The sequence below is a fragment of the Scleropages formosus genome, chromosome 4 (genome assembly GCF_900964775.1).
Source record: "Scleropages formosus chromosome 4, fSclFor1.1, whole genome shotgun sequence".
NCBI classification, from domain to species: domain Eukaryota; kingdom Metazoa; phylum Chordata; class Actinopteri; order Osteoglossiformes; family Osteoglossidae; genus Scleropages; species Scleropages formosus.
Window position 1 is genome coordinate 23,464,672 of NC_041809.1, and position 119,107 is coordinate 23,583,778.

Consider the following 119,107-nt stretch of genomic DNA (forward strand, 5'->3'; position numbering starts at 1 on the left):
TATATCAAACTTCAGAGGTCCTTAACTTAGGGCAATTCGGCGCTGTGCAGTTTGAGTTTTCTGAAGCCAGATTGAAAGGGTTCGAGAAAGGTTTGTTGCAATTAAGCGATCGTTCCGAGGTTTTCACAAGGAAAGCCAAGTTAAATGCATTTCTCATAACAGTCAGCACCCAAGTACAAAAATACAGCACATCCATGGATTTTTCTTACTTTTCAACGTGTGCGTTTGGGTGACGGTCAGACCGCTTGTTCTCTGGCGCCATCTGCTGGGAAGCGCCCGAAAAACAAACAAGAGTCGTCGCCAGTGTGCAGCGCCATCTAGTGTTTGCGCTGATGACGTTACTAAACTCTTCGACAGCGCTTGTCAGGTCAGGTCACACTAACTGGCTTCCCAGAATCTCATTTCTTAAGACAGTGAAATAAAGACAGAGTTCAACATAAATTAAGTAACAAATTTATTTAGTAGAATATTAATGCACAGTCCTTTGTACATAGCTTTAAAATACAGTTACGGTAGGGCAGAAGGTAATCCTCAAAACTATCTGATGTCTCCACACCATCCTCTTTGATAGACACTGTTCTCATTGGAAAGGTGCAATTGCATCTCATACACCAAAATGAGATTTTTACATAATTTACGTATGGTCTGATATGCCTATTTCTTTTACAATCCATCCCTCATCATCATCATCATCATCATCGGCATCAGTCTAGAAAGACCATGGAATTGCGCGTATTGTTTTATCCTTGTCATTGAAGGCATCAGTGTGTCTTCCCTTTTGTAGCCAGTGCTTAACGTTGCATTTGTTACAATTGTGTTCTGAAGCCAGTGCAAGGATTTTATGACCAGTGACCTGAAACAAACTGACAAAGTGTGTTAATGTGCCTTTACAGGGGCAAAACCCTAAGGAAGCTAAAGTATACCACAGCCCAGTAGTCGTTTGTTTTTGTCGCTCATTTTTATTTTTTTTTTAACAAAATAAACATTCAAGTAAAACAGGATTGGTTATAATTAATGAAATATGCCTTCACTTCTGTGAAGAGAGTAGGCCTATGCTAACACTGGACAGTTGGGAGTTATGTAAACAGAACCTTTTTTTTCTTTGGAGAAGAGTTCTCTCTTCTCTCACCTCCTTAACATGGCAAATATACACACCAGGTGACCCGTGTCTGAAGGGAATGTAAAATAAAACAAGCATTTGTGCTATAATAAGTTGTCTATACACAGCTTTAGGAATAGGTATGATCACAGTAAACAATGGGGTTTGGGGACTTGTAGGGTTTGATTGTTACCACAGCCATTACGAAAGCCCCTGAAGGACAATAAATAACACACAGCCCTTGAGTATAACGCAACTTCTCTATGTTCTAAAGGAAAAAGCAAAAAAAATCACCCACATTCCAAAGTTTAAAAATAGAGATTTGGCAACAAACAGCAGTCAGACAAGTGTAGCTGCCCCAGTTCATGTGCAAATCATGCCCGACTCAACACTTGAACAGATATCATGATTGTCCAGAGAGCGTCTCTCTCCAACGCAAAGCTTCACTGTGATGCCAGATGGGTCCAGTAGGTCCAAGTTTGTATTACTCCAGTTCTGAGCATTTCAACTACAAAGCTTTGTGGTGCCCATCTGTGCTCAGAGTCTGTAGTTAAAAGTTATAGGTTTTAAACTGGGAATTGATTCTTCCACCGAACATCAGAAGATGTCCGTGTTTGCGCCACCTGCATCGTTCCTACGGACCCAGATGACCTCTTGGCTGCCTGTCCCCTCCACTGCAGACTGCTTCCGCAGGTGGGTTAGCTTATGGGACCGGCAGCTCCCAGGGGGTATCTGGGTGTCCTTATCCTCCCGTACCCTGTTGATACCCTGTCTGCTGTTTAGTTCCCCCCCGAGGGACAGGGCCCCCAGAAGGTTTTCGGGGCCTGGCTCTGCCGATAGTCCAGAGGTCTTCACAGATGAGCAATACTCATCATCATCGCTTAGGATGTCTGTCTCCTTGACATCCTCCTCCCGGTCGACGTACCCCTGCAGGTCAAACTGTTCCTCCACCCAGCGGTCTGTGTCACCAGCAGAGACGGCAACAGCTTGTGGCCGGGTCAGCTGGCATGGTGACCTGGCTCGTTGAGTTCGTAAAGGCAGGTCCCCGATTGGGTTGCTGTCGAACACTATGTCCGTGTCTATGGTTATGCATTTGTGCACCAGCTTGCGCCGGCCCAGGGTGCGAGGGGGTGCAGAAACTGTACAAATAAGAGGGAGACAAGACCTAGCTCTAAGGAGCTTATCAACAAAATGCCTACTTCTACTGATTTGGCAGGGTGCTCTGGCCCGCAGAAAACTGCATGACTTATCAGCCTACAGATGTACACAGTATGAAGGCTGTATCACAGGTGCATGAGGAGGGAGAAATGGCATAGTGACATTCCTTGTGCTACTAAATCAGACATATAAAGCAATGAACTCCTACACCGGTGTAGATATGTGGTGTGCTGCTACAAGGGTGTGTCTACCTGCTCTGTTCATGGAAGGCCGTGCCCCCTTAAGCGCACATAGCCGCTTGCCTCCAAAGGGGACATACTGCTTGTTTGGGGGCAAGCTCTCCGTCTTGAGAAGCTGCCTGCGCTGTTTGTCCCTCAGGATGGAGTGCACCACCTTCAGGAAGTCCTTCTTATTCTCTGGGGAACTGTTGGGGTGAAAAATGCAGAGAAAACCAAACACATTGTGACAGTGTTTTAACAAATGTGATTACTAAAACATTTTACATGATCATTAACGTCTAATAAAATTTCATAAACATGCTGATGCTTAGGGGTTGGGAAATGCTTACCTGCAGCACAGGTGGAATGTTCTCTCCGGCCGACCCTCTGACTCTGACCTCACGTGCACAATCTCAATGACAGCTGAGCTCTCGGAATCTGGGCAAGGGAGAGGCATCTGATTCGGCGTATGACACATTTTATTTCAGTGGCAGTGCACCGATGCGCTGGACAGTCCTTATGCTGAACCATAGCAACAGCACCTATGGCCAACAGTAACCTGGGGGTTCATTTAAATCTTCCACTTCCTCTTATGTGTTCTTCTGCAGACCCAAAAAGTAAAGGCGATGTATTTTTAAGGCCAAAAGGAAGTTGCATTTGCCTTTGGCTGCGAAAGTGGTGACACATGAGGTCAGGAAAGAGGGTGACTAAGCGGATAACACACTCTAACTGCCTCCCACAACCTGCTTAGTGCTGAGCGGCTGCAAGTATAACAGCTCGCTAGTTCCAGCCCAGTGGCACTCAGGCCGAGGGAACATTCGGTCTCAGTGATACTCGTGAAAGGTTATGAATGGGAGGGAGGGACTCATTCGGGACTCACGGAGGCTTGGATGAGCTACATCCCTGAGGTTACCAACTCCCGGGGGAAACAGTACTCTTTATATCCCTGCAGTCCCACTCCTCCTCCCTAAGCTTCACTAAATTGAGATGCAGCACCTACACTTTGGCTCACTCCTGAGTGTTCCATTTACATAACCAAGAGTGGCGACTCTTACTTTCTTGAGGGAAGAGCCCAAAAGAGGGCTAGACTGTAAAATGAGGAGAGCAACGGAGACTGTGTGAACAGAAGAACATGCAGTGAAAGGCACTGTGAGATAAGACATGGAAGTGGTAAGGACAACAGTAAGAAAAGAAGAAGTACAATAAACAGTACCTGCAGTTGTCAGGGCGCGAACCTGGAGAGCATCAGTGGAGATCATGTGCCGGAAGCGGAAGGGATCCTTCTCATCAAAGACTGAAGTGCGATGCGATGCACCCTGGGAAACAAAGAACCCAGACACAAATTTCAGTAAGCTTGCAATTTATGATCATGAGATCAAACTTTTGAAGTGAAAAGCTGTTGTAGCCAAAGTGTTTTTAAACAAAATGTATTGATTCACTTACTATTTTCCTCTTTTGCTTGGAGCAGTCTTTATATACAAACACAACCGCAGTTTTGAAGACTGAAATGGAGGAAAAATTATGTTCAGAGGACAAAAAGCAGCTTGAGGCTTGATAGCCCCCTACTTTCAATGACAGTGTTGACAAAACTTATCTTGACAAAAAAAGATTAACAAGTGAAGTGGAACACTAAGTGTCCAAGTGAAGTACAAATTTTGATTAACCCATATCACATCTGTGCAAGTGCCACCAGAGTAAGCAATCCTATATGTACAAGTCTTTGTTAATTCCATTGTCTACAAAAAGCCTTTGCAAGTTCTCCAGTGAAAAAAATGTATGCTTGAAAAACCCATTGTACAAAGTGGCTGCCAAAGCTGAAAGACTCAGAAAGATCAATCTATCCCTGAGGCTGCAGTAAGATTACAGAACTGCTCTTGGGTTGCAGGTGCCTCTAGGGGAACACACCAAATGCAATGAGCTCTGGGTCTTTCTTCAACTTCCCCAGGGAGGAGGGGGGGTTCATCCAGGCCACGGAAGTATGGAGCAGGAGGTCTCCCATTGAGAGGTCCACAACCTGGCAGGCACGGGAAGCATGATTCAAGGACATACGTATAATCATACTAGGGTACACGCATATAAACACATACTTGGGTGTGCATACACACAGACCTCATTGACAGACTGAGACAAGTACTAACAACAAATAGCTTCACTGAAGCCCCAAAGGATCACATTACATTCCATTACTTTAGCTGACTGATGCAAGTATGGCAACTTTTAAGTACCATGAAATTAACTAAGACTGTAAGCTGTGAAAATATAGTTCTGCAAGCGAAAACACAACTCTTCCCACATCTCCATTTCTGGAAACAGAAAAAAACAACAAGAAGAAAAGGATGACTGGTGTTGGGACACAGGCACTCCGTACAAACCATGGACAAGCTCACCTCTTTCTTGTCTCCAGTCTGCTCTGCGATTAGTTGGTCAAACACAGCACCATACTCCTCGTGAATTTTCTGCATTTCGTTGATGTGGCTAGCTACCTTGTTCATGGCTTTCATGGCCACTGGAAGATCAGAAGGAGAGGGAAAACACAAGAAGCATACTACTTAGCTCCAAGTGAACAAAGCCATGAAACTCATTTTGAAAGGCCAGCTCCATGGACAACAGACATTAGTAGGCATTTCAAGTATGCAAGAATCATTACATTCACATTACATTTATTCATTTAGTAGATGCTTTTCACCAAAGCGATGTACATCAGGTAGAAAATACAATTTGTGCATTGCATTAGGAGAAAGAGACACTTAAATGCAGATGGGTGATTCTTAACTGCAGTCAGTTTGTTTCTTTCCACCATATGCACCAATGTTCATCACATGAGTAGCTGTATAAAACTCCAAATATCGACGATTCCTGATCACCTTGATCATCGATCATAATGTACATAAAGCAAAATGCCGATGTGCAGGCGCACACAGTGTAAACTTTATGGAATTCCTCACCATCCAGGTGGTAATGTTCCTCACTGTCGGGGTCAGTGAGGGAGTGGAGCTCCCTGAGAAGCAGAGGGTACTTGAGGACCCGCTGAATGGGCTTGATAAGGTACGACTCCAAGGTGGAGGAGTGCTGCTGCTTGGGATTTCGTGCATCCAGGAAGGCTTTGAATTCAGGGTCTGTCTTTGCTGTGAAGCACACAAACATATCCGAAAAAATGGACAATAGCATTATTAATGACAGAGTGAAACTTTGATAATGCCAGCACATTCAGTGACAAATTCCGTGGGATGTGTTCTAGCGTGTCGAAAAAAAATCCCGTGGGTGGCACCTGGCCCTCCAGCTGTAACAGTACCATTTTCCTTAATTCTGAGATGACATTGAAAATAAAACCGTGATTCTCTGAAAGCATTCAAATATTTCTTTGTCTGCTGACAAAATCCTGCCTTTAACCCCCTCCGCATGCAGATCTAGCACCACACTCTCGGTGTTGTCCGGTACCATTAGGCCAGCTCAGACTCTATGAAATTAACACCAAGAACCTTGGGCTGAATTCCTGTGCTGCAACAACTACACCTGGGCCCATTTGGCTTCTGGTAGCTTGTGTGGCTAACTGCAGGACCCCAGGAAGAAACAGCAAGTACAGAGTATTACAAGTGCATAGGGTACCTTTCACGAGCACCTTGGGAACCTTGGTGTGGCTGGCACAAAATGCGCTGTAGATCTTGAAGCGATCAGCATAGTATAGGAAGGAGCCACCCAGGGAGAAGAGCACTTTCTGTCAAGGACATAAAGAACAGCAGTTGGCTGCCAACAGAATCCTTCCAGGGGGGCTTAATATCCATAGCCTCTAGTTATTATGATAGACTAGAATAATTAACAAATAATACAGGAAGTTTTTAAAAGCTGCATGTCTGAAAGTGTTTACACAGCATTACATCTGATTCTACCTTAAACTGAACCACTGTCTCAAGTGTCTCTAGATCAGGAACCAGTCTGGTTCCATCTTCCAGGGTCTTCAGAAACTCCAGCTGGAATTCAACCATCTCAGGCAGATTCCCAAATAGTACATCCAGCTGCAATGGCACCAAAAAACAGCTTGATCACAAGGTTCAAAAAATATGAAAATAACAGCTTGATTTTCAGTGGAAAGTGAGTTTGGTATTTAGTTTTACAATAAGCATCACTCTTGTGGCCAGAGATTACCACTCGACAAAGAAAGGACGGCTAAGAAGAGTATTTCAGGTATGAAAGGGGAAAGCTACAGAGTCGCCCCCGGAGAAGCAGCTCAAAGTTACAGCCACTGACGTACTTCATCCTGGGTAAGGAAGCTTTCCTTCTGCAGAGGCGTGAGGTACCGCTCCATAAGGCAATTCAGATCCTGAAAGACAAGCAGGATGCGATTAGCTGGGGCACAGTGAGAAGGAACAACATATCACCACTGCACACCATATGCCCACACAGCACACAGATCATCCCTCCCTGGAGGAACAAGGGCTCCGGCAGTTCCAGAAGCGCCGTGAACTCATACAAACAGATACAAATTAATTACATGGATTTTAGAAAATGAAAATGACAGTAAGGACAAATGCTAAACTAGACCTCCGAAGGTTCATCATGAGATGCAGGCAGAAGAGAACTCAGCATAAAAGGTTCCAGTGGATTATGTTATGTGGGGGGAAACACTGTCATCACAACTCTGTACTCTCTGCTCAGCAAACGTGTACATATGGCAATCCACGGGGTACACAGCACAAGCAACACTTCATGATACAACACGCAGCAAGAGCCACAGCGGTCACAGTACTGACTTTGACATAGGTCCTCTCAGTCTCCACCAGCTCGCCGATGACCTTGCGGAGCTTGTCAGCATCAGAGAGCTGGCGTGGTGTGGCGGTTGGTGGGAGGGGCGGAGCCACATCCAGGCTCGGAGAGGACGAGGACTCCAAGGAGCTCATGTCATGAAGGCTGCGGCAGAAGGCAGCAGCCTGCTCTGTGCTCTGGAAGAGAAACAGGTAGAGGGGAGTGAGGAGAAGAACAAGGTTTCTTGCTGATGCCCACCGGCAAGGTGAAGATGTCTGAACACAGACATGAAGATTAATGAGGAAAAAAAGTTATATGTCAACCGCTTTCATATGTATGCAAATTGCTCTCCTGCTTTACCTAAAAACACAACTTACAAGGCATTGTCTCTTTCTCCTCCCGCTTAATTAGGATGCATGAACCACGCCTGACAACAACGTAAGGATACAAAACAGGCGGAGAGGGGAAAAATTCATTTGCACTCTTTTGATCTATTTTAAGTTTCTGTCATAACCATCTTTGAACTGCCTCCACACTTTCTTGAGCTTCCGGAGTTCGTTTTAGTAGCAAGTGAGGAGTGTTTTGCGTACTGATGAGACATCTTAGCATTGCTGTCCTTATCTATGAAAAAAGTAACAATTACCCAACCGCAGGGTAAAGTCTCTAGATCTGGGAAACTGGACCTAGACCATTCAGCTCAGTAAGGAGCAGCAGAAAAAAACAGTCCAAACTATCACACCATCTGCTGCTTATCAGTAGAAATTCTGACATGACATAGTAGGCTAAATGCAATACCACTGTATTTTCTCCAAACTGAAAAGGTACCTTTGGTGATCATGTTTATCAGCTGCTTATTTAATCTGACATCTTCTATTTAGAAGGATGGGTACAAAGGCTGCGTGTTGCACTTAACTGAAGTGGGAACACACCGTGTTCCTGCAAACATCATACAGAGCATTACAATAAAAAGAATCAGCTGTGATGTAATTCCAGTCACCCACCCACTCCATGAAGAGTTATTTTCCACGCTCCACACGAGACAAATGGCCATTCCTACAGTTCCTCTCTCCTCCCCTACCCCCACCCAGCATCCTCTTCCTGGTTGGTATCAAGAACAGGGAACAGATTCCTGTGTAGAACATGAACCCCATTATGGTGATTGCTCATCTTACCCCTTGACCCCCTGAACTCCCCAGTGGTGAGGAAGCTGACACAACACCTGCAGCCCAACATCTCCGGCCAGATCCCTGAGGGAGGTCAGAGTCAAGATTTTCCAACAAGCTGCTGGAACAATCATACAGAAAAATATGTGGATTGATGCTGCTTGGTGCACTGTGATATAAATAGACTGCGGCAAAAGTTGAAATGCCGGTTTTCCTTTTCTTTTACTCTTCCCTCTTCGTGCCTCTGTGCTCAGAGGTCTCCGCTGGATCAAACGGTCAGTTTGCTGTGGAGGAATAACTCAACGTAAAGAAGCCCAGCGGCACCATTCAAAACCACCATGCGATCAATGCAGCTCAGTGAGTCGAAATCAATGCAACCCAGAGAGCCCCAGAGGAGTACAATGGCTACAGAGGGAGATGGGCTACAACCCCTCCCCTATGGTTTGCGTTCAAACCCATCCAAATTTATTGAGATATCACTGCTATGGAAGGCTAAGGGAACACACTCTGGGCTTTCAGTGCTAGGTGTTAACTAACCCTCCTGTGTGATAACACTGCTGTTTGAAGTATCATCCATCTCTTCATGTTTTTCATTTCATGGTCACAGTAATGTTTGCAAGTCCAGTCAGCCAGTATTTCAGAGTAGTGTGTGCAAGTGTGCATTAAAAGTAACCATGGAGTAATTTAGCAATTTCCACCATTCTCCAGGGGTAAACTGATTAAAGGGGAGGTTTAGGAGGTTTTTTTACAGCACACTTTCCAAAATACATGTCGCAGCTGAAATGAGAAGATAAGGGTACGATGGCAGCCTCAGCCATGAGCTAAAGAACTTTTAGGAAATTGGCATCCAGTTTAGGGAAGTTCCAGGACATCTGGACATGGACTGGCCGAACAGATAGAAAATGACAGCTGGAAATTAGCGCCTACTAATTCATCACACAAGTTGAATTTAGTTTCCCATAGTTGCCCGAATCAAATTTAAGACCCTGGTTATGGCCTACAAATGCATCAATGGAACTGCTCCCAGCTACCTACAGGACTTTATCATTTGCTACATGCCAGCCAGGCTGCTACGCTCTTCCACATTTGCCCGCTTGGTGGTCCGACTCATGAAAGGTAAAGCACGGAGGTTCTTGGTTCTGGCTCGTATGTGGTGGAACAACCTCACCCTCTCACTCAGAACTGCTGAATCCATGCTCACATTTAAAAAGGGCCTTAAAACTCATCTCTTCTGAACTCACTTCACCCATGATTTCTTAAGATTATTTAAGGTATAAATCCTCATGCCTGTAAGGTATACAGTACATGTTCATATCATGCTCGGATTAGTCCTTTACAGAGCCAATCCTGCAACGTATCATAAATGTTTATATGTATCTAAAAAAAAAAACTAAAAAAAAAAACTACTAGGAAGGTGATTAGGAATCAGCAATATTTTGGTAAAATTTCATGCAGCTACTTGTGTGATGAACGCTGGTGCATATGGGGAAGGAAACAAACTGTATTTAAGAATCACACATCTGCAGCTATGTCTCTTTCTCCTAATGTAATGCACAAATTGTATTTTCTATGAGATGTACGTCGCTTTGGAGAAAAGCGTTTGCTAAATGAATAAATGTAACTTTAATGTACTCTGGCTTTTTTCACAATGTTCAAATACTACAAGAAGTAACTTTTAAGAAATATCTGAAATAATTCTTGAGTTTGTTTGTTTTACTTTATTGTTTAACATAGAAGTAACAAATTGAGTGCATACCTTCAGTTGTTGAGGACATTGCATTCCAAACAACTTGTTCACCAGGTTTTGCTTCCTCCTTTAAAATTTATAGACTCACAGATACTAACAAATTTCATTTAAATACTAATAATTTTTAGCTGTATTATTTATCAAGCCAATATACCATTTTTTTTGTCCTACTGTATCTGAATTGTGCAAAGCAGTTGAAAACACTAACAACATTTTTACCTGGAGAGAATGCCACGGTCTAGTGCAAGAAAGAGTGAGGGAAAGCCGAGTTGTGACTACCCCAATGGTGCCAGAAAACAAGGCAGGTCAATATATAAGTACGAGACAATAATTTAAACCTGGATTGGCTATATGAAAAAGATATCAAAAGACCTCACTATTTCACCTTGACATATATCAATCTACCTGCGGAACCTCTCTGTCCCACCTTGCACTGAAAAAAACTTGAAATCTGACAAGAACCTTAAGAAACACGTCTAGCGGAGAGGAATGCGCAAGAGCCGAACGTGCTGCACACACACACTCAGCCTGTCACTAAGTACCTGTCTGGACCCATTGAAGATGCACATGAAGAAAAGCTAAATGCGCAGCGACAGAGCGAGTCAGGGTACAGCTGGCGCACCATGAGGTCAGGCCAGGCTCAGGCGGCAGAGGGGGGGCACCGCTCCTTGGGGTGGGGCGCAACGTGGCCTCGCCTAACAAGTCCCGACAGCCAGCCCAAGGCGTGAAAATGGATCTCAGCCAGGAGGTGGTGGGGGAAGGAATGTTACTGAGAAATGACCAAAAACGCAGCTGTTGAAGACAGCAAAAAAAAACTGGCAAAATAGCCTAAAAAAGCCTTTACTAGAAACACACCACCAGCAATGTCCTTCAAACCCCCCTTATCCAAAGGCCAGCACTAAGAAGAGCTCACCAGGTGCAGCATCTGGTAGAGGGAGTCCGATGCCCTCTTGCTGTGCCGGCTCCTCCTCAGCACAGACATGGCAAGGTGCTCTCGGGTGTCGCAGAGGTCAAAGGGTTACGGCTGCAAGCACCTGCACAGGGTGCCTGTTCAGCGACTTGAGCGGCCGGGTCTCTCGGAGCGAGTTTAGCACCCAGTGACAAAGACAAATTGTTCTGTTTCCTCTTGCAGGTCGCATTAAAATAACTAAAAATAAGTGTTTAAAAAAGTGATATAGCCAAAAAAGGAAAGTACAGAAGCCACCAAGGGGCACCGGGTCTCAGCGCCATCTCGCCAGTCTGCATTTGCTCACTGGATGTTCTTCCTCTTTCACTCTGATGCTTTGCTGGGGAAACGCGCAGCCGCTCACAGGTTTCTGCAAAGTCCTGCAGCAGCAGCAACGGAGGTGGTGGCGGCAGCAGCACGGCAAACAAGGAGTACCAACAACAATGCTGTAAAGGAGGGAGGGCGCAGGCGAGGGAGAGGGGTGGTGGGGGCGGCAGCCGAAGCTATCCGTGTCGTGTCACTGGCCGCCTCTGTGCGATGCTGCCAAAGGAGGGGAGCTTGAGTGAGGTCTGGGAGGGAGGTGAACATGGAGAAAATGGGTGGGGAGGAGGAAGAAGCTCAAGGCTCACTCCGGTATATATTAAGAAGATTAACAAGAAACATGTAGTCACTGCAGATGCTGTGCAAATGTCCCTAGTCTAGATACACTTGGATCCAGACTGTTTGTCATGAAGCAGCTAGTCTTGCGTCTTGTTCGCCATTTCAATTTGAAAAAAGACAACCACTCACATAGAAAACTGTATTTAAAATCATTAGTTGTAGGGTATTTTTTTCCCCACTTAAGTACATAATGTAAAAACTTAACTTTTTTTGGCACTCCTTTCGATTTGCATGCTCATTAGTGAGGCTATGTGCAAGCATCGGTCACGTATGAAAACTAACATTGGGCTGTATCTCATAACCACACAAGAACCTTCCAGGACAACGTTAAAGAGTACAGCTTCAGTGACCGCTGGCAATGGTTTTAAAGCCAACCATAAGAGCACCGTTGCTTCCTGGGCACCGCTGTCCACCACTCTGGTGTATGAAATTTATGTTGTTGGTGGCCAAGTTCCCGAAAGGTTGCATTCCAGCATGACAGGCATTCAGCAGGCTTCCCATTTTGTCCTGCGGAAGCTTGTGATCATTCCACATCGCCTTCCTACCCTGCAGGCCCTGAACACATTTCATGCCAGTTTTTGGTGCTGGACTCAAAAAAATGAGTAGGGATCTCAACACAGCTATGTAACCACGCTGGAGAGACAAACAGCCCGGTGTAGAGCAAGAGAAAACTCATCCAAAGTACTTGACCTGCACGGAAAAAAATATCAAAACCTGGAGTACGTTACCCAAAAGGAACATCGGAAGCAGAAAGTGGAAATCTGGAAACGAGAGGCTGAGGGTGATATCCGTAAAGAAGCACTGGCAATTTACAGAAGCGAAGGAGAAATCACCACAGAAGCGTACCATCTTCTAGACTCCTCACACAGCGACTCCTGTTCACCACATGCTCACTCAGGGTGGAGAAAGCAAGTTAAAGCCTGTTCTCCAACCCCTATAGCAGGGATGGAATTTCTCTCTGGCATATACAGACATGTATGCTCATACGCACATAGACTTGCATGCGCCCATACTCACACATCCAGACAGACACACAAACTGACCCACGAGCTTAGCATGTGTATCTGTGGGTTTAAAACAACATAACACCCTAGTTTTATCAGGGCCTTGTTCCCTTTCTATCTCCGGGGAGACAGGAAAGGGAAAGCTTGCTTTGTTGGGGAAGAGAGCTTGTCTCTCTTATCTGCGCTTTCAGAAAGGAACTGGGCACTGCCACACAGCCGGCCACTTCCGCTGGGACAGGAGACTGGAAGTGAAGAAGAGGACCCTCCCCCCCAGTGACAGCACATCACAGAGTGACATGGCTCTTTTCTAGGAAAACGGCACCCCTTTTTGTACGGCTCGGCCTCCCTTTCAGATAGCAGAACAATGGAGCAGACAGACTGGGAATCATATCTGCAAGGTGTCAGCTTGACAGCTTGAAAATGTCACAAGTATTTAGACTTCCATCATTACAATGGCGATCCATCACCATAAGTGATGGGGAAAAGCATGGAAATCTGTTGATGCGTTCTCTACCGCTGGATAAGAGACTATATTTGCACTTCATCTAACTTTGGGAAATGCAACGAAATGAAAACAGTAAAGTGTACTTCATGCATCTTTATTAAGAATTCTGAAGAGCTTTAGAATTCAGATATTGTGTTCTGGATTTTTTCGTACATTTTTCTATCATGTCGAGAACTGATGTGTATGCCAAGGAATTTTATTATTGCTCTAATGAATACGCAAATGCACTGCTAAATGAGTGTGTGTGAGGAGCCAAACTGGCTCTGATTATTCATTCATTACTACAGAAGGGCTGTAGAAACCCCTGAGAATTTCAGTTCCGGAGGTAATGAATATTCATCAGCCCATCATGGCCACATTGTACAGTGCCCCCCCCCCCCCCCAAGAGGGAGGACTGAGAGGCAGCAAGAGCAAGTGGAGGCCAAGAGATGGAAAGTTGCAGGTCCCCCAATTACTTCTGGAGTGCCTGTTCTTCTTCAGCAGGACCCATTTAAGAGGTACACAGACATTTAAAACTGTTACTTTGCTCATGAGCTCCTCAACTTTTTTTGGAAGCTTCTCAATTTTCATTAGCTCTGAGGTTCACCCTCAATCTGAGACATGCCAGAAGTTTAAGATCTTCTGGTTTAATCCTCTGGTGTTTCTGGCAATTTGTTAGTGCAAAGTAAAGCAAATCAATGCACATAATCAAGCAATTAGAATGCCAGGGTAATTAAAAGGCACATCCATCTTCCTTCCATCCCCTTCACAATGAGATAATTATAGAGCTCCCCTTGGCAAAGGCCTGCCTCACAGATGTACTGGATGGTAGCCCTGAGGAGGCGCTGGGAAGGACAGGAGTGCAGCTGAAGCCTCTCCAGTTTGCCTCTTCGTCTGGCTGCTCCACTGAGTCGGGTCACAGAGTGGGAGTCCAAAAGCCGCAGAGCTGCCTGGAGTGGAGCTATTGATAAAACGGAGCCAAGTGTGCTTTCGAACACGACAAAACAAGCAAACATGGAAAATGAAGAGTTAAGGAAGGTCATCCTCTGCAGTTACGGTAGCATAAAACGTGGCGCTGAGCTTTACAGGATTTGCGTCCTAATCAAGAATCACGTGAAATATTCTTGCAGAGAAGGGTGTCACTGCCCCCACGTCTCGCCACTCAGCAACGAAAAACTACTGCGAATAAGTGCCGACTCCATGGCAGATGGCATGTTCAAGAGACAACCAGAGAAGTGGGCTAATTACTCAGATCGCCAACCCAGCTCTCTGTCCTTGTCTCTCATCTCTACCTCCAGCCTGCTTTGACAAGAAGTCAACTTCACCAATGCAAGGAACCATGCCACACCAGCCCCCCTGAGAGGCAGAGACACAGAAGCTTGCCAGGGAAACAAAATTCCACACTTTATAGATTTGTTGATCAGCCAGATGTAGGAGGGTGGGGTTCTTCGCCCACCCGTTCTCCAGTGTCAGCCTGGGTGGCAGGAATGGAACTGACAAACGCTAAGGAGCCGCCACATCGAGCGCGTCTGCTACATTTCAGCAGAGGAAACATGGACCACATTAATCAATCTTAGCAGTAATGGTGAAATCAATCCCTCTCAGAAAGAGCAGTACTCCAGATATAAAAGGCAAGAGAATCCAGCAAAGATGCTTTCTTTTTTTCTGGAACATTCCTGTATTAGAAATAACCTTTTGAAAAAGATGAAAATCACCTTGTTCAGTTGCCCCTAATGCTGTTGCTCACACAGTCGCTGCCTTCATTCGTTCATCTGCCTGTTGGTGGCACAGTGACCGCCAGGGGGCACTCCTGTCTCATCAGCCACCCACTTTGTGATCTCATGACCCCCAACCCCCCCACCCACCCAGTAACCATTGTGGATGACCTTCGCGGCCCGCACAGCTCTAATGAATGCATTCCCTGGCTGCCCACGTTAGCCACCCAGAACCAGCAGTCACAGACTGTCAGTCTCGGGTCTGCACGCCTGCCCCCCTCCTGCGGTCAGTGCGGCAGGGAGTGGGGTCGTCTGACATCCAGACTGATCCCACATCTGCTCCTGAATCTCCTGCAGCTCATCAAATGGCCTTAATGAAAGGTCAGAGCTATCGCATGGAGGAACGTCTGCTTTCTAATAGGTATCGCTTTCCCATCTTGACAATTTACAGTGAGACACGCCCACAGATCCAGTGAGGTTGCGCTTTCAGACCAATGCTGGTGACCCAGAACTTCTACAGGCATCAGATTTGGAACCATACTTCATTAACTACAGGTCAACAGTAGTGGAAAGTTTTGCTTAGGACTAAACAAAGAATTGGGTGTCACAAAATCAAGAAAAAAACAATAGAACAAAAAAAATCAAGTAACAATCTGTATTAAAAGTCTATTGCATTACAGATAGATTTTATTTTTTCTACTCAAGTTTTACACACCCCATCCCTTCAAGGAACTAAACCACACAGCACACTACTAAGTACTGCTAAGGTGCTGGAGATATGGACAGCTGCAATTTGAGACCCCCATCCAGTTTTTCAGGCTCCCTTGTGACTCCAGGCATCTCCCCTTACCTTGAGTTCCTCTTCTGCATCACCGGAGAACTCGGATTCACCATCAAGGCTGTCCCCGGAGCTCCCGAAGCCCAGTGCCGCTCTGTCATCCAAAATGTCCTCTGGAGATACAAGATACTAAATCTCTAAAATGCAAAAATCTATAAACACTATAAATAATATAAGTACACCCAGCTGACATTGAGATGATACACCAATCTGGGTGCCAGAACTCTTCCTAAAGTGTAAATACCAGTCCTCACTCTAATTGTGACTATTCAACATATTTAATACTGTTATTATTAATATTGAGAAGAACAATGACAAGTCCCTTGGACTATTCTGTATGATGACCGATGTCCCAGTATCCTCTGCATAACTTGTTCAGTGTTCCTTATATTCCTTGCAACTGACACAGGAACTGTGTACAATGCTTGTGTAGTTTGTCATGACCGTGGCTAGGACACAGGGAGAACGAGTGGATCCAAGAGCAGAATTAAGGACAGGTCTACGTACCCTGGCTCTGGGAGAAAATGTCAGTGAGGAGCTCCTCCCCATCAGAACGCCGCGGTGGCTGGTGGCACAGTTGCTGGCGTTCCACAGCAGGCAGCGTGCTGACGGTCAGGGAGAGCGAAGACTGACCGAACGCTGTTCGCATGTCCGACACACCCAGGCTACTGGCATCCTTGCTGTTTAGCTGCAGGATCTCATCGCCAGCCCTCAGACCTGCAGGAGGGGGACAGAAGAGGCGTGTGTGAAAAAAATAGTCCTCCTTAAAATGTGTCTTTATATGCACTGCTTTCTAGAAAAGAATCATACATACAGAGACATGCAAGTTGGTACGGGGGTTCAGACCTGTGAAAGTCTGGGTTCTCTTTTGCCAGTAGTTTTAGCTCGTAAGTCAAACTGCATTAAAGGCCTAAATGTAAGTCACTAAGGCTTTGAATAATGGGTAAGCCATGCATGCTGCTTGGAATAAAAGTGAGAGCTAAGCAAACAAAACAAAATATGACAAAACCATAACAAAAACAATGTTGTACTATCAGGAATTCACACCCCCACGGTTTCCTTCCAGGTGGCCACCAGCACACCTGAATTTCCTGTCCAGTTTCATCGCAAATTAGCACCTTTTCAGCAAGGCAAGTAGTCAGCAATAGCCTCATTAACACCTGGTAAATTCTGTAGCAAAGGCATGATTAATAACATTATCTGCTCCATCCAGTGGTCTAATTTGGCAAAGCGCTTAAAGCATTGTACTTTTACACCCAAATTGTGCTTCTCTCTGCCTGTCTTTATCTAGGGGAACAACAGCTATAGAAATGAGCCTCAAGCAGGTCTTTCTATTTCAGTCTAGACTGCAAAAATAGCAGAATGAGCAAGAAAGCAGTAGCAGAAAATACTGGAGTGAACAAATTTACAAAAATAGATGGGAACAGGAACAAAAGACAATAAAACTGAAAGTTGTTTTGAAAAGCTTTAAAAACCTAAGGTACTCTTGAGAAAAACACTTCACCCAAGTAGCTGTCTTAAATATGTGGCTAATTGAGTAATCGTTAAAAACAAAAGGCTACAGACCCTGGAAAAGAGCATCGGCAAGTCAATTAATTAATGTAAATGAAGAACTGAGCATCTGTGTGTCTCTTCAGCCCCTCCCCAAAGCGGCGCTCCACTGCTTCTGCTCAATCCGGAATGCAGACGGTACAGTACTCAAGCCTCCAGCTGCTGCGTGCTGGGAGCTACTCGAAGCATGATGGAGGAAACAGATTGGTGTTCGGAGGTGGGAGATTCATGTACATTTATGCCTTTAGCAAATACCTTTCTCTAAGATTACTTACAACGTTGGCTTATACCCCCAGCGATTATTTACCCATTTAAACAGCACAATAATTCTCACTGTATTAATTCAAGGTAAGTACCTCACGCTAGTGTATTACAGCAGGAACAGGGATTCCAACTGAGGGCTTTGCAGTTCCAAGGAACCGGTCTACACATTACACTACCTTACACTTCTGCCTCCTGTGGCCTGCTCAAGTAGTACCGGTGTATCATTCAGAAGGGTTACTGTCAGCTTGTGAACCCCGGGCAGCAGGTGGCATAGTGATTAGCGCTTCTGCCTTAGAATCTGAAGCTTCTCACGTTTGAATCACACCTACAGCTGTTGTGCACTTAACCCTGCATCACACCTGTTTAAAAAATTACCCAGTTTTATAAATACATAAATCATGATAAGCAGCTTAATGCTGTAAGTCAATTTGGAGAAAAGCATCAGCTAAATGAGTAAATGTCAACATAAGCTACATAAATATGGAAGTAAACACATCAGTAAGCTATGTATGCTTAAACTGCTAAAGCCCTAAGCTACATAGTCTCTGGATAGCTGCTTTTGCTAAGAAAATAAATAGCACAACCAGTTAAGAACAATATGCCTGCAGAAAGGAAGGGTTTCATTCATCTTTAGCACAAGGGGCATGTGCACTCAGATGCTACCAGACATACTGGGGACAAATAAACTATGCAAATAAGGAACAGTTATCTGTCTGTTTTACTTCAGCCCTTAGCTACAAGCCTTTTGGATGTCACGGTTAGAGCATGTGGCCTCAGGTAACAGGCATTCAGCATTTAATGAGTTAGTCACAACGGATTTGCACATCGGTTCCCATTAAAATCTCTTATTACTTTGGATTATGCATTCATTCCAGTTTACTAAAATGCCCTAAGACAAATAATAAGGTAAGGGGGGTGGGGAGCTCATGAGCTGTCATCCAGCCAGTCATGTCGGTATGCCCCATGACCAAACTGTTTGTCCTTCTTGGCCCGTGACACCAGCATGAACTGAGAAACATGCTGGAAGTAAAAGTCTATCTCTGACAGGCAAACCTCCATTCACCTCGGGCAAAAGCCAGGCCCCCAGCCTTGACATCGGTGACATGGAGTTGCTGAACACCATCCTCCTCCAGCACAGAGATGGAGAAACCTGCAGGTGCAGTGAAGAAGATACACTTGGTTGTATGCACAACGGAGGGGAAACGGTATCATTGGTAGAACGTTAGATTGAACATCAGAAATGAATACTGACTTAGGGAGAGCTTGTCAGCACTGTAGACACAGAAGGCTGGACAGAGTATTGTTCCATATGTTTTGTGAGAAAACTCCCAGGCAGAGCTTACCATAGCCAATAGTGCACGTCTCATCCCGGTCAAACTGAATGACCTTTGTCGTTCTTGAGCAAATTTCAATCTCCTGGAAGAGCTGCAGTGAGACGAAATTCTGGTTAACTTTTTGAGCTTTTCAGTCTATCTTCACTTGGACTTATGCTGCTCCAGGAAAGAATTTCAGACAGTACCCTTTTTAACAAGGGATGAAACCACTAAATTGCAGGAGAGAAAAGCTAAGACTGTGACTTAATGTGAGCACTGGATGCAATAAAGCTGGTAATAAGAACCACAGAGAAAGAAGAACTCTTCTGAGTAAACACAAAAAAATACTGTCACATTTATCCTTTACAGTGCTTTTGGTCCTAAGGAGAGTTCACAGTAATTTTAATCTTTGCTACCATTGTCCCATGTTTGCCTGAGTGCTGCAGATCAATGTAAGCCACAGATGGACACATACAGGATTATAGCCAGAAACCCCCAAATTGGTTTGAATCTCTTACACTTTGGCAAAGAAAGAACTCACCAGGTCAGAGACGTCTTCATCAGGCTTAGGAATGTAGAAGAGCTCTTGTTTGTCGATGAAAAACTTCAAGCGTAGATAGTGCTTTGCAGGATCCAGCTGGTGACCCTGCAGAATGAGAACAGAAAGAAAACAGCTTTCATTGGCTCATGGTCCCTCTCTGAACCTTTTCCAAGAATCCAGGCCCACCTTCGAAATTTTAAAATGTCTATTCTCTTATTTAGATTTTTAAGACAGCAATAACAAGTGTGAAGTAAAAACTACCAATTAGCATGGTATATGGCCTATTCTGATAACCTGCTCAAACACTTTCCTTGCCAAATTATCCTAGCATAAAAACTGCTGATTTCAAACTTCAGCCAAAGAAGAGATTAGAAACAACAACAACAAATAGACAATAAGAAAACAAGTAACAAATAAAAGAGCAGAAATAAACTTCAACTCCATAAAGCTTAATAAAACATAGTGTACTGAATTACAGAAGTGATTGTATAGAACATTCTTTTGCTGTTTATTCTTTGAGGAATTTTAGCATTTAGCTTCAGGAAAAATCATATTGTTTCAAAATCAAATTAGCTAGATGTGCTTATTTAACGACCAATACATTTAAATTTAACACCAATTTTTACATTTCACTATGCAAAAGCACAATTCAGCCATCCCAGCTGACAAGCATTATGGAATAAACGAATAAGTTTGTCACTGTTTTTATATACAGTGCAATGAAAGTATTGACAGTTTATTTTAAAAAAGCTGAAAACTACATGTGTGTGTGGCACGTGCACCTTTCAGATAATCCAGTTTCATCTATACACCTGCACCATGCGGCGCTTTGAAAAATAAAGAAATTTCCATGGAACTGCTACCTGATCTCTCAACATGGACTGCAGTTGGCAGTTTCACAGGAGCTAATGTGAAGATTCTCCAGATCTGAGATGACTCTCACCTTGCAGACGTTCTCCAGCGTATCAAGAGCGGTCTCTCCGGGGTGGACGACCGCCAGCACTGGCTTGTCGTTGGGCAGGCATACCCAGGAAGGCGTGAGATATTCCGGAACCCAGATGTCGCTGTCTGCATTGTTCTGAGGGATGCTTTTCATGGAGCCTTCCTTATCCTTCTGTGAAGGTACAAACAGTCTAATGATGGACATGATCACTGGAAATCTGTACTATTTGGCCTTTGTAAAAACAGAAACAGAGTTCTGCTTCTCAGCTGAAATAAAAATCATGGACAATTTTGTCTCGGTTTCATCAGCTTGCATGGATTTGAAATCTACATCTCTTATAAAACAGAACAAATCAAATAACTAAATGTAATCAAATTCTGATTACATCTTGCAAATTTAAATTCTTTTGCTAAAGCAATTGCTAACGTCAAACAACCTTCAATACAATGTGCCTCTTGGCATCTTTCCCTGGTTTAAAATATTGCAGTTTGATTGGGTGGCCAAGATCACAGGACTCCAACAATTAGCTCCATGCCCTTGCATTGTAAGCAGTATGGCCATGGCCATATCGTAGGTGACATCAAGCTCACACTCTTAGTATTGGCAGACAGCTGCTGTGATCCTGGGATATCATCTTGCCTTTTGACAATATTTCTCATTATATCCTGCGGGTAAGTTAGATGGTACTATCAAATGACAGTGACGACGGACTAAACGACTTGCTACAGCCTAGGAGGGCCTCCTCATCTCTAAGCTCCCAGTGTATCTTACAGAGGGCCCACACATAGAGTGGCATTAGCCCACAACATGCCACGCCCCTTCACCATCTGTCTCAAACCCATAGCAGGCATGCTCAAGGCCAAAAGGTTGAAGGCAGCGAAACACTTCGTTCACCCAGCTTGCGGCCCTCTATCTTGAAAGCACCAGCTGGCAAAGGGGCATTGCAACCAGGACTCATGGTGGTGTATTGATTCAAGAAAAAGCTTGATATTGAAAAAATTCAAGACCAAATTTCAGCACAGGGAACTGCTTTTGCACCCTGGAGGACAATACAGCTGCAAATACAACGCAGAACAAATGCTTGTATCTGCTCCAAGGAGTGACCAAGTGTGAAGCAGCAATAGCTGCACTCATGGTATTTATTATTTTTAAGTCCCATTATATAAAAAGGTCAACTCTCAGTAAGAAAAAGACAAAATGTGCTGATGGTTAAAAACAAAAGAAAAGGTCTTATCAGCAGAAAAAAATCCAGAAATAACTCCAAAAGAACAACCTGAAAATCTTCCCTTCATATTCATTTCTATCTTACTTGTAGTTCCTTTTCAATACAAAATGACAAATATTAATTGGTGCTCGTTTCATTTCAACTAGTTTTCCCCAGGTGCATCCATAAGTCCAGGTGACTGATGTAGTTTAAGTTACTACCTACCAGAGTGAGCCAAATAATAATAGTAATAATAATAATGACAATAATAGATATAAAAGAGAGAAGGGCGACTTTCTCAGTGATTTTTCCATCCTCACAGAAGTGCGCTATGTTTATCAAAGCCGAGTGCCTCTTACCGCGCTATCGCTGGGTGAGTCCGACACACAGTCCACATTCTTCTTTGTTGGTTCCTCACCATCTACAAACACCTGGGGGAAACAGAAACAGGCAGTGTAATGTCTGTCAATACAGAGCTATGGCCCCCAGGGGGCACCACTCCAGTATTAGTAATAATTGTCCATGTTGAGTTTGCAGACTCTCGAAAGGTTCCTTCATATCTGCATCTATTCTTTACAAATTGAAGAAACTCTGATAATTATGTAATGTATATCTTTATGTATATATGTTTCATGTACATAAATCATAATCTTTTTATTAAATACAAATTAAAATAAAAATATCTGCAAAATAATAAATGCTGTAAGAAGAATTATTAGGCACTACACACAAACAATAAAGGTTAAGTATCATGGGACAATAATGGGCAATGAAACAATGAGTCATTGTGAGAACCTTGGCAGAAGCAGACCTGATTGATGCTGGGTCGTCCTTTTGTCTTCTTCTTTGATACGGTGTCCAGCCCCCAGAGAGAGGAGAACCTGCTCTTTCGCTTGCTGGATGAGCGGGACAAGGCCTGCGTCCTCCGCCGCACACCGCTCTCTGTGCGGGCCGCCACCTTTGGGGACAGCCATTAATCAAAAAATTCAAAATTATAAATGAGCTCTAAATGCAAAAGGGTTCACAGGGTCTTGTACTACGGTGAAATCACTACACCACCCACTAATCTGAATAACAAAACATAAGTTCAAGTCTGTATTAGTCTGAAAGGAAAAATCATTTATAACCAATAATGGCATGGGCATCAGTAATGAGGCATTTAATGGCTGTTTGGTGGATCAATTCTCTCTCCCTTCTATTGAACAGCCTTCCTGATTTGAGTGGATTTGAAAGGACTTTCCTACTGGTCATATAGGGATATGAATGGACAAATATATTAATCTGAGTCACTGCTACTCTCCCACTGCATATGTGTGAAGACAGTTATGAACAGTGGCATTTCCGGGTTACACCATGGAGGACAAATCTTACTCGTAATAGTGTTATATCATTCCAGGAATGCCTTCCAGTGTTCCTCGGAAAATATACTACCTTAATACACACTTGATTTAGGTGAGAGGAAGGGTAACTTGTGCTGAATTGTCATGTAGTATAACCTTTTTTGAGACTGCCTGGAAGGTGAAGAGAGGAGGGTGGGAAGAGAGCTGTGCAGAAGAAAGTGCAACGTAGATGGGAAATTGCCCTGAGGACAGCCAGCAAACAAGACGTACATACTTCCTACTCCACATAACCACCCCCTGGAACCACCCCCACCCATCGCATCCCACTTTTGAATCCTTCACTACATGACAGGTACAATCGATCAGCTCACTGCTGTGGAACGAGAGGTGTTGACAGACGGGTCCCCCCATTATTTCCTCTTTCACATTAATTCCTGACAGATGACAAGTGACAGGTAAAAAGTGCCCAAGGTGTAATTCCACACTGTACTTCCTGTGTGAGGACAACCAACATGAAAATGCAAGGAAATAAAAACAACAGCAATGTTTGCCATGGGAAAGAACTATTATGTAACCCAGCTCTGGGATTGTTTTACCCTTTATAAGACAATTGCATTCTTTCTGCTGTTACTCTTCATTGTATCAGGGTTTTCAGTGAAGTAATTTGTATAGTGCATGTATATTTATGACATAATTCAATTTCATGTTCATTAGTTCTGTGTTACTATAAGTAATGTAATAATAAGTAAGGTAATTTCCTCCTGGAGCAAACTTGTAATAAACCTCTGAAATATTCAAATTTATTTTTGATCACGGTAAACATGTCTAGGAGCTGCAAAGGTTGGCCACGTACCAGTGCATGGAAGGATGAGACAGAGAAGATGCCCAGGCGGCCCATGACCACCTTGGTGGGACGTGAAGCAAAGGCCAGTAGGCGTTTGGGATTGGGGAGCTCGCCACCCTGCAGGCTGGCTAGGTAACAGCGGAACCGGAAGAGGTCCATATGGAATTGCTCCAGGTTCTGCTCCCAAAGGAAGATCTGGATCAGAGCGCAAGAGCACAGAGAAACAGTGTAATGGTTTGACAAGGATACGGACTTGATGGTGTTGTCAACTGGCTTACGACTGTCTTTAAGACCCATCAAAGCATGTCAAAATAAAGGAGAGCATGCCAGAAACAGTGTTGTGTGTTTCTATAAGAATAGCTTGCAGCCCCGTCTTATTTCTCCAGGCACCCTGTATATGGAAGTTTGACTGCTCCTCGTTTACATATTCGGCACCAGGTCATTCCGCCTTGGTTCCTTCACCACTTTGCCCTTTGAGTCCAGCAGCAGTCTCAGAAAAAGGTGGTTATTTTGCAGAGGCTCACCTTTCAAGCACACACAGATCTACAAACAAAAGAGATGTGCTGCAGCCAAGGGCTGTCAGAGAAACTGGGCATTCTGAAGGCTGCAAAAGCTGGGAGAGTCCCTTCTCTCTGAGGACACTTCAGACACGGCTACATGAGAGCCTGCAAAGAGTTTTAAACATAAACACCAAGGCGGCCCCAACTCACCAACTACAACCTGAGCTTTGAGAGTGATTATGAGAACAAAAACAACAATTAAAAGTTCTCCAGTTACAGCATGAATAGGAAAAGCAATAACTGACAGCTCTATTGTGATTTTATAAGCATGTTATAAAAATCTACTTTATAATCTGTGGGAAGCGTCTCGCACGAAATCACTCCCTTATCATCAGTCTTCCGGTACAGCACTGCTCTTTGTGTATGTGTGTTCTGTGAAGTCTAAAGATGTTATTCTCTCATTTCACATGCACCTAATGCCTCATGAACCTGAAAAAAGCTATTCATTGCGCAGAATGTGTTCACATTTTGAGATTTTCAAACACCTAAACAAAGAGGGAGACCTTGGACCCCTGGAATGGTGGAGCACTCCACCTCCATACCTGCTCCAGGATGGTCTTCCTCTTCTTGGCATCAGTGACAGTGGATAGTTGCATGTCACCCATCTTCTTCATCTTTTCGTCCATGTCGATCTTTTGTTCCAGCTTCTTGATTTCGGAGCGCAGTAGGCGTACGGTGTCTTCGCGGTGGTGCTGGCGGGCAAGCGCTGCAGCGCAGGCTGAGTGGATGGCCGTAATCCAGTTATCAAGCTCTGTTTGGCTAGAAGTCTGGGGGGGCGGGGTGATGGCAAGAGAGAGAGTAGAGGAATGGGTTGGGAAAACAGCAGACCCAAGAAGTGTGTAGGAAAATACCTTCTTTGTTAATTCTCGTCTTGTGAGATTGCATACACTGATGTCTGGAAAGGCATTTCATGTAGTTGCTATCAATCGTGCTACATATAATGTTGCTTTTAGATGATCAACCTGGTCAGTAATTCGTTACAATGTAAGCACAATGATAAATTTAATAAAGAAAATCACACACAACACCTACAACCGCTTCTCCCAAGCAGGGTCATGGCAAACTGGAGCCTAACTCGGCAGCATGGGGCACAGGGGACACAACCAGGACAGGACATTAGTCTGCCACATGGCACCCCAAGCAGGACTTGAACCCCAGACCCACCACAGAGCAGGCCATGACCAAACCCGTTGCACCACCACACCCCCCTTAACGAACAAAATTTACAATAAAACTTGGAAAGTGTTGTCTTATCCAGCAAAGCTAATGATGTTGCTAATGATCTTAGCAGGAGAGCTAATGATATCGTTCCAGTGGCCCACTGTCTAGAACTATTCCTTTACTGAATAAAAAACATGTATTGAGTGTAAGTTACTGAAAGAGAGGTGAAAATATGTATTCACAGCAAATTTCTAATACACAGGCTGCTTGTTTATATGCTGTTGCATATTATGCCTGATATGATGTGACATGCACAGCAGGAACAAGGTCTGCATTGCAAGCAAAACAGCTATGCGGACAGCACCGCTGATTCTGGAGTTCGGTGCGCACGGGTCGAGGTTCAGCCACCTGAAAAAGAAAGGCATCCCCCAGAGAGTTGCTCAAGCAGAACACAAAGTCTTTTTTGGGATGCTCAGGCACCGCCTGGACGATGCTGTTCTCAGCCCATACGGCATGCTTGGGGACACTGTTGTGGTCAATCCCGGAACGCCCATCCGTCTCGTAGAAAAACAAGGTGCAGCCTGAGGAAACAAGGAAGACAAACAAGCACGGAATGTAACCTGTCCCACAGCAGCCCTGGAACTGCAGCTTGTCAGCATGGACCCAGGAGAGCAGACAGACAGAGAGAAGGACCGAGTTCGGGAACATACACCGATTTCATTCTGCACTCCAGTGGCGGTGACTAAGAAGTGCAGTTCTCAGTTCTCCAGGAAATTTGTCAATGAAATACTGATTTGATTTCCACCCAGGTTAAAGTGAATCAACAATAACAGGCATCACATGGTCTTGAGACGTTCTTGAACAAATTAGATTAAATTAGACAGACTGGAGAAAGGAGTTATGGGTCTCATTGTTCGCCCATTGTAGTAGCATGGCAAATGCAATTATGGTCTCCCCTCCCCGTTAAAAGGAATGAATGCAAAACGAAAGTGAATTAATGGCTCACCTTTCAAGGAGACCCAATAGCGCTTCCACTTGCGCCGTGTGGCCGGCTCCACCTTCTTGTTCTTCTTGTGCACCAGGAAGTTCTTGACGGCAAGCGCGCCGGCCTTACGCACGGTGCCCTGGGCGGTGCTAAGCAGGGCATCTGACTGGTAGGCGGAGCTCAGGGTACCACTGCTCTGCTCATCACTGGCGGCTGAACCTGCCTCCTCGGTGCACTCTAAAGCACGACACGTGCTCATCTCCAGCTCCTGCCGGAAGTTCTCGTACACGCCCCCTGTCCCCGCTCCACCTCCGCTGCTGCTGCCACTGTCACTCCCTGCGAACATACTGCTGCCGGCAGCCGAGTAAACCGAGAAGGAGGCAGACATGGCCTTGCAGCGCCGCTGCTGGGGCTCCACCTCTGCTTCCACCACCACACCATCTATGCCACTGTCACCGTACTCGCTGCCTTCCCCTGTCGTCACATCCTGCCGGTGAAAACACATAAAGGTGGGTTACTGTCCACCACTCTTCAAAGTGCTTCCTCCACTTTGGGCTGTCCCTAAGAGTGCTAACCATATCACTGCAACAGTTTCCATAGGAATGGCTAACCTCTGGATGAGAATGCTGTGGACTTGCTCTCGTTCACTGGGCCGGAACAGCCCTCTTGTTGTATGGGTCAACTTTTTAATTCCCTAATGCAAGGAGTGATGGGAGATCAGGGGCACCCATGTGAAGTGAAGCAACCCTCTGACAGGGAGCTCCTGAGAGATGGGGCCTCAGAGGTTGCTTACTTGTCACTGTCAAAACCAGCATGTACTGAGTTCTCAACTTGTGTGTTATCTTATTATCATTACAAAGGAATGAGCATTTCAAAGCAACAGTGATTACAAAAAAAAAGAGAATTTCTAAAAACAGCAGAAGATTCACAAGGGAACATGTGAGAGAATACATCTTTCATATTATTTGGAAGCAGACGATTGCGTTGATCTGCCACTGGCTGCTGGAAAGAGCAGCGGGGTGGAAAGTTACGGGACCACAGTCGAGGCAATATTAAATTGAAATGAGGAAAACTTTTCTGGTAAACAGAAATATGTAATATTTGCACATATATTAACAACAACCTGCATGAACGACCTGCAGTAATTTTGAATTCAGACACAGAGATGTTCAGCTAAGATAAAGGAGGAGAGGGTTGTTTGCAATGCTTGCTCCTCGTACGGCTCTGTGCGATGCGCCAGTGTTGAAGCACCCTTTATACCACATTACAGTGCTCATGCATACAGAATGGTGGAAAGCTTTTGCCAGAACTCAACCAGGTCAAAAATAACAGTGAAACAAAACAAAGCCCCAAATAATTTATGAGCTCCTCAGTTTTCAGTGTATGAATCACAGAGTCATATGACTGTGATTTCGGAGGTCTTCGGAAAACCATGAAATCACCAAGGGGCACAGCAAAGCAGAGAGGGACTTACATTTGTGGTTTGTGCTCGGCGCACCTGCATGCCAACGCACAGCGCCACCTGCTGACTGGGTAGACCCTCGGACAGGCAGTGTGATCGGCGGCAGGGCAGGGTATAAGCCCCATATGCATTTCCATCATCAGCAGGTATCAGCATCGTCCCATTGCTATCTTCACCCGCGTCCTGGCTGTGCTTGGTAAGGCGGTGGCGTGGTGGTCGCAGGGTGGGACTTCTCTGGCTGCACAGCCGGTCTAGGGAGCTGGCACGGTCACCTGGGGATGGTTGCTCCTCACCTGACGGAGGACTGGATGGCTGCTGCCCATCCCCATCGGTCAAGTCTTTTTCGTCGGCAGTGTCAATGATCTCCTCTGTGCTGGTAAGGTGCTCTTGGCTGAGGTCGGACAGGGAGAACTCCAGGCTGTCCTCGCGCCACATGTCAGCAGACTTGGACCGCTTCTTCTTGAAACTGCTGCCACCACCCCCCTCCCGTGGCCCGTCGATTACCCTCTGCAGGTAGGAGGCTTCATCAGGCAGCTGGGCATCTGGGTTCGAAGTTGGAATCAGAGCCTCGGTGGTGCTTGCGATGGAGTCGGTTGGCTGTTGGTGGTGGAAAGACATGGGCCTCAAGTTCATGACCACACGGTCCACCCAGATGGGGCTGCCAAAGCCACCCAAGACGTCCGTCTCGTTAAACGGTTCCAGCCCGTTGTCAGCCAAGGATTGGGGGATGCTGGGCGTGCTGCTGGAGCGTGTGCTAGTCTCAGAGTTGCGGTGCTCTGCCTTGCCCGTGGAGGCGTGCCGCAGCCGACGTGACTGCTTACTGGAGATGCGCAGGGACCGGGACATGTGCTTGCGGGACAGGTGCCCGAGCTCGTCCCCAAAGAAGACGTGGTCCCCATTCTGACTCTCTACGTTACCCATGGCTCAGTGTCTTCTGAAAGAGAGAGACACCTTGTTGAGCAATGTTCCGAGAGAAGTCCCAACCAAAGTGTCACCAGCGTTATCCCCCTCTCAAGGATCTATTCTGCTCAGAGAATATCAAGCGAATACGTGATCCGCTCCTAAAGCTTTCAAAGCTCACTGTACCACAAGAAAGCTATCTTAAAACCTCTTGTAGTTAGGCACTCCCTCTCTCTCCTTCTCCCACACTCGCATTATCGGCAGTTCAGCCTAGAACCTGTGGTGCACACAGCAAGTACATTTCAGGCACACTGGACCATGTGACTGGCATGCGAATGCTGGAAATAACTCTGACGTAGACGAGGAGAGCGGAGTGTGAAGTCACGACAGAGCACCTCGGAACTGTCTCCCCCTCACGTCCCACGCGTCCGAGCCTTTGCTCGCTCCGCAGACGCCTTCGTTTTCATGCACTCGATGGAGAACACAGCTTAACACCTCCTCCATTAGCGGCAAAGGAAAATTACTGAAGCAATTCATGGTAAAAGCGCTTTCCCCGGAGCAGAACCTAGAACCTTCAGACCATCCTGGCAGCTTTTTTTACCATGAAACCACCTGCTGATTTCTATCATCCATTTATATCCTATGATTGCCTGGTGGGCTGTCTGGTCTTACCTGTGACAGGTTAATGGGTTCACTGACATCTCCACAATATTGGTGTGTCCCCTCAAAGGCAGCATGAAAGAACTGGGTGCTTCACCAAGCTCTAAGAGAAGATGAGAGAAAGAGAAAGTCTAATTTGAACCACCCACATGCAACAACAAGTCTGAGAGCGGCAGAAAAACACACAGAAGCCTTTGCGAGAGATAGGGGGTATTAAGCCATAATGTACACATGGCTCATTAAAACATTAAGCTAGTATGGCAGGAGAAAAGTAAACCACAGCCCAGTAGGATTCCACAAAACAGCATGCTGGGAAAAGAATGGAGAGCCTCTCTAACTTGCACGCTGATAGTAGGGTGGTCATGCAGGACCAGATGCACACACGCTTATACCCACACACACACAAACACACACACATGCACACACCGCAGAGATGCCAGAATTGAATATGAAGGAGAGCTGAAAATACATTAAAACAGATTCCGATAGCGTCACAGACGCTCGGATACACTAACACACACAGGGTCTGTTACCGTGGGGAATTCACACTAACCTTCGCTTCAAGGAATTAAAAGATCTTAATTGCGGCTCAGCGGAACAAAAAAAAAACACTGGTAACGAAATTATTTAACAAGGTCTACTCACTTCTTCAAAAATGGATTTTACCTCTGGGGAATATGCCCACAAGATCTATTTTCAGGTTTACCATCCTTGGTAACATCTCCCCCAAGAATGGCCACATAAGGTTAGGATGCAGTGTACACATGCCCACACACGAACACACTAAAGAAGCACCCACGATGCAGATAGACATTTACGCACACATCCACTCATTGACATTCAAAATGCGCAGCACAGCATGCACGTGATCGCAATGTGCCAGCGCGTATCAGAACTCCCGCGGAAACATCGTCGTCTGATTAGACAAACGTCCTTGAATACCAAAGGCTACAGACCGGACGTGTGAAGGGTTCAAAGCAGTTCAACTTAAACTACAATAATGCCTATAGCAATTAAACAAAATCCTACTTGAGAGTAGTTGGACAGTGTAATTTTAAAATGAAAAGCTCAATTATAACTGGCTTGCCGCCAGCATGACCTAATCGGCTGTAATCTGGGTCCTGCAGCTACAGGCCAGGGAGATTTCAGAGGAGCAGTGGGGAGCGATGGAGGAGCACAGTTTCCGTAGCACAGACAGCGTGTGCCTGGAAAGAAAAGGACACCGCTGGGAGATGGCTCATTAAAACACCTGTGACAGCGACGTGCAGAGAGGCCATGAATGGGTGAGTCAGCGAAGGACGGAATGAGGTAATGGTGGGTGAATAAGAAAGTGTGAGAAAGTAGACATAATTCACACTTATAATTACAAATAGAGACAAGGTAACAATGCAATACAGACATGGTAACAAATACAAATGAGAAAAGTAAATACCAGCCACTGACGCCTAAGGCAGTGGTTATCAAAAAATTTTACATGCTGTTGGTCATAATATTTAGTGTGACGTCCTTAGAATAAGGTCCAGATATGCAGATACAGTGGTTAATAGATACGGAGCATAAATAAGTTTCAATGTAACGAGACAAAGTCATACTGTTTACGAAAAAACAAGAACGGTGCCTATAAATTGTACAGCGATCATTTGTTGTTCAATATTCTGACCAGGTTGACACAAAGTCCAAATACCAGGATAACATCACAGTGCACTTAAACATAAAAGGTAAGAATGCAGTCAAGTGGATCGCTGCCTGCACTGACGGACATGACAGACAGTCCCGAACAGCACAGACACACACACACACCTTCACACTCTCCCTTTTGCCTTTGTCCATAGATCCTCTGTGGACTGTAAAGCCGACAGGCCACACCGTACCTGGGACAGGACCAGGAACTGAGACAAAAGTTTCACAAGAATGGCGAGACTAATCAACTGTTTCAGCTATTTTTGTGAGAATAACTAAAATACACACAAACATTGTCTGAAAGCGCTTGTCCCGAGTGGGGTTGCGGCAAGCCGGAGCCTAACCCGGCAATGCAGGGCGTAAGACCGGAGGGGGAGGGGACACACCCAGGACGGGACGCCAGTCCATCGCAAGGCACCTCAAGCGGGACTCGAACCCCAGACCCACCAGAGAGCAGGCCCTGACCAAACCTGCTGCACCACCGCGCCCCCTTAACTAAAATACGGAAATGACAAAATAAATTAAACTAGACCTGTTCAAATCTCTGAGTATGATGTGTTTCTTATTAACATTACTGAGCTGCTAAGCAGAGACCACGGTCTCCAGTGTGTTTACATTACGTTTACATTACTTCCTTCAGCAGACACTTTTCTCCAAAGAAACTTCCAATGAACACTATGTAGTGTTATCAACCCACACCTTATTCACCTAAGGTGACTTACACTGCTATATGCACTACTTACAATGAGTTAATGGGTTAAATAACTGCCGAGAAGGGGCTGTCCTGTGTGGCCGCAGTTTTATTTTTAAAGCTTTAATGAGAGACACTTTACCCATGCATGGTGGAATGGCCACTGTGGCACCGACAGTCCATGAGAAATAATTATGGGTCCGCGTGAAGATACCACAGCACACCTCAGAAGGACCAACCGGGCTTAAACACCATTCCTCAGGGTCCTGCAGAAGCTGTTGTGTCAATGAGCCCGTTAATCTGCTTGTACTGTTTATTTGATTTTCTGCATGGAGAACAAGTGCCGAATGTAATACTGACACATCTAAATATGCAAAAACGTGGCAAGATTCCAACTCTGTGAGAGAAAAGGGAACAGCTTCTTCCCTTCACTGCTTCACCCAATCCCGTGTTCCTGCACCCCCAGACCCAAGCTTTGTTCGCTGCCCCGGTCCCCAGGGTTTTGTTCCCGTGCAATATCTGAGTGTGAGGGGGGGGTCACTGTCACAGTAGGATATGGAAACAAATGACTGCAGTGTGTCTAAGGCACTTATTCAACCCCAACCCCCGCAGCTCCCTGCTTTGGAATAAGAAATCCCTTTAAGAGAGGGACAAAACAATGACACTGTCACACCCGCCTGGGATGGGGGTTCGAGGGACACAGTCGCCCAAACATCCCCTTGCGGCAGGTTCACTTTCATCTCAGTGTGGGGCAAATCTCCCTGACTCAGCAACACTCACACAACAAGAGGCAGCTATAGAATGGGACACATGTACCCTGCACCCGTGGTAAAAACAGAAATATAAAGAAAACGGTCATCCTGGGGGGTGGGGGTAGTGTAGCGAATAAAGAGGCTGCCTTACACTGGACAGAGGTTCAAATCCCACCTCCTGTTATTGTAGCCTTGAGCACAGTATTTACCCTGACTTGATACACTAAAAGTTGCCCCAGCTGTGTAAATGGCTTGATCATTCTCAGTAACATGACATTGTAAAGTCTCTTTGGAGAAGCGTCAGCCAAATAAATGAATTTAAATGTAAATGCTGTGCTGTAACTGATGAGAAGCTGCACTGTAATCCTACTAGCAGAGGGTAAGCAGACACAAGATGTGTTAAAGAGATGGACCAGGTAGTCGCATTGCCTGCACTTCCCATCTAGTGTGACAAATGGTCCAATCTTAGGAGGAGACAACCTGAATAAAGTTCCCATAGATCAGTCCTTCCCAAACCCATGCTTTGCTATTTTCAGCTCTGAGCTGAATTACTTGTGCAATCAACCCTCGTGAGTTAAGACAGTCCATTATGTCACTTCTTGATACATAAAATAAATGTTTATTCAGAGAGACTCTCTGAGAAAAGCATGCTGTTTTAAATTCCAAATCATTCAGTGACCAGAGTTCCTCAAAAGGATTGTGTATGACTGAATAATTGCTTCTGTGCAGAGGAGCGGTCTGGTTTTATTTTAACCACAAATTCATGAAAAACAGCATGTCTGTAAAATGATCCCTTGTTATTTTGCCTCCTCTCTTTTCTACTTAACACAACATGAATGATACACAAAATGTCAGGCTTACTGTTAACAATTACAACATGTTTTCTTTTATTCTATAACAGCAATATTTTTAAAAGGAGGTATGAAAAAATGTTTTCAACTGTTAGGGTTCTGAATTTAAACGCTAATTTCATTTTTTCCTGTTTTACTAAAACTGAACTTACTGCTTGCTTAAGAAAGAGACACAAAGCGATACCTTTGAGGACGATCAAGGTCCAAACACGCCCTGCGGCAGTTACACAGAGCGCCGGTACCGTGCTGTAACCTGAGCCAGCTGGCCATGGTCAGGGGCCATGCCCCCAAGCAGAGATATCCAATAACCTTGTCTCCCCACCCTCTAGCCATCCTCCATTGTTTGAGCGACAGCTCGATTTCGCGCCCTTTGTCAGGAAAGACCCCGTGGGGGGGGCGCTCCTTCCAGAAACACCCGGGCCTGCTGGGACAGAAGAAGGGGCAAACAGGTTTTGGGCTTCTGCACCTGCCTCCGCCTCCCAGCCCCCCGTGCCGCGTCTCCTTCCCTCTTCCCTTTAAGCGCCGCTGGCTGATGGAATGTCAGTTAAAGCAAGAAGCAGTTAGTAGTTGCCCTACAGCCAGAAACTGACTCATGGGCTTTCATTTGAAATGGGAGGGAGAGGCAATTAGCAACTGGAAATGAATTTCAGAAGAGAATGACAATTAAGCACAGAAGGCTCTCAAACAGAAAAATACAATGAATGTAGGAAAATATTATGACAAGTATTCGTTATGCTAAATCAGCATGCCATGGTCTTTAAAAAGACTTGCATGTTTTTGTGGACGCTTCCAGAAAAGGATGACAAAGGTAGGTGGTGGGAGTACAGCTCTTGGGTTTTATGATCTTATGTAAGAGCAGCCCAACAGAGATCCTTCAAAAAGTTATCTTTATTTCTGGAATACCTCAGGAGGGTTCCTGCCGTTTGCATTTGTGTGGTTTTGAGAATGTGGACAGAAGAAAGGCTAAACATACCGGCCTGATGGCCTCGTACCCCAAGACCTGCTTGAGTAGCACTCAAGACTAAGCAGAGCTCTTCCAGTTCCGTACAGAAAAGCACACCAAGTGTCTTTTCAAGAGAATCTCCCTGTTGTTGCCACTGTTCAGCTGCCTCAGGCTTGTGCATGGGACAAACCAAGTAAAAAGCAACAACAGTGTATGTTATTTCTTCAGTTTTAGAAACGAAAATAGGGCACACATGTGTCTGGCACAACTGCTGATCATCACAAAAAATTCTCAGGTCACACATCAGTTGGTTGCATGTGACAATAGGCCACGGAGGCAGATAAGGAATAAGAAGCATAGCTTAGGTGCCCACATGCCAAGAGCAATTTCAAAGTGGAATCCAAAGATCTTCTGACATTCACTAAAGATAAGCTTCATGAGAGTAGCTACACACAGAGTCTAGTAGAGGAACAGCAGAGGCTTGTACCAACGGCATGGCTGTACCCTCCCGTGAGGAATCTTCGTACAAACACAGACCCTTCATCCTTACGATCAGATCATGGGGTTGACATTAAATTGCCCACATTCAAAGCAATCGGGGACCATTTAGGGCACATGGCTGTTGTCCCTAGCGTCTTTATCCAGTACACCAGCGACAGCCAGCTCCAACCCAACCGGTTAGGAGTCTTGCTCCATGCTACTCTCGTCTTCTTGTCAGAAACGTTGGACATTATAAAAAAAATGCTGTTTCTCAGGCTTCATCTCAGGCCCCAGCCTCTCTGACGCTAAGCCTCCCCAGCTGCTGAATGGGCTGAATTTCCCCAGCACGAGTGAATACACGGAGGCTTTTAACATCTTCTTTCAAAGCCTCTTTTCCTATCTCCCCCTTGCTACCTTTCTGGCCTGATATCCTCAAGGCTTCTTTTCCCTCACTTCCATATTTAGTGTGGTCTCATCTGAACCCAAAATTCAGTGTCTTCATTCATTGCTCCCACAGTTGCCACATTTATGAATTTTTAATCAAGGGGTACTTCCTCTTTTTTTGTGCCTTTTTTTTCCAAAGGCTTATTTTAGGATTTTTCCACAGGATTTTAACCGTAACCCTAGAAACGCAGGGCAAGATACAGCCAAGGGCTTTTAAGCAGAGACCAGCGCTACTGGCTGACTCAAGGATTAGCACATAGCGGATCCTCGAGTCCCCCCCCACCCCATGCCTGCCAGCAGTGTGGGGTGAGCACGCGATCAGCCTCCCTGGTAAACGAAATGATCTGGTGCAACCTGTATGGTTCAGGCTCTGCAGCTTGTTGTGTCTAAACTGACGAAAATACAAAAAATTAATCTACATGTCATAAAATGTAAAATCTGTATATGTTGCACAGAGCTACCATTGATTTAGGTTTCTTATTTTGTCAGCTTCAATTCAAAAAACGAGTCACGATTTTATAGCCGCCAGTGCCAGTGAAAGCTTAACAGTTCGAGTTGAAGACATGATCAGACCAATTAAAAATCAAGCCAAAATTCTCCCCTGGGGAACAGGTGGCAAGGTGGATAAGGAACTACACCAGATAAGTTGACAACTAAATGTTCAAATCCCCGTAGCAAAATCCAACAGGGTACTTGACATAAATTTCTCCAAAAATCCACCTGGACAAAACAGGCAAACGTACAAAATTGTGTGCTGTGTAAATGGATTAGGATAATAGTGTCTCCAAAGGAAATAAACAGTAGGCAATGCTACCTGTGGCTGGAGGTGTTTTGTTGGGCTGTATTTCGAGTCCTCAGGTGGATTCTGGTACATGTTAGAGTGGACCACTGTTCAAGAAAGTTATTATTTTTGCCCCTGATGACAGTGGAACAAAGGCTTCTGAGCAAGTGGAGGCCAGCAGACCTGTTAACTATTGGACAAAGACTCATCTGGAGAGGAAGGGCCAGGGGGTCTTGTTTGATGAGGTGTGGAGTTACCCTACAGTGCAAGACAGGGGACACACAACAGGAAGTCAGCCACTCCCCACCACCCTGTGAACCCCATGGCTGACCTCAATCACTCCACCCCCTACAAGCTCTTCATGTTGGCAAATGGAGCATACGTGTATAACCAACTGTCAAGTAGGGCGGCACATACTTTAGCACCAGTCAAACTCTCACTTGTCATCAATACACGGGCTTCAAAAACCATCAGGTTATATTATATTTAAATCTATTTATTTAGATAACGGTTTTCTTCAAAGCAATTTACAATGTTAAACTAAAAACGATGATTTACCCATTTATATAGCTGGGGACTTTTTACAAGAGCAATTCAGGTTAAGTACCTTTCTTACGGGTACTAGAGCTGGAGGTGGGGTTTGAACCTGTGTCCTTGTAGACTAAGGCAGCAGCCTTAATCACTACACTACCTTGCTGCCCATTGCATTACATTATATTGCCTTAAATAACATTCTAATCATAGGGGGCGTGGTGGCGCGGCGGTGCGGCAGGCTTGGCTGGCTCCTGCTCTCCGGCGGTCTGGGGTTCGAGTCCTGCTTGGGATGCCTTACAATGGACTGGCGTCCCATCCTGGGTGTTTCCCTTCCTCGCTCCAGCCCTGCGCCCTGTGTTGCCGGGTTAGACTCCAGTTCACCACGACCCTGCTTGGGACAACTGGTTTCAAACAGTGTGCGTGTATGTGTGATAACATTCATAGCTCAGGGGAAAGTTTTCATAGGAACTACACCAGACTTTTTACTAAAAAACGCATGTAGTTTGTACTACCCAGAAGTACAGCAGAAGGCCTCATACTGAGAAAGAGACAAAAGGACAAGTTGCAGCACCTCCAGGAAGCAGAGATTAAGTGCTTGGATAGATGGGATGCATGGAGTGGGGGAGGGGTCATCGTAGACCAAGACACCTGGGTCAACAAACAGAACCATGAAAACAGTGTTCTTCTGACAGAACAAAGAGGGAGTGAAGTGAAGGGGGTGAGGAAGAGGCTTGTGCTTTTATTTGGTCAGGAAGGTGAACGGGCAGTAAAGTCACTTCGAACTTCTCAGCAGGGTAGGGGAGGAAGGTCTGCATCCACTAGGGTCTGGGCAAGCTGAACTACCGGGACAGTAGTTTAAGACAAACAGCATGGCGAGCAGCTGGTAATGCCTCACAGTGCCTGGGCTGTGGTTTTTGATCTGGGATTCAATCTGCAATCATTCTGTGTGGAGTCTGCCTGTTTCTGCTGTGCTTGCATGGGTTTACTCCCAAAACCAAGTGTGAAAGAAGACAGCAGTAAACCACTTCCACACCCTCCCTTACCATGTGAGCGTTTGCCATGAGTTGACTTCGATTTATCCGCACTTACCCTTACTTTACCTTAGCTTACAACAAGTTCCTACTCACTTCATAAGTTTTCACAGGGTATGTTCTGTACTCACCCCTAGTCAAAGCCCAACCCCCCTTCATAAACTTTACCCCAGCGCCACCTCACGTGCCGAGCAGAATCCCGTTAAAACACCTTTTTAGCAAAACAGCCGTTGTGTGCGAAAAATGTTAGCGAGAAAGTGTCACAACCCTGCCTTTCCGTACAACTTGTAAGACCCGTTTCCAGTGACTTCAAGGAGTAACACCCAACGCTGATGACAGTGTGGGACAAACAGCTCATTCTTACTTTAGCTTCTTCCTCTGCACGCAAAGGTGACAGTCATTTGCGTGTCTAAAGTATTAAGGAAGACAAAACTGTTAACGTCATTACAGTATGATAATACAGGTACCAAGGAAATAGGAGCGTGTCAGTATAACTGCTCAACTGTTACGGAAATATTTAGATGTCAGTGCAGTGTAATTATACAGCCACTAAACAACTACTGAGAAAATCTATGAAGGTCAACATTCTGCCATGACTTAACATCTTCTTCTGCTTCCTCTGGGAAGGCTCAGGTTTCCAACAGCCAAGAATCAGGGCCCGGCCCACTCACTTTTCACCTCTGACCTCCGCAAAGACACGCACCTTTAACAGAGACCACTGTTGTCCACCTCAATGCACCTTTCAGGCAGCGCAGTGACATTTCCCTCTACACAGCATCATCTTACATGCGCATGCACATATGTGCAGACTACCATGCACTCATCACCGTGTCGCTGCGGAAGATGATCCACAGCAGGTGTCCGAGAGGAAAAAAAACAAGTGACAGTTTGTTTCTGCTGGAGTCCTTCTGTGGGGCTAGATGCAATCGATGAGTATGACACCTGCACCACTTGTTTTGGGGAAACGGTTTGGCGATTTTGGACTTAGGGCAGACAGCTGAATGCATCCAGCAAAGGAAGCGAATATGTACAAGGACCAGGACCTGCACATGCATGCCCAGCCTTAAACTAGATCCTCTTTCTTTGGCATCAGAATTGCACGGCACCCTGCATCAATTAACTAACTTGGATCTCATATGAGGCACACGGGCAGATGGGAATACCCCTTCCACATAAGGAGGTGAGTCTGTCACGCAAAGCCTCAGCTGCAGTACAGGCGCAATGCTCTTGTGATGCTTTCTGACGTAGCACATTCCGCCACATCTGCTGCATAGATGCGTCTCCTTCGCTGGCCACGGGGGGAAACAGGCAGGACAAACGCAGGACACATCGCAGACACAACGCAGACAGAGATTTTGCTCCCAGGGTGGTATGCAGGAACAATGCACTTTTTTAAAGAAGAGAGACGTAACAATAATGACAGTAAACCAGCATGCTGCAAGTCTCCCTCTGCAGAAAACATCACATTTCTTCCAGGTCAGCAAGCAGGGACCCTGAGTCGGCTCATTACCAACTGCAGCACTTGAGCGTCTCTTTGCAAGGCCAAAAAATCAGCTGCATTATAGAGACTAGCACAATTTTTTTCCCTGGACTGTTTCTCAAGATCAAGGCTGGATCACTGGCACAGCTGGAAAACACTTGTTTGGCAGTTACAGGTATTTTAGCTAATTTCAAGTCTTACTCAGATGACATCACTTGAAGGGAACCCACAGAACTCCAGCTGTTGTACCAACTGGGCCGGTCGTACACACCTAAAAGAGGAAATGTCAGCGACAACAACACCTGTTGACTGTAAGGGGGAGTGTCACGTTCCTTAGGGTAGATGAAACGATCACTTCGCTGCCCAAAAGCCAACTGCTTCCGGACAGCTCTCCTTCTGCCCCAGGTAGCTCTGATCAGTTTTAAAACACATCAAGTGACACATGAAGACAAAAAAACATTTAAAAAAAATACTTCTCTCTGCCTCATTGACACTGAAGGGTTAGAAAAACAATCCTTCCCTGCCACCTCCCACAAACTTGAATCACAGAACAGATGCTCTCTCTCCAAGTTTCACTCCACACCCCTCCCCCCAGCTCCTCGAGCCATTACCTCCCGCACGGTGGGGCAGGATAGGCTGAAAGTCACATAGCTGGCTTCGGCTCCCAGGGAGGGGTAGAACAAAATCTTCAACCGAAAGGTGACAAAGCCTTCTGGGCCTTCACTGTGGTAACCCTGAGCTCACCACAGTAGTATGTTTATATGTTTCCTACTCAGGTGTGCTGAAACCTACTTCCGTTCATCTTCAAACCTGGCCTGATAGAAAGACTTTGTACAGCTCCCTGTGGCACAGTGAGTGGGGCTATTAGACCTCAGACAATATTATATTTTTCCTCCACATGAAGCAATTTCACAGGGGAAGTCGAGAGCTGATCCACTTTGTTTCTTGGACTTACAGCCTACACGAACAGCGGACTACAGCATGGTCACACAACCCAGCCGAACCAGCTCAATGGTATTTCTGAAGAGAGGACTGCGTCAGAACACACCCTCTGTGTGCGTACACACAGTGACACGCTATCAAATACAGTGGGAAAAATGCCAGGAAAAGACAATCTCTCTGAGACACACACACACACACACACACACACACACACACACACATACACGTACAAGTGCATTCCAAGAATCATATGACACTTCAGTGCTCTACAGAGGTGAGTAGTCACAAAGACACACGGGTAAAAAAAATGCAGCTGGAAGAAGACAGTCTTGCACAGCTTAATTTGTGAGGAGGGTAGCAAACAACCCATCACACCATGTATGAGGTGCATCAAAAGCATGAAAACCCAACACCCATCAATAATGAATCAAAGAAGGGAGAGGAACAAGAAGCAAAACTATGCTCTAGCTTGAGCCATGCTGGAGTATCCCACAATCCTCCTGATGCACCCAATTTCTCCCAGGCTTATACTTAAACAAATTCTCATGAACAAACATTTAAATACTCTGAAGGGGCCCTGTTCTGCATTCATGTTTTTTTGGCACCGTCATTAACTGTGCGATCGTGGAAGCCGGGGAACCAGACACAGGCACTGGCGGTGGAATGATGACAACACAGAAACCCGAGAGCACCATCACAGCACACTTCTAGAACAACACGCCACACAGGATGAAGAAACCCCCATGATAGACTGTGTTTATATTATTCCCTTGGTGGTCCAGAAGGGGATGGAACTATGGTGTCTAAGTGAGAAGTTACGAGTGTGTGTGCAAAGGGTACAGTAGGGTGTGTGTGTATGCGTGGAGGGAAGCGTTATGGCGAAGCTGAGATGTGCGTGCATGCTGAGCATGTACATACATGAGCGTGTGGAAGCGATGGAACACAGTGCATTGTGTGGGGGGGGGGGGTGACGTGGCGTTAGAGACACACAGAAGTGGGTCAGCCTTCTCTCTCCCCGGGCTCTGACTTACTATCGGCCTCCAACGCACCCACTCCTCGCTGTGACCCATTTACACAGCGTTAAACACGCACCCCCTGCCCTATTCCTGCCCTCCAGTCAAGGGTGTGCGGCAGGGTAAGAAACAGATCTTCCAGACCCCCCGACTGAAGTGCTCACTAACATACTCATTCATTAGGCTCCTCGAAAGAAGCCAACAGAAGGGAGCACAAACCATTCATAAGACTGTGTTTGAGTCTCCTGCAAAACCTTATATCAGGGCACAAAAAGCCCACATGAACCACAAAATGCAGGAAATCATCACAAGGGAAGGGTCTCCAGGACCATAATGAAAATTTGTCTCTTTAACATACATCTTGGGACAAATGTATCTCTTCTTGATACTGCAGAAAGAGGCTCACCTTCGACAGCTGCGCCGTCTTCCAGGCTTCCTCGTAACTCTGAGGGAACCGGTGCCAACGCTTATCTGCTATGTTTCTCCTTTCCTGAGAAAACGAGATGTGCAAAGCGAAGGGAGACCAGGTAGAGCGAGATGTGGTGAAGTGCTGGCACACCTTACTACCCTCACCGCAGGGAAAGAGGAAAGCCAGAATTGTTTTCCCTCCACTTTTGCAGTCCTGTTAACATGCTGCTCACGTACAGGCGCACACAGAAGCGTGCAGATGTTTACAGAAGAGCGAGAGCTGACGCAGCAGCCTCGGCAATCACCAGCAGGATGTACGGCAGGGTAAGAATGACAGTGCAACACCTGCAAATCAGACAAAGCAAACACATTACCACCGGATGTAGGTAGGGTGGGGATGGGGCTTGGGGGGGGGGTCCTCTCGGTTCTCTGGTCCTAGGTCATGTCCGCATTCCTTATTCGGTCAGCACAGTTGACAACCCCAAGCCCCAAACCCCCCAGCACAGGAAGTGTAAAGCATTTCTCACACCGTTGAAGGCTGCACATACACTCCTCACACTCCACGTCACCCCCACCCCCAGCTAACCACCACACGCATCCTCTCCTCTTGTTCGTCTTCCCCATTTCCAGTTCCTTTCCCCTGTCCCTCTCATGCTCACAATGCCTCCACTTCGTCTGCATTGTCATTACAATGATGTGCACACGTACACAGGCAGCCTACTATTGTTGGCCACACAGAAGACTCCCACAGTGGCTTACCACACACACACACACACACACAGACACACACACACGCGAGCACGCGCACTCACATACACACACACTGAGGGAAATGAAAGAGGGCAGTAAAAACGCAAAAACACTGGGTGCATCATTTTAGACTTCCAACCACAGTGTGGTGAAGGATCACCACTACAAAGTTGATGCACGCTGGCGATAGTACTACAGTACGCAGTGGCTGTCAAACAGTTCCCCAGAAGCCTTCAGAAGAGACTTGGAGAAATTAAGAAACAGGAAATATTTAATTGGATGTAATTGGATATCTAAGCAGATGCAAGGAATCCTATCTTTCTCATCATGCCCCAATACTTTCTCAGCAGTGAGGAACTTCTAAGCTAGTGTGCTGTATGTCAGAGAGTGCCGATCCCCGTAATCAAGCACACGCACAACATGCATTGGCCAAACATGAGCTAAAATAGAGCAGAGCACTCAAACACACACATAATGCCTCACCTCCCCGGCAGGTAGCTCCGCGCTGCTCCGTTCTGCTAAGGCGCCCTGCAGAAATCCCAGCCTTCGCAGTCCATTCAGGCTATTTCCAGCACTCCACTGTATTCCAGCGCAGACTGGCTCCTGTGTGCAAGGATGAGTCGACCAACCGAGAGCGAAGACGAGATGTGTGGGCTTGTGCCTCCCCCTCTCGCTTGCTCGCCCATCCGCCTTCCCGCTCCCTCTCTCTCTTGCTTGAATGCTCCAACTTTACCCTCCCTCTCCAGTTCCTCCTTCTTCTGACTGACAATTGACTGTCGGTGAGTGTGGAGTCCTTTTGTTATTTCTTTTAAGCCCCAGGAACTCCTCCTGTCTCCTTTTTAATTGTCTGCACTACCCAGCGTAAAGCATTACACACACACACACACACAGAGGCAGATTTATACGTATACCCATCCTCTGCTCACCACGTTCCGGAGGAGTCAACCGAGGTCTCTCACCTTGGCACAACAGCGGAAACAAACAAACAAACAAACAAAAATACCACAGTCATCCCCTGGCTTTCTTTCCATTCGTGAAGAAACCATGAGAAATCTGAGCAATCATCTTGATGACTAAGCATGGGGCTTAACAAGAACAAGCACCTTGGAAAGGAAAAAAAAAAAACAGCAGTGCTGCCCCAGTGTGGGGGGACAAGGGGACAGGGGATGCCATTGAGGCATCGGGACCCCACATGGCCCAGAACACCAGCGTACTCCACTTTGCCCCCACGTCGCTCAGAAACAGAACCAGGAAGAGGCCGGGCGGCGTTGTCATGGCACCACTGAGGTAGCAAGCGTGCCAGCAAACGTCATCAGTGGCAGCCTGCCTTTGCTGTGCTTTCAGACTCACATAAACTGCTGAGAGAGGGGAGAGAGTCTGGAGGGAGGGATTAGGGAGCAAAGAAAGGAGAGATTGCTCGAAGAACACACAAGAGTTCAGGAAACACTGTCATGATGCATGGAGCACACTTTCGTCCTCAAAGTTTGGCGGAACAGAGCTGGCTGTCAGCAGCTCTTCCTCGACACCTCCTTCATTCTCCTTAGCCTAAAAATCAAGACCTTTGACATTTACAGGGCATCTTTATCTAAACATGGAGCCACATCTTATCACCAAGGAATGTGGGCTAACACTAAGAGCAACAACAAAAAATCAATGCGTGATTAAAAGAAACATTTACACGGAAGAAAAAATGTTTGCGCTACTGCACAAACACCAAATGATGACATGCAAATGAACAGCTGAGTGGTTCCCAAACTGGGATCATAACAAACAGATTGCAGGATCAAAACACGGTCAGGCATTTGAGTTGAATTATTCTATAAAATATGGGTAAAGAATAAAACTGCAAACCGTGAGTGAAATTACAAGCTGTGAAACTGCATAAAAGGAGACAGCTACAGAGGAGAGCTGTGAGAAAGCACTTTCAGGGATGATCCTTGCAAATGGCAGAAGTCAAAAAAGGCTTGAAAGGTCTGCAGTGACCCGAATGGTTGAGCAGGGCCTCACCAGCAGGAAGGAGGTCCACAGGACCAGGCCTTGTAAAGCAAACAAAGGAGCAGGAACACACCTTTGCCCCCCAGGCACCTAGTGGCATTCCACTGGAACAGCCACCACCTACGAACCTTTGCATGCCCCACCCCCGAGCTGCCTGGAATTTCATTTGACTTTGAAAAGTTTGGATCCACTCCAGTCGCTGCTGTACAACATCCTGTGGATGATAGGTGCACGCATGGGGCACCCATGTCCTGCTCCCAAACACCAATCAGGACAAAACTACAGTCCAGCATCATCAGTTAGCAGGTATGCTTCAGAATACACCCACACCAAAACTGCTTGTCCCAAACAGGAATCCAACTCAGCAACATAGGTCGTAAGGCTGGAGAGGGAGGGGACACACCCAGGATGGGACACCAGTCTGCCACACCAATCTGGCACAAGGCACCCCAAGTGGGACTCGAACCCCAGACCCACCAGAGACCAGGCACAGGCCAAATCCACTGTGCCACTGCACCCTGACACCCAAAAACCTCGCCACAATCAACAATGAAAGACATGGTGTGCGGTGACAGGGATTAATGCATGTTTATTGACTTCCTGCTCCAACATTTTAATCCCAAAGAGAAGAAAACCAAACAAAAAACTACAGTGTAACTGTAACCACTTGTTTTGGCTCACAGATGAATGGTGCTTGTCTCGGTGGACCATCTGCAACTAGTAGCATTAAAGGTATGTATTTACACAAACTGCCAGCCACACAAACATACAATTAGTAATTTGTACATGAAAAAGACATTTCACTGTGTCCATAACCAGTTTCAGTGGTGCCTGCTTAAAATGAGTCTTCTCCAAAGATACACGCTGTGCTTAGCTAACTCACTCACATGTGGTTGTTCCCTTCACTGCAAAATTCACTGCTGTTGATGACACATACAGGCTGACGTGTCAATCACGTCACCACCTGTGACCACAGATCGAAGAAGAGGCAAAGGTGGGGACACCACCTGTCCCCAGCACATCATGTACTAAGAGAGCCCCTTGTTTCCCTCTACATCTCCTTCCCTGGTTACATACCCTGGCTCCTTGCCAGGGCAGAGTGTGACGGAAGGTGACACTTTGGTCCAGGATCAGTTGATGGCAGACTTTTATTTACAATCGCCTGGAACTACTTTCCCCATAACGGCACTTGTCCCAGATCAGTCAAAGATGAGGACTAGCGCAGTGTCTCAGACCAAACTCAAACTCTCATCATCCTGTTTGGGATGATAACAGCTTTCTATTTCCCCATTCACGCTGCATTTGCATTTATTCATCAGCAACTAATAACATTAAGGTACTTACAATTATTTACCCAGCTGGACAATTTTACTGGACCAAGTCAGGGCATGTACCTTGCTCAAGAGTACTATAGCAGAAGGTGGGATATGAACTTCAGTGCTTGGGTACTTGAGTGCTCCATAGAACTAATCAGTACGCTACCTGCAGCCTCTAAAATTTGTGTGCTGGATCATAGTCAATCCTCCCAACACTCTGAATATGTGTCCAAGTGAGGAGCGGACACACGGAGATCCACAAGAAAGGTATCACCTCATTCCATCCACAAGGAGCCAAGGTACAGTGATGAGCATCCCTTAAGCAATCGTCATTTCGGTGCCAAGTAAAAATTATACCCAAAGATAATGCAAATGCCTCATCTGTGCAGATGTGACAGAATTATTTTTTCAAGCACAAGGTACATGAATAACATATATCATAAACAAAAAACACACTTTATGAAATACATTAGAACACTTCTTGTCCCTGGGTATGACATTACCCATTAGAATCTGAATGACCCTCTCCCATGTACACAGGCAGGTGTTATAGCTGCAGCATTAAACCATCCTTGTTTTTTGGTGGGAATGTGTTGGCCAAACCCGCCAAGGTCACTCCCCAATTTGCTCTCAGCCATTTAGAACTCTCTGAGCAAATTATAAATATGCACACTTGAGAGGCAATTCACTGCATTGCCTTTTTGAGAAGGGATAAACAAAAGCACAGGAAAACAAGCAGGCCACAGGGACGGGGGATTAGACTACGCTTGTAGACCAAAACATGCTCTCCTGTTTTATCTGCTCAAAAAGGTGGCACAAATTCTTCCAGACAAGGTGGCTTCCTTATGTACCAGCAGAGAGATACAACACAATCCTCCATGGAGGAAAAGGTAAAATTAAATGTTCTTCTTTCCTCATAGAATAAAACTGGTGGGGGGTGGGGGTTGCATGATGTGTGGAAAATATTTGTTTGTATGTTTCTCTTGCTCATTAATCCTGTTTAATTTCTCCATCAAACCATGCTGTGAGTCTATTCAGCTAAATGCAATTAACAATCAGTGATGTTCAATTACAGCTCCCTCAAAGAGAGAAACCTGCAATGGGGGTGGGGGTGACAGCTGTCCACATTAGTCAACCTTCTCCTTTGTATCATCACCACTGGACAGAGTGTTGGGAAAGCCAGCCAAGGTAAAATCCCACCTCAACCAGTTAGTACCTTAATGCACAACTTAGCAATGAGAAACAGTGCAAATACATCCATGAATCCTTTACGGATAATGGACCAAATTAGTGAATATTCCTCAAATACCATAAAAGGCTGCAAAAAAAGATGTGTAGACTGAACTATCACTATGACAATGTACAGCTTATGTAAAAATTCTGGAGCAGAATCCAGTGTGCTTTGGAATGCATTTTTTACAGGCTTTGAATTTATTTTTAAAATGTGGAAATTCAAGAGGCTTTACGGCGCCAGGCAAAATCTCTGATTTGTCCAAGCCTGTGGGAATGAAATGGATAACACAGCCTATGTTCTTACTCCAGTAAATCTGATGGACAGGACCTATCCAACCACAACCATATTAATGAAGGGTATTATCACATTAGAGGAGACAGTCAGACGAATTGTGGCACGTGGAGATCGAGCGTAATCAACCTGTGAAAATCTCTTCATAAATCAGACACGCAGACCCGCGCCCAGGGAAATGGCGCAATCCGTAGTAACCCAAGTGCGGATGATGTATTTGGCTATTCGAGACATCTTTTTGAGTAGGGGAGCACGGGCCGGAATCCCGTCTCCCTTGAAGGCGGGCGAATTCCAGCGGAGATTACAGAGCGTGCAGGTTTAAAGATGGCGAGCACGCAGAAGCCCTGGACAGGGTCGAGTTAATTAGCGGAGAGCCGCGGCAGTCCATTGTAGGGTGGGTCCTCGCTCCAATTTACATCAAAGCCCTGGTGCAGTGACCAAATTATAGCAGAAAACACTCAGTCTGTTGGCAGAAGGGGCCACCAAAGACAATCCCTGTAAAAACAGGGTCTTCAAGCTTTATACTGAATTGGGCAGACATCACGGTGGTGGATAATTACAATGCAAATATATGCAAAGACGCACATGCAAATGTTCATACGCTGCTGGGAAGTTATTACCTTCCTTATGTAACATTTCGCTCATACCTTCCCTGCATGCCAAGGGGCACCACTATGCAACGCTTACCGCCACAGGGAACTGGGTCAATTTCATGCAAAGATGCATGTAGTATAAATGGTAACAGGTCAAAATAGTGCTTACAATGTTATCAGATGAAACTCTGAAGGATCAAGAGAGAAAAAATCTTTTAGAAACGCGTGTAGAAAAGTAAAGGTTGAAAACTTTGCATGCACGGAAAACAAAAACCCCACCGAGTCTTTTTGTCGCTCTGGACACAGTACAAGGCTCTAAGCTGTTCCAGTATGGGGGTGATTTGCGCATTTTGCAGGTTCTCTGTGTTTTTTGTGGGCTTGCGTTTGGGACGTGTTCAGGCATTTCGGCAAACCAGTCCACCAAACAAGTGAGCGCTGTACAACTGGCCGTGGTGGACACCCTCCTACAGACCAGGCCTCCTATGAGTCACATTCCGTTTGTCACTTCTTATAAGCCTCCAATTTGCCACCTTCGGAAAACCTCCTGCGTCATTGTGTTAAGCTCTTTAATAGAGCAGCTTTTTTAAAAATGCCTGGATCTCAGAAACATACATTCAAAAAAAAAAAAACACAAGAGCACAGGATATGTAAACTTTCTACAAAAAAGTATACAATGTCTCAATTTAATGTTAATTTAGTCCGTATCATGTGATTTCTCTGGCCTGCATCAGTCCTCCACATAAGTACTAATTATTTGCTGAAGGAACATCAAACATCTGAAAGGAAGACTGATGTGCACCTGTGAAAGAGGTGGGGAAAACCTAGGCGTGCTCACCTATAATTATCAGGGTTTTTAACTATCATGTAATGTGCTGAAATACAATCCCCAAAAGAGGCATAATTCTGGGCCTATTTCCAGCAAAACAGGGACAAAATTAAGCACCGCAGCTCCCAGGAAAGGAGGGAATGTACAAAACAGAGTAATGCTTATTTAGTTTTTATAAAGGCAGCCCAGGCAGAGAAGATGCATTAACAACAGGTTTGTCTAGAAGAGATGTCAATCAACAGTGCAAAATTAAATTGTTAAGCTGATCAGGAATAGCTGTTTGGAATGTCTTATGCTAGTGGAATGTGTTCTTATTTAATCAAACCACGCAAAAAAGTATCCTCGGTTGATTCCATTCTCGTTCTTCTGTTTCTGCATATCTCGGACCTGCATCCCGTGCGTATGCGAGAAAAGCCCTCATCGTTCATAATGTTGACCGGAAAGGAAAAATCGGCAGATACGTTCAAGAAAATGCAGTTGTACGACGACAACCTGATTATACCATGTCTATTTAGAAACCATCAAAACATGTGAAATAAAAAGATCCTCTGTGTGGATTTTATTTTTAAAAAATCTGTACAGACAGAGCCTGTCTTTGCACGTCTGGCCACTCTGAGACAAAACAGGCCTCCTTGTTCTCGGCATGCGGGGAGTCCCAGTCCTCTTAGAAGGCAGCCCTGGCGACCTGCCCATGGGAGGCAGGCCGCGGAGCAGGGATAACCAGACGTCGCGCAATCTGGGCTTGACTTCTCGCTGGTCCACTTCACAGGATGCCTAACTGGACTGGAGCCCAAAGCAACCCAGAAGAGTCCTCAACCCAGGGGACCCATCACTTTGGAGCAGGAGTACTGATCGGAGGCAAGACAGCACAATACACAGTTTGATAAAGCTTTACAGTTCAAGACAGCCAGTCATCTAGCTGATGCGTTTTTCCAAAACAACTTCCAATTACTTGTCTACTTATACAGCTGGGAAGCTCTTATTATATCAGTTCAAGGTAGGTTAAGGGCGCTACAGCAGTAGGTGAGTCCAGAAGCTGGGTCCTTCCTTCAAATGCAAGGCAGCAGCTCTGATCACTATGCTACCTGCTGTTCCTCAAACAAAAAGGCAGGACCACACAGTACAGCTGAACACTTAACGATGGCACAACTGCTGTAACCCTATCTGCAGACGGGGCCAGGGAACTAAACATATAATATGGGAGCAGCTGAATAAAGACTGTTTTACGACCCACATAACTGCCAGATTTCCTCTTACTCTGTTTAAAAGAACAGAGTAACATGAGTCAAGGTGTCACTGACAAGCATTGACAGGTTACAGCTGCCATTGCAGTTCTCGGACTCACTTCAGGTTTAAAAAATTGTGATGCGAAACTGTATTTGTTAGGATGTTGTCTGGATATTTTTGTAGGGTCCAGATAATTAATTGCTGAAGCTGAATTTAGTCTGTGTTACCCTAAAGATTCCCAAAGGGTTGTAGGGTTGAAACTGCTCCTGCCTTAAATGAAAGGCCCTGAACTGCAAGATAGCTGTGTGTGTGTGTGTGTGTGTGTAGCGAAAAGTAAAGCTAATCAACCTTCGTTTCCACAAAGCAAACCAGCAGTGTCGTGTGTAATACAATTACAAGGAACTGGCGCAATGCCTTTGTCCCCTGCACTGGAATCTAATTCCCAGCGATCTGTGTCATCGACGGTCACTGCACTGAGCACAATCAATGTCAGCCAGTGCTGTGGGAAATGAGGCGATGCAACATCACATAAGACAAAGCTATATCATTGTTAGAACGCTTCTTATGTGTTAAAAATCAAAATGAAATTGTGAACACACCCATTAACCACAGCATGTATTATAAGACATTTTCATATGTGCTATTATCACTTGCTTATATTTTCAATATACCATTTTAGACAAATGAATCAGGTTACTATTATTATTATTATTATTATTATTATTATTATTATTATTATTATTATTATTTGGCCTTAAGGCACAGATGGAAAAGAAATTCTGAATATCTAAATGTGTTAATAACTTTATTACATGTAGAGAAAGTGATCGTACCATGTAAATTAATGCTGAACACGCAATTCAAAGCATCCAGTGCTCCAGCCAGCAAGATTTTTAATAGAATCAAGTCCTTTACATGGCACAGAAAGTCCTACACAACCAGACAGGGCATCATTTAGGAAACATGTATTCCAGTATAAGGGGGTGCGGTGGCGCAGTGGGTTGGACCGCAGTCCTACTCTCCGGTGGGTCTGGGGTTCGAGTCCTGCTTGGGGTGCCTTGAGACGGACTGGCGTCCCGTCCTGGGTGTGTCCCCTCCCCTTCCGGCCTTGCGCCCTGTGTTGCCGGGTAGGCTCCGGTTCCCTGTGACCCCGTAAGGGACGAGCGGTTCTGAAGATGTGTGTGTGTGTGTGTGTGTGTGTGTATTCCAGTATGCAAACTCTTAACCACATTTCATTGTTCTTTGTGAAACATTGTGCAGTAACCCCTTTGCCTGCTTCTATGTGCTGTACATTGTAAAAGAGAAATGCATGCAGCATCTGCAATCGACACAGCACGTAAATGGATACAGACATGGCAAAACAAGAAAGTCTCCCTTTGGCAATTTTCTCCTTCCTCAACATCCCTGCTCCCCCCTTAGCCCTAATTTCCAGGTCAACTGATGACAACACACTCAGAAGACTGCTCCAGCTGTGAATTTACTTGTTCTCCCCATTATCTTATCACCCCTCTACTCTTGCAATGCGAATGGCACCAGCTAAAATATTCCACTGGGTTAAAAAAGCTCTTAACCATTACATGAAAAAGGAGATTTATGGATAGGAATATGACAGGGGTGGAGGGAGCTGGTAAAGAGTTCAGGAGCTTACTGATTACAGCTTAGTACAGGTAGAGTAGTAGTTAAAGCTGCCACCTCTAGATTTGAAGGTCCCAGGTTTAAATCCCACCTCTGGCTCCAATACCCTTGAGCGAGGTACTTACCTGCTTTGAAGAAGTGTCAGCTAGGTTAATAAATGTAATGTAAATGAGCTTAATATTTCCAGGAATAGTGGCCCAGAGATATTAAAACTGCTTACACCCACCGGGTGGTGTGGCCGCTGCAGCAGCATGCTGTGATTCCCCCACCTTGGGTAATATCCCCTCACCATAGCACTGGCAAAACCCTGATCCAGCCACTCAAGGAGGCCTCCCTGGCATCATTCCTGGCTGTCAGCACTACTTGAAATGTGACACACAGCACAAACCTTTATTCGACAGCTGTCACCCCCCTCATTCCCACCTCCACCATTGCTTTCTCTACTATTCTTGCGGTCAGCAAAAAAAGGCACAATATCACTTTGACAAACCATTACTGTTTTACTGTGGTGTAAGTTCTTCTTACGTGTGCAGAAGATTATCGAAACGTTGGCGTTTAGAATTAAATTGTGAGGATCGCAACTCCCCTCGCCAATCCCGCCCCCATGACACTTCATACAGAGAAAATCCTTCACCAGTGATACCTTTTGCTGTGTGGGCACAGCCGTTATAGTGTCTGTATCAGAACTTTGTTCATTTACCGCATCGTTTCAGTCAGCAAAAGTTTTGCTTCAAAGGAAAGGGCTTCCTAAAAACAACGCTGTACATTTTCTCCCTTAAAACACAGAAAGTGCCTAGGAGGAGCGCAACAATTAAAAAAGTAATCTGAATGCAGGAGATGCAGATGGGCTGTAAAGTGGGACACGTGTCGCTGAGAGGAAACAGCCCAATACGCCAGCACTACCTGCTCTGCTGCACTGGCTCCTCTCTCTGTCCTTGAATTATTCAAAATAACCTGATCTGCAAAACCTGTGCGGTAAAAGCATGGCCTGACTGGCTTTTCCAGGGTCTAGACACATCGCCTGTTTTAGCTCCGGGGACGGGAGCTCCTGTGCTGTGGCTGCTGAGGTTAAATTCCACCGGGATTAGGAGTCAGCGTGATCTGAAGTGGCAGCATCTCCCTGCCCAAAAGAGGTTAATTTGTGCCATAAAGGCTGAAGAGACACATTAGGGCAATTAAAGCAGGAATGTGTGCGCATCTCTTATCCTTCATTTTATCTAAAACCCAACAACCCTGTAGCACAAAGCTAATAGAGGGGTCCTGCAGTCATGTCGGATTTGAGCAGACTGGTCATGAGAATGGAAGATCAATCGGTCTGCCGGGGAATAATGGGGCCAAACTTTCCTGAAACTGAGCATAACTAAATCGTTCACCAGCACTGCCGTAATCATCACACGCATACACGCGCGCGCGCACAATCACATGAAAACACACATGCAGGCTCACGCTGTGAGAACAGAAAGAAGGACTTCAAATAAAAGGGGGGGAAGGGGATAATAGTGAGGGCTGTCAGGACCCTTTAAACATTCCTATTAGATCAGAGAGGAGCACTGTGCAGCGGCGGACATGAGCCTGTGCTCGAACACTTCAGTCGGATGCCGTGGGAATACTGAGCAGGCTCCCGCAGAGAAGAGCTTCCTCCTCCTCCTTTCACAAAACAAAATCTAAACACCATCACCATATTTGTGAGGTGCTCAGTGTATCTGAGGTTTAATTAGGGAAAAAAAGGATAAAATACCAGTGAGCTCTAGACATGGGGCAACAGAGATAGAGGTAGGACAGAAGCCTTAATGTAATCATCTGCACGTTATTTCACAGTTCACTGGGATAGATTGTTCCACACGGAGCTGGTAACCTGCCTAGGATGCGCCTGGCTCATAGATAATGCAATAGGACGCCTGACTGAGCACAGCACATCGCTCTTTTTGAGCTGAGCATCCATATATCCATCCAATTTCAATAACCACTTGCTCGAAGCAGGGTCACGGGGTTCCAGAGTCTATCCTGTAGCATTGGACATAAGGCTGAAGGGGATGCACCCTGGACAGTTAGACAGTCATCAGGTGGTCTTTGTCTCACAGCCCTAAATACTAATTAAGTAATTAACTAATTAATCAACCATTTGATCAAATAATTAATTAAATGCTTTAAACAGCTCATATTGAATTTCTGAGAAGTTACAATAATTAGAAAATTAAGAGAACTAAAGAATAGTTTCTTGACTCTACTGCTTATTTAATGAAAACCCTTCTGGACATTAAATGTGCAGCATTGAAAGAGTGTTATTACTCACATAAGCTTATTTGACTTTGCTTAGAAGAAAAAATGTAAAAAGAAATGCAAACTTTTAGAAGAACACTAAACCATTTACTTAGTACTCTTTTGCAACTGAATGAGTGATTAATGCAAACGTGGGGAGAAAATGAATAATTCAAGGTGGGAAGTTTTTAAAAAATGTGAAATATGCACATTTTAAGCAATCATCTGTACAGCACCACACAAACAGTGTTTTTTAACCAAGAGCAAGTACAACTATGACATACAGAGCAAAGTTTTCAGATTATCATAAGAACAAGAACAGCATTCTTTTACGTGCGGGTGTGAACATTCTAGAATTTCGTCCATTTGAGAACTGAAGAAGGAAAAAAACAAACAATAAAAGATTGGAGGTGGGACAGTTTGGGTTCTCCACGGCATTGCCACTTGAAAGAAGCTCCACATGTCCCGGCTTGTTTGGAAGCTCACCAGAATCCTCACACCTGCACTGAGGAATGTGCACACACGTGAGACCACCTTAGTTAGAAGGATGTCAGGGATCACGTCCACAAACTCTAAGGCCCCTTCTCCCACTCTAGAGCTGCAGAACCTTTGCTGTCTTGCAAACAGATTTCATCTACTCCCTGCTGATCCTGTGGTTTTGGAAGCCAGCAGAACCTCTGTGCCCTGCCAGGTTCAGTGAGCTTTACTTCTAGACGAACAGTAGCACCCTACCCATGGCACATGTGTTTGTATTTTTGCGTTCTCGTCCAGTTACTAGCGTACAGAGTCCCTGAGCTTCTGTGAGGGAACAAGACACTTCCAAGACAACAGTCCCTCCAAGCGTTTTGCCAATCTATTTGCATTGATGTGCGCATTTGAATTCAGTGATTTAAATAGCTCCCATTCAAATAACTGACTCACTGTTTTTTTTTAAAAGACTTCTTTGTTCATCTTATTCTCCTAGCCCTTGGGCTATTAAAATCTGAGGGATACTTTTGACCAGTTCAAAGAGGACCTTTGCGCTCCAACACCACATGCAAATTACATCCTTTTTCCTCTTAGGAAACGCATGTGAAACTTCCTTTTAAATGTGCCAACTGATAGCACCATGGGAGGAATGTCCCACAAAGTCACAGCCCTTCTGTATACAGCAGGTGGACACAGAACCGCAGTCAAAGTGACAGCAGTGCACTTTGTAGGCGCTCTTTACATTTACATTTATTCACTTAGCAGACTCTTTTCTTCAAAGTGGCTTCCAATGAACTCTATGTAGTGTTCATTGGTCACCTTATTCACCGTGGTGACTTACACTGGTAGATACACTACTTACACTGGGTCACTCATCCATACATCAGTGAAACACACTCTCTCTGTGTCACTCACACACTAAAAGGTCTTTATGAAACGCATTCTGTCACATGACATTTCAAACGGTCTTTCGCCCCTTATGGTGGTAGTTTGTTCCTGCAAAACCCCTCACTTTCTCATAAATTAAATACCATTTATTTTAAAGGTAAAAATTTGTATAAATTCTTAAGCCTCAAAACTGACAACCATTTAGGCTGAAATTACCGAATTTGATTAAAGCAGACACAATTACTTTAATCGTTAACATTAGTAATCATAACACATGAAATAACTGTAATATTGTACGGCTGTCACCTTGTGCTTGTTTTGCTCCTTTGCAACTATTACGTACAGCGCGCTTAAAAAATGCTTATATACAAAACATACATACATATGACACTCAAGAATTTAGGTATGAATTCAACCTTTAATGCAAAAAAAAAAAAAAAAAAACAGAACCGTAAAGACAGAAGACATCAATGAAAAGTGAATTCCAACCCTAACCCTTGGATACAGGAAGAAAGCTGAAGTAGCATGGCTCGATGCTGTGCAGAAGCCGACAGGAGCAGAACCCGCCAAAGAGGTTCACAGGGTTGTCTGTGGTCCAAACACCACTGAAACGTGCAGAATTCGTGTCTTGGCCTCAAAAGCAACGTATTAAAAACACTTACAGACAGCTGCAGCAGCAGAGAAGCATCTTCATGAGGCCAGTTAACTGTGAGTTAACATATGAGTTACCATGTGGCCGTTTTCAACATTTACTGTCTGTCCTCCGAACAAGAATAGGCTGTTATGTGGCCCTCTCATATCAGTAACAGAAGGAAAAAAGCCTGTGTTGCCTGATCCCTCGGTATGTCCTGATGCTTGATTTGCATTCACTGTTTTAATTCAGTCTAATCTGAAAAATCCTCGCAGTCTGAAACAGATGTCACTGATTTTGCCTGAGCTGTCGCCCATTTGCTTTAAATATGTGCAGGTTCAAATTTAGGTTAGCGGCAGCCGTGAGTGACTTCCTCCAGCTGCCGCAACGCGGGCTCGCCAGCAAACAGGGGAGGCGGCCAAATGGTAGAGCCCACACACAAGAAGGGCCCTGTCATTCAGTGCAGATAGATGTCACGTGAGAAACAGGGCATTTTTATGTATTTCACCCTTTCCTCTCCCAGTTTAATCGTGGCACGCACCTCCTCCAGCGTGCATGCTGTGAGCCACCTGCTTCCTTTCACTTGATGGGCTGCAAGCTTTATCGGGTGACATAAGAGACGTGCAAAGAAGCGTTATTCACCCAAACCCACTTGCAGAGCTGGAAAAGTCTGGTTCTCTGGTTGACTGGTTGAATTCTGCTCCCTGGGCCACTACAGCACAGAGCGCTAACGTAGGACATGCAACAGTCTAACCATGTACCACTTTAAGAGCTATATATACATACATACACATGTGCGCACACAGTGGAGAGCCTGTGTGAGTGTGTGAAGCAGCATCCATCATACCCTGTCACTGCACAGAACTGCGGGTAAACCAGTGCAGAAGCAGAAGGTCAAATTCTGAGCCAGAGTCACCAATGACTGTCAAGCCACCTCCCTCCTTGGCTTCTAAAATGTGTGGCTGAAGCATAGGGTGGAGGCCAGTCCTTTGTTACTCAGACAACAAGGGCAGGATATGCGGTGCGGGTCAGAGAACCTGAAAATCCCGCAGGGTGAGACGACCAAGAGAAAGTCACACGATGGGGGGGATGCCTCGGCTGAACAACGGCATCCAGAATTAGACCAGTAGAACGCTTTGAACTAAATGTGCAATTGGTGCATAAGGAATTAGTGGAGATTAGACCACACACTGACTCACAAATTCTACCAAACTGACATTAAGTCAATTACTCACTTTCTCAGCACTGGCTGAAGAAATTTCAAAACCTAAAGCCCAAAAATGAAGCCTACCTGCTCTTGTTCAGGTTATTTGTTTTTGTCATTTAATCACACCCTTGCTGTTACATTAGGAAAAGATGAAACATCCTCAGTGTGTGGTTTTCTGCAACTAGTAATTCAAGCCCTCTGGTCTCTGTAATCATGGACTAGTTAGTATCGTTTGAAAGTTGTCTTTCCAGCTGAAAAAAAGGGAAATCCTCGACGACACACTCCAGCACGTTCTCATAGGTGGCTGGAAATGCGACGAATCTTACGTAACCTGCAACCGCAACAACAGCTCTGCTTTTGAATCACCACCCGCGGAATAACTTTCGCAGAGAAAGCCTGTGTTGCTAGGAGACCAATGTCTAGTCATTCACACAGGACAAGCAAACAATTCCCCTCACTGACTCAAAAACAAAGGTCATCAAAAAGATATCATCACTCTCTACCCATTCATCGGGCCATCTTAAAATCAGATAAACAACTATTCATCTCGTCTTGGGTACCACGCTACTCAGAAAATTAGTCTATTGCTCTTAAAGCTATAAAAGTATCCATCCCAGTTCAGGAAGATGTTCCTGTCCAGACTGAAGCACTGCTGTTTTTGTCAATGCTTTTTCAAAAAGGCAAATTAAAAGATTTCACATTTACAACACAGTCAAAGTGGACAATTTTTGACGACTATGTTAAACTGCACAATTTAAGGAATATTGTTTTAGGCACACCATAGCAACATTATAAAGAATTTACAATAATTAATCACGTAGTATGTACTATGATTTCATATATAATATAGAGCATGTTCTGTAGGAAAGTGTAAATCCCGCACCAACTTCCCCTTTGTCAGTCAAATAAGACTTTCTGTCATTTGTAGGACATCAGCACTGTCCTTTCAAGTATCCAAGGTTACCAGGTCCCAAGGCAAGTAGCTAAGAGGCGTACACATCAGAGAGCAAGGGTGGATCAGCGTAGCTATTCATCAAACTAAATCCAGCAATAGAAATGGAAATTTGTTAGAGAGCGTAGTCTGGTCCAAAATTATTCCGACACTCCAAGGAAAGGCAAGGCACACGAATCAGGGGGAAGATTCTTCAACGTGACGGCCAAGCAAGGCGTTTCAAACTCAGGGAGGCAGAGCTGGTCATGCGTGTGGTGGGCGGGGAGTGGGGGGGATGTGATATTCACAGATATAACGCACATTCTGTAATGCTGTGCTGCTTCATGGACAGCCTAGATAGGCAGGCTTGCAACTACGTCTGTTGCCCACACAGCACAATTCCTACAGATGCATGGATGGTCTTCCAGAGTGCCTTGGGTGATCATATCACAGGGAACACTCTTGACAGCCCAAAAGCCAGTGAGCCAAGATATGACCAGACCAGACAGACACTGCTCTATCATTAGGGTAACAAGCTGTGACACAGTAACAGTCCTACTCCAACACAGGAGAACAGGTTTTGGATTCCGTTCAGAGCACAAACACTCCAGGCATACTGTATATACTATAGTCTTCTCACACCTTATAAAGGTAATGCATTCATGAAAATTGCTTCAGAAAATGAATTCTCATAAACTGCATGGCATGGTGGCACAGTGAGTAGCCCTGCTGTCTCACAACGCTTGGGAGGTGTGAGAGGACGTGGGTTCTATCCCTGCTCAGTCTGTGTGGAGTTCACATGTTCCCCCCGTGTCTGTGTGGGTTTCCTCCGGGTGCTCTGGTTTCCTCCCACAGTCCAAAGACATGCTGTTCAGGTTCCCCCATAGTGTGAGTGACAGAGAGAGAGTGTGTGTTCCACTGATGTATGGATGAGTGACCCCTTGTAAGTAGTGTATCTAGCAGTGTAAATGACCTTGGTAAATAAGGTGTGTGGGCTGATAATACTACATAGTGTTTACTGGAAGTCACTTTGGAGAAAAGCAACTGTTAAATAAATAAATGTAAATCGAAGATGTAATTACCTTAAGTTTCAATACTAAAAATGTGTTCTCAAGTGGCAAAAGTGACACCCATTTATGTTAAAATATATCCAAATACTATTAAAATAGACACAAATGTAGTTATCATAACACAACATAACAAGGCAGTCTCTGTTTACAGTGAAATGAACAAATGTAATTGTCTCGCACCGCTCAGCTGTTGGGAGGTGCACAATTCAAACCTGGTCCACATAAATACAAAGAGATGCCTCAAAAGCCAAAGCAGGAGCATCACATTTTCAAAAGCCCTCATAAGCCCAAATTCTTACAGCTCAAAGGGGTATTTATTCGTATTGTAAATATATTTACTCGTTTTAACCCACACTTATTTCCAAAACATCAATGATTATACTTTATCCAAAGTGACTTTACATAGATGAATACACTGCACTTTCTGTGGTTGCTCGCTAAGCATTCTCCTATTTATGCAAAAGAGTAATGTCACACACTCCTGCGTGCACACACACACACACACACACACACACCACAGGCAATTTAGTCACCAATTCAAGTGAAACACATCTTCGCTGTGGGAGGAAACAAACTCCTCAGGCTGAGCCTTAGACTTAGTCCAACCAATACACAAGTACACAGCCCAGGTTATGTGACACACCAGTGCTATCCAGACACACAAAATCAATGTGTTTTACAATGTTATTTCTGAGTTTACAAGGATTCTTTAAAAAGCTCAGAGAAAATGTCGCTCCACCCTTAAGGTTTGCAATGTTACAGTGAAGACATCTCCCAGGAAGAGGAAACACCTGAGTGGCACGGACCCAGGCGTTCTCTCCTCACACACCACACACACTTAATATACAAGGACATGAGAAGGGGACCACACAACACACACACACACACACACACACACACACACACAACACACACGACACAGAACACACAGCACATTCACAGCCAATTTTACATCACTGTATAATACGTGGGTGTGAGATGTACGCTGACGTTATCGAGTACATTGGCACACATGGTGTTACTGGCCGCAGAAGCGGAAGAGAACGAAAGTTCTGTGGTGTTTTTTTTTTTTTTCAAAAATTGTGCCGTTTAAAAATGCCATAATGCATAAAAATGTATGTACCCCCCTACCGCTGGGCCCCGAGTCGTGGACAGCAAGAAATTACTGGAAAGCCAAGGCAAGTACGAGTGCAACTCGGTCACAAAATCATGATTTATATAACTGTTTCTGTCCGTCTTTTCCTGCCAGGACCACATGGAAGAGAAAAAAAAAAACTGAAAAATAACAGACACTTTCCGCTCATTTTTAACTGAATACGTAACATTCATTACACACAGTTTGTCCCGAACTGATTGCAATACACTACAGTGAGTGACACTGTGACACTGGAGTGGAAATATTGTCCTTTTCGACTTAAATAGCGAGGCAAACCGAAACAAAGCGAGTGCTCAAGAGTTACAGTAATTTAAACGTCATTAGAAGGGACGAATATTCATTTCTGTATATGAGAGAGACGGCGGCACGCGCCCGCAGTCAAAACAGTGTTCCTGGCAGCACGTGACGCTGGAGGGGGGCAGTCGGCGCCACGTCTGTCATAGAAATTAGTTACACGAGGATCTGCAATTAAATGCAGCTACTACACATCCGAGTTTCACGCCAGGCTTTGAAAAAGCGGTCATTCTTGAGCGCTCTGACTGCTGACTGAAATGTCAAACACGGTGTGATGGTGCGACGCTCCGCGCAGGTAAACACAGCGGTAACCTTTGAATCACCTGCTGCTGCGCTGCGCTACACGTCCACGCGACACAGCCGCGAACAGAGGTGTTCTTTTCTCCGTGGAATTTTATCGTCCGTCGTCTCACGTGACCTTACCTGCGTCTCACGCGCGGAGGGTCACTGTCACGGTCACGGGCCTTGGTGCCTGTGATGAAGGGTATTACGGCCATCTGTCACCGCAATTCACGATTCATACACGCTGCCATGTTGTTCCGCGCTCCTGCGAAGGGAGGAGCTCCGCGCGCCTGCAAACCGCCAACACCAACCGCACAGCGCGTGCGGGACTCTCGCCTCGAGCGCAGGAGACGCGTGATGCGCCCCGATGCCAGTGGAAGTGGTGACACGGTGACCCCCTCGTGTGTACAGTGTCTATACAGTAGTGTGGTGAGGCGTGAACTTGAACGTCATCAAGCCATGTACTTCTAACTCCCCCTGTGCGTTTAGATCTAATTTCATGTTATTTTATTAACCTTTATTTACCTCATGATTTTTTTCCCCAGGGCAGGTTAGCTAATGCTACTCAACTCCACACGTACACCGCCATGTACCCTTACTGTATCAACTCTTGTCTTTAGTAGATTCACCTGAGGTACTACTGCACACTGCAATTCTAACGATGAGCCTTCGTGATGCAAAAGGAGACCCTAATGGGACACTCGCTGCTGCCCTCCCACAAAGGGGAATTAAAGTACACCTTCCCCACATGGTGAATATCCCTATGATTTTAAATTTGTTTTCCAGGGGAAGCACAAAGATTTTACCCATTCCTTCATGTCCGCCTCCAGTGAAAACAGCCAAAAGGGTGTCTACTTGCCCATGCACGTCAGCAGTGCATGTCACTGTTTTGTAGCAGCAGCAGCAGATGCAAGGTCACCCTCTCAGGTCAGAAGCTGAAGACACGGAAAGGGATCATATCTCGCCTCTACTGCCCGAAAACACCGTACTCTGGCCGGTGAGGCACAGATGAACGTTCCAATATCGCCCTCTAGTGTTCAATTTTGATAACTGCGAGAAACGGACCCACTTGCCAAACGAGCATTCAAGTAGCAAAACCCATCCTGTCCTGGAAAACCATTTATTCTTTTAATTGGAGTTTATACTTGTCAAAAGGAGGGGGGAAAAAAAGGCAAACAACGTTCCAACCAACATTTTATTTTGCAGGGGCACCACTATCAAAAAGAAAACTGATTTTGATACAGAGATGAAACAAGGATAGCACAGTACAGAACTGATTTACTATTATTAGCCATTTATCTATAATATGGCTCATCTTCTGTAGGAAGGAAGGTGATGGAGCCTCAAGAAACAGAATGGAATTTTACAAGGGCACCCATACCGGCCTATGCCATGCCCTGTGGCATGTCCAGTACTCCTACAACGGTGGTTACGCAGCAATGCCTATCACACCGCAGGCAAGACGACCTCCAGCATTGCCCGTCAACTTACTCTCGTCGTTGCACCCTTTGCCCAAGTCATCTGCCTTCTCGTGGACCTGCAACAAGGAAAGACATGCTTACAAACTGGAGAACACGTGCAATGCAGTACACGGCGTAAAGGGAGTCACAAACGTATACTTCTCTCACCACCATTGTCCGTCCAATGATCGAGTTTGGTCCAAGCAGGGATATAACCTTGTCCTCAATGTTAATTTTGGCTATGTTGTCAGCTCCAGCAGTCACATTACCAAGGTCACCAACATGCCTAAGCAGTAAAAGCATGGCATTTTCACCAGGAATTTACACTTCCATGGTTCAGTTTACATACTTTTGACATTATCTAAGGTCTGAATGAACAGTAATGCAATTCTCTACTAATAGAATTATACTGTAACTGAACAATAAGCTTTATATAACCATTTGTAACTACTACATACAGCAAATACACACTAGCAGATTACATTTTAACAGTCCCCTGCACTGAACAGCAAAGCTCTGTTTAAATAGATCAGGAAAAGCAGATCTCCAGAATTCAATTCTGAACAAGAATTTTCATTCCCCATTTTAAATATCTGTATCCTGTCTGACAACCACATGCTCACCCAAGTCTGAAAAAACATTCCACAACAAATGTTCCCTTTCTGTAAAGAACATTTATAAAATTCAGAATTCCCCTCCCACCCCCAAGGCAACAACAAGTTAGCCAAGTGGCAGAGTTCTCAGCCAGGACACCAGGAAGACTACCACAATTCTAGACACTACCTCGTTGCTTAAACGTATGGTGTTTGGTGTCACAAAACAAGCATTATGTTCTCTGTGACCTTAATGTGTCTGCTTACTTCAATAAATGGGGGACTAGACACTGCCTCACCTCTCTTCATCCGTGGGACCCCCGTGAGTTTTCTGGAAAGGATTGAAGTGTGGGCCGGCACTAATGCAGCCTGGTAGGGGGGGGGGAATGCAAATATACCTTTGGTGACTTAACAGAAGAAATGACAACCACAAATGTGTCTTTCTGAAGGCTGCAGTAGGCTGTGATTATATTTTAGATAAAAGTAGCACAGCAACATTTAATTTCAGTGTTGTCTGCACTTGGTTTTGAATTCTTCCAGGGGACACTGGCACCTCACCATTGGTGTTGTCCCCATAAACATGCACATGGAAACCATGGTCGCCTGGGGTGAGGCCCTTGATTTCACCGGTGACCTTCACAGGAGAGGACTCATTCTGCCAGAGGAAGCCACAATTAAGGTTTAAACAAGCACTACAGCACTGACTTCCTCCCAGCAGTAGCATGTCATTTGTGCATTACAACAATATACCGCAGGTAAAGGCTGGTGCTTCATAGTAGCTATATTTTTTAAAAAATATTCATGCCAAGTTCAAGTTGCATCTCAAAATGTTCCATCAATGACACGTGTTAAACCTAATTTGTAACACCCTGGAAGCATTTGCCAGACAGTTCCTCTGATGTCCAGCCATGGTCCATGCGGTGTTCGCTTTGCGGGGCCGCACAGAAAACGCAACGCGAAGAAGCGCCATCTCCCCTCCGACGTGTGTGTAGCGCACAAAACTAAAACGCCATACATTCGTCCAGTAAAGACCCCACCTCTTTGTGGGCTTTGCGAAGTCATTTCTGTTGAATCACTGAGCAACGGTAAATGAAGGGAAGTGTGCAAGTGTTACAACAGTATACCTCATCTTCAGTCACCGTCCCAGGCCACGCCCCCTCCCCCTTTTCCCGCGCTCCCGCACGCGACTAAGTACCTATTCGACAACAGACTCGCGTTTCGCGTCCACCAAGACTTTTCATTGTGTGCTAGCAGTAGCAGCTACAGGGCCGTTAGCGAGCAGTGTTCTCCTCCAGTGTCTAGAGGCCTTTAACAGTCATGTAAAATCATAAATGCATCAATTAGTAATTACACACACACACACACACACACACACACACACACACACACACACAGGCATGATGAGAAGCTGAACTGCTTACATTCGTTTATCGGCTGCCTCATCCTCGTCGTGTCAGGAGGTGCAGCGCTACACGCGATCCGATCGTTAGCGTACTAGTTAGTGCAGTAGCGATTATGCCGACACGGGTTATGCAACACACCACACCTAAATGCATAGTTAACGACCCCGCGGGCTGAGCAGCCTGACGACAGTGTCCCTTCATTGCGGCTGTCGGGTTCGGCGCGCGGAACTCGGGAGTGCCGCCTCTCTACTACAGGCGTACTACCGACTGGATGACACGAGTTTCTGGATCGCTAATATATAATACATATATATAATACGTGTGTGCACAGAGACTTGAATATAAAAAGTTCGCTTGAAATAACCTTGAATAATCATGTTACCATCACCTGGGAACTGTCCAAAGTACAACATATATTATATTATACGGCTTTTCGACCGAATCTGACGCAAAGTATAATTGAACTTGAGCCTCAAGTTCAACAGCGCAGAGTCTCTCAGCATTCAGGCCTGACTCAGCAGTAGCGCTAGATAAGTCAACAAACCGGCTGCTCTTCCCAGGACAAGAATGTCACTGCTTTACCTCCTGCTCGAAGAACACAGTGCCCGTCACTTCCCCAGCGCCTCTGAGAACGCAAACTGCTTTCATTTCGCCTGCTTACTGAAGCCTGGAAACGCAGAAAACCAGGTACGCGGCTGCTCAAACAACATTAGTACTGGGCGAAAAGTCCTAGCCGGGGACACAACCAATCAGAGGCCAAGAAAAGTGTGCCCAACTGCACTGCGCAGACTCAGATCTCTCCGCACGTGACCGCAATGACTTACTACGCAGACTCAGTCCGTCAATCATAGTTGACGAAGCTCTTGCTTTTACATTCAAATTAGTCCATTTATTCAGGTACTTTACACTAAGTGATAGTATAGCGTTCCACGAAACCGCAGATACACAACTGTATGAGCAACACACATCATGTCAATTATTGAGTTAATATGTGGAAATTTCAAGATAATCAAATAGACTGAGTTTCCCCGTCAAATGCCGTAAAGTGACCGACCCAGTTACGCGTTTCGTAACACAATAGTCCAAAGTCTGGATATCAGTGTTTCCAGAAACGTACGAGTCATGCAACAAAGTACTCTCTACTGTCAACGAGGGGCTTATTGTTATTATTAACAACCTTTATTTGGCCTACAATAGCACATAAGCAACTTTTGCAATGACAAAGATTAATAGAGCAGCAGCTTGTTTGCACTGGGTGATTGAGGGTTGTCTTTGAGGCACTGTAGCAGTGCAGGGATTCGAACTTGGAACCTTCAGGCTGCAGGGTGACGGCATTAACCGCTGCCAGTGGGCAACACAATTCAAGCTAAACGTAAAACGTCACTGGAGTCATTAAGCCAAAAAAATAAACGAGGGATATATCTTTTCAAAGAAGTTTTTTAGTATAGAACACACACACACACACACGCATTTTCAGAACCGCTTGTCCCATACAGGTCACGGGGAACCGGAGCCTACCCGGCAACTCAGGGCGTAAGGCTGGAGGGGGAGGGGACACACCTAGGACGGGACGCCTGCCTGCAGCAAGGCACCCCAAGCGGGATTCGAACCCCAGACCCACCAGAGAGGAGGACCCAGTCCAACCCACTGCGCCACCGCACCCCCCGTAAGTGATATAATGAGGAGAAATAAAAATTCTTTAACACGTGACTACGGTTAGATGATTTTTGGTACTGTGAAAATACACCCTGTTTTCAGAAGGTATACTATTCAACCTAACTTGTACAGATTTGTTTGACAAAGTCATCTTGTGGACCACCGCCTAGCTTGCTCAAAAAACCCGAAACAGACCGTCTTTATAACCTTCACGAACAGAAGAAGGTCAAAGGCCAGATGCACGGTGCTTCACATGGGAAATCTCTGTCACAGGCAGTCCAGCTGAATCTGAAATTTTCAGTCTTGTTTGTTCTGCTGCTGCCAGAGTAAATCCCAATTTAAAAAACATTTACATTTACTGGTCTGCATGGGTTTGACAGGTGCTTGTTACAAGCAAAACAGTTAATAAAAACAAAGGCTGCTTGAGATCATACAGCATAAAATGTAACACAAAGCAAATCACATGAGTTTGCAATGAGCAAATTAGTTACGGATCCGAGGTACAGAAAACCAAAAAACTGCACATGGTCGATTACCACCTATGACACTTCTTATTTTTGATGCCAGTAGCTTTGTTCTTGACTCCTGTCACTGTTACCTGGAGCAAAAAAGCCAAGTTCAGGCCTTTGATTTGAAACGGCAAACCTCACACTGCAATAGTACGCAGGTCGATCACTTACAATGTTTTACTTCCAATATTTGTGTCAAAGCAGAGGCACTGGAACAAGTCACAATCGTGAGCCTTTCTTTCGGTCTACTGTTGCTATTGTTCTGGAGAGTATTTTGGCCATTTGTATCTGTAGACTACACTGTAAAATTTTTTCGAGAATGTATGAAATGAGGGGGTACGGTGGCGCAGTGGGTTGGACCACAGTCCTGCTCTCCGGTGGGTCTGGGGTTGGAGTCCCGCTTGGGGTGCCTTGCGACGGACTGGCGTCCCGTCCTGCGTATGTCCCCTCCCCCTCCGGTCTTACGCCCTGTGTTGCCGGGTTGGCTCCGGTTCCCCGCGACCCCGTATGGGACAAGCGGTTCTGGAAATGTGTGTGTGTGTGTATGAAATGACTATGAAAGAGAAAACCATATTTAGTAATATCTAACATGTAACGTCCACTATATAGTGAGGTAACAAGGTGCCAGGTATTGGAGGACAAAAAATATTACCGGCAATACTAAGCGAAGTTACGCATCACTACTGGGGGACACATTAGGATTGCTTGACCCCCCACGTTATGTCTATGCCACTAGCACAGAAAGCATAAGAAATTTTGAACTGTTATGGGCCACATCGTTTTCTTGCGAAGGACAAAAAGCTTTTTTTTTGTACACAAAATTTGTAAAAATAACTTTCTCAGACAAAAGCATGCTTGAGACTAGCATTGTGCTATATCGTTCTGAATTCGGATTTGTACTTGACCACTTGAAAGAAAAAAAAACCTGCCCAAGACACTGAAACTTTTTTGTCTACTGATTTGTGTGACACAAGAATACCTCATTCACTATTATCTGATGTGAAATCCTTGAAGCTGTCTTGTACATTCAGGCACATCTAATTTGCCCCATTATTTGAGCATCCCTCCCAGTATTATGTATAACTCCATTGAGTGCTGCTGCTAATCTTTTTGGTCCTCTCAACACCTGACAAGTTATGCCGCTACTATGGGAGGATAATCTTTAGAGGATCCATGCGCACAATATCATACTACACAAAGGGCAAATCAAGAGTCAGTTCAATTTTATTACCCCTTTGTGTTTACATCACTTTTAACTGAGAGCTCAAAACATGAAAATTGTCTCCCAAATCCGTACAGTTGTAGCCACTTCAGCCTTGGCAGTGACACATATTCTATCATGGAAGGCCGCTGCCTTTGCGTAGGACCGATAGATATTTGCTTAGCTAAGGAAGGGCATGAAATGTCGTAGCATGCTTAGGTTTTACATTTGTTTCATTTGTCCTTTTATATATACGTATGGTTGTATTTATGTTTTTGCATAGTAAATTACAATAAACTTATTTAGCCACATTGCTCCATTTTGGTTTTTTTTGCAAGCACTGTCCAGGTAGGTACATCATACAGTAAAAAAAAAAATTTAAAAAGCTCTTCCAGCATAAATCGTGAAAACGGATCATTTTTGTGCTGTGCTTAACTATGCATTTATTGCCAGTTTAGTATGACATAAAAAAACCTATTTGTTACTGGTATTTCAGCAGTAGCCATAAAAATTTTTGAAGTCCTTCTGCAGGGCTTGAACCGTTCATTTTCTCAAATGTCTACTTTTGTTTTTCTACTGAAAAATTAAAAGCATCTACATATTTACCGATGAAAACACTTGTTTCTACCAAACCACTCAACTGATTCTTTTATCACAACTATTTCTTCCACTATATAATCACTGTTACTTAAGCAGTGATTAAATAATAAATTAGTAGGATTTTTTCCAGGAAGGAAAGCACTCAATATCGCAATAATGAATGACACACTTGGTACGAAAATAGTTTATTAAAAACAAATCCCTAAAGCTCAAATGTTGGAGGAGATTTATTCATGATTTTTAACTTAAAAATTATAGAAACATCTCATTTACTATGCGTTGTAAACATTTAGAATCAGAATCAGAACGAGCTTTATTGCCAATTATGTTCACACATACAAGGAATTTGTCTTGGTGACAGAGACTACCACAGCACAGACAGAATGACAGTGACAAGACACAGACGAGAAGATAGAATATGTGAATGAAGAATAAAAAATATATAAAAATATAAAGTACCCAACATACAAAAATAGTTAAAAACCGTTATCGCAAAAGGGCCTTCTCTTCTTTTTTTAGTCAATTTGGTTCTATTATTTCATTTAAACACAAAGGGGTATGAACAAAACGCTTCCCCCAAAAAACTACAAATAGGTGTTCAATAGCACAAGCATATTTACAGCATTTTTATCTTCTGGTTTTTTCTTACAACATTCAAGCTCAAAAGTGGGACACTGGTTTACAGGGCAGTGGTCTGTGTCTGCCAGAGTTTTATGTTCAGTTACAGTATTCTTTTCCGTTATGTGTACACAAGAAGCATGTTTCCTGTTGCCAATAAACCTCAAGGCTTTAAAGCACATCAGGTCATTTAAAAAAAAAAAATTCAAAAGCTATTGCTCTCCTCCGGAATGAACCAACCAACAGACAACATAACCATATTGCAACCTTGAATAGCTGTAAGGAACCGTTAAGTTGCTTCAGCAAAGATCCTGTTCGGTGAAACGTTGCAGTTCGCAATACCCACCTAAAGTGTTTTGGTCTCTCCGGCTTTGAATAGCTTGTTCCTTCGAAGTGAGTAGTGTCTTTTTCCAATGTAGTTAGTAAGTGTCTCACATATATGGAATCAATCAAGCAGCAAGAAGGCACTGACAATGAAATCATCCGAGTAATAAAACTGGCCTAAGGGATGAGCTGTATGTCAGAAGTGCAAAAATTATGGATATGCAATGTTTGAATGTGATACTATAGGACTGAGAAACCTAATTCTGCCATTCACCATTTCAAAACGGGCAAAGCCAGGTGCAGATGGTCCACTACATATGGCCGACATAGCCGCTGCTACTGAGATATAATTTCTCACGGCACACCACCACCTCTAATCGTCTCAATTCCTTAAGTGTACTTTGTCCCTCACACTGCTGAAATTCATGCACTTACCTTTTGTGAAATATTGATAGAAATTTTTAATTTACGGCAAGTCTTCTTTCATTAGCAATCTGTATGAAATTATATTGGGCCAGGGAGGTGGTTATGTCAATTATATGGACTGTGACTCTCAGCCTGTCTATTGCTGGGGTTTGGTCATGGATATTGAACTTCAGGAGGAGCTTAAATGCAATGTTCCAGCCATACAAGTCACCTTTTCCGTACTATGCCCAGGTTTAGTGAGTCATTAACTTCACTCAAAAGTATAGTCAAAAGCAGTTCAATTACACATGCTGTGGTAGCCTTTCATAGAGCCAGTAGTCAGTACAAGATGACAGTCCTGTGTGGTTTCAGTAACACTGCCAAAAGGGTGCTAGTCTTGCATGAGATGACAGGCCCGGACTTCGAAGGCATCTTCTGTGAAGCATTCTGGGCAACCCCTAACCCCATACTGTTAAGACTGCCAACAGAAAGGAGGGGACTGAAATGCAACCTCTGTTGGGCTTGGGAGCACTCACCTCCAAAAGATCTTCTGGGAAATGGATGATTGATATTACATTTTGATACAATTCATGACATTTCTGCTCAGGGATGGGCATTTAAAATAAGTACGCTGTTTTGTCCAAGTACTGTAGGCTCTGAGTTTCCCTTTACAAAGCACAAACCTTCAGCTGATTCTCTCATGAATTCTGGTGACGTTCTGAATTTATTACAATGGGAACAACATTAACTTGCATAATTTTCAACAGTAACAAAAATGAGGATTGCCCAAGAGTTGTGGAGAGCTAGAAGGAAAAAGGTTCAAAATGAAAAGAGCATCCTTTGAACTGTTTGTTCACATAATATGGAATGGAATGGCATCATTTCCCTGGCAAGGCACCATTAAACCCAACTAGCCTGAACTTATGAAAGAATGTACATGTGTCAGATTATATAAATTCTAAATATCAAAAGCCAGCCCTAATTATTTCTTTTAATGTTGAAAGGCCATTCAACCAGGTAGAAATAAATTCATTCTGGAGATGTTAAAATTCAGTTACAATTTGGCCCAGTTATAACTGACGTAATTAAACTGTCATGCTTCAACACTATGGTAACAGTTAACACAAACAACGAAATTTTGTGTAAGAGACTTGGAGATTGTCACTCTTCTCCATTATGTACACTAACAATTGAATCTTTACCTGAAGCTGTGAGGAGTGACAAAGACATATGAGGTATAAGGAAAGAACAGTCATCACACATCCCTCTACACCACTGATGAATTATTATAAGTGAAAAACCCCCAAAATATCAGTTCCAACAGTCAAAGTTGATGTCTCAGTGTAAACTATGCTATAAAATTAATCTGCCACAGGCAAGGCAACTCACTGCCCCTTCTAGCTGGTGTTATACCTTTCAACCAGCACAATCTGTCTGTGGACACTTCAGAATCTTTATTACTCCTGGACCTCAATTAGCTGCTTAATGCCAACTTCTCACCACTGACTAAGAAGGTTAAAAGTGACCTGGCTGCAAGGGATTCCTTGGTCATTTCACCATTTGAAAGAATTAACGTAATTAGGATGAATCTACTACCTTGTTTTCTTTATTACAAAATCTAAATCTTTTCAGCCATTTGTCAGCTGACTTCCATAAATATCCTGATTTCTACACTCATCTGGAACAACAACCCAAAACATTGCTTTCCAAGCATTCCCAATCTAGAGAGAGCAATGAGGGCCCTTGCAACAAATATGGAAATTTATTATTGGCCTTGAGAAATTAAGCACAGGATTGGTTAGTTCCAGGTTAGACAGGAGCCATGGAAGATCAGGGCAAAGTAAATTTCCTGCTAATCGAGACTTTTAAAATCATTAAATTTTATTCAGAAATTCCACAGGATGCAGTCTTTACCCAGAAAGTTCTTTTACTCCACATGTCCCTAGCTTGGAGAGGCAGACACCTGGGTATTTCAAGTGGATTATGATCATGGTCTCCAATTACTCTTAACCCACAGATCTTTCCAATATAGTTTGACTTTTTGTGTTAACCTGGTTCTGCTAGTAATAGACAATTTAAGTTTTTTTACACATCATCTGAATCTCTAAGGAGTAATTTAAAGAACATTTGTGTGGTGATTGCTTCAAATAATCAAAAACAAGGAGAACACACAGAGCTGGACAATAAACCACTTCTATTTGTATTAAAATCAGGAAGTTTCGTGTCGTTAAAAGAAAAAGCCATACAAATAACAGATGCTCAACGAGACTGACTGTTTTGCATCCACGCAAAATGTGTGCAGTGTTAAATTCTCCTATGAAAGAAGTAGTGGGAAGGTCAAAGGACAAACAGTACACAGTGATCAGAGGTAGGTCATGTTTTGTGCATTTCCCCCGATGTCTGGTGAACTTTACCTGGACGGCGCCAGAAGCCGGGTTCTCCTCAGCCTGTGCCGAGTCTGAGCGGCCATTCTGTGCCACCTCCTCTTGTTTATCCAAGTCATTCTGAGAGGTCTTCCATTCTATGGAGAGAGGGAACCACACACTGAGACAGATACCACCAAGCATGACACATAGAAGAAGTGCAATGCACAGGAAAACTCATACATCACTTACTCAATTGAACATTAAGACATCATGGGAATAATCAAGACCTAATTTACATGCCATGAATAACACCAATGTACCTCCAAACAACTACCACCATACATACAATAATACACAGGGAAAGATGTTCAACCCCTCGTGCCAAAATCAAGGGGGGCTAGACACAAACCAACCACGCCGCAATATTCCTCCCGAAACCCCACCAAACAATTCCCTTCAAAAAAAAAAAAAAAAAAAAAAAAAATCAGCCCACATCATGGGCAAACACCATCCTCCTTGCCGGGAGCCACCGCGTGCACTTCGTTGGGGTTGTCAAGTGGGCACCTTCCTTCGTTGATGTTTCATTGAATTGAGCCCACGACACCTCCAGAAGGCTCAACGGCGAGATCTGGCGTCCCAGACCCACCCCCCTCCATGCCCACAGTGCCATCCCAGCGACTCCACCCACCAAAAAAACCAACCAATACACCATACCAGCATATGGAGGTGACAACAAAACTCAAACCACTGATGTTCACCTAGGCGAGTACTCCCCACTCAAGTGTGCTTCCCCCAAACACCCTGGTGCCTTCTCATCCACAACCACTGACTGGATCTTTCTGTTACCTCTGACAAGCCTTTAACGGCTGCTCTTAACGACTGACCCCTAAAACCAAACTCCAACAGTAGCGACGTGGTTGATTTTGCAACAAACCCTCTAGTACTGATCTCCACTGGTCTAATAACGCACTGCCAGCCTCGCTCCCTCACCTCACCAGCCAACTCAGAGTACTTCAATTTCTTCCTCTCAAAGGCATCTTCCAATGAGTCTTCGAAGGGTATTGTTAATTCAATGAAGTACACTATCCGTGCGCCCTCGGAATACAGCACAATATCGGGTCTCAACGCCGTGATCGCAATGCACTGTGGCATCTGCAGTTGTTTTCCCACGTCCGCCACCAACTTCCAGTCACGCACTTCACCCCATTTAAAACTCGTATCACCACGACCACGCACGTGACTTATAGCACTCTCCCCCTCCCGCACAAAAGAAATAAGCTTATTTCTTCCATACTGCGGGAGTGAATTAACTTCAACCCGCTTGTTCTCCAACAAGCATGCCAAGGATCTTAACACTTCATTATGCCTCCAAGTATATCTTCCCTGAGATAAACTAACCTTACATGCAGATAGAATGTGCCTCAAAGAGGCTATACCACCGCACAAGCTGCAAGTCAGCTCTGTACCTACCCAGCGATTAAGATTCTGCGGAGTAGGAAGAACATCGTAGGTGGCTCCGATGAGAAACTTAATACGACCGGCGTCCATCGCCCACAGATCACGCCAGCTGATCTTCCGCTTCTCCACATGCTCCCAAGCCAAACATCGCCCTTGCACACCATGTGACGTCGCAGTTACCCGCCTTGCCTCCTCTTCCTGTTTGCGAATAAAACCAATCACCATCTTTCTCCTCTCCGGCAACTTAGCTTTACTCCACAACTTTATTCGATCACCGGCACCGAGCCCCGCCCTACCTACCTGCACCTGACCGACCACATCTCTGTGCTCAAGCGCTGTCTGCGCTTGCGCAACAGCTACCCGTGGATCCCACTTACGTCCCTTTTTTAAACTTACAGGAACCGATCTCACCACTGGGTCTCTTGAGCTTGACAGTGTTAATTCCAAACCAACCTTGGCACACTTGAATTCTTCCACGAGGCTAGTCAGTGGTAATTCCAAGACCCCCTTTCCATACAAAGCCACACTGCTCAAACAATGAGGAACCCCCAACCATCTCCTAATAGCTTTGCTCATAACCCTTTCCAGTCTTTCAACCTCTGACATACAGACCTCGTATATAGTTAGCGGCCATCTAATACGAGGCAATAAACCAAACTGAAGGCACCAAACCTTCAGCTTCCCTGGCAAGAAAGATTTATCAATCCTATTAATTGCCCGTACAACATCCTCCCTTAATCTTTTGACCTGCTCCTTGTCGCTAAATGAAGAATCATACCAGCGACCCAAGCTCTTAATTGGTCTTTCAGCCACTGACGGAATCTTTTCCCCATCAATCTGGAAATTCTCCCGTGATAACTTTCCTTTAACGATCGACAAACTCCTACACTTACTAGGTTTAATTTTCAATCCGGCCAGTTTTAGATTTCCATTCAACTTCTTTAATAAGCGACGAGTACATGGGACAGTAGTAGTAAGCAGAGTCATATCATCCATATACGCTCTGATTGGTGGAAGGTGAGAACCATCCTTCAGCCTCATACCCCCAACCACCCATCTCGACGCCCTTATTAACACCTCCATAGCCATGGTAAAAGCCAGAGGCGAGATTGTGCATCCGGCCATTATACCAATCCCCAGCTGCTGCCAAGATGTGGTGTATTGCTTGGTACAAAAATAAAACTGAATGTCTTCAAAATACACCTTAACCAGTCTCGTAATACACTCTGGGACTTTAAAGAAATCAAATGCCCTCCACAACAAAACATGCGGCACTGAACCAAAGGCATTTGCCAAGTCCAAAAAAATCACACGGAAGTCTTTACCTTCCATCTTGGCCTCCTTCATCTGATGCCAAATCATACTACAATGTTCTAAACAGCCTGAAAAACCCGCAATTCCTGCCTTCTGCACAGAGGTGTCAATTAAATTGTTGACCAACAAATATGCAGACAACCTCTGCGCCACAACACTAAAAAATATTTTCCCTTCAACGTTAAGAAGGCATATTGGCCTGAATTGCCCTATATCTATCGCATCTTTCTCTTTGGGTATGAACACTCCTCCTGCTCGCCGCCGTTCCTTTGGAATAATACCTTTTTTCCATACGACCACCATCTGCTTCCACAAAAACTTTAAGACGTCTGGGGCACCTTTGTACACCCGGTAAGGAACCCCATTGGGTCCTGGAGCAGATGCTGCCCTTGCACGCCGTACCACCTCTTGTACTTCTTTCAACCTTGGAGGACACACATCCATTTGTACCACAATCTCCCCTACTGGAGGAATATCTGCAGGTACTTCAAAAACCCTCTCACTTTCACCATCGGTGTGCATTTCCCGCAGATAGCTCTCCAACTCCCTCCTTGGAACATCTAAGCACCCAGACTTCTCTTGCTCAAGCAAGGACTTCACAAATTTAAATGGGTCCTTAAAAAATGCCACCCTAGCCTGTTCCTTCTTCTTTCTCCTCAATCTAAGCTTTTCCGCTCTCCTCAACACTACCAATTTATGTTTCAATTCTTCCTGCAAGATATTAATACCACTCCTACCCTCCTCATCTGCTCGTTTCCAAAGCTTTTTTAGGTGTCTTCTTTCCTGAACCAACCTCTCAATTTCCATCTGCCTTCTTGACTTTAACCTACTCTGCTCACCTTTACGCTTCTTCTCATACACCCCAAATCTCTTCTCCCCATAGTCATATATAATCTCACCCAATTGGTTTATCTTAGACTCAGCCGTACCCTTCAAACCATTTAAAATCCCTCTCAAATCATTAACAGAGGTCCATTCCTTACAGTCAGTGGCGCCTGGCCATCTCACCTTAAGTTTTTGTTCCCTACACCTTTCCTTCCCTGCCCGTCTTGATATCATCTGCCCCGCATCCTCCCCATGATCGATGCTGCCTTGTGCATCCATGTTTGGTCTTGTCTCCTCTAAGACAGAGGTATTGATGTCCTGTGGTCTTTGGTGTGCAACCTGCCCCTGGACTTCACCCGACTTATTTGAACCGCTCCGTAGGTCGTAGCGATCAACGCAGGGCCCCTGCCCTCGTCCCCCCAAACACTTCTTCTTGCCTTGATGAATTCTTAGGCCTCTTACTGAAGTCACCTTCCTCCAACCACAAATGCACACCTGCAGCGCCAATCCACCCCTACTTGGCGTGGTTGTGCTCGTGCTATCCCCCATACTCATAGTCAAATTCACGCCATAGTCAAGAACCGTTATATCCACCAATGAGTCATCTTTGACTAACCATAGTTTAGTTAAACACAAATTAAAAGAAAGCAGAAGGTTGCAGTGTATGCCTAGCTGGCAGTCACCTGGACAAAGTGTTTCAGGGTCCAGCATGCCCCCCTGACAGAAGCTGTCCAAGTCATCGACCTTGACTTTGCTCCATGGGATATAGGTGACACCCAGGCTTTATCTGGACAAAGAAGGCACTGCAAAGGGTTCGGATAGGATCTAAAACTTGAGATAAGCAACAGAAACAAAATGTCACTGCAAAGACCAATTTGCCATTACTTCAGGAAAAGGGTCCTGGGTGAAACTAGGCGGCACGGTGGCATAGTGAGTAGCGCTGCCGTCGCACAGCACCTGGGTGGTGCGAGTGAATGTGGGTTTGATCCCCGCTCGGTCAGTGTGGAGTTTGCATGTTCTCCCTGCATCTGTGTGGGTTTCCTCCAGGTGCTCTGGTTTCCTCCCACAGTCCAAAGACATGCTGTTCAGGTTTCCCCCATAGTGTGTGAGTGACACAGAGAGAGTGTGTTTCACTGATGTATGGATGAGTGACCCAGTGTAAGTAGTGTATCTAGCAGTATAAGTCACCTTGGTGAATAAGGTGTGTGGGCTGATAACACTACACAGAGTTCATTGGAAGCCACTTTGAAGAAAAGAGTCTGCTAAGTGAATAAATGTAATGTAACTGCAAAACTTACTGACCAGATCATTTCAAAGTATCATATGAAGAAACCTGAGCAAACCAGAACATGAAGCAAGGCAGCCATTAAATTCCCCAATTTTGACAATCTCCTTTGCCATTCTGGTTCTCAGTCAGCCAAAGCAGGACCAAAAAACAAAAAAAAAAAAAAAAAAACAAAAGCATTCACCTACCTTTTTGATGAACTTTTCAACAATTTGGACAACATGCTTGTACAGCTGAAAGACAAATTTGTCACATTTGTAACTCATCTGTGTATATTACACATTATATATACTGTCACCAGACTCTGGCCAGTGTACTGCACTCATCTGTTCTACGTATTTTTTTTTTTAAACAAAGTGCACTGCATGTTTTGTGTGGCACGGAGGCCCAAAGAGAAATAGAATTTCGTTATTCTGTACATGCAACTCACCTATAGGCAGAATGGCAATACAGTTGACTTTGATTTTGAACTTCTCACCAGAAACCTACACTTGCAGTGGCACCTAAAGTACACTGCCACAAACAGTCTGTTCCTACTCTACACTACAGGACAATTACAACAAAGACGTATTGCTAACAGTTTCCGGTTTGCTTCTATACTGCATCCTTACCTTTATAGCCTTTATAGCCGATTTTGTTATCGATATCATCTTTGCTCGAGAAATGGGAGGCTTCATGTCCATTAAGGAGAATAACTGTGAGGGAGAGAAAGAAATTAAGTCTTTAGGTCTTTAATTTAATCTGGGTTTTCTGTTAAATTTTTTTGCTTTCCTATCATTGAATACAGATTGATTCATTACACAGTTTCTCCCGAACTGATATGCAACACAGCCTGTGACACTGTGGAAATATTGTCCTTTTCGACTTAAATAGCGAGGCAAACCGAAACAAAGCGAGTGCTCAAGAGTTACAGTAATTTAAACGTCATTAGAAGGGACGAATATTCATTTCTGTATATGAGAGAGACGGCGGCACGCGCCCGCAGTCAAAACAGTGTTCCTGGCAGCACGTGACGCTGGAGGGGGGCAGTCGGCGCCACGTCTGTCATAGAAATTAGTTACACGAGGATCTGCAATTAAATGCAGCTACTACACATCCGAGTTTCACGCCAGGCTTTGAAAAAGCGGTCATTCTTGAGCGCTCTGACTGCTGACTGAAATGTCAAACACGGTGTGATGGTGCGACGCTCCGCGCAGGTAAACACAGCGGTAACCTTTGAATCACCTGCTGCTGCGCTACACGTCCACGCGACACAGCCGCGAACAGAGAGGTGTTCTTTTCTCCGTGGAATTTTATCGTCCGTCGTCTCACGTGACCTTACCTGCGTCTCACGCGCGGAGGGTCACTGTCACGGGCCTTGATGCCTGTGATGAAGGGTATTACGGCCATCTGTCACCGCAATTCACGATTCATACACGCTGCCATGTTGTTCCGCGCTCCTGCGAAGGGAGGAGCTCCGCGCGCCTCCAAACCGCCAACACCAACCGCACGGCGCGTGCGGGACTCTCGCCTCGAGCGCAGGAGACGCGTGATGCGCCCCGATGCCAGTGTGGAAGTGGTGACACGATGACCGCCTCGTGTGTACAGTGTCTATACAGTAGTGTGGTGAGGCGTGAACTTGGAACATCATCAAGCCATGTACTTCTAACTCCCCCTTTGCGTTTAGATCTAATTCCATGTTATTTTATTAACCTTTATTTACCTCATGATTTTTTTTCCCAGGGCAGGTTAGCTAATGCTACTCAACTCCACACGTACACCGCCATGTACCCTTACTGTATCAACTCTTGTCTTTAGTAGATTCACCTGAGGTACTACTGCACACTGCAATTCTAACGATGAGCCTTCCTGATGCAAAAGGAGACCCTAATGGGACACTCGCTGCTGCCCTCCCACAAAGGGGAATTAAAGTACACCTTCCCCACATGGTGAATATCCCCATGATTTTGAATTTGTTTTCCAGGGGAAGCACAAAGATTTTACCCATTCCTCATGTCCGCCTCCAGTGAAAACAGCCAAAAGGGTGTCCACTTGCCCATGCACGTCAGCAGTGCATGTCACTGTTTTGTAGCAGCAGCAGCAGATGCAAGGTCACCCTCTCAGGTCAGAAGCTGAAGACACGGAAAGGGATCATATCTCGCCTCTACTGCCCGAAAACACCGTACTCTGGCCGGTGAGGCACAGATGAACGTTCCAATATCGCCCTCTAGTGTTCAATTTTGATAACTGCGAGAAACGGACCCACTTGCCAAACTAGCATTCAAGTAGCAAAACCCATCCTGTCCTGGAAAACCATTTATTCTTTTAATTGGAGTTTATACTTGTCAAAAGGAAGGGAAAAAAAGGCAAACAACGTTGCAAACAACATTTTATTTTGCAGGGGCACCACTATCAAAAAGAAAACTGATTTTGATACAGAGATGAAACAAGGACAGCACAGTACAGAACTGATTTACTATTATTAGCCATTTATCTATAATATGGCTCATCTTCTGTAGGAAGGAAGGTGATGGAGCCTCAAGAAACAGAATGGAATTTTACAAGGGCACCCATACCGGCCTATGCCATGCCCTGTGGCATGTCCAGTACTCCTACAACGGTGGTTACGCAGCAATGCCTATCACACCGCAGGCAAGACGACCTCCAGCATTGCCCGTCAACTTACTCTCGTCGTTGCACCCTTTGCCCAAGTCATCTGCCTTCTCGTGGACCTGCAACAAGGAAAGACATGCTTACAAACTGGAGAACACGTGCAATGCAGTACACGGCGTAAAGGGAGTCACAAACGTATACTTCTCTCACCACCATTGTCCGTCCAATGATCGAGTTTGGTCCAAGCAGGGATATAACCTTGTCCTCAATGTTAATTTTGGCTATGTTGTCAGCTCCAGCAGTCACATTACCAAGGTCACCAACATGCCTAAGCAGTAAAAGCATGGCATTTTTACCAGGAATTTACACTTCCATGGTTCAGTTTACATACTTTTGACATTATCTAAGGTCTGAATGAACAGTAATGCAATTCTCTTTGCTAATAGAATTATACTGTAACTGAACACTTACTGCTGGCTGCAGCAATAAGCTTTATATAACCATTTGTAACTACTACATACAGCAAATACACACTAGCAGATTACATTTTAACAGTCCCCTGCACTGAACAGCAAAGCTCTGTTTAAATAGATCAGGAAAAGCAGATCTCCAGAATTCAATTCTGAACAAGAATTTTCATTCCCCATTTTAAATATCTGTATCCTGTTTGACAACCACATGCTCACCCAAGTCTGAAAAAACATTCCAGAATAAATGTTCCCTTTCTGTAAAGAACATTTATAAAATTCAGAATTCCCCTCCCACCCCCAAGGCAACAACAAGTTAGCCAAGTGGCAGAGTTCTCAGCAAGGACACCAGGAAGACTACCACACTTCTAGACACTACCTCGTTGCTTAAACGTATGGTGTTTGGTGTCACAAAACAAGCATTATGTTCTCTGTGACCTTAATGTGTCTGCTTACTTCAATAAATGGGGGACTAGACACTGCCTCACCTCTCTTCATCCGTGGGACCCCCGTGAGTTTTCTGGAAAGGATTGAAGTGTGGGCCGGCACTAATGCAGCCTGGTAAGGGGGGGGGGGGGGGTGGAATGCAAATATACCTTTGGTGACTTGACTTAGAAGAAATAACAACCACAAATGTATCTTTCTGAAGGCTGCGATTATATTTTAGATAAAAGTAGCACAGCAACATTTAATTTCAGTGTTGTCTGCACTTGGTTTTGAATTCTTTCAGGGGACACTGGCACCTCACCATTGGTGTTGTCCCCATAAACATGCACATGGAAACCATGGTCGCCTGGGGTGAGGCCCTTGATTTCACCGGTGACCTTCACAGGAGAGGACTCATTCTGCCAGAGGAAGCCACAATTAAGGTTTAAACAAACAAGCACTACAGCACTGACTGCCTCCCAGCAGTAGCAGGTCATTTGTGCATTACAGCAATGTACTGCAGGTAAAGGCTGGTGCTTCATAGTAGCTATATTTTTTAAAAAAATATTCATGCCAAGTTGCATCTCAAAATGTTCCATCAATGACACGTGTTAAACCTAATTTGTAACACCCTGGAAGCATTTGCCAGACAGTTCCTCTGATGTCCAGCCATGGTCCATGCGGTGTTCGCTTTGCGGGGCCGCACAGAAAACGCAACGCGAAGAAGCGCCATCTCCCCTCCAACGTGTGTGTAGCACACAAAACTAAAACGCCACACATTCGTCCAGTAAAGACCCCACCTCTTTGTGGGCTTTGCGAAGTCATTTCTGTTGAATCACTGAGCAACGGTAAATGAAGGGAAGTGTGCAAGTGTTACAACAGTATACCTCATCTTCAGTCACCGTCCCAGGCCACGCCCCCTCCCCCTTTTCCCGCGCTCCCGCACGCGACTAAGTACCTATTCGACAACAGACTCGCGTTTCGCGTCCACCAAGACTTTTCATTGTGTGCTAGCAGTAGCAGCTACAGGGCCGTTAGCGAGCAGTGTTCTCCTCCAGTGTCCAAGAGGCCTTTAACAGTCATGTAAAATCATAAATGCATCAATTAGTAATTACACACACACACACACACAGGCATGATGAGAAGCTGAACTGCTTACATTCGTTTATCGGCTGCCTCATCCTCGTCGTGTCAGGAGGAGGTGCAGCGCTACACACGATCCGTCCGATCGGATCGTTAGCGTACTAGTAGTGCAGTAGCGATTATGCCGACACGGGTTATGCAACACACCACACCTAAATGCATAGTTAACGACCCCGCGGGCTGAGCAGCCTGACGACAGTGTCCCTTCATTGCGGCTGTCGGGTTCGGCGCGCGGAACTCGGGAGTGCCGCCTCTCTACTACAGGCGTACTACCAACTGGATGACACGAGTTTCTGGATCGCAAATATAATATATATAATACGTGTGTGCACAGAGACTTGAATATAAAAAGTTCGCTTGAAATAACCTTGAATAATCATGTTACCATCACCTGGGAACTGTCCAAAGTACAACATATATTATATTATACGGCTTTTCGACCGAATCTGACGCAAAGTATAATTGAACTTGAGTCTCAAGTTCAACAGCGTAGTAGAGCCACTCAGTCTCTCAGCATTCAGGCCTGACTCAGCAGTAGCGCTAGATAAGTCAACAAACCGGCGGCTGCTCTTCCCAGGACAAGAATGTCACTGTTTTACCTCCTGCTCGAAGAACACAGTGCCCGTCACTTCCCCAGCGCCTCTGAGAACGCAAACTGCTTTCATTTCGCCTGCTTACTGAAGCCTGGAAACGCAGAAAACCAGGTACGCGGCTGCTCAAACAACATTAGTACTGGGCGAAAAGTCCTAGCCGGGGACACAACCAATCAGAGGCCAAGAAAAGTGTGCCCAACTGCACTGCGCAGACTCAGCTCTCTCCGCACGTGACCGCAATGACTTACTACGCAGACTCAGTCCGTCAATCATAGTTGACGAAGCTCTTGCTTTTACATTCAAATTAGTCCATTTATTCAGGTACTTTACACTAAGTGATAGTATAGCGTTCCACGAAACCGCAGATACACAACTGTATGAGCAACACACATCATGTCAATTATTGAGTTAATATGTGGAAATTTCAAGATAATCAAATAGACTGAGTTTCCCCGTCAAATGCCGTAAAGTGACCGACCCAGTTACGCGTTTCGTAACACAATAGTCCAAAGTCTGGATATCAGTGTTTCCAGAAACGTACGAGTCATGCAACAAAGTACTCTCTACTGTCAACGAGGGGCTTATTGTTATTATTAACAACCTTTATTTGGCCTACAATAGCACATAAGCAACTTTTGCAATGACAAAGATTAATAGAGCAGCAGCTTGTTTGCACTGGGTGATTGAGGGTTGTCTTTGAGGCACTGTAGCAGTGCAGGGATTCGAACTTGGAACCTTCAGGCTGCAGGGTGACGGCATTAACCGCTGCCAGTGGGCAACACAATTCAAGCTAAACGTAAAACGTCACTGGAGTCATTAAGCCAAAAAAATAAACGAGGGATATATCTTTTCAAAGAAGTTTTTTAGTATAGAACACACACACACACACACGCATTTTCAGAACCGCTTGTCCCATACAGGTCACGGGGAACCGGAGCCTACCCGGCAACTCAGGGCGTAAGGCTGGAGGGGGAGGGGACACACCTAGGACGGGACGCCTGCCTGCAGCAAGGCACCCCAAGCGGGATTCGAACCCCAGACCCACCAGAGAGGAGGACCCAGTCCAACCCACTGCGCCACCGCACCCCCCGTAAGTGATATAATGAGGAGAAATAAAAATTCTTTAACACGTGACTACGGTTAGATGATTTTTGGTACTGTGAAAATACACCCTGTTTTCAGAAGGTATACTATTCAACCTAACTTGTACAGATTTGTTTGACAAAGTCATCTTGTGGACCACCGCCTAGCTTGCTCAAAAAACCCGAAACAGACCGTCTTTATAACCTTCACGAACAGAAGAAGGTCAAAGGCCAGATGCACGGTGCTTCACATGGGAAATCTCTGTCACAGGCAGTCCAGCTGAATCTGAAATTTTCAGTCTTGTTTGTTCTGCTGCTGCCAGAGTAAATCCCAATTTAAAAAACATTTACATTTACTGGTCTGCATGGGTTTGACAGGTGCTTGTTACAAGCAAAACAGTTAATAAAAACAAAGGCTGCTTGAGATCATACAGCATAAAATGTAACACAAAGCAAATCACATGAGTTTGCAATGAGCAAATTAGTTACGGATCCGAGGTACAGAAAACCAAAAAACTGCACATGGTCGATTACCACCTATGACACTTCTTATTTTTGATGCCAGTAGCTTTGTTCTTGACTCCTGTCACTGTTACCTGGAGCAAAAAAGCCAAGTTCAGGCCTTTGATTTGAAACGGCAAACCTCACACTGCAATAGTACGCAGGTCGATCACTTACAATGTTTTACTTCCAATATTTGTGTCAAAGCAGAGGCACTGGAACAAGTCACAATCGTGAGCCTTTCTTTCGGTCTACTGTTGCTATTGTTCTGGAGAGTATTTTGGCCATTTGTATCTGTAGACTACACTGTAAAATTTTTTCGAGAATGTATGAAATGACTATGAAAGAGAAAACCATATTTAGTAATATCTAACATGTAACGTCCACTATATAGTGAGGTAACAAGGTGCCAGGTATTGGAGGACAAAAAATATTACCGGCAATACTAAGCGAAGTTACGCATCACTACTGGGGGACACATTAGGATTGCTTGACCCCCCACGTTATGTCTATGCCACTAGCACAGAAAGCATAAGAAATTTTGAACTGTTATGGGCCACATCGTTTTCTTGCGAAGGATAAAAAGCTTTTTTTTTGTACACAAAATTTGTAAAAATAACTTTCTCAGACAAAAGCATGCTTGAGACTAGCATTGTGCTATATCGTTCTGAATTCAGATTTGTACTTGACCACTTGAAAGAAAAAAAAACCTGCCCAAGACACTGAAACTTTTTTGTCTACTGATTTGTGTGACACAAGAATACCTCATTCACTGTCATCTGATGTGAAATCCTTGAAGCTGTCTTGTACATTCAGGCACATCTAATTTGCCCCATTATTTGAGCATCCCTCCCAGTATTATGTATAACTCCATTGAGTGCTGCTGCTAATCTTTTTGGTCCTCTCAACACCTGACAAGTTATGCTACTACTATGGGAGGATAATCTTTAGAGGATCCATGCGCACAATATCATACTACACAAAGGGCAAATCAAGAGTCAGTTCAATTTTATTACCCCTTTGTGTTTACGTCACTCTTAACTGAGAGCTCAAAACATGAAAATTGTCTTCCAAATCCGTACAGTTGTAGCCACTTCAGCCTTGGCAGTGACACATATTCTATCATGGAAGGCCGCTGCCTTTGCGTAGGACCGATAGATATTTGCTTAGCTAAGGAAGGGTATGAAATGTCGTAGCATGCTTAGGTTTTACATTTGTTTCATTTGTCCTTTTATGTAGACATATGGTTGTATTTATGTTTTGGACTATCATTGTATTAAAGTGTTTTTGCATAGTAAATTACAATAAACTTATTTAGCCACATTGCTCCATTTTGGTTTTTTGCAAGCACTGTCCAGGTAGGTACATCATACAGTAAAAAAAAATTTAAAAAGCTCTTCCAGCATAAATCGTGAAAACGGATAATTTTTGTGCTGTGCTTAACTATGCATTTATTGCCAGTTTGGTATGATATAAACAAACCTATTTGTTACTGGTATTTCAGCAGTAGCCGTAAAAACTTTTGAAGTCCTTCTGCAGGGCTTGAACCGTTCATTTTCTCAAATGTCTACTTTTGTTTTTCTACTGAATAATTAAAAGCATTTACATATTTACCGATGAAAACACTTGTTTCTACCAAACCACTCAACTGATTCTTTTATCACAACTATTTCTTCCACTATATAATCACTGTTACTTAAGCAGTGATTAAATAATAAATTAGTAGGATTTTTTCCAGGAAGGAAAGCACTCCATATCGCAATAATGAATGACACACTTGGTACGAAAATAGTTTATTAAAAACAAATCCCTAAAGCTCAAATGTTGGAGGAGATTTATTCATGATTTTTAACTTAAAAATTATAGAAACATCTCATTTACTATGCGTTGTAAACATTTAAAGTTAAAAAACGTTATCGCAAAAGGGCCTTCTTTTCTTTTTTTTAGTCAATTTGGTTCTATTATTTCATTTAAACACAAAGGGGTATGAACAAAACGCTTCCCCCAAAAAACTACAAATAGGTGTTGAATAGCACAAGCATATTTACAGCATTTTTATCTTCTGGTTTTTTCTTACAACATTCAAGCTCAAAAGTGGGACACTGGTTTACAGGGCAGTGGTCTGTGTCTGCCAGAGTTTTATGTTCTGTTACAGTATTCTTTTCCGTTATGTGTACACAAGAAGCATGTTTCCTGTTGCCTCTAGGACTCTGCTTCCTGGGGTTTTTCTGCAGGTTCAGTTGATACTGGGGCCACTGAGGCCACCAGATCCGCAGTCACTTCTGTGGACGGGGCTAAAGGCTCTGGACCTGGCAGCCCTTCAGACTCTGGCTGGGTCAGTTCTTTGTCAGAGTTTGCAGGGGCATCAGTGCTATTGGAGTCACGGTAACGGTCGGCACCATCCACCTCGTCCACTTTTTCGCGGCGGTCATCCCTGTCCCAACGAGTGCTCCTCTCCCGTGTTCCAGGCTCCCGGTCCCTGTGCCCGCTGGCACGCCGACCCCGGTCCTCCACTTCCCTCCCTCGTTCATGCTCTGGGCTGCGCCCCCAGTCCCTGCGGTCTCGCTCCCACCCACCTCGCTGCTCAAACTCTTCATGTCGGTTGGCAAAGCGCTCTCGTCCTTCTGGTCTCTCTCCACTGCGCCCTTCGCTACCACTGCCGCCACTGCCATAAGGAGGCCGACGGCCCCCAAAACGCTCCTGTTCCCTGTCCCGCCCGAACCCAGGCCGCTCGCTTCTAAATGGCCTGCCTTCCCGGTCGTCAGGCACCTCTGGGCCCCTGGGACCCCCTGGGCGTATGAAGGGGGGCCCATGGGGGGGGAAGGGTCCCCTGATGGGGTGGGGTGGTGGTATGCCATAACCCCCAGGTGGAGGTTCTCGATGCATCATCTGGGGAGGGCCCCTGTGCATCATCTGCGGAGGCATAGGTGGCATGTTGGGCCGTGGAGGGTGCAGAGGGAAGCGCTGCATGTGAGGGGGTGGGACTCCTGGGGGGCGTTGCAGGGGAATCATGCCAGGCCTGGCACCCAGAAGTCCACCTGATGGTGGACCTGCTGGAGCACCCACCTGATTACCTGCAAAAGCAAAAACAAACAACACATTGCTCACTGTAACCCTCTTTAGAATGTGATGAAGATAGGATAAGAAGTTAAATTAAACTTATGCAACAATTGTGTCACATCAAAATACCAGAGGATGAGCTTTTCGCTGACTATTATTGGTGAAATGCTCACCCATTCCGGCGATTGGCTGAGGCACGGATCCTGGCAGGCTAGACGCCTGGCTCATCCCTGGGACAGAGCCATACAACTTGGAGCCATCAACAGCATCTCCAGTGTTCCTGGTTCCCACGGTACTGGAAGGGTCCTTGGAGGGCTCTTCGGCTGAACTGCCAGGCACAGTTGCTGGATTGGTATGGAAAGAAAAAAAAATAAATCATACAATCATGTAAATATGCATCACATACTATTGATCATTATAAAACTGAATTTATAGCACAGTCTGTACTTACAAGAAGGCATGTTAACAGATGAAGCAGGTGGAGGGGGTCCTGTGGAACCCATGGGGGGCATGGCACTAGGTGGAAGGAATCCTTAAAAGGGTCAAGATATGTAATATGTTAGTGACGTGCCACACAAAGGTGCAAAACTGTGATCACAAGCTGGTTCAGCAAGCACGTGTCAGCACCTGGAGGCATCTGCATAGGGTTGAATCCGGGACGCATGAAGGGTGGTGGGGGAGGTGGGGGCACTCCTGGTGGGAAGGCGGGGGGTGGAAGCCCCATGTGTGTGGGAAAGGATGGAGGCTGAAGGCTTCCTACAGTTCCCATGGACTGGACACTAGGCTGTACCTGGAAAACAAAGACAATACCTTGGAATCAATGCAGTTCTGAATGACAGAAGTTGTCCTGTATAAAAACCCTAGGAAAGCTGAATTCAGTCAAGAAAGGAAAGCAAGAACATTTTCTTTATCTCAACTGAAAGAGTTCAACCCTGGGGCAAATTAGAATTATACAGAACCCACACTGCAGTCATCAGATCAAATGGGATGTTCCTTTCTTGTCTTGCTCATGTTCATGCAAAACGATGTTCCTTTCTTGTCTTGCTCATGTTCATGCAAAACGATGTGTGTATGTGAACACAAAGCATACATATGCATGCTACCATATTTTTAAAATGTTATTTCTTGCCAAAGCAGTGTAAAATAAGCAAAGTAGCCATGAAGATGCAGACATGTTAGATATGTTGTCAGATGATACCTTTGCTTTCTCCCAAGTCCTTACCAGGCCAAGAAAATGAATGCAAGTGAACAGAACAAAAATATGGCACATGCTGCAATATAGCTCCACCAACTGACACATTCTAATTAAGGCTTCCACTTTGTTTCAAAAATAGCTGAAAATGATGCTTCCTACATCATGCACACAAATTGAAACGCATTCATTTACTTATATGACAATAAACCTCAAGGCTTTAAAGCACATCAGGTCATTTAAAAAAAAAAATTCAAAAGCTTTTGTTCTCCTCCGGAATGAACCAACCAACAGACAACATAACCATATTGCAACCTTGAATAGCTGTAAGGAACCGTTAAGTTGCTTCAGCAAAGATCCTGTTCGGTGAAACGTTGCAGTTCGCAATACCCACCTAAAGTGTTTTGGTCTCTCCGGCTTTGAATAGCTTGTTCCTTCGAAGTGAGTAGTGTCTTTTTCCAATGTAGTTAGTAAGTGTCTCACATATATGGAATCAATCAAGCAGCAAGAAGGCACTGACAATGAAATCATCCGAGTAATAAAACTGGCTTAAGGGATGAGCTGTATGTCAGAAGTGCAAAAATTATGGATATGCAATGTTTGAGTGTGATACTATAGGAATGAGAAACCTAATTCTGCCATTCACCATTTCAAAACGGGCAAAGCCAGGTGCAGATGGTCCACTACATATGGCCGACATAGCCGCTGCTACTGAGATATAATTTCTCACGGCACACCACCACCTCTAATCGTCTCAATTCCTTAAGTGTACTTTGTCCCTCACACTGCTGAAATTCATGCACTTACCTTTTGTGAAATATTGATAGAAATTTTTAATTTACGGCAAGTCTTCTTTCATTAGCAATCTGTATGAAATTATATTGGGCCAGGGAGGTGGTTATGTCAATTATATGGACTGTGACTCTCAGCCTGTCTATTGCTGGGGTTTGGTCATGGATATTGAACTTCAGGAGGAGCTTAAATGCAATGTTCCAGCCATACAAGTCACCTTTTCCGTACTATGCCCAGGTTTAGTGAGTCATTAACTTCACTCAAAAGTATAGTCAAAAGCAGTTCAATTACACATGCTGTGGTAGCCTTTCATAGAGCCAGTAGTCAGTACAAGATGACAGTCCTGTGTGGTTTCAGTAACACTGCCAAAAGGGTGCCAGTCTTGCATGAGATGACAGGCCCGGACTTCGAAGGCATCTTCTGTGAAGCATTCTGGGCAACCCCTAACCCCATACTGTTAAGACTGCCAACAGAAAGGAGGGGACTGAAATGCAACCTCTGTTGGGCTTGGGAGCACTCACCTCCAAAAGATCTTCTGGGAAATGGATGATTGATATTACATTTTGATACAATTCATGACATTTCTGCTCAGGGATGGGCATTTAAAATAAGTACGCTGTTTTGTCCAAGTACTGTAGGCTCTGAGTTTCCCTTTACAAAGCACAAACCTTCAGCTGATTCTCTCATGAATTCTGGTGATGTTCTGAATTTATTACAATGGGAACAACATTAACTTGCATAATTCTCAACAGTAACAAAAATGAGGATTGCCCAAGAGTTGTGAAGAGCTAGAAGGAAAAAGGTTCAAAATGAAAAGAGCATCCTTTGAACTGTTTGTTCACATAATATGGAATGGAATCATTTCCCTGGCAAGGCACCATTAAACCCAACTAGCCTGAACTTATGAAAGAATGTACATGTGTCAGATTATATAAATTCTAAATATCAAAAGCCAGCCCTAATTATTTCTTTTAATGTTGAAAGGCCATTCAACCAGGTAGAAATAAATTCATTCTGGAGATGTTAAAATTCAGTTACAATTTGGCCCAGTTATAACTGACGTAATTAAACTGTCATGCTTCAACACTATGGTAACAGTTAACACAAGCAACGAAATTTTGTGTAAGAGACTTGGAGATTGTCACTCTTCTCCATTATGTACACTAACAATTGAATCTTTACCTGAAGCTGTGAGGAGTGACAAAGACATATGAGGTATAAGGAAAGAACAGTCATCACACATCCCTCTACACCACTGATGAATTATTATAAGTGAAAAACCCCCAAAATATCAGTTCCAACAGTCAAAGTTGATGTCTCAGTGTAAACTATGCTATAAAATTAATCTGCCACAGGCTTTGGCAAGGCAACTCACTGCCCCTTCTAGCTGGTGTTATACCTTTCAACCAGCACAATCTGTCTGTGGACACTTCAGAATCTTTATTACTCCTGGACCTCAATTAGCTGCTTAATGCCAACTTCTCACCACTGACTAAGAAGGTTAAAAGTGACCTGGCTGCAAGGGATTCCTTGGTCATTTCACCATTTGAAAGAATTAACGTAATTAGGATGAATCTACTACCTTGTTTTCTTTATTACAAAATCTAAATCTTTTCAGCCATTTGTCAGCTGACTTCCATAAATATCCTGATGTCTACATTCATCTGGAACAACAACAACCCAAAACATTGCTTTCCAAGCATTCCCAATCTAGAGAGAGCAATGAGGGCCCTTGCAACAAATATGGAAATTTATTACTGGCCTTGAGAAATTAAGCACAGGATTGGTTAGTTCCAGGTTAGACAGGAGTCATGGAAGGTCAGTGCAAAGTAAATTTCCTGCTAACCGAGACTTTTAAGATCTTTACATTTTATTCAGAAATTCCACAGAATGCAGTCTTTACCCAGAAAGTTCTTTTATTCCACATGCCCCTAGCTTGGAGAGAGAGACAGACACCTGGGTATCTCAACTGGATTATCATCATGGTCTCCAATTACTCTTAACCCAGAGCTCCCGTTGACAGTTAAGGCACACAGACTTCAGAGAGATGGACGGTGAAAATTGGTGGTGAATGCATCTTACTTAGATACTAATCACATGGTTAAAAGTGGAAAACCAGCTCATCCCTGTAGACATCTTCGGGGGGGGGGGGGGGACTCTTCATTATATACAAACATCAGTACTTATTGTTATGATGTAGTGAGACATGGGAGCATAACTTTGACTTGTCTTCTTTCAGTAATAACAGGCTTCATACACATGCAAAGTTTTCCTCTCTTTGCACTTCACAAAGTATTCAGGAACAAATTTTATGGAAATTCAAACAAATTATCTCACTTCTGTATGTCTTCATAGCATATATCCAGAGAAATCTCAGATATGTTTTCAATGCAAGCCCAGCCTGGACACCATGACATATCTATTCCGTAAATTTGCTTACTGGAATGGGTTCATTGAACTATTGAAAAAGTCTTTAATGAAGTTTGTTTAATCTATATACATGTTAAATGACTTTGCAATTTTTAAAAAATATGGAAGATATGATAATTCTTACACTCTTGGCAAGAAATAACTATTTTACTGTGGTCAACACCACAAGCTCACTCTAATGTGTTTGGCTTAAGAGTTTATCTGAAATCCAAGTTAACACCTGACCAAACCATAATTCTAATCAATTTCAGATCATTTGGTCACCTTTGCATCTTAGATAGTACTACATCACTACTTGCACAGAATAGTATCTTAGCTCTTGTGCTGCACTGATCCATCTCTTTATTCACTTTTTTTTTTCTTTGACACTATATTATGACTTACACTTTCATGATGCAATGTGAAGTGCATGCTTGTTTTCAAGGAAATGCATACATGTAATCTTTCCAGTATAGTTCGTCTTTTTGTGTTAAATTGTGTATTACTAGGAGAACCAGGTTATGTTTTTTACACATCATCTGAATCTCTAAGGAGTAATTTAAAGAACATTTGTGTGGTGATTGCTTCAAATAATCAAAAACAAGGAGAACACACAGGGCTGGACAATAAACCACTTCTATTTGTATTAAAATCAGGAAGTTTCGTGTCGTTAAAAGAAAAAGCCATACAAATAACAGATGCTCAACGAGACTGACTGTTTTGCATCCACGCAAAATGTGTGCAGTGTTAAATTCTCCTATGAAAGAAGTAGTGGGAAGGTCAAAGGACAAACAGTACACAGTGATCAGAGGTAGGTCATGTTTTGTGCATTTCCCCGATGTCTGGTGAACTTTACCTGGACGGCGCCAGAAGCCGGGTTCTCCTCAGCCTGTGCAGAGTCTGAGCGGCCATTCTGTGCCACCTCCTCTGGTTTATCCAAGTCATTCTGAGAGGTCTTCCATTCTATGGAGAGAGGGAACCACACACTGAGACAGATACCACCAAGCACGACACATAGAAGAAGTGCAATGCACAGGAAAACTCATACATCACTTACTCAATTTAACATTAAGACATCACGGGAATAATCAAAACCTGATTTACATGCCATGAATAACACCAATGTACCTCCAAACAACTACCACCATAGTTTAGTTAAACACAAATTAAAAGAAAGCAGAAGGTTGCAGTGTATGCCTAGCTGGCAGTCACCTGGACAAAGTGTTTCAGGGTCCAGCATGCCCCCCTGACAGAAGCTGTCCAAGTCATCGACCTTGACTTTGCTCCATGGGATATAGGTGACACCCAGTTCGATGTCCCAATATTGCTTGTACTCCGGCTTGATCCCTTTGTTCAAGGCCCATGCAATCTGACCAAGATATACGAGGTGGCGGGGAGTTCAGGAATTATATAACACTGTATTTTACACCAAACTACAGTATCTGTACCAAAAACTGATGCGGAGAACACTGAAAAGGTTTTACTTTAGCCAAATTGAGAAGTATGCCACTGCTACCCTAAACCTGTGTCATGCGGCAGCCAATTCAGCATACCTTAATGGCTTTCTGGTTCACTTTGAAGGATCCCCTGCTGAGTTTCTGTAGGGCACGAAAGGCGTCCTGTCTGTGGACCATCACAATATATGCACAACCCCGTGGGGGAATCATCTGCAGAAGACACAGGCAGAAAGAGGTGGCTATCATGATAGAAACCAGTGCTCAGCTGTGATTTCCAACTTGTCAGTTAGTCTGCTGACTTCGCCAGTTGCTCTCATTCGTACTTTTGTTACTAAAAACTGGTGCTTCAAGATGTCTTCAACATTAAAAACAAATAAAAATATTACTTTGTGAACACAACAAGGCCAAATTATTTTAGGATGCCACAATTATTTTGCAATTTACTTTTTTACAATTATTTTTCAATTTTAATTAAAACACCTGACAAGATGCTCTCAGTTGCTTCCCCAGTTTCCTGGCCCTAAAACTCACGTTGATCGACTCAATCTGCCCAAACTCCTCCAGCAGGCAGGCTACGTCCTGCTGCTGTGTCCGCTTGTCCAGCTGGCCCACCCACAGAGTTGTACTGCACACTGAGGAAGAGGAGGGTGGGGTGAGGAAATCTTTACATAGATGCTCATTGCCAAAGACCCTCTGCTGTTTAACAACAAGATACTATTATTTTGGACTGCCAGTATTACAGTTTTTAACATCTCAAAGGTAGATGCCACAGGCACATTAACTAACTGTAGTGAGCAATGGCCATCAGCAATGTTCTTTACAATTTCCGCAGAGGTCAAAGGAAGGCCAGATTAAACAAAACTAGCAACAGAAACATACCGCTAAGGGTCTCACTCTTGATATGGGGCAGCCCCTTTTGCCGCCGTTCTCTTTCCCGTTCCCTATCCCTCCGCTCCTGTGACCGAGAGCGGGGTGAGTGGCGTCGGCGGTCCCTGGACCGCGAACGTGATCGCCTGTGGCGAGACCTGCGATTGCGGGAGTTGGACCGGGAACGCCTTCTCTTTGGGGATCTAAAAACAAAAGAGGGCAACCAAATTACTTCTGAGACCATGAGTTTCATAACAAAGTCCTGTGTGTACTATGCCAGCTTTATTTTAAAAACCCATATCCCACCTGGAGCCTGAACGTGATCGAGATCTCCTGCCATCGGACCGGTGCTTTCCCTCCATTTGTGGGGGGTCTATTTCCATTGACACTTCCTGAAGGGTATAGAAGTGAAAACAAAGACACATTCAGTTCATCTAACTCCTCCCTCATTCTATACTGTAAACATACTGCTACTGCATACAACAAAATAAAAACGGAAAGGGGGGGCTGCATCTGCCAAATGCTCTGTATACTACGACAAAACGTTTCACAGGAAACAGAAAGGGATAGTACAGTATGGGACAGTGAATCAAGTCTGATAACTGACTCCATTTTAAAGAAACGGGGAAAAGAACCAAGACCTGTCAGGTGCCATGACGAACACTAAAACACCAGACATAACCACTACTGCTCCAGAGAACAAGACAGGTGCATGCACCATTTGTCAAGTCCTCTCCACATGCAAGGAGGCACTTAGAGCTGTTTGCATCAATGAAGGGAGCCCTCACCTGGGGCTGCTGGGCCATGTGTTGGGCATAGGCTTCATTCTGTGGAGGGTATCCCGCAGGGAAACCTGGTGGCAGGCCAGTTGCCTGCTGGGGTAGGAGAGTCTGACCCATCTGTGGCATCATCCCTGGGTACGACTGTGGGGGTATAAGACTATAGCCTTGGAGCTGCCCGTTAGGGGGTAGGGAAACCTGGAAGGGAAGGTGGTGGTGGGGGGACAGGCTTTATCTGGACAAAGAAAGCACTGCAAAGAGTTCCGATAGGATCTAAAACTTGAGATAAGCAACAGAAACAAAATGTCACTGCAAAGACCAATTTGGCATTACTTCAGGAAAAGGGTCCTGGGTGAAATTAGGCGGCACGGTGGCACAGTGAGTAGTGCTGCTGTCGCACAGCACCTGGGTGGTGCGAGCGAATGTGGGTTTGATCCCCGCTCGGTCAGTGTGGAGTTTGCATGATCTCCCTGCATCTGTGTGGGTTTCCTCCGGGTGTTCTGGTTTCCTCCCACAGTCCAAAGACATGCTGTTCAGGTTTCCCCATAGTGTGTGAGTGACACAGAGAGAGTGTTTCACTGATGTATGGATAAGTGACCCAGTTTAAGTCACCTTGGTGAATAAGGTGTGTGGGCTGATAACACTACATAGAGTTCATTGGAAGCAACTTTGAAGAGTCTGCTAAGTGAATAAATGGAAACGTAATGTAACTGCAAAACTTACTGACCAGATCATTTCAAAGTATCAAGTGAATTAATTTTATGGTCTTCTATAGAACCGCTGTACAATTTGCCAAAGACACATTAGCCTTCGGTAACACAGGACCACAGGTGTGTAGGGGTACCTGATGGGTGGGGTCCTGTGGCATTCCCAGCAATGGTCCCTGAAAGTGTTCCGTGTGGGGGTTCTGTGCAGCTAATTGTTGGTACACCGGCTGCTGCAGGGCCACGGGAAACCTGTTGGGGGAGGAATCAAAGTAAGGACAAGCTAACAAGACAGGAGTTTGAAAGAATTTACATAAGGTTTTAACATGCCAAATTATTTCTAAACACAAAGCAGTCCTGCGTACACAACACAGTAAAACAGATTTTAAAAATATGGACTCACACTTGGGGCACAGCAGAGACAGTTGTGGTTGAGGCTGTAGTAACAGAAGTGACAGTCGTCAATTCATCCTTTTTGGTGTCCTCGATGCCTTCGGGCTCGTCGTCATAGTCAAAGCGATCCAGAAGCTTCTGAAAGCAAAATACCCATTCGCATCATTAGACACAAATTCAAACACACCAGAACATCCTGTCCTGCCCATCCATATGAACCCACAGACACTCACCTTGTCAAAGGCAGCTTTCTGCACCACAGGCTGTGGACCAACTGGGGTGTGCTGGGTGAGTGAGGCATGCTGGGCAATCTGGGCAAGAGGAGCACTGGCAGCCTGGAGCTGGGCCATCATATTGTTCTCCAGTGCTGGGGACTGAGGCTTCCCTGGCTGCTGGAACGTCTGAAGCATCTGCTGAAGCTGGAGAGGAGTAGGGGTTGGAACAGCATGGAGACAAGCTAATGAACACACTACCTGAAAGTAAACAGGATTTCCTCACTATAAAATGTGGGATAACAGAAGAGGACCAAAACTCTAGCTGTTAAACTCTTGAGTAAAACCTTCAATTCCATTCTAAACTGTGACTAGTAAAATTAGCATATGACTCACTCACATGCTAAAGATAAATGACAGGATCAAAATGCCCCAAAACATTTATAAAAAGATGTTTGCACTGCCTTTTTGTTATGTTGTACTATCTGGTCATCATCCATATGGAAAAAAAGCATACCTATTCAAACTTTACACTGACAAAGCATTTTCAGACTTACCAAGATGACTTTTATGCTGTTACTCAAACTGAGCAGATTCAGGTGTGAAAGAAACCACATTTATATCAATGCTGAGATGAAGTCAATCGGTCTGAATTAAAGCGGCTCAAGTGACATTACTGCAAGTTTTCATTTGCCATATCATGGTGACAAAACTCACCTGCTGTCCTTGAGAAGACTGGAACAACTGTGCCACAGCAGCAAAGGCATCTGAGTTCTGCAGCTGTGGAACAGCTGCCACAATAGAGTTGGTAGGGACTGAGGGAAGAGGATCTGCGGGTGCCTTAACTGGAGTGGAGGGGGATCCTGCAGACACAGCAGAAGAGAAACAGATGAGAAAGTGTGAGGTTATGAACTGCTCCAATTCAATCATTTCTGAAATGTAAACTTGATTGGTTTTAAAATCTGATGTGGATCCTCGTAAACATGCTGCTCTTCTAGACGTTTCCTATCGAAACCAGGTTTCTCGAAGCGTGTTCTATGTGACCCCTTCAAAGACCTGCTGTTGCTAAGGTGTCTTTTGTGAATTAGTGATAACCAAAGATCCTAAAGATAACGAATATAAAAAGTTACATGTAAGAAAACCTAGACTGGACTTCTGTAAGAACACAGGTCAACCCAAGCAGCTGATAGGGCTTACCGCCATCTGGGCCTTCGTGGTCCACATCGGTCACTGGGGCGCTGCTGCTTGTACCAGCTGCCATGTCCAGTAGGGGCTGGATGACATCAATCTTAAATACCCCATTCTTCTGCCAAAGGTTCAGCACCCGTACAATCTTACTCTGCAAAGCACGATACCTGTATCTATTATATCTATTATTACTCTAACATCTATTTGATTTGCTAAAGGCAAGTCTCACTTGATACATATATGCAATTCTCAGTGACTTATGAGATGTCTTCTAGCTGGCTAATGCAATGCAGAAGTAATGCACAAAGAAACTGCAAGCCATTGGGGGAGCTATAAAACAGACAGCAGTGTTACATTGCTGGCATTTCCATTCTAGAAGCCTACCCTGTCTTCAGTGGGACACAAGCAGAGGTTCTCAAATGTCCCTGTGATGTTTTTTGTGAACCTGGGCCCAAATACATCTTTATCTGCCCCAAACTGATGTCGTGACTGTCGAACGATGGAGTCCACCACATAGAGCCCTGGAACTTTGTATTCTGGTTTGCACTGGGATGGGAAGGAAGTGAGAAAAAGGTTATAAGACTTAAACGGCTATCAAGGTAAAGAAAAAAAATATGAAGAAACCTGAGCAAACCAGAACATGAAGCAAGGCAGCCATTAAATTCCCCAATTTTGACAATCTCCTTTGCCATTCTGGTTCTCAGTCAGCCAAAGCAGGACCAAAAAACAAAAAAAAACAAAAGCATTCACCTACCTTTTTGATGAACTTTTCAACAATTTGGACAACATGCTTGTACAGCTGAAAGACAAATTTGTCACATTTGTAACTCATCTGTGTATATTATACATTATATATACTGTCACCAGACTCTGGCCAGTGTACTGCACTCATGTGTTCTACGTATTCTTTTTTTTTTTTTAAACAAAGTGCACTGCATGTTTTGTGTGGCACGGAGGCCCAAAGAGAAATAGAATTTCGTTATTCTGTACATGCAACTCACCTATAGGCAGAATGGCAATACAGTTGACTGATTTTGAACTTCTCACCAGAAACCTACACTTGCAGTGGCACCTAAAGTACACTGCCACAAACAGTCTGTTCCTACTCTACACTACAGGACAATTACAACAAAAACGTATTGCTAACAGTTTCCGGTTTGCTTCTATACTGCATCCTTACCTTTATAGCCTTTATAGCCGATTTTGTTATCGATATCATCTTTGCTCGAGAAATGGGAGGCTTCATGTCCATTAAGGAGAATAACTGTGAGGGAGAGAAAGAAATTAAGTCTTTAGGTCTTTAATTTAATCTGGGTTTTCTGTTAAATTTATTTGCTAACAAACTGAAGATCTGAAGGGTCAGTCTACTTCCCGATTTCCACACCAGTGCTCTCAAGTGTGTGGGAGTTACAGCACACACTGGATTGTGTCCAAGCAGCATTGAGTCAGACCCCCACAAGCCTGCCCCTTCCCTCCTACCACCACGTCAAGAGCTCAGCTGTCAGTCTTCCGGAGCATCGGACTCCAGAGAACAACCAAATACTTATTAGGCAGACCAGCCAAGATCAGTCCAATACCACCAGGCTGAAAACACACGGTTATATACTTGCAAAAAAAAAACCCAAATCAATAACTAAAGTATTCTGTGAGAAATTAATAGTCTAAACAAGAAAGCAAAGTAGCAACATGTAACATTTAGAAAACCAGTGCCATTTTTTTTAGTCTTTTCTGCAGTCTACACCTTAACCTACAACAAAAATAGCACCACAGAAGAAAGTAGCATCACTTGACCATTATCGTAATAGTCAGACACCCTATTCAAAAATTCATGGATTCCTGCACCTGACAAACTGCAGGACATATCTGATTTCTTATTTTGCATGTTTGAAATTTTTCGACATCCACATTTCCACTGATGTGTAACTTAACTCAGTTGGATACAACACAGAAACATGATGCACCTGTGATGCACCATAGTCCAAAGGGACCTATATGAGCTACAGCAGCTTGATACAGATTTTTTTGTTGTTCTTAGCCAGTTTTCTGCTGGTCTCCACTGGATGGGAAACTGCAAATACTTTGCAACAGTACACTAATCCATACTTTGACAGGCCAAGAAAGTTCTCTATCCAAGTATGAGGAGAGGCAGGAAAGCTACAATCTAGTGCAGGGGTGTCAAACTCAATTTCATCCCGGGCCACATCAACATTACGGTTGCTCTCAGGGCCGGTTGTAACTGTAAGACTATATGACTGTATCTACTCTTTTATTACATTGCATAATTACCTCTGCATTCGATTACTACTGGTTTTGGTAAAAACTCAATTAATACCTAGCTTTGAAAGTAGAAGCCCAGGACAAATAATGACAAAGTGTATTCAAGTATACAACAACTGTACAGTTTATTTAAAAAAATAAATGTGGTAACAAGAACACATGCTTGTGCTGTGAGCACACGCTCAGATTTCACTGTGATATTCTAAATTAAATTAATTCATGAAGTCAAGAAAAAAATCGTTACTTATACATCAAAGAACATTTCATTCATAAAATTTCACTTTACTGATGGACTTCTCCACCGCAGTGTAGATGTCCATGTTTTCGCTCCGTGCATGGCGACCACATCCAAGAGCTCCTCACTGACAGACAAGTCTGCCTTCACACCTCTTAAAAACATGGCTAGATGCGCCGTATCTATCAGTAATGTCAGTACTTTCGTCAACAGCTAACAAACGCCAGAAAACTGTGCGCTTCTTCAGCCAGCTTGTTTCCATTAAGTACAAACATGTATTTGCTTTCCCATCTCTCATTAAATAGCCTCCCCTCTGCATCAACTTTTCTTTTCTTCAACATGATGGGCCTATTCGTTTTTTTTTTTTTAACTAATCCTATCACTCCACTAATGCCACTGCAGGAAAAAACATATCCAGACACTGCCATCTACTGGCTAGATGCCTTCATCGCGCAGGCAATAAAATTGAGATGCATTTTCAGGTTGTGAAAATAAAATTTATAATAACAATAAAATAATTTCTAAGCTCTCGCGGGCCACATACAGTGAGGGGGCGGTCCGAATTTGGCCCGCAGGCCTTGAGTTTGACACCTGTGATCTAGTGGCTCAATCATGGTACATATTGAAATGGTGTAACTGCAAAGCTGACCCCCAGGGACTACTACTACTAGAGGACATTAAGACGTGCCTTCTTACAAAGTCTGGAGTACCAATCTGTTCACTGCACAAAGAACTTTACCTGGTGCATGTGCCCATTGTCTGTGGTGGCCACAGGCTATATACATCCAGTCCCAAGTTATCCAGTTAACCTTAAGGGGTCACCCATACATACACATACACTGAGAACCCGCTAAACTAAGCTAGTCAGAAGCTTCTCAACTCACGGTTGTGCATGACTGGGGCTGCTCCAGCAGCAGGTTCTTTGCACTGCACTGGACAGCACCCTTCACTGTGAATCTCATCAGGCAAGATAAAGAGTACCTGTGAAGCCCTGAGGTCACTGGCCAGAGGTATAGTAGAAGAAAGCAACTGCAGTAAAGTCTTATGGCAGGTTCAATGAAAAGAGGGGATCCATGGAGTCTTTGGTGGAATGAAATTGAGTTCCAGCTGAGATTGAGAGTACATAAGGGGACACAACTGCAAAATGCATGACGTCTCCTCTCAAAGCAAAGGGGGACAGAGAGCACGACCTACTTATGTCTAGAGTAAAAGTGAACTGGTCAGGCTGCAGGAAACATTTGTCTCAGCAAAAAAGGTTTTACTGAAAGCTGCTCAGATGGGCCACAAATTCAACTTCTCCCCAAACTATCTGAACCATTTCAGCAGAATGCCAGGAGTACTGAAGGATTTCATGTTGAAGGGAGAGCACCCTTTCTGTCTACATACAGCACAGACGGGATATCTTTGGAGCTTCCTCTTGAACCAAGCTACCTTAGGGAACAACAGGAGACAGTCACTCACACACGTGCTCAGAATTCAGCAACGCGCTCCCCGTCAGCTGTAGTACTTTAACAAAAGATAGACTTTTGATGGAAATGTTGCATCTTAAAATTACAGCTAAGGAATCTTAATGACATTGCTGTACCCTTGGACAATGCATGTGACAAACTGTTTTATTCAGAGCTATATCCAGCAGGGTGATGAGGCAACAGCTCGAAGTAAAATAAGTCTACGCAAGTGGCTGATAGTGAAAAATGTCAATAAAGAGGGTCACAGTAGGAACTTGAGTAGCCCTTTATGGAGACGTTTTAAAACCATTAGTACCAACGGAAAACACTGGTGGTCCCACAGAAGGTCACTTAGAGTTACAGTGGACACCTAATGGTCAGCACTGAAGAAAAATGCTGTCTCAAATCTTGATCTGCATTTCCATACTGTGGAGATTAATGGTCTGTGGCTTGTATTGTTTACATTTATTCATTCAGCAGACACTTTTCTCCAAAGCAACGTAGATCTCAGTGAAATTTGTAACTTGTCGAGTTTACACTTGCCTGTTGTGGTTCTACAGATTCGCAGACATCCTAAGCCCGGTTTCTCAAGCAGACGGTGTAGCCCAGAACCTGCCGTCCTTTCTTTCACATTGCCACGGGCTACCATATCGTTGACCTATTTCTGTTATTTGTGCGCAACAGTGAATGGCTGCTTCCATTTAATTTAACTAATCATAATTTGTCTTCAAACCAATACTTTTTTCAGGTGAGAAACTAAGAAAGCAGCTATTTAAAGCTTGCTTCTTTTAAATAGACTTTTCCATTCCAATTGTATACAGAGGGTGAACAAAATATTTCAACCAATATTTTTCAGAGGGATAGCTAAGCTGTCTAACATAAACCACAGTTCACACTGTACTCTTCATCTGGCATAAAATTGGATACTCTGAATTTGCAACAACGAAAAACCATTGAAGATATTGCAGTATTTAGAAGCATCACCTTGCAATCTATAGGATCCTGGTGTGAATCCCCTTCCTACTGTTATACCCTTGATCAAAGTATTTACCCAGAGCTGATACGGAAGGTGTATACTGCTGTATAAATTCTAAAGCTGTAGAAGTAAAGCTGATTCTTTAACACTAAGTTCCAAAGACATCAAAGAAATTAAGGTAATTATTATTAACAACAACAACAACAACAACAATAATAAATGGATTAACTGACACTTGGTTGTCAACTGAATACAAATGAGAACCAAATTAAGAAATGACCGTTGCCAATTATATCACAGACAGGACATCCATGACTCAGTTTGGCCTGCATGCAGAAAGACCCTATCAACAACACCCATAAGTCCATGCAAGCAGCTTCATGTGGGTTTGGACCCAAAGCAGACAAGAGATTTCAGCCTAAGGGAAGTGCAGCAGAGAATGGCGCAAAAGTGCAGAATCTAGTGAGCCACACAGTGTGCACGTCATCCACGTTACCTCATCTTCGTCCACCTGTGTTCATTCATAAAATACCTTCGCTCGATACAACAATGTTGAATGTTAAGGATTTACCAGTCAGGGGGTTTCAGAAGACCACAAGATTATGAAGATACCTCATCCCAATCAAAAGACTCCATTTAATTTTAAAACAAATCAACTCTATAACTCTGTGAAAAGTCTGATCAGGCGAGGGGTGTAACAATTTTTCAGGTACTGAGGGGACCATAAATTATTAATACTACAGCTGAGTTCTGCAGAAGCTTGGGGGGAGGGGGCACATCACGCTTACTTGGGGGCTTGTGCCCCCTCCCCCCAAGTAACACCTAGGGATCGGACACATTTCTATATACTATAGCCAAGTGAAAATGTAATGAATATGAAAATGTAAAGAACGTTAAGTGAACTGTACAGACAAACGCAGAGCTAGGAACTAAGTTTGACAGTATCATGGCGGGGCTGCGCTGAAGAGCGCGCCCCCGCTAAACGTTTCCTCTTAGAGACGCTCACTCAGTCGCTGTGCCGCGCGCGGCTGTGTGGCCAGTTTAGCCGCGCTGTCAGCACCGCTCGTGCCGAGGAAGCGCGCCCATTCTCTCCGTAGGGGCCGCGGCCACGCGGGAGGCGCACGGGGGGCAGCGCGCCGCCACGAAACACCCCCGGTCAATCGGGGTCCCTGAGTGAAGGGGAAGCACACGTGATGAACATGGACAGTCAGTGTCTCTCTCCACTCGTGACTAAAAAGTTGACTAACTGGTTTAGTAGTTGCCTTGGAAACGGCTCAAAAGTTGAACCGTCCAGCCTCAGCGCGCGCTGCTCGTCCCCGAGCTGCAAGTCCTCCTGCTGCTCCGAGTGCACGGGTCGAGCTCGTGCCCATACGCCGAGGACACGCTGCATTCACTTCCACGTTCCCGCTGAAAGGGGGGAGCCGCCCGGCGGCCGGTTACACCCACAGCGAGCTCGGCTAGCCGACCAGGCTGCAGGCTGCAGCGCGCCGCGTCGGCCAGGGCTGCGGGACCGCGCCTTGCGCCGCGTCGCGCTCGCTCACTGGAATCACAGACCGGCTCCCTGTATGTTGAAGGCGCTTTATTTCGGCCTTCGTCAAAAAAAACACGCCATTGAGGTGCCTTCCTAGAGCGCGGCCTGGACTCGGGCTCCTCTCCGCGGCCTGCGCGCACACACAGACGCAGAGGACTCTGCTCAGGCATTGCACACGGTCAACTCCCAGCCTCCTGGCCACAAAAAAGACAGCGACTTACCTCCTGGTTGAACGCGTTGACGGCATCCATGGTCTCCCGCCTCGGCGACTTCTCCCTTTACCGTCCGACACGAGGTTATGCGCAGTGTTTATCCCCGGACAGGCCGGTCTAACATGTCCGCTTCCAGCAGTCCTCGGCAGCAGACGGTCGGCGGGTACGGAGAATGGCGCGGTGCACGACGGGATTGCTGTAGTGTGACGTGCGTCCGTTGTGTGGCGCTGTTCTCATCTTTTGTTACAATTTCCTTTTCTGTGGAAAAAGATGTAGTTGCTGTATTTGCCAAGTTTGTAGCCGATTACAGTTTCTTATGAAGTTACGAAGTATACCGCGTATACTACACATTTATATAGGTATAGTATACGTGGTGCGTGAATAATATATGCATATGTGAGGGTTGGAAGACAGAGAGGGGCAAATATATATTTATGTCAGTTAATACACACACACACACACACACACACACACACACACACACACACACACACACACATTGTCTGAACCGCTTGTCCCATACGGGGTCGCGGGGAGCCGGAGCCTAACCCGGCAACACAGGGCACAAGGCTGGAGGGGGAGGGGACACACCCACGACGGGACGCCAGTCCGTCGCAAGGCACCCCAAGGGGGACTCGAACCCCCAGACCCACTGCGCCACCGCGCCCCCCTCAGTTAATATGAACAGCCAAAAAATAACGAGTTTACACTATTTTGTTGTTTATTTTTTTACTGGAATTAGTGTAACTAGACAAGTAATAAGATGTCTGACCCTTGTTCAGCTCCAAATACAACAGCTTAAATAAATATAACATGAATTTGAAATATTACACACAACTGAAGCTATAGTATACAGATATTCTTTTAGAATGACAATTTGGTGTCGCCCTCCTGGAGATTTAGGTAAATTATTAGCACACAAAGGAAACTTGAGAACAATGAAACATGCTGTCGCTGTGCGTCTGTAACATGAAATGCTGTCGCTAGATGGCGCTGCCTTTCTGCTTTGAGCAGCTTCGAAATTTGTAAACAAAGCTTGCGTCAAAATACATGTGCTTACACCGATTTCTGTTGTGTCTCGTGTGCTGCTTCGTAGCGCGGTGTGAAAATTGGCATCGCGTGTGAGATTCAACATTACAAACGCATATCACTGAACTGCGGTGCCAGTCAACAACTCATGGCTACATTTCAATTGCTGTCAAATTGACTGATCTTCGGGAAAACCAAATGACACGTGTTCTGTAACGCACATTTTTATCAGCCATGGACAGTCAGTTTATAAAGAATCCCTATTCACAGTGTTATTCAAATATTTACTTTTCGAATTAATTGTTACAGGTCCACCCCGCAGGACGAACAGTTCACATCAGCACACAGTGTTCTTTGTTCAAGTTATTTCCATGGACCATTCCTGACCGTTGCTTTAACGATGAAGTATAATATTTAATGCGAATTTAGGGCGCAGGTCGGAATCCCTTAGACTCCACATTTTCTTAGAAAAATGTTATAACTTTTCAATTCTGAACTCTGAATTCATTTTTTTTTTTGTGAAGGAGGAATACGGTCACATTTCTGCAGTGGGACCATAGTATTATTATTATTATGCAGAATAGTGAACACTTTACGTGTCTGCTCTAACATGTAATTAGACAGGTTCGTTGTAATCGAATAGAAATAACGAAGATGCGTTCAGTTCAAGCTGCCGCAGGAGTATGTTTTGGGTTAGGGTTAGGGGAATATGACAATGAATGTGAAAATCAAATGTGTGTAATACGTATGTATTCTATATTGCAGTGTGAAAAGTGACACACGGCCAGGTGTGAGAGTGAAGCTCAGAGTTTCTCTCCTACTCTCCTTTCTCTTTGTTGTCTTTGGGTTGGAAGGAGGGGATCCGGGGTGGAGGGGCTGAATGATTTACGAGCCTGGAGTGAGATCACATCTGCACCGTTTTTTTCCCTCCAAATAAGACACGCCTGCTCTCCGTCGCGGGAAACATTCAGTGGGAGCAACTGAACGAGTGTGGAGTCGCGCTTCTGTTCTGAGCAGCACAGTTACAGTTGGAAGAGCTCCGTTCGTTTACACGGAAGAACCTTTATTTGACATTTACTGTAGTCTTCTTCTACTATTACTACTACCACTGCTAATAATTATTCTAATAGTAATAACAATAGCTTTCTTAATAGTACGTGTTAGAAGCTGCTGCACGTGTCTAGGTAGAAACACCCCCTGCGTGCTCCTGGTCAGCCACGGATGCGCTCCTCACGCCACTCCGCTGACAGGTCGGCCAGTGAGCGTGTCCGAGGAGCGCGTGCTGTACAGTTTGCGCTGTTGCCCGAACAGGTGGCGCGTGTCCCGCGTACGTGCGTCAGGTACGGCGTATTAGGGACAGGGTGCGAGCGGAGGGGATTGCGGTGCGGATGTCCCGCGCTGACGGGTCTGATCCCCTCTGAGTGTGCGAGAGGAGAGCCACGCGCCTGCAGATCGCCGGGAGCGCGCGCGCCGGGCACACATCGACATCGCGATGCCCGCAGCTGACAGAGACGCGGCGGTGGACGGCCACCGACACGTGGGACAGAAAGCCACCGCGTGCGTGGGCACGGACACCCCGCTCCCCGCGCCTCTCGGCGGAGCTCCGTCCGGGGACATCCTGCGCAGTTTCTACCACACCAAGCGCGTGGGGAACTACCTGATTGGCAGGAAGCTGGGAGAGGGCTCCTTCGCCAAGGTGCGCGAGGGTCTCCACGCCATGACCGGAGAAAAGGTGGGTTTCCGACCGTCAACAGGTTGCGATCACAAAGGCAGGGACGTGCAGTGTGGGTCTAGATGGGGTAGCAAGAGCGCGAGTGAGACCTGTTGGGGCTCAAAGTGTCCCTCGCAACTGGGGCGGCGCGGTGAGCAGTGTGATGCTCCTCACACACATTGAGGTGCTCACACACGCACACCCACCTGTCTTTGTGCACACGGCTGATACGCGGGAATGACACTTACAAAGAAACATGAATCACTTTTCAGTCATCAGCGAGTCTTAGAAAACATTGGTGTCGTTGGGGCTGATATCGTGGTGGTTGGAGCTGCTGCCTTTGAATCCGAAGGTCGCAGGTTCGACTCTCACCTCTGCTTACAGTACTTATTCTATCCTGTTGCGCCACTAAAATCACTTAGTATAAATGGGTAAATAACTGAAGTGGCTTTGGAGAAAAGCTTCAGCTAAACGAATTATCTTAGTGCTGTTTCTGTTGCTTAGTTAATGAATTTTTGATGAGACTTATTGTTACTGATGATCACACTGGTGCAGACCGGAGGTGTTCTTCCTGTCATCTGCGAAGCTCTGCGCTCGTGACACGATGCGCTCGGCACGAGGGCCGTCACCGTGGGGCGGTGTGTGTGTGTGTGTGTGTGTGTGTGTGTGTGTGTGTGTGTGTGTGTGTGTGAGACGGCGCCGCTCTGCCTCCCACTTCAGCGCTCCGTGGCGCGCGGCTTCCCGGGGTGTGTGAACTAATCGCTGATTAGCCCAGAGAAAGTGACCCCCCTGCGAACCGAGAGACGATCTTTTCGAACCCGTGTAATCGTAATCCCAGCCCCTGGAGCATCAGACAGGTGGCGTAGTATTTAAAACGCTCGTACAGTGTGAGGTTCCCGGTTCGAACCCTCCTTCTGCCGTACCGTAGTACCCTTGATCAAGGTGTTTAACCTGAACTAGCAGAGTAAGGTACCCTGCGGTACCATAAATAGACAGTCGAAATTAATCAGTCTGAGGCGAGTTAAGCAAAGACCTCCGCTAAAAAAAGGTTAAAGACAGAAATGACTGGAGCTACACAAGAGACGTTCGCTGATCATCGTCGCTGCTCGCGCAGCGCTCTCCAGAAGAGACCCCTGTCACGCGCGAGGGGCGCGAGGCTGGGAGAGCGAGTCCGTTTCCCGCCCGTCTCGTCTCGTCTCGTCCCGCCGGCGCCCCCGCTGGATACTTTCCGCCTTTGTTAGGCTTTCCTCCCCTCTGTCCGTCCCTTATCCAATTTGCATATGTGAAAACAAGGCGTTGTGTCTTTCTGTGTGACCTGGAATTCCTGTTTCGCATATAATAAAGGATTAGCCCCTCACCCCCTCCGCACTGTGGCTGTGGGAAGAAGAAGCGCTCTCCCTCTCACACACACACACACACACTCACGCCCGGTGATGCAAACCTCAGAAATCACTCAGCGTGTTTTCCTTAAAATCGCCGCCACCCCGCCTTCCTCCTCGTCTCCGATTCTCCTCCTCCTCCTTCTCCCAGCTCACATCACCAGGAGCAGCGAATGAGCTGAAGAGAGGGTGTGTGTGTGTGTGTGTGTGTGTGTGTGTGTGTGTGTATCTGGGAGGGGGGGTATGGAGGCAGGGTGTGGTGGGAGGGTAGCACATGCTGCTGGAGGTATGTGAACACATCTAACCCAGTTTCTTGCAGTCCCTTTGTCTGAAGAGCAGTAAACAAGGCGTCGCTCCATGGACTGTATGCCCCACCCCCCATGACAGTAGCTCAGGGCACCAGTGTGTCACACTGATATTTGGGGTAGCTCATCAAGTTGGGGGTTGTCCTTCATGTTCCGTCTCCCTGTTCTCCGTTCTTTGGTTGATGTCATTGTCTCGGTTGTTTCCCTGGGATTCTATTCGCCCATCGTACTCACGTGAAAGACGGCATTTTTGGACGAGATGGACGATAAACTGTAAGATCGCGGGTAAAATACAAATGGATGAAGTTGCATGGTGCATATCTCGATTTGAACAGATCCTCTCCTTCCGCCCACCGTGAGATGTGAAGTTCAGATGGCTTCTCGATATGGGCATTTTCTCGGTGCTCCGCATCTCTGGGGTATTTCGTGTGGCCAGCCTTGATTCTTTGGGGTTCTGTTAAGGGTTAGCCAGGCAAATGGGTTGAACAAACAAGCCATTTGGGGTTTGCTCCTGCAACGTGAGCCTGTCACTCAGGTCAGTTTGCTTTTCCAAAGCACCCCGCCCCCCTACATGTGTGCATACACCCAGTGACATTAACCCCGCGGGGCCCCAGCGTACGCTACCGACCCTCACTGCTCGTTTGGCACGTCTAAGACAGACTGTGACACGAGACTCCATGGCTTCGCATGCGTGACGCTGGGCAAAGCGGTGCCTTCGCTGCTGTTCATTGGCTGCTCTGGTGGCCAATCACAGACCGCTCTGCATGGTGGCCAATGATACGATATTTACATGGTGGCTACGCTTCCCCTATCGACGCGTGAGGCGTGCCCAGCCTGTGTTGCCATGTGCTCTTTCTGTTTTACAAACTGGACCATATTCCTCTTGCATCCTTAAGCAGCTCATGGATTGATCATTCCTCAGAGTTGGCGGCTTGGAGATGACCTCATCTGATGAGCTCACTCTCATGCCCCCCCCCCCCCACTCTGTTTCAGGTGGCTGTGAAGGTTATTGACAAGCGGAAAGCAAAGAAGGACTCATATGTGACAAAGAACCTGCGAAGGGAAGGCCAGATACAGCAGATGATTCGCCACCCAAACATCACACAGCTGCTGGACATCCTGGAGACAGAGAACAGCTACTACCTGGTGATGGAGCTGTGCCCCGGGGGGAACCTCATGAATCGCATCTATGAGAAGAAGCGTCTGGAGGAGAAGGAGGCCCAGAAGTATGTCCGGCAGCTAGTTATGGCCGTGGAGCATCTGCACCGGGCGGGTGTGGTGCACAGGTAAAGGCCATCCCCAACACACACACACACACACACACACACAGTCACACACACGTGCTCTTGCCACACAGTCACTCATTAAGGAACACAGTTCATTACCCATGCACATGTGCAGACAAATATCTCGTATACCAAACAAATCGCAAACAAATATATTTACATGTCATGTCATCATGTACACAGATTTGTGCTCTTCTCCCCCAAGTTCTCAGTTACTTCACAGGAACTTGGTCATCCACAAGTTGTAATCTTTCTCAGACTGCTTACTTCCACTGAAAAGCACACTTGGCCCTCAAAATCCATCTGCTCTGCACCGAGTAACAAGTAACGGAGAGGGGCAGTTTTCGGTAAAGGATAAATCACTGCACCCGGTGAAATTTGGATAGCATTCCTGTACAGGATGCTGCAACAATCTGGCCCTTGTGAGTCCGTGTGACAGGGGACAATGTCTCCATTGTAGCGCAGAGACAGTTCATGCTTTCCACACAAACTAAATTTGGAAAGTGTGCTTGTTGCCGCCACAGCATCAATTGGGTCCCTTAAGTGAAGATGCTGTTGATTACCCCGAATGGTCTTCTTGGCAGTGTTTTTCCTGGGGTCATCCCAGGCTTGTCCTACCATTGCCAGGAAGTGAGGATTTAAATTTGGAAGGCAGGGATGATAGAAATTCTAGTCATGAATGAGCAGTGGGTGTGGGACAAATAAATATGTTTTGAGTTTTGGAAATATAAATAAAAAGTAGGTTGGTGCGTTCTTCATACCTTCCAGCATGTTCCCAAAAATAGGACAGCCTGCCCCCAAAACAGTTTTGTTGTTTGCTTGAGACTTGCGGATTTATCTAACATCCCACTTGATGTTTTTTTTTTTTTTTTTTGCAGAGACCTGAAGATAGAGAACCTTCTTCTTGACGAAAACAACAACATAAAACTCATAGGTAATCCAATAGTTTAATTTGTGTCTTGAATCCTGGAAGCCAGATTTTTGTAATGACGTGCGGAAGTACATAAGATTCGGTCAGGCTGTTTAGCAGATGGCTTTGACACAGTGACGAACGAAAGACTCAATTAGCGTTAAACAGAGTCAAGGAAAGGAAAGCTTAGCCAAGATGACCAGCTAATAAGTCCCCCATTAAAACCCTTAATAAAAATCTTCGCACCTTGATGCGAGACACCTGTAGCAGAGAGCTGGTCATTGTAACACAGGTGTTAACTGTGGCCAACAGGTTCACCACTGAACACCAACACTGTAAGTGTGGGAGGGAGGTGCTATAGCTGGTGCTGTGGACTCCGAGAACCAGTCCATTCTCACACCCTCTTCTCCCTCCATTTCTCGGCGCCTCTCTAGATTTTGGCCTGAGCAACTGTGCCGGGATCCTGGGCTACTCGGACCCGTTTAGCACGCAGTGCGGCAGCCCGGCGTACGCTGCGCCAGAACTCCTGTCCCGGAAGAAGTACGGCCCCAAAGTGGACGTCTGGTCCATGTGAGTGCCCCGGGAACGGTCTCCGGTCGACGTGCTTTATTGTTTTAGCGTTTACCAAACGCTGCAAACGAAATTCAGATGGAAATGATGTCGAGCTTAAAAAAGTTCACTCCGTCGAAGAGGCAAAAAACATTGGTTCAGTGTAAATTTGTAAGTAGAAATATCTCTTTTGCGCTGCTCCAGAGGGGTGAACATGTACGCCATGCTGACTGGTACCCTCCCCTTCACGGTGGAGCCCTTCAACCTTCGTGCTCTGCACCAGAAGATGGTGGACAAGGAGATGAACCCCCTGCCACCAGAACTGTCCTCAGGTACTTTACTGCCTACATTTACATTCCCATGTACATTTATTCATTTAGCAGATGCTTTTCTCCAAAGCGACGTACATCTCATAGAAAATACAGTGTGTTCATTACATGAGCAGAAAGAGAGACTCGGATGCAGATGCGTGATTCTTAAATGCAGTCAGTTTGTTTCTTTCCGCCGTATGAACCGATGTTCATCACACGAGTAGCTGCACAAAACTTTATCCGAATATCGGCAGTTCCTTCCTAGTAATTTTTTTTCTCTTTTATATATATGTGCAAACATTTACGTGTGCTTACCTGCACACTGCACTGCACTGCACCTGTACCTTGGTACACGGAGCACCAGGTGACACACCTCCACGGAGGTGGTCATAAACACACAGCCGTCCACTTACGCACAGGTCACCGAACAGGACGGGTTCGCTTGCCAAAAGGAAGCGCAACCTTGTCTCCAGTCATCCATGAAAAGTTCAGTTAAGAAAAGTCAACAGCCCCGGATAGGACTGTGACTAAACCGTGTGAGCGGCTCTGGAACCGCGTCTCACATTCGGATCGAGGAGGAAACGTCTCTGTTTGTCTTTTGTATTTTCGTGCGCTGGGACAGGAAGGCACTCTGTTGGTGTGCTCTGCCTCTCGCTGTTAGAGATGATGGTCTTTGCGATAGGTGGAGCAGATTGGAGATAGGCCAGATACTGTAGCGCGGGTCCTAATGAAGTTTCAAGATTTATTGTCGCTTATTTTATCAAATATTTATTTATTAAATATCGTATATTCGACGAATACGGTGAATACGATCTTGTGTTAGTTTTCTCTTCCGACGGTATTGTACAATGGGGGATGGGAAATATGGGGGGGCAGTGGAGGGTTTTAAACTACACGCACGCACACACACACACACACACACACACATTGACTGAAACCGCTGGTCCCGAGCGGGGTCGTGGCAACCTGGAGCCTAACCCGGCCACACAGGGCACAGGGCTGGAGGGGGAGGGGACACACCCAGGATGGGGTGTAAACCAACAAGAAACAAAATAAGACAGCAGTGCAAAGACAAAACAGTACAATTGTGCAAAGTCAGGATAATCGGAAACAATAGGACACTTCACAGTACCGGGTATGTAACACAGAAAATGGACATTTCCATCTTCGTCAGCACATTGTCGAAGATATTCTGTTTCACGGCGTTTCAAGTTGCTCCTTCCGTGGGAAGGTCTTGCATTTTGAAAACCAGTTGCTACAGCGAGATGTTCTGTCTCGACAGACTCGCCCTTTGATACCAGCAGCTGTTTGAGTGCAGAATTAACACCGCTCTAAAATTTGGGGGGCAGCGTAGTGGTTAGAGCTGCTACCTTTGCGCCCAAAGGTCACAGGTTTGAGTATTACCTCCAGCTGTGGAACCGGTGAGCAACTTACTCTCAATTGCTGCAGGAAAATTACCCGGCTGTATAAAGGGATAAATAATTTTAAGTACCTTTGGAGAAAAGCATCAGATAAATGTAAAGGTGTCTCTACGTACCATCTCTGTTCAGCTGGACATTTCTTTTGTCTTTCTTTCTAGATGTATTTTAAGTTAAAGGTGTGAACCCAAATTGTGAAATATGGAGAGCCACTTGTTGGCGTGACTGATTCCAGCATTTAGAGCTTACGTTTATATTTACGTTTACATTTATTCAGTTAGCAGATGGTTTTCTCCAAAGCGACTTAGGGCAGAGTGAAAGGCTGACTGTGATATCTCAGCAGCACAGCAGCTGACTTTCTCCAGCTCTTCTCAAAGTAAAGGCAGTAAATTCAGCTCCAGCCCAAACCCCACATCTAGAAACTTCCCCACTTTTAAACTTAATTTTCAAGGCAATGTCGTGAGGCTGACCTTTGGGCAGTTGCGTTTGGTAGCATCCCCCCTTCCTGTGTGTGTGCTAATTATAAGAACCACAGGGGAACTATAACACGTTCAATCTGGAGTTTCGATTTAAATTAAAGCAGCTGAAGAGTTGCATTCAGCATAGTGGTTAGAGCTGCACTGCCCTTGAGTAAGGTACTTACCCTATACTGGCCCAAGTAATTATTATCCAGTTACATAAACTTAATATTGTACACTGCTTAGGAGAGAAGAGTCAGCTAACTGAATACATGGAAATTTAAGTATCCATTGGACAGGAAATGGTTAAACACCTGTGTTTACTTTAATCAGATGTAATCTCTTTACAGTAATCATCACTGAGTTATAACTCTGAATAAGATTAGTGTTGCATAACTAACTAATAAAGCATAATGCTAATCACATCCATTCTAGACAGGCTTGATTGGAATGTGTCTGAGAACAATAAGATAATGCCCTTCCCTATAATAGGGAAGTTCCTATTGCCTCAGATTTTAGAAGCATTACAGGTTACCGGGTCATTTCTTATGGCTGTTGCAGTTTCTTAATATGTTCTGCCCTCTCCACAGCTGCTGTTCACCTCTTAAAGAACCTTCTGGAACCTGACCCCAACAAGAGGCCCAATATCCACCAGGTGATGTCTGACTCATGGCTGCAGCTGGGGAACCCACAGACTGGGACCCCGTACCTGAACAGGTAAGTGAGAGGCACCAGATGACCACGATAACCAAAGAGTAAAACCAGGTACCTTTAAAGTAACCGAGGCTCTACACTGAATTTTATTTTCTCACAGCACCAATAAAATTATGGTGGTGGTATTTTAAAGGTACATGGTACCAAGTGACCCAATACCAAGTGTGTGCGTATTAGCCATTGGCAGGAGCCCAGGTCCACACACTGAGCATCTCTCCCATTTGGCTCAGGATCCACATCGAGGAGATCAACCACACGGTGCTCCTGCACATGACCGAGAAGATGGGCTACAAACACAGTGAGGTCCTGAGTGCCGTGCTCACCAATAGAGCCTGCCACACGCTGGCTGTCTACTTCCTGCTCAACAACAAGATGAGGAGACTGTCCAAGGAGTACCGGGTCAGTGGCTCATCACATGAGGGATCTCCTCCATCAGTTTGACTCTCCCTGCGCTGCTTTCTGAATTAAGCTGATGACCGAGACCTTGTGCCAATGAGCGTAACCATTTAACTGTCTTTTTCTCACTGATGTATGGATGAGTGACCCGTGTAAGTAGTGTATCTAGCAGTGTAAGTCACCGCGGTGAATAAGGTGTGTGGGCTGATCACGCTACATAGAGTTCACTGGAAGTCGCTTTGGAGAAAAGCATCTGCTAAATAAATAAATTTAAATGTAAATGCTTCTCTAAAGTGGCACAAAAAATTACTGAAATGTGCTGGACTTAAATAATATTTCCTCCAGAAAATACCAAAAAAGGGATGGTCTCTTCATGTTTAAACTAAATAAATGCCGATAAGGTCCCCTGCATGCAAGACAGTGACCCTCTGTGACCTCTTGACAAGCTAATAATGTCAAGACTAGACTATCAATAATGACGGATAATAGGAGCTGATGTTTTTTCTTGTTCTTTTATGGTAGGAGAAGGAGGTAATGGAGAAGGACAAGAAGCCGGAACTGTTTCAGACCCACTGGAGGAAGCGCATCGAGAAAATCACCATCCCCCCCAAGCAGACACCCATCTACCTGGCCATCAGCAAGGGCCCCACCAAGGACAAGAAACAGAAAACAGGTTAGCTGCAGACACGCTATGAAATCGGAGGGCCTGTCACGTGGTGTAGCAGTTATGGGACTTCTGATCCAAAGGGCTGCAGGTTCAAAGTTCCGTCTCAGTGTATGGGGAATTACAACCATGTAAGCTGGTTAACCAAAGTCATGTAAAATAATCCTCCATAGTCATGTGGTTAGGAGACGCTCTGCAAGTCTTTTCTTTACGAAAGAGAAGCGGGAAGGACATTTCTCAGTCCGTTCTGAATAATATATGACCGCTACCAAAAAACGTTACCGTTCTCTGTGGAGAGAATGTAATTAGAGCTTGAAGATACACGCTTTAAATTCATCCTCAATGACACACAAGTCAGAAATGCAGGAAATTTCAAATGTAAAGTTTTGTTTAAAATAGAACATTAAATAAGGAATAAACCACAGGGAAAACAAAGACAAACATTTACGGTACTAAGAAACACAACTGGATATTGTTGCCAATGTTATGATCACCAGATTAGATACTGGGAAGTCATTGTTCTGAGTGTAAGGGGATAAAACCACATTGTGGGATAAGATGTCTGACAAACATTGTTTGGAATAAGAAGAATAAAACCACATTGTGAAATAGACGGGTAAAGAGTTCTCCTCTTTTTAGGTCTCCTCCGCTCCATCACGGGTGGCAAGAGTTTGAACCTTGGTCCTGGTGGTAGCGTAGCCTCCTCTTCCCTGGAGTACTTGGAGATACACCCTCTATTTCCCCGCACGCCGCTGCCAATCAGACGGCTGGAGACGCACCAGCCAGTGAGCGAGAGCTCTGGCACGGGGGGAGTGGACGCTCCGGCTCCTAGTCTCGCAACGCACTCCTGGGACTCGGCCACCGGGGGGCAGAGCGATGTGCCGCCGCTTGCCACGCCCTGGCAGAAACATCCCAACAGCGCCTTCTCCCCACTCCGCCAGCCCGCTTTGCCATCGGACAACTCCTACCTGAAGAAGGCCACCATCCCCAGCCCACCCGTGCTAATTGTGGCCCCTCAGCCTAAGAAGGGCTCCACCAAGTCAGACTGCACCTCCTCCCCAGAGTCTGGCGACAGCCCACCAGCAGATCCAGAGAGCCCCCAGCACCGGAGCAAGTTCCCCTCAATGGGCATGGGGCAAATCCTGAAGAAACGCAACCCCCCCTTCGGCTTTCGGGGTGAACCATCCCTGGAAATGGAATCAGTTGCGCCGCCTCCCTACCACATGCAGACTCTCAAGACTCTGTGTTGATGCATTTCGGGAGACTGTGCCCTGTCCTGCCCTGCCCTGTCCTGCCCTGTCCCTAATTCTCCTCACCATTTATTACGGGCCAAAATTCTGTTCAACTCTTCTCCATGTCGGCAAGCGAAGCAGGCAGGAAGGTACATGGTGTGTTTTTCTTCTTCGTCTTCATCGTCATTCCCGATTCAGATTAGACACGGGACCCACAGTTTAACATTAAGAAAAAAATCCAGATTCAAGGACTGGTCCTTTGTAGATACCTGCACGTTAGTCCAGACCTCTTTCGAACCCCGCTCATTTTTAGCTTTCCTAAATGTACATTATGCATTCAGGGATAGCACGGTGCTTCTTGTCAATGTCATCACCACTACGGAAAGAGACACTGTGAGACATAACCGACCATTCCTCAAGCAGCGGACCTTATGTGACCTCGGGTCACCACCTGGCATGGGAAAGGAGAACACCTCGAGAGCAGGGCGTTCGTTTTTTTTACTGCTGTTTTCAGTGCTTCCAGAAATGAGAATTTTGTTGACCGGAATGAAGAGCTGCACAAATGTCGTTTTTTTTTGTGTGTGATATTGTTGCAGTGTCACAAATGCTGTCACTTTTTCACCGAATGTTTTCTGTCTCCTGGTGCTAGCCAGGGCCTCCAGACTCTTTGTCGAAATGTTTTCTTCACACGCTCCTTGTATGCAGCTGGATCTCAGATGGGACGGCACATGCAGAATGCCCCGCCCGCACAGGGGAGAGCCTTAAGCCAACCGGAGATGAAGCAGTGTTGCTCAGCAGAGGAATGACCAGCAAAGTTTGAGACAATGTCCCTGAGTGCTGCTGGGGACACACTGCATAACAGTCATCATAAACACATGATGCAATATACCTCCAGTGTGTATTCTCCTCCAGCTAAAAGGAAAAAAAACTGCATGTCTTTATATACTTCATGTAATTCCAAAAAGCCTTAAAATGTGATCTTTTGTGCAAGAAAGAAAACTCTGCATTCCGTTGTAATTCCATGAAACCCATGATCTTCGACTTTACTGTGTTATAATTCATAAAATGTATGTTTTCCAGACAGCAGTTTTCCTTATGCAGAATATTGCCCAGAAGCTTCATCAGAAAACAGTTTGTGAATAAGGGAGAAACTGCTGTCCTCTCGTCCCATTTGAAAGTTGTTTTATTGTAAATTTGAAATTGAGCAACTGTGGGGCTGCATTTGTAATCAAAACATTGCAGAGTCCCAGAAGGAGGCCTGCTGTTTTACCCCAGAGACAGTAAACTGGACTGGAATTGCTCTAGTGAAAAAATGTTTCAAAAGGTTAAAATGTAAAACTGTAAACTATGTATGAAGACTGTTTTAGGCAGAAGTGTCTTCCAAAAAAGTAAAATAATAACAATAGTAATAATAAATGTGCATACTAGCTGCAGGATTACTTCATCATAGTAGTTTTCACTGTGTAAAATGTACTGCTTATTGCTGTTATTTTTGCACACACACTATTGTTTACTGCTGAGGTTTTGTATGTTTGTCAAACTGCGTATAACTGTTGCATGCAAATCAGTTAGTTTTTCAGTGTCAAGCTATTTTGGATCTATAGATCCTTTGTTTATGTTTATTAATATGAAATAATACTTTTTTAAGCTTTTGTAATAATTTGCTATGCGTGAGTGAAAATATTTTTATGCTTTAATATACTTCAAATATTTATATTACAAATGGAATTTGTGTGCCGACTTTTGATTTCACCAAACATGCAGTCATGCCCCTAAACAGTGCCTGACTTCAGATTTTATCATTTACACAGTTTGAAATTGTACAGTTTCAATACTCAGTTCATGGCTTTGCTGAGCAGTTCAGTAAAAATCTTAATTTTTTTAAATGAAATTATATATTGAGACATTTTCAACACATACAAAGGATAAGGGCAAAAGTACACTGTTAAGAATAAACCAGTCATCTATCTAAAGGAGACAGCAACTGCAACTAACCGTAAGGACCGAAAAGTTGTTTTTCAAACTGAAGTTGAAAATCCATCCATCTATTCTCAACAACCACTTGTCCCAAGGTGAGCCAGAGCCTTGCCCAGCTATGCAGGGTGTGGGGCTGAGGGGGGGGGCACATGCAGGACAGGATGTCAGTCCATCACAAGGCACCCCAAGCAGGGCTCGAACCCCAGACCCGCCACACAGCGGGCACTAGTTGAACCCGCTGAGCCAGCACACCCCCCTCTAAGTTGAAAATCCCATCCGCAAATAAATAAAAAGAGTGTAAGAAGATCTCTACAATTTAGGAGCACAGGTCCCTAAAAGATGTTAAAATTTAATCTCTCCACGGCCAGATTTTGGTGATTGGCACTTTCACTCCAAAATTTACAAAAAGGCGTAAATGCCAAATGAATCATTGACATGATCCTCTTAACTATTCTGAAGTGAAACCGCATCATTGATGGAGAAGCTGAAGAAAGAAACCTTCTTAGGAAACGCTTAGAAATTCTAGAACTACGCTTCTGAAAATTCAATCTTGAAGTTTTAGCTGCATTAAATTTCTATCTCAAAATCTTTTCTTTATTATTTTTTCCTGATTTTTTTTTTTTAACACTTTTTTACATTTTGTCTCTCCTTCGTAGGCCCAGGGCAATTCTCCCTACGGTGCCTAATGGGAAAACGGCAATGAGTCTGCCTTTGGCAACTGTCGCAATGGTGCGCAGTGTCACACACTCCTTCCTGCTGAGACACCTGTGGCTATTGTGAGCTTTGCAGACAGCTGTTTTTTTTTTTCTTTTTTTTTCTTTTAAATCCAGACGACACACGTACACTGCCATATAGCCCTTTTCCCATACAAAGAGGGAAGTATGATCCCCACTGGGGGGGACAGCACTTGCTACGCAACTTGACTAAATCTGCACGGCTAAGCTGATAGAAGCTCAGGCCAGAGGCACCTACAGCACAGCCCTTTGTTTACAGAGCGCCAGATCAGTGTGGGACAAACCTTCACCGTGACACTGGATGAACAAAATAGGATCGTGACACGCCTCCGGGGGGTCCACGGGCCTCGGAGCCACAGATAAACCGCACAAACACCGTAATGTGTCGTTCACCCGCTGGCCAATCTCCTGCGCGATCGCTAAGCGACTCCTTTGCTTTGGTCGAACCCACCGTAGACCAGAGCAGTTCCACCACACCAACCTCTGCCGTAAGCTAAACCTGTTGAAGAATGCCGGTGCTGCTAAGTCAGACTTATTGACAGCAATGGTCAGTTTAGACAAAAGGGTTCACTTTCCAACTGTAATCCTGGCAAAGTCGTCGGGAAAGGCCCGGTAAACAAGCGGCAGGCGAACGAGAAGGCGCTACGGGACCAATCCCGTCCCTGTTTCCAGGGCTTCGCACCCACAGCGTGGCTGCCGGCAACCCGGGGCTCTGCAAACAGGGGGCTTTGTTAGGACATCATCAGCCAGGCAAACCCGTGCGGGGCTGGATCTCCTCGCAGCGACACACTCCCTTCTTCTGTTCATCCTGGTGGGGCTTAAACCCCTACACACACTAAATCCCATTTCGAGTGTTTATGTGCCAAGGACACATTGACATTTGCTTACAGAGAATAGT

General features: G+C 45.0%; 5 protein-coding genes across 11 annotated transcripts; 1 reads left to right on the forward strand and 4 right to left on the reverse strand.

Annotated features, from left to right (window-relative positions):
• Positions 1-457: 457 nt before the first annotated feature.
• tiam1a (TIAM Rac1 associated GEF 1a) lies at positions 458-60,911 on the reverse strand. Of its 7 annotated transcripts, XM_029251064.1 has the most exons (28): positions 42,764-43,118; positions 41,529-41,875; positions 29,513-29,603; positions 27,953-28,874; positions 26,500-26,965; positions 25,902-26,074; positions 24,875-25,099; positions 23,782-23,967; positions 22,400-22,546; positions 21,948-22,019; positions 20,385-20,555; positions 19,442-19,546; positions 18,931-19,012; positions 18,651-18,737; positions 16,280-16,489; positions 15,785-15,885; positions 7,224-7,412; positions 6,725-6,793; positions 6,363-6,488; positions 6,082-6,190; positions 5,421-5,600; positions 4,863-4,981; positions 4,381-4,489; positions 3,919-3,977; positions 3,689-3,791; positions 2,826-2,913; positions 2,509-2,681; positions 458-2,238 (listed from the first exon to the last, which is right to left on the reverse strand). In XM_029251064.1, the coding sequence occupies exons 4-28, from the start codon at positions 28,859-28,861 to the stop codon at positions 1,697-1,699; spliced, it is 4,800 nt and encodes a 1,599-aa protein (XP_029106897.1). In that variant the 5' UTR covers positions 28,862-28,874; positions 29,513-29,603; positions 41,529-41,875; positions 42,764-43,118; the 3' UTR covers positions 458-1,696. The 7 variants fall into 7 exon arrangements, with proteins under 7 accessions (XP_029106897.1, XP_029106898.1, XP_029106896.1 ...); XM_029251065.1 differs by lacking the exons at positions 41,529-41,875; positions 42,764-43,118 and adding an exon at positions 60,725-60,911; XM_029251063.1 differs by lacking the exon at positions 41,529-41,875.
• Positions 60,912-61,768: 857 nt separating this feature from the next.
• Positions 61,769-64,799, reverse strand: LOC114910435 (superoxide dismutase [Cu-Zn]-like). Its single transcript, XM_029251374.1, has 5 exons — positions 64,622-64,799; positions 63,195-63,291; positions 62,936-63,005; positions 62,212-62,329; positions 61,769-62,120 (listed from the first exon to the last, which is right to left on the reverse strand). Exons 1-5 carry the CDS (start codon positions 64,685-64,687, stop codon positions 62,013-62,015), a joined length of 459 nt encoding a protein of 152 aa, XP_029107207.1. The 5' UTR covers positions 64,688-64,799; the 3' UTR covers positions 61,769-62,012.
• A 14,155-nt stretch (positions 64,800-78,954) lies between these two features.
• On the reverse strand, positions 78,955-82,006 carry sod1 (superoxide dismutase 1, soluble). The gene is made up of 5 exons (XM_029251373.1): positions 81,828-82,006; positions 80,408-80,504; positions 80,148-80,217; positions 79,403-79,520; positions 78,955-79,311 (listed from the first exon to the last, which is right to left on the reverse strand). The coding sequence occupies exons 1-5, from the start codon at positions 81,891-81,893 to the stop codon at positions 79,204-79,206; spliced, it is 459 nt and encodes a 152-aa protein (XP_029107206.1). The 5' UTR covers positions 81,894-82,006; the 3' UTR covers positions 78,955-79,203.
• A 3,175-nt stretch (positions 82,007-85,181) lies between these two features.
• Positions 85,182-103,304, reverse strand: scaf4a (SR-related CTD-associated factor 4a). Its single transcript, XM_029251372.1, has 20 exons — positions 103,146-103,304; positions 97,638-97,721; positions 97,212-97,256; positions 96,842-97,003; positions 96,467-96,608; positions 95,987-96,132; positions 95,291-95,476; positions 95,068-95,195; positions 94,805-94,916; positions 93,970-94,158; positions 93,488-93,573; positions 93,194-93,384; positions 92,846-92,946; positions 92,411-92,524; positions 92,070-92,226; positions 91,714-91,820; positions 87,092-87,254; positions 86,916-86,996; positions 86,638-86,808; positions 85,182-86,478 (listed from the first exon to the last, which is right to left on the reverse strand). Exons 1-20 carry the CDS (start codon positions 103,173-103,175, stop codon positions 85,607-85,609), a joined length of 3,267 nt encoding a protein of 1,088 aa, XP_029107205.1. The 5' UTR covers positions 103,176-103,304; the 3' UTR covers positions 85,182-85,606.
• A 2,353-nt stretch (positions 103,305-105,657) lies between these two features.
• On the forward strand, positions 105,658-116,325 carry hunk (hormonally up-regulated Neu-associated kinase). The gene is made up of 9 exons (XM_018755111.2): positions 105,658-105,897; positions 108,554-108,846; positions 109,725-109,780; positions 110,191-110,326; positions 110,510-110,637; positions 113,083-113,209; positions 113,437-113,605; positions 114,125-114,275; positions 114,906-116,325. Exons 1-9 carry the CDS (start codon positions 105,658-105,660, stop codon positions 115,514-115,516), a joined length of 1,911 nt encoding a protein of 636 aa, XP_018610627.1. The 3' UTR covers positions 115,517-116,325.
• Positions 116,326-119,107: the final 2,782 nt, after the last annotated feature.

Bases quoted from the DNA above. Each gene is read 5' to 3' on its own strand.
- tiam1a (XM_029251065.1), bottom strand. From the start codon at position 28,861: ATGGGTAACGTAGAGAGTCAGAATGGGGACCACGTCTTCTTTGGGGAC. The intron at 7,413-15,784 runs GTAAGGGGAGAT...TTTCTCTTCCAG, and splicing joins ATGCAGAAGAGGAACTCAAG to AGCACAGAGCAGGCTGCTGC. The intron at 2,239-2,508 runs GTAGACACACCC...TTATTTGTACAG, and splicing joins GCCTTCCATGAACAGAGCAG to TTTCTGCACCCCCTCGCACC.
- LOC114910435 (XM_029251374.1), bottom strand. From the start codon at position 64,687: ATGAAAGCAGTTTGCGTTCTCAGAGGCGCTGGGGAAGTGACGGGCACT. The intron at 63,292-64,621 runs GTAAAGCAGTGA...TTCCTCTGGCAG, and splicing joins CTGTGTTCTTCGAGCAGGAG to AATGAGTCCTCTCCTGTGAA. The intron at 63,006-63,194 runs GTGAGGTGCCAG...CCCCCCTACCAG, and splicing joins TTATGGGGACAACACCAATG to GCTGCATTAGTGCCGGCCCA.
- sod1 (XM_029251373.1), bottom strand. From the start codon at position 81,893: ATGAAAGCAGTTTGCGTTCTCAGAGGCGCTGGGGAAGTGACGGGCACT. The intron at 80,505-81,827 runs GTAAAACAGTGA...TTCCTCTGGCAG, and splicing joins CTGTGTTCTTCGAGCAGGAG to AATGAGTCCTCTCCTGTGAA. The intron at 79,312-79,402 runs GTGAGAGAAGTA...TCCTTGTTGCAG, and splicing joins TCATTGGACGGACAATGGTG to GTCCACGAGAAGGCAGATGA.
- scaf4a (XM_029251372.1), bottom strand. From the start codon at position 103,175: ATGGATGCCGTCAACGCGTTCAACCAGGAG. The intron at 93,574-93,969 runs GTGAGGGCTCCC...TATACCCTTCAG, and splicing joins ACATGGCCCAGCAGCCCCAG to GAAGTGTCAATGGAAATAGA. The intron at 86,809-86,915 runs GTAAGTACAGAC...ATACCAATCCAG, and splicing joins ATCTGTTAACATGCCTTCTT to CAACTGTGCCTGGCAGTTCA.
- hunk (XM_018755111.2), top strand. From the start codon at position 105,658: ATGCCCGCAGCTGACAGAGACGCGGCGGTGGACGGCCACCGACACGTG. The intron at 108,847-109,724 runs GTAAAGGCCATC...TTTTTTTTGCAG, and splicing joins CGGGCGGGTGTGGTGCACAG to AGACCTGAAGATAGAGAACC. The intron at 113,210-113,436 runs GTAAGTGAGAGG...CATTTGGCTCAG, and splicing joins GGGACCCCGTACCTGAACAG to GATCCACATCGAGGAGATCA.